At 39.3% G+C, this 144,179-nt stretch overlaps 6 protein-coding genes across 6 annotated transcripts; 3 read left to right on the forward strand and 3 right to left on the reverse strand.

Annotated features, from left to right (window-relative positions):
- Nucleotides 1-20,474: 20,474 nt before the first annotated feature.
- On the forward strand, nt 20,475-62,371 carry LOC129778213 (uncharacterized). Its single transcript, XM_055784957.1, has 3 exons — nt 20,475-20,684; nt 36,991-37,135; nt 61,391-62,371. Exons 1-3 carry the CDS (start codon nt 20,490-20,492, stop codon nt 61,951-61,953), a joined length of 903 nt encoding a protein of 300 aa, XP_055640932.1. The 5' UTR covers nt 20,475-20,489; the 3' UTR covers nt 61,954-62,371.
- Nucleotides 62,372-80,731: 18,360 nt separating this feature from the next.
- Nucleotides 80,732-88,364, reverse strand: LOC129780083 (uncharacterized). The gene is made up of 2 exons (XM_055787998.1): nt 87,933-88,364; nt 80,732-82,891 (listed from the first exon to the last, which is right to left on the reverse strand). The coding sequence occupies exon 2, from the start codon at nt 82,546-82,548 to the stop codon at nt 80,749-80,751; it is 1,800 nt and encodes a 599-aa protein (XP_055643973.1). The 5' UTR covers nt 82,549-82,891; nt 87,933-88,364; the 3' UTR covers nt 80,732-80,748.
- A 5,373-nt stretch (nt 88,365-93,737) lies between these two features.
- On the reverse strand, nt 93,738-95,757 carry LOC129776969 (glucoside xylosyltransferase 1). Its single transcript, XM_055782961.1, has 4 exons — nt 95,540-95,757; nt 95,262-95,471; nt 94,890-95,199; nt 93,738-94,833 (listed from the first exon to the last, which is right to left on the reverse strand). The coding sequence occupies exons 2-4, from the start codon at nt 95,408-95,410 to the stop codon at nt 94,168-94,170; spliced, it is 1,125 nt and encodes a 374-aa protein (XP_055638936.1). The 5' UTR covers nt 95,411-95,471; nt 95,540-95,757; the 3' UTR covers nt 93,738-94,167.
- A 3,364-nt stretch (nt 95,758-99,121) lies between these two features.
- Nucleotides 99,122-100,171, reverse strand: LOC129773523 (tigger transposable element-derived protein 2-like). Its single transcript, XM_055777137.1, has one exon. The coding sequence runs from the start codon at nt 100,169-100,171 to the stop codon at nt 99,122-99,124; it is 1,050 nt and encodes a 349-aa protein (XP_055633112.1).
- Nucleotides 100,172-102,195: 2,024 nt separating this feature from the next.
- LOC129776404 (dedicator of cytokinesis protein 7) lies at nt 102,196-120,045 on the forward strand. The gene is made up of 6 exons (XM_055782031.1): nt 102,196-102,389; nt 102,539-105,062; nt 107,827-109,860; nt 117,869-118,913; nt 118,969-119,368; nt 119,430-120,045. Exons 1-6 carry the CDS (start codon nt 102,349-102,351, stop codon nt 119,626-119,628), a joined length of 6,243 nt encoding a protein of 2,080 aa, XP_055638006.1. The 5' UTR covers nt 102,196-102,348; the 3' UTR covers nt 119,629-120,045.
- Nucleotides 120,046-134,887: 14,842 nt separating this feature from the next.
- LOC129776901 (reticulocalbin-2) lies at nt 134,888-136,679 on the forward strand. The gene is made up of 3 exons (XM_055782834.1): nt 134,888-135,022; nt 135,185-136,042; nt 136,107-136,679. The coding sequence occupies exons 2-3, from the start codon at nt 135,204-135,206 to the stop codon at nt 136,276-136,278; spliced, it is 1,011 nt and encodes a 336-aa protein (XP_055638809.1). The 5' UTR covers nt 134,888-135,022; nt 135,185-135,203; the 3' UTR covers nt 136,279-136,679.
- The last annotated feature ends 7,500 nt before the right edge of the window (nt 136,680-144,179 follow it).

The raw sequence follows: 144,179 nt of genomic DNA on the forward strand, positions 1-144,179 counted from the left end.
AGGAAACATGCGCTGTTATCTACAATATGAAAAATTCGCCATTAACGTTAGTATTACTACAGCTTCCAGATTGATCGTGGGAAATCATTCAGACAGATTTTCTCATGGTACCCAAATATGGATCAGGCGAGTTTCTCATGGTGGTTGACACGTACAACAGGTTTTTTGTTCGTGTGGTTAAAAAAACGTGAAAAAAACTAATTTTTCGGACCACCCTTAAACCGAAATAATCTCCCTAACGAAATGACAAATACAGGTCTAATATTTTGCGATAAGGAAAAAACACTTTTGACGAAAATCGGAGAACCACTATATCGGTTTGGCATGGAATGGCTGATATTATATGGGGAAACAGATAAAGTAACTTAACGAATATGATTCATACGAAGTGGAGCGAAATCGTCTCGTAATATTATTGTCGTTTGATGTTCGAGTCCTGAAATATTATTGTCCTTTTAGGATTGTCCTGCATATTTCACGAGAGCGAGAAAAAATGGTGGCACAAAATGTGTTGAATTGGTGGCAATGGAACCAGGATGACCTTTTCTCTCGACAAGTATTAAAGTATTACCTGTATTGAAATGCCCATCCACAAACAATAAGATTGGGAGCAGCAGTTTATCGGACGTTAGCCGAGAATAAAACACATTAACAACCAATTAAGTGCGACCGAGTTCATCCATCCAGAGTACGAGAGACCTGCCCCTCAATCTTTTGGAATACAATATGATTTTGTATCCATTCGGTGCAAGAACGCCTAGTACTTTCATCCATATTGTAGACCCTCATTGGGTCATCAAGAACCTTGAGAGACACAACTACTGTTTGAAGTCATGCGCGAATATCGTCTTCGAACTTTAGATCAAGTTTTTAACAACTCCCAGGGTAAGTTTCATGTGAGTTGCAAAAAAAGGTTCAATCTATTCTTAGCTGAGACGCTAGGTTTTGATAGAATTCAACTTTGTGTGATTTCTGACGACTTTTCCAAACTGCATAGTCAAAATTGGTCACTCAAAGGAAGACGATCCACTTCAGGATAATTCTTTTTTCTTCGTTGAAAACAGTACATACTGCTACATCTTTTCTGTTAATTAGTAGCGTTCCTTAATCTGATGTTCCACTGTATACCAAAGAGTTTTGCGGTCTCCGAATCGAAAATCCTTGCTCCATTCTTCCTAGAGCTTGTAATGTGCTCTCATAAAACTCCTGCAATAAGAAATTTTATCGTGAACTTTTGAGCCGTCCGGATTTAAAATCATCTTCTTCACGTGTTTTTTTATCCCGGACATCTTGCATCATTCGAAGATTATTGTTTTTGAAACCATTTTAATGCTTTCTTAAGATCACATTTTAATCTACTGAGTTGGGGAATAAGATCGTAACGTAGTTTTTATTTAAACAAAAAACAGTAATAATATCAATAAGTTAATCAATTATATGTTTGCCGTAGTTCCTTTTTTTCTGCCAATTCACGACTGGTTTGGTGACCATTTTCCTTCAAAAGTGATTTGCAGCATACTTCATCGAATTCAGAAGGGGCGTGTCATCGACGTCTAAGTCGCCATTTTTGAACTTTGCAAAAAAATTCCGTGCTGTAGGCCTTCTCCATACACGTCGCAAATGTTCCGGGTTGCTTCGGCAGCATTTTGACCTCGAGGAAAAACAACGACGAAGAGCACTGCCCATGATTGCATAGGAGACGTTATCGACAACACCATTAGTGATGGGAAAACGCATTTTTGTTGTTTTTTGGCCTACAAGGATAACCATGCAAATTTCCGATGAAATGATCTGTCCAGTTGAAGGACATTATCGGCAAAAAGAGGGCCTAGGTGATTTTGCGGATTATAACATATTTTTTTCCATTTGGAAAAACGTTTGCGTCTATTTATGCGGACAATCAATGGTTTCATTGAACATTTGTCCGCATAGCTAGACGTAATCACCAGGTTGCTCTGTTTGTAGCGTTAGTATTTACCATTCCGATAATACTTTTTATCGGATAAAATTTTAAATGTTTGGAAGAAATTTAGTGAAATGTCTGGAAAAGGTGCTCTTGATAGTACTGTGATAGTCCTTTTTCATGAAGAATATTCTGGGATATGATAAGAACAGCAGGTTCGTGTTTTTTTTAATTACTTAAATTTGTAAAGGCAATCTGCAATGTTGGTAATGTTAGCAACATGATTTACCGATATCACGATCAATCGCATGAAGGTGGTGGAGTGACCTACTCCAACGGTACGAGTAAATGCTGAGTGTGTGGAATAATTCAATGTTGAATCTGAAAAGTTATAATGCTAAGAACCAATATTATTTTAATTTTAGTACTGATCTGATTGTTTCATTATCTACATGAAGATTCAAATGCAGAAATTTAGGTAATTATAACATTAAAAAACACAATTGCTTCTCTTTGTTCATCGTGTACAGATAATAGTAATTATATGAGCATCGTTTCAATGGTTTCTTATATTCATCTATTAGGAAACACTAAGTAATAGGACACTATCGTGACAGACATGTTTCGACTCTACAAAGAATGTGATTCAAATGTAGATTTAGCTTATAACACATAATACTGACAATTGTTGATTTTCGAACGATGTATGAAAGCTGTATAGAATTACGTCTGTTATACGGACAAACAGTGATTTTTCGGAAACGTTTTTTCAAAATTGCTCAAATGTTTTCGAAAAAAAAAAGTTTGTTTGCATGTTGAGCAAACGTATTACATTATGTAGAATGCGAAAAAGCGAAAAAGTCGATTTTGTTCATTTTGTCGTTTACGTCTCCTATACAAACATGGGCAGAGCAGGTCTGCCGTAATCTCGCAAAGTGACGCATGCGCCAAAATTGACATGACAAAATACCATATCCTTTCAGACAACTGCAAAGTTTTACAGAAATGTGAAAAAATGACCCCGCAAAAGCTTGAAAACGGAGTGGCGTAAGCGCCATTTTCACTGTGATGTGGCGTAAGTGCCATTTCCCCTATGATGTGACGCAATTTGATTGCGATGTGATGTGATTTTTTATCTGTTCTGATAGCACAGGATGAACGAGCAGGGACGGCAAATTTCACATAACAACATCCTCCGTAATGAACGCTTAGCACAATGTCACATGTCTTCTTTCTTGTAAAAAACACTTTTCCGAAAAGCTCGTCATGCCAAATATTTTAATCAAAAACAGACTGTCCGCATGAAGTGCTACATATATTAGGCTGTCAAAAAAGCCCTGCGGTATTTTTTTTGAATTTTCATTTGTTCATAAAATTAGTTACAATCATCTGTTTTAAGTCAAATATGCGCCGTTTTGTTCGATGACTTGTTCCCAACGAGATGCCAACTTCATAATACCCCTGTTATAGAAGCTCGCTTCCTTATTGGCAAAAAACTCGGATAGCCAATGTTCACAGGCCTCTTTTGTGGCTAACTTCTGACTACCTAGCTCGTTCGCCATAGACAAAAACAGGTGGTAGTCACTTGGTGCAAGGTCCGGACTATACGGCGGATGCAAAAGAACCTTCCATCCGAGCTCCCGTAGCTTCTGGCGCGTCACCAAAGAAGTGTGTGGCCTGGCGTTACCCTGATGGAAGACAATGCGGCCTCTGTTTATCAAAGATGGCCTCTTCTTCATGAGTGCTACCTTCAAGCGGTCCAGTTGTTGGCAGTACAGGTCCGAATTGAGCGTTTGGCCATAGGGAAGCAGCTCATAATAGATTATTCTTTGATAATCCCACCAAACACACCGCAGAACCTTCCTGGCCGTTAATGAGGGCTTGGCCACCGTCTGAGCCGCTTCAGCGGGCTTCGACCACGACCGTTTGCGCTTCACGTTGTCGTAAGTGACCCACTTTTCATCGCCAGTCACCATCCGCTTCAGAAACGGGTCGATTTTGTTACGATTCAGCAGCGATTCACATGCGTCGATACGGTCAAAGATGTTTTTTTTGCGTCAACGTGTGTGGCACCCATACATCGCCACACGGCTGCTACTATGCCGGTCTCTCTCGGCTAATTCAGCGATTTTGTCGCAATTTTCGACGACAGGCCTTCCGGAGCGTGGCGCATCTTCGACGACCTCTACACCAGAACGAAAACGTTGAAACCATCGTTGTGCGGTGGAAATGGAAACTGTGTCGGGTCCATAAACTACACAAATGTTATTGGCAGCTTGAGATGCATTTTTGCCTTTGTCATAGTAGTACTGTAAAATATGTCGGATTTTCTCTTTATTTTGCTCCATATTTGCGACACTATAACTCACGAACGACTTAACCAAACAAAACACTGTCAAGGTATTATAGCAAAAATACCTTTCCAACAAGCTATAGTATGACTCGATACAATGAATACAACTAGAACTACGCGTTTACAACGACACCTCGCGGAAATACCGCAGGACTTTTTTGACAGCCTAATATTATAGCAATTTTGTTTTAGAACTACAAATCATGTACTTTGAAGCTCTGTTTAAAAATTTCGTCAAATATTCAAATTCATAAAATCAAACTGATCTAAAAGGAACAAATTATCCAAGCTTGAAGTGTTTCGCTGTTCTCACATATTGCGCATTAAGATTGTAACTAAATAGTTGAAACTCTTCAATTTATTTGTTTACTAGAAGAATTTCTCCATAGTGTATTCTATCTTCAGGCATCAAGGGACAAAGTTTCATGACAATGTTTACTTACCTCATCCGCTCAGTTGCTCTTCAGGAAGGATTGAAGCTGAATGTTGATTGAAGGGTAAATGTTGGATTTGGTGAACAGCTGCACTATTCTAAATTCTGCATCGAAACGTATCTTGTAACAAAACTCAAAATACCCTCGCGAAAACTGTATCTGCTTTACATCGGATAATTTCGGACGGCATTACCTTATGTTTTTAATGTTTTCAATTGCAATTTGGATTGGAAAAAATGGTGCTGTCCATAATTGTTACGATCGGGTTCTCAAGTACGCTAGCCTGCTCGACGCATGATACAAAGTCGAAAAATGTTTAGAACTCTTCTCCCTGATGCTTCCTCGTGGCGGCATGTTGGAGAAAATAACTGGAAACAGATTCTCGCATACTTTGATGGTTGCGCGTCAATCGATTGTGGAAATTGCGATTAAGATTTGCTGTTTCCACAACAAACTGACGTTGGTAACATAGCTTAAATAAAACTCCATTTTTTTTAAATCAAGCCGATGGTAATGTTTTTGCATCAAGTGCACACATTTCGTACAGATCAGATTTCCATTTCCAGAGTTTCCAAGTTTCTAAGCCTAAAAAAATAAAAAATAAATTACAATTAACATAGCAGAGCAGGAAAAGTTCTATCGAATGAATACTTACGCTTTGTCAAACAGCACAAATTTTTGTTTTGATTTTTAATTTTTTTTGTCAATAGCTAGGTTTTTTTTCATTCTTTATTTGAGATGCTTCCAGCCTCTTGAGCTGGTTCGCCTCTATCAAAAGCTAGGTCAGTTTTCAGAAGAAAACGCTGCGCTGCACTTGAGATGAATTTTCATCAGCGCGCGTTCATAACAAACACGTATTCTCTTTTGGTACGAAGTGTAAAAAAATCATAAACACGAGTGCGCCAAATGAACACAGCGCAGAATTCAGATACTAAACACTTCTCACTTGTGTGATGCGCGCGGGATTTTACACACACACAAGGCATATCAAATAAATAAATTAGCAACAAAACAACACAACTTAACATTTGATTTGTGTTTCGGAGCATTCTCATTCGCCAGAGCGCATGTGTATACAACTGCGCACAAAAAACTTGTTACACATCAGCACCGCGATGCATTATGAAGACTGAGCTAGGTACTACACTCTGTCCAACTTCCGTAAGACCAGGTGATGATCTTGCTGTTTTGTGTCATTGTAAACCAACAATGCTTCAATTTATATTCTAGTGTGTAGGTGACTACCATACACTTCATGATTTTCATATGTGTATGTGCAAGCGCTGAGCGTAAACGAATGTTTTCGTATATTCAACTGTCAAGTTTCTATAAGACCAGTTACATTTTCCGTTGTTTTAGTTGTTTTGATCAATTGAATCTGGCAAATGCCGAAGGGAAAAGTTCTCACGGAGTGAGAAGAAAGATAAATCGATGCATTTCACCAAGAAAATGTTGGTATCAGAGATATTTCTCGTCTGATTGGACGATCCATTCAAGTTGTACTCAATTATTTGGCGAATCCTCAAGGATACGGTTAGAAGGAGAGAGCTCCACGTGAATCGAAGCTCTCTGACCGGGATAAGCGGGGAATAGCTAGAACAGGCTCGAATACTTCAAAATCGCATGTGCAAATAAAGCAATATTTCAACTACTCAACTGCTCGGGTGACAATTCGTCAAATTTCGGTAAAAAATACTCGCATAAAGAGGGCTTAAAAGGTTAAAACTCCTCATCTTACTTGGGTTGTAATAACCCAATAAATCCAACTTTAAAGGGTGTGTCACATCAGATTGCATCATGGAAAAAACGCTGTAGAAATTCGCCCAGTAGACCGATCCTTTTGAAAATTTTAGACAGTAAAATAAAAACTATTAAACAACTTTTGGCATTTTCTTTTTATTCATACTTCGAGCCCAAGCCCGTATGCTCGCACCTTCCTCTTTACCCCGTCCATAAGGTTCTGTACAACGTCAGGTTGTAGTTTTTTTGAACAGAAATCCATTTTCTCTAGAAGTCCGCCTCCGATTTGACAACTTTTGGGTTCTTCCGGAGGGCCTGCTTCATAATCGCCCAATATTTCTCTATTGAGCGAAGCTCCGGCGCGTTAGGCGGGTTCATTTCCTTTGGCACGAAGGTGACCCCGTTGGCTTCGTACCACTCCAACACGTCCTTTGAATAGTGGCACGAAGCGAGATCCGGCCAGAAGATGGTCGGGCCCTCGTGCTGCTTCAATAGTGGTAGTAAGAGCTTCTGTAGGCACTCCTTAAGGTAAACCTGCCCGTTTACCGTGCCGGTCATCACGAAGGGGGCGCTCCGCTTTCCGCAAGAGCAGATCGCTTGCCACACCATGTACTTTTTGGCAAACTTGGATAGTTTCTGCTTGCGAATATCCTCCGGAACGCTGAATTTGTCCTCTGCGGAGAAGAACAACAGGCCCGGCAGCTGACGAAAGTCCGCTTTGACGTAGGTTTCGTCGTCCATTACCAGGCAATACGGCTTCGTCAGCATTTCGGTGTACAGCTTCCGGGCTCGCGTCTTCCCCACCATGTTTTGTCTTTCGTCGTGGTTAGGAGCCCTCTGAACCTTGTATGTACGCAGGCCCTCCCGCTGCTTGGTCCGCTGGACGAATGAACTTGACAAATTCAGCTTATTGGCGACATCCCGGACCGAACTTCTCGGATCACGTCTAAACTGCTTAACTACGCGCTTGTGATCTTTTTCACTGACGGAGCATCCATTTTTGCCGTTCTTCACCTTCCGGTCGATGGTTAGGTTCTCGAAGTATCGTTTTAGTACTCTGCTGACCGTGGATTGGACGATTCCCAGCATCTTACCAATGTCCCGATGTGACGACTCCGGATTCTCGAAATGAGTGCACAGGATTAATTCACGACGCTCTTTATCGTTCGACGACATTTTTCCAAATTTACGAAAAATTGACAGTGAAGCATGGCCAACGTGATCTATACACTCTTATCTGATTATAAGCGAAAGCAGAAGATATAATTCCTAAAAATTAAATTTTTACAGCGTTTTTTCCGTGATGCAATTTGATGTGACACACCCTTTATTAGGACCTTTTCGAATTTGAATATATCCTAAAACCTTTCGTTCTAATAATGTTAAAAAAGCTACTCTAACTAAAACACAAATAATTACATCGGAAGACGTCTGAGTTTTGCCAAAGCTCACATGAACCTACAGTGGGACAAGGTATGTTGTGACAAAGAATGTTTCCAAAAGAATACATTTTGCTATATACCATAACGAAAAGTTCTGCAATGTATATCAATGCAATGCTGACGAAAAAAGTTCATTTTAGATGGTTCTCAAGGTTTCAACGGGTACTGGCGTGATTTACGGAAGAAGAAACAGTATTTTTCAACCAGGAATTTCGGTGGAGACTCGAGCATGGTTTGGGCAGGGTTCTGTGCAACCGGAAAGCTCAAGATAGCTGTCATATCGTTCAAGGATTACACAAATGTTCCGCAATTCTCTCTCCTACCGTTTTTGCGTGGATATCGTCACCAAAAATTCACATACCAACAAAACAATGCTACTATTCATACCATCAAGCAAACCAAGCAATGGATTAAGGACCAAAAACTTAATTTTATTGACTGGCCGGTTCGCTCTCCAGACTTGAATCCTGTTGAAAATCTTAGGGGGATCCTTGTACACAGAATCTACACTGAGGGAAAACGGTACACCACGATTGAAGAGCTCAAGGTCGCAATTTCGTTAGGTAAATGGTAAATAGTATTCCAACACGAATTTTCAAGGTTATTAGTCTAATTGGCAAGGTTACTAATTATTGACATGTAAATCAGCCGATCGTTCTGAATTTTTCATTGATAATACTTATGAATTTTGAAGTGGTCTTATAGAAACCGAACAGCTGAAACTATCATATTTTAGCACAATGAATAAACAAACAACTCTTTTGAACGAAATTGATGTTCAACAATGTTCAACAATGTTCAACATTCAACAATGTATGAATATATATTGTTGAAATTCTAACTGTTTGTGTTGCAACGAAATAGAATCAGGGTGGTCTTATAGAAGTTGGACAGAGTGTAAGCTTGACACTACACTATATTCATACAACAGTAACTATCAGTCACATTAATTCAACGTGCAAATGATGTTTTGATTTTGGTAAGATATTGAATAAAGCCTGTTTCAGTTATAATTTGGTCGCATAAGGTAGGACATTTCTCAGCAAAAAAATAACGTGAAAAAGGAAAGGATATCATTTTGTAGATTTTTAATTAAAGGGAAAAATACATGAAAATTATTCGTCAGCTATTCGGATGATTTTTTGAACTTGAATCATCATTAGCATAGTCTTACGAAACTGATCTCGCAGCTGAACTTATTCATTATTCACGAAGCTCCATTATAAGCTTCTACTAATCAAACAGTCGATAAATTCCCACAACTACTGCTCGCAACAAACTAGTGTAACTTCCAGAATTAGTCAATGCGATAGTCGTCGTGTTCCATCAGAGCAACGCCAAACTTCATGTCACTTTGCCAATACGATAATTTATGTTAGAGTCTAGGTGAAATGTGCTATACCACCAGCTGAACTAACCGGATATTGCACCATAAGATTATCACAGGTAAAAGTCCCTGCGAAATCCTCTCAAGCATGCGAACTTCGACATTATGGACAGTAAAAAAAAATATCTCTCTTTTGTATATAAAACAGTTTTCGGCGAGAAAGAAAAAATATTCTGAGAGGATAAAATTTTTAAGCTGCGTGTAAGCTGCGTGGCGAAAGATCGTGGTACAAAACTGTGCACATAAATTTGAATAAATGTATGTCTGCCTATGAAAATCATGCGCTTGTGCTTCCAAAAATCGGTCGATATTTCTAGACAACACAATATGAGCATCCTGATTTCTCCTGATTTTTATTTTCATTCTCCCTGATTTTTGAAAATAATAGTTGGCAACCCTGGTTGCAACACAAACAGTTAGAATTTCATCAAGATATATTCATACATTGTTGAATGCTTCGAATAAAGTATGCTTAACATCAATTTCGTTCAAAAGAATTGTTTGTTTATTTATTGTGCTAAAATATGATAATTTCAACTGTCCAGTTTCTATAAGACCACTTCAAAATACATAAGTATTATCGATGAAAAATTCAAAAAGATCGGCTGATGTACATGTCAATATTTAGTAACCTTGCCATTTAGACTAATTAGACGGCTTTAAGGCCATTTAGACGGTTTTATAATGATAAAGTTTCCGGTTTAAAAAGCCGGAAAGTTACATTCGAATGAATCATCGACACTTTGATAATTGATAACTTCGAAGAACTGGACTGCGTAACGATTTTCTCTTTCAACGAGACAACACCGGTCATGCAGGACATGAAAACCCACAGAAAATCATTAGGATGTGCGTTTCGATTGATTCTAATAAATACCAAGGTGTCAATGCCACGTCTCAATCCAGAGATAATCGTACTTAGTATGTACCTCAATTACGCAACTCCATGGTTACACACTACATCTGCGAAGCGAAATTGTGGCTGGTTGTCCAAATATAGATTCAAAGGTTACGGACGTTATTAACTGTTGCATTATTCGTCAGTAAAGGACAAGGTGAATTGTCACCCAGTTCAATCAGGGAAGACACAATCGCACAAGTGCTGTCCAGTTGGTTCGCATCGAACTCAATTCCTATGAATTTTCTTCGCTTTAGTGTGACCGATGGAGATTATGATAGTATGCTTCTATTGGGAAAATGTTCAGTTATTCTGAAGAAAAACAGAAGTAATTTACTTATCCTAAACATGATTATTGATGTCTTCATGTCAACAAACGTGGGTCTAATGCAACACAACATCTCCACAGTATGGTATTGATTATTCCCGCCCATATATTCGATTGCTCACCGTTCACTACAATTTACAACAGTGTGGCGTTTGCCAATCCTAAACTGCAACCATACTCGCTAAATTATGGCCTGAACCTTTGGTCGTGATATGAATGAGGATGATCGGCATTCGATCGGAACGGTCACGTGCTGACCGACGGTTGATGTCATGCTCGTTCTTTCATAATTTTGGCGTCATTTGGCGAACCAATCCGGTAATACTCGGCATCATGTACCGAGTGATTTTCCACGGAAGCTCCCATGTTTGGTTTTTACACCTGTTTCAAAACAATCTTTGTTAATTATTGCTTCACGTTTGCAGCATCGCGCTCGGGTGAAAAAATGATAATCGAAAGTGGTAATCCATTTGCGTGGATCGATCGTATCATACTGCAGGATCTCAATGTCACGCAGAAATGTCAATTTGCTTTAAGTATTAAATTCCGCGTTAAATCTTGCGAGCCGTTTGTGTGTGGCGATATTGGCCTTGCCGGTTGCGATAGCGAAGATTATATGCGCGATTGGGCCAATAGATGCAAACAACATTCGACGGTGACGCTGCGCAAGTATTCATGATTTGTGATGCGATGAACTGTATCTTGTTTGTTATTCTGGTTAGTTGAAATAGACAAAACTTTTTTAAATGGGTTTAATACATGAGATAATACAATAATAGTTTTTGTCCTAATTTAATAATACAATAATAGTTTGTTTAGTCCTAATAAATCAAAAGAAGTGATATTTGTTCTCTATGCAACAAATTCCGTGGATAGGAATCTGAATGTTAAAATTGAGAAGTTCAATTTCGGAACTATAAATTAAAAAAGGAAACTCGAACAATTTTCGACACAAATCGTTTTGCATCTTACGAAACTTTACACTTGACACGTCCAACTATTAACATTTACATTTGACGACAAACAGAATCAAGGATCTACATCGTTTCCAGCATGTTACGCTTCTGTGTGTACCACACGCATTAGAGATTACCAATGAAAGCCAGTATGGAAGCAAACATATCCATACAACCGTTGAACATCGCGAATGTCAATATTCAACTCATCAGTTAAGGGATTTTGGTTTCAAGTTCACCAATCGCTGGCAGATATCAGATGTTTCTAATCCCTGGTACCATCCAACACATAATGATCGTCTATTTTCAATCGGTCTTAATTTAATCGATATTGAAGCTATATTTTTTACAAACACTCACCATCGGCTCGTGTGCTTAATCAACACGGCAGGCAATTTGACGGTACTAAACATTGAGGTAACTCGTTCGTGAATGGCAACGATTTTTTTAAACCTCGCGCATTGGATGCGCTGGGTGATTGGAATTGTGATGACAGTTGACATTGATCGTGATGCAGGACACATACCGCATGCATCAGCCGCTCTCTGCAAACGACTAGAATGCATCGTTCATACAGACAGACGAATATAATAATATATTGGAGGTTGTCGCTATAAGCGACGAACGTCGTACAAATAGGTACTGAAGTCGCGCGAGCTAAATTGCATCCATGATTGGCCGTGAAGGTTTGCCCTATTAAAATTCAATATGACTTAATTCCAGCAGAACTGCATGACGGTTTTGTGCCTAGAACACACGACCAGAATTTGAAGCCATAAATATGATACTCTCCACATAACCAGTGACCTCAGCAGTTTGAACTGCAACCCAAAACGTGTAACAGCGGAATCCTCCACTGCAACATGGCACACAAACTGAATTCTATCGTGATCCTTGACCTGGTTGTACCTGTTCTGCAAAGGCCCAAACAGCAAGTGCCAAGTCATAGTTATAAGAACAAAACACCATCTTGCGAACGTGCAAATTAACAGCAACTCCGATGGGAACCTCAAATTTTGGATCCGGCAAAATGACGGAGACGAACACAGCTTGGCTAATAAAGTTCAGAAGCCACAGCACCGGTTGAAGTAGGCAAAAAGTGGCACCCGATGTTCGAGAGGTCGAAAGAGGAAAAAATGATCTTTCATGATAAAATACAACTGAATAGATGAAGACGATTCACACTCCGAGAATCGCACACTATCATAGACGAGCCCACAGATGCATCCAGCGTGTGATTGGTTTATGTCTGCCATGAGGGGGAAGCAAAACTTGTTTTAGGAAGATTTGCTGAAAAAAACCGCTTCTAGTTTCGTTGAAATAAAGATTGTTTCCAGCTTCGCTAAAATGCAGCTCGAAATCGGAATGTTTCCATGCGAAAGGGGGTGCAAAATTTAATGTACGAGTATATTGCTATCCAAATATTGAGGGCGATTTTCATAAATCCCCACATCAGATGTTCAAACTGAAATGAATTAAGAATAAAATAATTTCTAGATGTAAGGAGTATTGGTTCATGCCACTGCTGATTAAAAAAAGGCCGGTCGGATTCTCGAATGAGATAACCGACGATAATTTTTACTTGTCAATACTATGAAACAAGAAGCCGTTTAGAGATGTGGATTTTTCCTAATCAAATTTTCGCCTTATTTTTTATAATTTTTCATCACAACATGAATTATGTATCGAGGCTTCGGAAAATTGATACACCCAGGTTTTTTTTACGCGGATTTTCCAATTAACGCGATTTTTACGCGGATTTTCCAATTAACACTGATCTGCCAATTTACGCGGATTTTTCCAATCAACGCGGATTTTCTAATCAACGCGGTTTTTTTACACGGATTTTCCAATTAACGCGGTTTTTTTACGAGGTACGTATCCCCCGCGTAAAAAAAAAACCTGGGTGTACACAGAAAGTTTCTTCTTTGAGCTTGCAGCAGATGGATTTAGGGAAGTAAGCACTTGTCCCCTTAGTTTCAATTACAACGATCGTATGAATTACAATGTTGCAATAAAGTTAGTTCGTGTCGGTTGTGTTTCGTTCGTCTCCATCTCGTCCACAAAGACGCGCTCGTAGAATTAATTCTAACGTTCGGGTCATGGAAAGCTAACCTAAGCGGAGAGGATGACGTAATTGTACTTCCGTGGAACATACCACTGCTCGATTTGCACACAAACCGAGTGGAAAGAGTCGCTCTATTCTCCGATCTCGATTCGGATTAGTGATGCATTGATCAACTCTGAGTTACCAAGAGAAAATAGTTATGTAAGGAAGGGAGAAGATTCATCGTTAGTCGCAGTTTATAAGAGATCGCAATCAGTACAATTTACGATTAATCGTGAATCGAAACACGATCTAGATAACTAGATTTATTTATTTATTTATTTATTTATTCGTGTATTTGCAATGATGCTACATCCCTTGAAGAGATAGGATCTGATTCACAACATTGTTCCGCCAATGCACTCGATTCATAGCTGCAGTTCTCCAACTCCTGACTACACCGATTCTTGCCAAGTCCAATTCCACCTGGTTCAACCACCTCGCTCGCTGGGCTCCTCTCCTTCTTGTTCCTACCGGATTCGATGCGAATACCATCTTTGCAGGGCTGCTGTCCGGCAATCTTGCAACATGCCCTGCCCATCGCACTCGTCCAGCCTTGGCGACTTTCTGAATGCTGGGTTCGCCGTAGAGTTGCGCCAGGTCGTGGTTCATTCTCCTTCTCCATACTCCGCTTTCCTGTACACCACCGTATTGTTCTGAGCACTCGGCGTTCGAAAACTCCAAGCGCTTGTGAGTCCTCTTCAAGCATCGTCCATGCTTCGTGCCCATAGAGAACAACCGGTCGAACTAGGGATTTGTACATGGTACACTTCGTACGGGGTCGGAGTTTGTTGGACCTCAAGGATTTGCGGAGCCCATAGTAGGCACGACTTCCATTGACAATGCGTCTTCGAATTTCACGGCTGTTGTTGTTGTCAGTTGTTATCAACGAGCCAAGGTAGACAAATTCCTCTACCACTTCGAGCTCGTCGCCGTCTTAGACTCATTGATCCCAAGCCCAATTAGCCCTGCTTCGTGTTTAGTCGGATATACAAGTCCACTACCGTCGCATGTGTTCATCCGATTATGTCCACGTTGTCGTCGAAACTGAAAAAATTATAGGAGGTTGTGTCCAAGATACGACCGCATTGTTGACGTAGAACTACGCTGTTATTTTATATAAGTCGCTTATTTATACCTTCGGATATTATTCTATAATGCTGTGAAATTTTAGAAACAACTGCTTAGTAGAATAATCTTTGAAATGGTTTTTTCATTGTTGAATCAGTTGATGACAATTGATTGATGATTCATTCTTGTCCTCGCAAAACAATACACTAGTTGATCTTATGTCGCAATTTATTTCATGTCAATGCATTGAAAATTTACCTCGAACGCTATTTCGATGGCCTTTTTCGCAATTGACATAGACTCGGCTACAGTCGATCATATACATGTTGCACCAGCACCATTATTCCACATCTCAGAACTACATCAATATATCTTTGGCACCGCATGGAAACAACAACAATAACAACACTTGCAAGTATCAAATATCATGCTACATGTTATTTAGTATTGCCTCAAAGGAATCGCACCTCTAGGCATCGTTCGTACAACGTAAACCAAGCGCCAAACAAGCGTTCGCCATAGCATGCATACAGAGCCATACATTGGTGGCTTGAAACTACTAGCAATATAAACACTTCTCATCATTTTGCGCTATTCTCAAAAGAAACGCTTCTGTTAATATTACTGGCCTTGAAAAAAGTTGCATTACTTTCTCATGCTCGAGTGAAGCTCAGCTGTCACCCTTAGTGGAGGAAGTTTTTCTACTGGCAAGCGAAACCTAATCACATACAAAATTCCAGAACGACATTTACTTTCTTGGTGCCTAAACAAGCGAAATAAACTCTTTTTGTTAATAACAACCTTGAAAACAGTAGCAATGTTTCATTATGATCAATATTAGCACAAATGCAATCCTAGTTGAAGACAGTTTTGCGACTGGCACGTGAACTCAAATAACTTATAACATTCCAGTAAGACATTCAAGATGCTTGGTATTCCCCAAATAATTTTTTGGCGCACAAGCTTAACGCATGCTTCGCCATAACGGCAGTTTAATGCATTGATGCATTTTCAAAGGCACCAACGAAGCTCTTATGATGACGGAAAACACAATTTTAACTGCACGGAAAAAGACTGAATTATGCCACACAGCTTGTACTCGGTTGTAACACCCATCGATGCGAATTCGCTGATGAGTTTGTCAAGAGCGACCGCCTCACCACCAGCGGGGGAAGCTTGATTTCGGTTGGTGCCTGGGTAACGGCGTTTACATTTTCGACCGACGCGCCGAAATCGCCTACTTCGCTGTTGTTCAATGCGGTGTCACACTCGCGAAGGCTCGGTTCAATGCTGCGGTTTGTGGTTTCACTGCACCAACATTGTGTGCATCATTAGATGACGCTTGCCTCGAAATTTCCTTGCCCCTGGCAATGCGTTCGTTTTTTGCAGAGCTCGAGCCTGCCTTCCTCTTCTTCTTGCTCATCATACACTACGCGAAGCGTCCAATTTATGACGCGGAAAGAAAAACACGCGATACGAATAACGTGAAAAACGAACATAAAAACCAAACGACGATATCCAAGTTGGATTACCACTGGTGGGGTCCAATCTTAGATCGAAGCGCAGCGAAAGCAAAGTGAACTGGATGACTCAACAGTCCGATGCCGAATGAAAGTTTGCCTCAGCGAGATCCACTGTTTATAGTCTAGGCAAGTATTCCCCTTCATTCTTCTACTTTTCCTTTGTTCACGGAGACTTTGAATCCTACGATTTCCCCTCCGCTGGTCGTCGATAAGTTGCTCGTTATTGACTGCTCTGTTCGGGAAAGTACACAAATGGACAGAACAAATGTATGGGAAAATGGAAACGCTTAAAGTTTTCATGAATTTTAACCATTTACAAACCAGGCCAAAATCCGTTCGCGGCAAAAATAGTTATTAACGTTAACTTTATTTCATAAAAACGTGACCTGTTTTCTGATTTGGCACCCTTAATGAAAGACGTAGTTCTACGTCAAAACTGACTAGACTTGTTGAACGTTCCCCGCAGGTCAAAGCCCGCTCTCCGCATAAAGGTAATATTATATTATCAGGCACGTAGCGTAACCGGCACGGCACGTTTCATGCAAGACAAATATTATTGCGTGTGTTTCAAATGTGTATGCGTATATATAGCGGAACGGCTCCGGGCATAGACAGCACGGTTCAGACAAATGCATGAAGGAATTCTCGAAAAGAATATTTTGCCGGTGCCGGGCACGAACTACATGGGCGAGTAGCACCATACATACAAACCCAACGTCGAAGTTCGTGGTGTGGGCAGGGTTGCCAATAATATTTTTCAAAAAACTGGAAGAAAACTGGGAACAAGTGAAAATGAAAAAAAATACGTCACAAAAAATGTCCAAATCTGAGTTTACACATCATTTCATGAGGAATATTTTTGAAATGTTTTTTAATAAAATTAAATCACAAAATTTAATTATCAAATTTCGTATAGTTGATGGCAAATAGCGAATAGCGTTGAAAATAGTGCTTTTAACTCCCCATAGATTCGGGTTGTTTCCCTAACACAGACAAGACCGTGTTAGGTCTATCCCATGTTGAAAATACTGAATTCGTTCGCAACAAGATGGCTCTTGCTGGAATCCGTCGTTAAACGTAACCTGGGGAAGTTCAACTGCGACCAAAACCAAATAGTGAAACTAACTTTGAACCATTTGAACGACTCGAAGACCAAACATGTGTTTTGTTAAACGTTTCTCTATTGGTTATTAAATCTAACAAACAAACTGAAACGCCCGAATTTACTCAGATTAATCCAGAAACCACAACAATTTATCTTTCTCTCTTGAACAATATATACACAAATCTAAAGTAGTAGGATTAGACTTTGGAGATTTTTAACAGCATCTAACAGCGACTATCTGGAATATTTTTGAAATCAGGAAATATCAGGGAATTTCGTCACCCATCAGGGAAAAAATGCAATTCCGTCGATTATAATTTTAATTATTGAATTAATTAGAAAGTTTAATGGTACCAAAGAAATATACCTTGAAATTTCATCCGGGATGCGAAGAGATGTTAAATGCACTGTTTTAAAAACTTGTGAAGCGTTGATGTATCCTACGACGAAAATCGTATCCTCTCTTGACCTTTCCGTCATTGACTCCTATCAAAAATTGGGTTAATTGGGTTGAAAACGAGAAGCTTTTGACGGATTTTCGACGTACCAGTAGATACTATACTATTGTGCAATGCGACATGTGTTTCACGTTGGAGGGATATAGCATAAATAAAAATGTCGAGCTAATTAATTCAAATTGCATAAGAGAAAAACAGAGTATAACGATAAACGATAAATTTTCATTCACTTCTTTTAGAAGGCAAGGAAAGCCGGAACAAAAGAGCTTTTGCGTCAAATGATACAAAATAATGAAACGGCTACTAGAAGCAGAAGTAAAATTTCTCGAGGTGAAACGAAGGATATTCTGGAAAATGCAGAAAAGGAAGCCCTAAGATTGCTAAAAAATAGTTTCGAATAAAAAAATAAACTTGAATGAAAACATACCCGGAGATTTTTTTAGATTAAAAACACAGATTTTATTGTGGCAACCTTGAGAGGGATAATATTTATACATTGTGAATTCATAAAATAAAATAAAATGGATAAAAATGAAGCACACATATGAAAAACTAGATAAAACTTGACAATATTTCGAAAAACTTGAAGATTTCAGGATTAAACTGTTTGACTGGATCGAGAGAAAAAACTGGAAGAATCCAGTTTAAACTGGAACATTGGCAACGCTGGGTGTGGGTGCGTTCGTCGCTCTTCGGTACGACATCGGTTCAATCACCAGTAGCATTTCTACGCTCCGTCTGCGCTGCCGGTCCGTACAGAGAAGTTGCTATGCCTGATGATATGAATACATCATGTATTTGTCTGCCGGTGTCGGTACGTGCTGTTTACGCTACGTGCCTGATAATATAAAACGGCCTTAACACCTTCCAGCGCCACGTTGAAGAACAAACAGGAAAGTCCTTCTCCTTGTTGAAGTCCCCTGTGAGTCTCAAACGATTCCGACAGATCACCTGAGATCCGCACAACGTTCATCGTTGCCTGAATCAGTCAGCTTTCGGGGAAAGCAGTTATCGTCCATGATCCTCCATAGCTGTCGTCGGTCGATTGTATCCAGAGATCGAATTGCTCGTCGATTTGAATGAAAAAACATCCATGTTCGCCCATAGGGAAAAATAATTGAGAATATGGGAGGCGAGAGAATGTTAGACGCTCACTTTGATTCTCGCGAGAAACGGAAAGCCGATTTTTATTTTTCGAAGAGTTACGATTGCCGAAAACTGGTTTCGTTTTCGGTGACTTCTTGACCGATAATGGTTTTTCACTTCTTCGAAACAGCTGAAATCATTGCACCGCATATTTCCATATGCGGTGACATCGTATTTCATCGTGAAGTGAACGTAAGATGGTTTAATACCAATCTCATTCCTTTTCTGCCACCCGACTAAACTGTGGATTATATGCCAGTGCTCGCTCGGAAATGCGTTTAGTTGTCATTGCGAAGTGACAGGAAAATTGTCTCGCTTGACTAACACTATGCTCTTCTCTTCCATCCCATTTATTTTCTGCCACCGGACTGAACTATGGATTATAAGCCGCTGCTTGCTCGGAAATGCATTAGAGGCGAATGAACTGCAAAGTTTAAAGCCTCTTTAAAACAAAGAAGAAGAAGAAGAAGGAAATGCATTTTGTTGTAATTGCGAAGTGACAGCAAAATGGTCCCGCTTGCTCACTTGCTTGACTAAATACGATGCTCTATCTTCCTAATCCCATTTATTTTCTGCCACCGGACTGAACGATGGCTTATAAGCCGGTGTCCGCTCAAAAATCCATTTAATTGTAATTGCGAAGCAATAGGAAAATGGTCTCGCTTGCTCACTTGCTTGACTAAATACTATGCTCTATCTTCCCAATACAATTTCTTTCCTGCCACCGGACTGAAAGGCTAATGGTAATAAGCCGTACATTTCGACGTGAATTACATCTCTCACACCAAGTTCCCGAAGAAGGTGCTTATGTTTTTTTATTTTATATCTTAAAAGTCCTATAGTTTATTGAACATACTGTGTATGTAACTCCACTAAATCTCGATACTCTGCAACGAATTTTAAGTGGTTGCTTCCATCACGGCAGTTATATTGTCTCAATTCCTAGATAGGGAGTGTAGTACAAGAAGCAGAAGTAGGGATCGCTCTAAAACCCAATGTACCAAGTGTTCTGCGGCATGGTCATCTATCAAGAAATCTCCTGAAGATTCTTGCTGTCGAAACGAAGTACTCGTTCGCTGATAACTGTCCACAATATTAAACGTTCTTCAAACACACTTCTTGCACCCACAGTTGTTGTTATTGAACTGTAAAAATTGGAGTTTTGTGCGAGATAAACGCCAAAAATCAACTTAATAAAATATAACTAAATATAACTAAATGAAACATTCTAATTAATGTTCGGTTCATCCGTTATGAGCTGCGCATCTAGCATTCTCGCTAAATTCTACCTACCGGGTTAAAACGTTTCTCTGGTCTATCTAAGTTGACCACCCCAACCGGTGTAATCCCACTCGGCTCGGTGTGTGGTGGTGATCGATTCCCCACTTATCTTGTGTTTGAGCAACACGGTTTGCGCGGCCGTGCGCTGCTGTAGCTGCTTGGCCAAAGACCAAAGCTCGTTGATCCCCGGCGTGGCCGATGTCATATCTTAGTGGTTGTCGTCATCGTGATCACGTATATACATATCGTTTACCGTAGAGACCCGCAGATCCGTCTGTACGAGCATGGAACCTGAACAGGTATGAGAACCCATCGTTCGTCTCTTTTCCGCCAGCGGCCGCACCAGCCGAGCTTTGAATGTGTGACGCGGTCTGTGTATGCAAAGCTTGCAACTTCGCTATAAAATCCCAACACCCCGATGGGTTCACTTTTGTTTTCGTTCGAGTGTCTGTCTATCTAGATAAGGCAGGGAGCACCTTCGGAGCTCTAAGGAAAAAGTATATTTTGTGGTTCAGCTCTTTGTGCTACAGTACCAAAAGAAGTGAACACGAGGTAAGGATTCTGAAGGCAAATTACTGGCAGGATATGGTTCCGAAGGATTTGTGGTTATCGAACATTGTCATCCGTCGCAATACGAGCAATTCAGTTTCGGAAGTGTCGCAGCAAGTGATTGCATTCAGTGAACGGATATTTAATGGACTGTTTCTCCTGCAAAAAGGACTCAAAATTAAAAGTGCACTCAAGTGATCTTGTTGGATTCTTTGTCACGAAATTTGGCGCCAGAAAAAAATGGACACATGAACTACTCATAAAATAAATCTTTGCGAATAATAAAAGTAAGGCAGCCGAAAAAAACAAGTGCCCAATTTGCCCCAAGGCGATAATTATTATGCAATACACAGCCCAGCCATGGATTATTCAACAAACATCCAATCGATAGGTCCCAATTCACAAATTTTTGGGGAAGGAGTGAACTATAGTTCGAGAGAGTTCAGAGTTAACAAAAATACAACATATATGAACTGGATGAAATGAAAGAAATGCGACTTGTTGCAAATCCGAGTGACAACGCTGCACGAGAAAAATTTGGATACAGTCAACTTCTTGACACGTTTTATTATTCAACGAGTGAGATCAGAACCTGTTTTTTTCCAGGGGCGGATGGAAACGAAATAACCATAGCGATTCCATTGATGTAGATCTTCTGCTTCTGAGAATCGACGATTATTTAAGGTGACGAAAAGCCCACAGTAATAGTGCTAAATGAACCAGTTTACGTGCTAATGAAAGTGAACTTTGGCAATTTGCGGGCTGTTTGCGGGTATCATTAGCATCTGCTGTGCCACACACAAGCCGCAAGCGATGATGAAAGTGATGAATGCCAGTCAAGGACACTGGGTGTACTGATTAAACTGTGCATCGTGAGCAATTATCTGCAGTGATTTGCCGTTACTAGTAGATTGAGATGTGGAAGTGGAATCAATTTATACTTGTAATATTGGTGATTTTTTATCAGTAACTACTTGTAATATTGTCAGTCAGTACTTGTAATATTGGTGAATCTGTAGTAATTGAATTTGTCAAGAGCTGCAGCATTTTGTTCCCACCTATTTCCTGCGAACTCCAGGTCAATAAACGAGTGTATGATGAGAAAACCGCTTCGATAAATACACGTTGCGTAAAAACTTTCGAAAATTAAAAACAATTTTTAATCTCAACGTGGCATGCATTTTTCTAGATTTATTAAGAATATCAATTATTTATTGAAAGTTCCGATGCTCTCGGTTTCTGTTGTTGAAATAGTTTAACACTGCATTGTTTTTCTTGTTCAAAAATTACAATAATCTCGACTTGAAAAATTTAAATAGCTTGGAAAATTTCATAACACTGCTCCAATTTTGTAGAAACTGTTCAGTATTGTTGAATCAAAACTTCAAATTGTCAATGCATGTTATAGTCTAATGAATGTAGGGGAAAAGCAGTTAAATACACCCTAAAGAATATACCCGCTTACTGCGTCCACATACCGCTACAATCTCCGTTCTTCGAAGAATTTTATAGCTTAACTAATTGTTGTTCAGGATATCAAACGATTTTTATTATAAAAAATTAAAATAGTGCATATTTCATTAAAAGAAAAAAAAAATTGGAAAAATCGAACGCTTTTTTTGATGGTTTGAGGAAAATATTTTCAAAACGATAGTGAAGGTATGAATTATTTGACTCAGTGATTTTTTCTTCATCGCGATCGGCCAATATGCTGAGACTAAAAATTTTAAAAACTGGTTGTATTAATGAAGAAAAAACATAGAAAGTGGGGTTTATAAAATGTATTACCATTATCTTCCTTATTTCTACATATGATTTTTTGAAACAATGAGAAAATTATATTTACACAATTTCATTCAAGATTCTGGTTTGTTGCACAAAGCGCGTAAAGTTCTCTCTTAATAATATCCCCGAAATACGAAATCCTGCAATAAGAGGTGCCAAGTCAAAAATATTTACATAATAATAAAATAGAGATCTTTTTGACTAGCGCCAGCCATTTAGTATCTCCTCAAAGATAGCTGTCGACTGTGACGATTTGACTCGGTTGCCAGAAGTTGTAGGGGTGACCCCGTCTCCTACTACCATATTTTTTTCTTGATTAATTAACATAACGAGCTCAAATATTCTAAAATTCTCAAACCGACAATAATTGCTGCACTCTTCAGGTATGATGTGAGCTACCAATCATCCATTGCATTGCTTTGATACATTTGTTTGCATATTTCCAGCAATAGCTTGAAAGTAATTTGAATAAATTCACGCTACAAGTAATTACAGCCTGAAAGTACAGGGTGGGCCATTTAAAGTGGAAGGATTTGTTTTTGCAATAGCAAAGTAAAGAAGTGGAATTTTAATTTTTTTTTTGAAATTCATTTATTTTAGTCCAAGGAGATTTGTTCTAACTACTTTTTGATTATGATATCTCGTAAATGACCGCCTCTGGCCTTGACCGCAAAATGTGCCCTTTTTTCGACATTTTCCATCACTTTGCCCAATGTTTCGGCCGATATGGCAGCAATTTCTTGTCGGATATTGTCTTTCAGCGCAGCCAGGGTCCTTGGTTTACCAGTGTATACCTTGTATTTTAAATATCCCCATAAAAAAAGTCAGGAGGCGTCAAATCAGGTGATCTCGGCGGTCATAATCGCCGTTTTTCGATATTAATCTTCCGGGGAACATTTCACGCAATAATTTGGTCGTGGCAGCCGCTATATGGCATGTAGCGCCGTTTATACGGAAACATCTTCAAATCAACACGAATTATGCGTCGGAGAGTGGTTCGAGCGATGTCTAACTCTTGCGAACGATGACGACCTGATGTCGATGGAGTCTCTGCAACACTGGCTCGAACGGCATCAATATTCTCGTCGAAACGTCTTGGTCGTTGTCTGGACAGATGACTGGCATTACCAACACTACCAGACGATATAAATTTGGCATATAATCGACGTATAGTGTTGTCTCCAGGCGATGTTTTAACTTTATTTTTATTTTTCCACGCACGTTTAGTTAACACAATTGAGAAGTTATTTTGAATGTACAGCTGAACAATTTCAACGCGTTGTTTAGGTGTGTATTGTTCCATGGTTAAAATTGTACTAAAATGACGCTTCCAACGCGGTATGACATTTGTTAATCTGACATCTCTGTCAAAAGTTATGGGGTTGCCAGATGCTTCCACTTTAAATGGCCCACCCTGTATATTACAGTTCAACTGGTTGATGATACAATTTACCGCCTCGATAAACTAAGCTGCTGAACATATGCCGAAACAGGAAAACGTTTGACGCCGTCTCAATATTCTCAAAGTTATTTCTAGCAATATTTGTTGGACCAGTCCAATACTTCATACCTCAACTAAGTCATTGCCTAGTGCAGTCGAGAATACTTGCGTTATTCTGCTGAAATATAAGCACCACTGGGCGCCCTCGGGCAGCAAACTTTTTTACGCACATTTATGTAGCTCTGATTACTTAATTTTGTGAGTGGAGGCGCCACTACGCCAGTGGTAACATCCATGCCTCTCACGCTAAAGGTCACGAGTTCAATTCTCACTCCCGACATTCTTCCAAAAATGGAAGTAAAAGTGACGAACCAGCCAAATTGAGTTGAAAATCACTATAATACAAATAAAAAAAAACTTAATTTTGTGTGATCAATTGATCAGTAATAGCGACAAAAAAGCCTTTTGCCGATATTTTAACATTCAATGCGCTGAATCGGAGTCAGATGCTGAAAAGGTTAAAAATATGTATACTATAACCTCTGGTGTAAATATAGTACATTGGGTACCCTAGTACCCAATACCGAAAGCTCTGCTTGTTTGCAACATCAATCAGGTGGAAGTGATTCTCATAATTGCTTAATGATCTGGAGCATTTCTTCACAAAGCCTCTTGTGACTAACATGATCAAGCTTATTCGATTCCTGAGTTAAATTGATTTTGTAGAAATGGAACTTGAAATAAAAGTGTTCTAAAACTTCTATGCCGTCCAATTGTGCCCCATAAAATCGTGCTTTATACGGTAGTCTCAATGGTTAACCACGTTCGAATCGCTTCAAACATAGCGATTCCCCGCTCAAACAAATCTGAGCGGGGAATGCCAAAATGACGGCTTCTTTTTGTTTTGCAATCACCGATCGGCGGATTGTTTTTTTTTCATAAAATGCGCGGATGACGAAGCCCCGATGTTCACCCGACCGAACCATTATAGTAGTTGAAAATGAGATCTCAAGACAAACACCAATGCGACAATGCGGTCTCTGTATTTTTTTTATTTTTTTTTTAGAACACTTTACACCTCATCAACCAAAAATACTTCTTCCTTTTTATGTTGAAGAATTCTAATAGAATCATCAAAATTAACAGCAATCTTAGTTACAGATACAGTATCTCTTTAAACAATATTTGCAACTATTTGCTTTTTTGAACAAGTTCCTACTGGACAAACAAAACAAAACATGAGAATGGGAATTAGTTGTCACTGTCGCTATGTACGATGAAATACATATCAAAGATAGAAAAAAATAGATGAGCGATGACATCATTTTTTTTTTTTCAAATACCGCACAAAAAAAACGCGCGAGATTTTGATGCATTTTTTGTGCGATCGCATAAAAAACCGCACAAAAACAGATTCTACTATATTTTGGCACTAAGAATAGAGTCTCTATTGATCAATTTTAAATATTTTTGTTGTTTTTCTCAAAATAAAAACACGTCACCACATCTGGCATCACTAATCGTACCAAAAAAAAAGTGACAGAAGTCTTTCCAGTCTACCGTATAAAACATTTCAATGAAACTCGTGTACTGGAATATGATACTTTGCTCGTCTCGACAGTGACTGAAACCGAGACGAGACGAACTGTTCGTCTCGTTTTCTGGAATAGGGCCTATAATGTACGCAGCCCTGAAAAAACTAATTTCGAAAGAAACACGTTTAAACCCTTGAACGATAATTTATTTTCAGTCGGCACTGCTATGGCAGACGGTTGATTTTCTTAGTTTTATGAGGAGGGATTGATATAGAAACTTACGGTTTTGTTGCTCAAATAATGTCCCCCATTCATTTAGCCATATCTGGTAATCTTTCTACACTTTATATATTTATAATGTTCCCCTCAGAAAAAAATATAGTAACTTCTAAATAACCGCTATAGCACTTCACGTTGTGTCGTTCATTTACTTTAAGTGATAATGGCTACATAGATATATGCAAATTACAACCTAACGGTAACTAGAAGCATGCACACAAGTACATCATAGCAATAAACTCAGTATGACTTACAGATACTGCTCTCATAAAACTCGTCATTGTCAGTTTGTTCATGTTTGACGAGCTGGGTCATTTCCGTTCAAGGGGTTAATCGGATCATTGAATCACTAGTCATTTATGGATGGATTATCGTAGACTCATCTTAAACCTCTGTAGGGGATAAGGTGGGATAATTATTATTATTTTTAAATGAATCCATTCCCTGCAATAATCATGAATGTTGAAAACCACTATCGATAAACGCATGTTAAAAAACCGTCACAAAATAGGTGAATTCTTGGGGCGAACTTAGAATGCACAGATGAAAAGTGAATCTCTGCGAAACATCCTTCGTGACGCACAAATAGAAAACAAAACAAAAAGGACGAACGCCTCACGACGCAATCGGTGGAATGAACTCAAAAATAGTAATGCAACAGCTTGGATACTAGGCCCATAATGTGATACGCCCTCGAGAGAAGAGATGTTTGAAAATGTTTTAATTTCCATACATTAAAATCCATCCTCACGGACGCAACTGGGGAAGTCCATTAAAGTGTAAATTTCTTACGCTCATGTTTGCGAAAACAACGACGCGCGAAGCCGATGCGTAAAGACAGGCGGTTTCCGCGAGCTGTCAGAGATGTGGGAGTTGCTGGTCGAGAAGACGAAGAGGGGAAACACAATAGGATTACATCAATAGTTTCTCGGGTGTCGAAATAGTTTAGCCAAACGGTGGTGATTCTTTGGCGATAATTTGAATACGATGCGGGGTTCAAAGAAACATGGTCAGGGTCATGATCACATTCCACCGATTCGAATGCATACGTTAACGACGATCGGCAATGATAGAGTGGTGAGGATGAGATTTCAGTCATACCGATCGCGTGATACTACGTCAGGCAAACCTGTAGTTTGCAACATGATCATTTCGGTTTCGGCGAATGTCATCGAAAAGCAATCACCAGCAGCGGCAGCAGCAGTTATTCCAGCAGAGATGTTGTATTTCAGGGACGCAGCGGAATGCGCTATCTACCAACGGCTGTTTATCACTGCGGACCGCAAGCGGCTTCAAGAAAACAGCCCCAGCACACAACAGTCAAGAAATACGGTCGTAAATCAAGATCTATAAAAACCACCAGATTAATGATGAGTTGGTAATTCAACGTAGTCATTCTATCACCGGCCTTCTCTGGATTCGCTGCTGAAGTCGCTAATTGAAAACGTGTACGCCGTGTGTGCTGATGGCTTCAGTGGTACTTGTTCAGCCGGAATCATTGACATCATAACATTTGATTCAATAGCGTCACTACTCATTTTCAACTTTTTCTCGTTTGGTATTGGAACAGCACATTTTACAGCGTCAGGAAACATTAATAGTATCGAGTGTCTAATCCCGATTTGAAAGCATTTTTTTTCGCATCCGTGTGCCACCGCATGCGAACTCACTCGACCAGATAAAAATAAATCTTCCCGTAAGTGTTGCATTCACAACTGTTTTCGAAACGGCTCTTCTCGGCGAGGCGAAAGTGATTGTTACCGGTCGATTTACACATAAGCTGCTCCATCGTGAGTGACTTAGCGATTTGAATGGAGGCCCCTCGCCCCGTAACAGTTTCAGACCATGCAAGACAACCACCCCGGAGGATCGAGCCTATCGAACTTGTTCGGCCCATCCATCGAGTGTTGCAGCTGCAAAAGTTCACGCAGATAACGTTCAAACCTTTCATTTTCATCGGCAAGTTGTGGTTCAACGATGGCAAAATAGAGCGACTATTGGAAGGAATGTGCAATCTGTATATGCAGTGTAAAGAACCATCAACGTGTTTTGTCGGCTTCCTAATGTTATGTTTTGTAATATTTTTTTCATACTTTCATAACATGAATTACGGTCACATTTTTAGATTAGTTATCATTCATCCCCTAACACGATTTGTAGAGCGGCATTATTCAATATTCCTAACGTACTGAATCCATGTATTTTCGTATCTATCGCTAGGTTATCAATATTCAATGACTAACCAGCCAAATCTAAATACCCCTTGTTTATGTCATCTCAAACGAGCAATCATTGGCGAACGGTTTGAACGAACATTTCCATTGCGGTAATGTTTCAATTAAATCAACGCTTCTTCAAAAGCCCGCCACCGTTAACCTCGACATCGTAATTCCAATTTAGAGCCCATCTAGCAAACGAGCAACCAACAAAGAGAAGATCTCGCGATAAATGCACGATCGCTCGGTTATTGAAAACATCCAAACAACAAACCCATTGTATTGCAGCGCGGTCTCCCACCCTCGCGGAAACCGGCTGAACTTCGCGAGCCAAGATCATGTCAAAGATCGTGTACATCTGAACACCTGAACATTCGAAGCTACAGAGATGGATAATTACTTCAGAACACCCCCTCACGCTCTAGCCCCACTCGCGCCGCTCTTCCACTGCCATTGTTTCTTCGTGCACAGAGCCAGACTAATGATGATTGCTACTTTACTTCTCCGACATATGCTGGTTGACGATAGGGTTGGTGGTTATGGGATACCATGAATGACAGCAGCACGTACGTCAGCTGTCACTTTCGCAGAAATAATTATGAACTACCACTTCCGTACCGTTCTCTCAGCGCCAAAATTGTCAATTCGGTAAATTTCCTTTCCAATGCCGGTCGGTGGTTTCCAATTCGTCGCAGATCCCAATCGCTCGGATTATTGCCTGGCGAGTTGAAAGGAAGTTCATGTCTAGAGGGATTTCATCGAAACATTATCACCAGCAGCCATAAGAAGCTTATATATTTATACTCCGCTGTAGCAGATCGGAGATCCGCATTAACGTCCAACTTACGGAACCTGTTTTGCGCCCGAGCAGGGAATCTGCATCTCAAAAAGACATCGTCAAACGATAGACGACGGCTATTCTTTGTTCTGACAGAACAGGATTCACATTCTATTTTTTATGTATTTTTTTTATTAATTGTGAAGACAATATCTCCTGTGCCGTTTGGTCTCAAGGGCAACACGTGTTGCTATTTCTGTTTACTGTTCGGGTTGCTGTTTAAAATTTTGATTATATCTAGAACGTTGCGTTATATCACTGTGCTTTGTTCTTTCTTCATTTTCGAGGCGAATTTACATACAATAAATTTAGATTGTGCGGCAGAGATCCGCATAACACGCATAGTCTACAACGAAGTAACAATTTTAAGTTTTTCGAAAAAAAAAACATCCTGGTGTCTTGAAGATTCCAACACATTTTTCTGTGGAGTGTTTCCAGCACGTGATTTTTGATTTTTATACTCATGTTTTCATATTTTTTACAGAACATCATTTAAAACTGAATGAAATGTAAATTCATGTCGACTTAGACAACCATCAATAGATGACTCCACTATATAGTGCAATTCTGAAGGATTTTGTTCATTTTGGATGCGTTTTTGTTTTCATCATGTGAACAATTTTGTTGATTTGAATAATTTCATTCTTTAAAAACCGCAATGAATTATATAGTTCAATTTTGCAAAATTAGTTTTTGAACTCCTTGATAGCGCCCCAGAAACTTCCCCCGGCTTGTACTGATCTACGTACATCTTTGTGCAACTAAATACTTATTGAAAAGAATATTGTAGTTTTCAGTCACACACGAATCGTGATGGCAGCTCCAAGTTCGATTTCAATTTCTTGCCGAAGATTGCTTTTCCAACTTGCACTGGTACAGGTAGGGGTAGTGGGGGCAAACCTTTCATGGGGGGCAAAGTGGTCACCTGCTTGTTTGGTAGGATAACTATAGATGCCGTATTGATAGTCATCTTATGTTTGAAGAATTTAATGACTTTTGAGTCACCCTGTACTTCAGTAGAGCTGTCGTAAGTCAAAATACAAATAAAAACAGAAATTACTCTATCGATAGCCATTCGGCCGTAGTTCTGTGCGCATGGTATCTAAGGAATTTCTCGTGAAATTTAGTTTATTCAATCTGATATGTTGGACAAATCATCAGCTTGGACGACTGTTCACATATTCTAGGAGAGATTAACAAATATTTTGTTTAATCTCAGCGATTAATTAGCATAGAAATTATTTTCATGTTTGGGGGCAAAGTGGTCATAGGTGAATAGCAACTTACAATGTTCTATTTACTAAAGCTGATATACCTCATCACATTCTGCTCTCGAAGAAGATCCTTTTGTGGCTTTGACCCTGGATAAATATGCCACTCCAACTAAACCAAGCCTCATTATGCGGAACGTTATGTGTTTCTTACTACGTTTTTGTATGCAAGAGAAAATTTAAATTGAGACTCTAGGTGAACAGGCCAAGTTTATTTTATACGTGTACCTACTATAACAAATATGATTTGAACAAATTTGGACGAAAAAAACGCATAAATGTATCTCATTTAGCTTGATATGTGTGGGTGACCACTTTGCGCCCATTAGGTGACCACTTTACATCCAAGAAAAAAAAGTTCGATTTTTCACCTTTTTTTCTAATAATGAAAAGTGTACTATTTTGAACTTTTATAGTAAAAGCCGTTTGCTTTCTTGAAGAACAATGAGTTGAACTATAAAATTCTTCAAAAAACGGGATTTAAATCGGTGTGTTGGCGCTGGGAATGGGCATATTCCTTAGGGTGACCACTATGCCCCCACTTCCCCTATATATGGGATATCACCTCAAACAAAAATCACGCGAGCATGAGCGGAGTATAAGCAGTGGCGTAGCGTGACCGGGTGACACCCGGTGCGGTGGTCTTAGGTGTCACTCCTTCAATCGAACCTTGTTATCATATGTTTGTCATATTTTTAAGTAAAAAATCAAATTTATCAAACTCAATAACTTATATATTTTAAAATTATAGGAGACGCTTTGTTTCGCATTATTCTGTCGTTTTCATTCAATAGAGTATTCACATCGATATATGTGATTGTGAATGATTGTGTGCCATTGTCAATATTTCTTTGTTGATATATTGGATATCCGCGTACGCTTGTGGTTGTGTCGTCGGTTCAATCTGCCATGCAAGGCGATAAAAGTTTCAGATCCACGCATGAACCAGCTTTCACGACTTTACGATTCGATCGATCTTTTGCATTCTTAAATCCGTTCGTCTCAAATTCAATCGTTCTATGTGAATGTGGCAACCTTGCCATGTCGCAAAACAAATGTCAGAATAATTCATCCGTATTCGTGGAGCAATTTACTCTCTATCAAATTGGCAGACCCGAAAACGAATTCGAATTGTTGTAGTTTGAACTCGATATCGTTTATATACGTAGGAGACACAGTCCTGACTCTAACTTACCGTTTTTAAACGGTTTTATTTAGCTTGCCCTGTAATCTGTTTGTAAGTTTGTATGTTTGTATGTTTGTAACATGTTTGTCTGTAGCGCTGACCCACATTCATAGAAATTTGACCCCCTTTCTGTTGACTGATTGATCTGAAATTTGGAACACACCTTTATCTCTGTAGTCATTGTAAAAGTGCGTATTTCATGATCTTGAAAATCCAAGTTGGCGGCCGATGCAAAATGGCGGATCACATATTTTCATAAAACCTCATCGATATGGGTTTTCCAAAATATGGGTTTATAGTTTATATAGTTTCCATCAATATGGGTATCAAATGAAAGAGCTTGACTAGTAGAATACAGTTTTTTATGAAAAATGCAAATCCAAAATGGCCGCTACCACAAAATGGTGTCATATATATATTTTTTCAAAACTCTATCAATATGGGTATCAAATGAAAGGGCTTGACTAGTAAAACACAGTTATTTATGAAAAATGCAAAACCAAGATAGCTGCCACTACCAAATGGCGAACTACATATTTTGTGAAAACCCCGTTAATATGGGTATCAAATGAAAGGACTTGACTAGTAGAATACGGTTATTTATGAAAAATACAAATCCAAGATGGTTGCCACTACCAAATGGCAGACCACTAGAAAATAAAATAAGTAGAAACAACTTTTTGAGTGAAACGGTTTAATTGTGATTAAACATAATAATGTACTAAAAGCTAGAAAATAATTAGGCAAGTAGAAATTAGCAGTTATCACACCTCTCCTTCATTAGTCTAGGGCATTGATTAGACTAAAATAATATCGTGGTGCACGTTGGATTTCCATTATCCACAATAAGCGACTTCATCATATGTCCCACGATTTTATTTTAGTCTTATCAATGCCCTAGGCTAATGAAGGAAAATTTGAATCATTGATATTTCGTTCCTCAGTATGTTCTACATAATTTCTGAATACACAGACATAATACAACTAAGGTTTGTTAGTTTTGCAACTAGAGGTCGTTCAAATATTACGTAACGCAATTTTTTACTATTTTAGACTCCATCTTCCCTACACAACATGAAACAAATCGTCATTTGCATAAACATGTCTAGATTTAGTTGGATTTATTCCTAAACAATTTTCGACAAGCCATTCCCTCCTCCCTTTTTGAGTGCGTTACGTAGTATTTGAATATTTGAATGATCCCACAAACCTCAATTGTGGCCGTTTCGAGTGGCTCTACTTTAACATGACCGTCTAAAATAGTATTATTGATGTTATTGCTTCGTATATTAATTCCTAGTATGTTGTGTCCATTTTGTGTGTATTAGACTACTTCCCCACATCTCACGTGTATCAAAACCCTCTTTTCCAAATGTTTATATGTAATTCTTTCAATTTAGTGTTTAATAAATCAGTTGTAGATAGTTCGAGAAGCAAAACCGCATATTTAACTCATGATACTTTCGCGTTTCAATTTACCCCGCTCTACGAGACAATGGGAAACAATGCATATGAAAACTAAACATTTTCAAAATTGATATTTTTCGAAGCATCCAGTGTGAATCCCTATTTTTTATCGGAAGTCATCTGTTATACCTTGTATATGCTGCAAACATAGTTCAATTTAATGATCTAGTGATTTTTTAAGTTGAAGTTGAACTTCGAAAAAATCGTTCCAACTTGCCCCGGTGTACCTTATATAGATCATGTAAATTTGTCCGACGCGCTGATGTTGGTTTGTCCACATGATTACTATAGTAGCCGCTTAGCGCGCTGCAGTTTGTTTGTTTTGTGTTGTTGTCCTTCGCGCGAAGCAGAAATCATCTTTCTCTGTGTTGAGTGTAGTTCAGTTCAGGCAATATTCTGAAAAGAGCCTAATTATGAATGGATCAATATGACAGTAAACTAAAGCTATGAGAAATGCCAGATCTGCTCGAAAATTCGATTTTGACGTAGGACTACGTCTTTCATTTCTATACCGGGGTGTAAAATCAAAGTTTCGAAAACGAAAGCGTTACGCCGGAGACCGAGATTTTGAGCGTTAATAGCCCCTAAACAACTGAACGAAATGGTATTATAAACACTTCATTCGAAAGATAAAATGTATACGCGTTATATACTTGTTACTTTTTGATCCAAAAACTCTTTTCAATAGCCTTAAACTTGCTTTCAAAACAGGCTATTCAAATCCCCAATCGGTATATAAGCGAGCGCCGCTCGGAAATCCACTCAGTTATAATTGAGCAATGATTGAGGTACCATCGCAGGAATGAATGGATGTTTCCCTAACACAGACTTCAAAACCATGGAGCCAGGGGAAATCGGCATTGCAGAATAGATACAAGCAGCGGGTACTTTTGTTCTGGTTTTCGTTTCTGCAAATCGGAATGTTTCCCTAACACAGACTTCAAAAGCATGGAGCCGGAGAAAACTGGCATTGCAAAGTAGATGCAAGCAGCGGATACTTTCGTACTCGTTTGCGCTTTTGCAAATCGGAATGTTTCCCTAACACAGACTTCAAAACCATGGAGCCAAGGGAAATCTGCATTTCAAAATAGATACGAGCTGCGTGTACTTTAGTACTTGTTTGCGTTTTTGCAAATCGGAATGTTTCCCTAACACAGACTTCAAAACCATGGAGCCGGGGAAATTTGGCATTGCAAATAAGATGCAAGCTGCGAGTATTTTTGTACTCGCTTGCGTTTTTGCAAACCGGAATGTGTTTTCCCAACACAGATTCCGAAACCAATAAATTGGGAAAATCGGCATTCCAGATCTCGGCAGTACTTTTTAAACCCCCATGCATTTTTACACCCCGGAATGCGTTTTGCCAACATGGTCTACAAAAGCGGATACAAATGCAACGCTTTGGCTCGGTTATTCAAGACTGCATGCCCCTTCATGTCGCCAGCTCACTGAACTTCTACGCATACCGTTTGATTATTAGGCAAAATGTTGATAACTATTTGCTGCGATAACCACTACCATAATGCATGAATTGACCTAAATTGGGATTTGTTTGCAATTGAATTCGTAAATTCTTTCATTCATTCACTAGTTTAATCAATAATTTAATCAACAACTCTGCGCAGCGGCGATATCGTACCCAATGAGGAGCATTCGTAGTGCTATTATTGCTAATTGAAAAAACACAAATGATTACTAAGCCAACGGCAGTCCTACGTTGGCCTTGCGGTTATATCATAGGTATAACCCATCCATAGTTTTTTCAGAAAAAAAATTGTGATTTTTAAGACCGGACAAACCATGATCATTTTTCAGACAAACAATGATCATAATTTCTCTTTGAAGGAAATCGTTGAAAAACATAAAAAATTGGATAATTTGAACGCCTTATGGTATTATTAGCAATTAGAGACTTGGGGTTTTTCAACAAACGCAAACTCGTCTTGATTATATGTGATTTCCATGGAGAAAATTCGATTTACATTTACTCGTTGCGTGAAAAGTCCCTTAATCGGACAAACCAACAACATTTACTTTACTATTATTCATCCCACATCCAACTTATGTATTTGAAGCATCGCAATAATTTCCTATACGTTATTTAGTTAGTATTTCTGCTTGTTTGAATTTTCCAAAGTGTGTCATTTCTCCAATGCAAGCTGTATCCAAACGGTTTTTCTCAAGACCAAAGTACCAGATATATCAAATTCCTGAGTTATCAACATCGACAGCTCCTTCAGCCGAAGGATCCTCCATTAGTTTGAGAGTCCTTGGATTAGACTGTTCCTTTTAACAGCAAGAAAAATTATCAAGGCATTGATTCTAGTCACAACGTTATCCAGAAATAATCCTTTGGCCTGCTAATAGTTCCGCGCGAGATATATTTCGCGTAGTACATAGCGCCTTGAGTACAGAAATACAGCGCCTTAAACACAGAAATGTTTAATCACATACTGCTAGTAGAAAGAACTCGTGCACTTGATCTAGTATTCAAGTTTTTGGCTGGTTCACACGAAACTTCAATGGCTGCAATCATCCCATCGTAGTTCGCCTGAATCTGCGTCGAATTTGCGATAACTTTTTTTTCCATTACACCCAAGTGGCTCAGAAGTGGCTGCAAAAAAACGAGTAAACAATTCGAAACCTGTCACATACTGTGGATTCTCAGTGTGAGAATGCTATCCACCTAAATTCAAAGACTGGTGTATAAGCCCGATTAATACGACTTTTTATTATACTTTATCAACAAAACGTGAGCTGCTCCATTCCATCCTGACATGGTTGGAACGTTGTCGAAAGATTGTGAAAGCCACATCATGAAATTTCAATCGTTATCTTCCAGTTGATGAAGGGTCGTTACTCAAATCATCAGCCTTTTCTTATCCAAAATTTAGAAAAAAAAAAACAAAAAAGATTATTTTGTATTTTTTTTGGATTTCTTTATGCTGAAATTTTGGACGTATGTAAGACTGCGTCTCCATTCCCGTTCAAATTCCTCAAATCCGCTTGTCCATTGGATCTGACATTTTTCTACCACTTCAACTCTCACAGTTCGTTTGTGGAATACCACTCCATGTAACGAACAGATCTTTTCAGATCCACTATTTGGAATATTGAATTAGTAAAATTAACGAATTTCTGAATAATTAAAAGAACTAAATTCAAAAACATTTTTCGAGCAATCACAGTGCGTTAAACTTTTGTTCGTGCCTTCAGACAAAGATCCTTACATTGTTTTACTGAATAATAACATCAATCACTGACGCGTGACGTTCTTGGAGGATCTTTTTTCGAAAAACTTATCGACGTGGGTGACACCCCTCTTAGTGTGAAACTCGCCCCTGTACACTACGCCACTGAAGCCGAATTTGTAAAATATATCGAGTATCTTTTTCGTCGACTTCCTTTTCAACGCACTTGGACAAACGAGTGAATGAAATAAACAAAAAGGTTTAAAAGATTTTTTGGATGCGAAGTGTTCCTTTCCAACGAACGTAAATCTGAAATTGTTGTAGGACTAGTGATTGAAGGAATAACATCAAACCACATAAGTTGATAGTGCTGAGAAGTAGCCATAACAGGAGCTTACAGACAGAGTTTGTCATTTTCGAAATTAGGAAATGAAAACGTTTTTTTACCTGAATTATTTTCGTTTGATTTATTAAAGTCTGTGGGGGTTTGGTGAAATCGGTTTATTATTTACGCATCCTGAAACATCGGTCCTCCTGTTATTGATGTAATGGGAGCTAGCTAGATATGGTCAAAACGTCACTGGACCATCATGGAACTAGATGCAGGATGAAATACGTTTTTGAGACACTCAGTATAATTCATTCTTAGTCTTAGTCTTATTCGATTCAAAAAACTCCGGTTCCCTTGTAGTCAACACAGATGACTTCTGATCGTACTGTTTTATAGGTAACACTATATTTGTCTTTGTTGATAACTGTAAAAATAACATATAGACAGCTGATCAAAATTCGACAGTAGAGTGATTCAGAATCGTTAACTTTGCTACTGGGCCTTGTCTTAGATGTTGAATGTAATGATACAAAACTATGTCGAACTAAGAAAGAATTACATGTCTAACAATCATATCTGTTACGGATCGTTGCTGCAATAAAGAATGTGGAAAAATAGTTGATAGTGGAAAACCTTCTCTATAAAACTGTATATTAAAAAAAACAACATAGATGACAAGATAATCACAAATTCCCTGAAACCACTGTAAACGACGAAATTATTTTCCAAATAATGCGCAATATTGATACTGAGTATCCTCTCATTCCAGATGAAGGTAGTAGTTTTAGTGCTGGCGTCACTGATCGCCATATGCCTAGCCGAACCAAAGCCAGCCATCAACGAAATCAGATCGAACCAGCAGCAGAAACCTGGCCGATTCCTATCACTGCCGGTGCCAGAGAAATGCGCGTCACGTAAGTACAAAGTCACTTTGGGCATGAATAAAGATAAAAATAAAAACACCTCAAGCTTTCTGCGCTGAACTGTTGCAACAGTACCCCGGCACCGGCTGTAGCAACTCGACGGTTTCGAAATTGGCACACGCACATACAAGAGGACTTGGGGACAGAACGTGTTGAGATTAAACCATAAAACAAAACTTATACTAGACATGACGCAAACCACCGGTGGAAATTTATTATTATTCGAATGAACTTATTTCAGTCGATATGATGACTGGGCATCGACCCAGTTTTTGTTTAACAAATATCCCGTATAGATATCCAATATTTGAAAACTAGATGCGTAAACAAACGCATCGGATAAAGTCATCCGCAGGGTTGAACTATACGCGGGTTTTACGAACATGCGACAATCAAGGGAATAAACACACGAAGATGTCTGAGGAATAAATCTTCGCGCTACGGCATGTAAGCGACTACTATGGAAGGCCTTGAATTTCAATTCAACGATGAGGAGGCACCTTCTCTGTGGGTATATTATCATTTCCCTCCGCATCTTAAGTTCACATTCAGCCATATTATCTCATCGATAAACTGTTGATAGTGAGTAGTTCGAAAATTAAGTTTGAGTACTGACAATCGAAGCGAAGCGTTCGAACTAGGATAAACGACGATCTGTAACGACGTACTGTTTGTTATTCCAAGCGAATAAGATTTACTTTCCATAATAAAACTCACCTAGAATTTCAAATGTATTTCATCAACAAACTCCACCACATATGCTGGTGGGATTCAACTTTTCAATATTGATATGAGCCTCATAGTATTCGAGTGTTGGAAGGAGTAGAGGTGTTCACTCAATTACTGCCTAATGCACTGATCACCGCATCCCGGATATTGGTTTTTGCTGGATCCCCCACATATGGAAAATCACGTGCATGACTGTGTGATTGTTTACTGCCGGCGTCTCTCGAACACGAGAGATCCGGCTTCGTTTGACGATAATTGACTACGTTTGGTATTTTTCGATGGAGCGCCGCACAGATTCTGCTTGTTCAATTGATTGGACGAATATTAGATTATAAGGTGTAATATAATTTCCTCCTACGGAAGTTTTGATGAATCATTCAACATACAGAATGTTTCTAGACGCTAGAACCAGTCCATTTCTTTGAGTTTCCAGCGATACAGAAAAGTTCGGTTGGAATGATGTAGGGTAAGTTGGGTGGATTTGGACATACGGAGTGACTTGGATTTTATATAATGTCATCTCCTTATATTGTTGAACCGTATGAACCTAACGTAAAAAAAACCTTTGGTAAAATTAACCAGGTGGAGGGAAACCGTAACATGAACACAACAAACACTTTGATTTTCGGAACATGTGAGTTTTCCGAACGTGGTTTTAAGGTTTCTTCCGCTGATTAAACAAACTTTTCGTGTATTGTGCAGTAAAGTTCTGTTCGCCTACAGAAGAGGAACATTTTGATGCAGTGAAATTGTATGTTTGATAACAATAAATTAAATTATTGCATTTTAATTTTAAGTGTTCGGGTATTTTGGTTATTGTTTAAGGTATATTTGAAGATTTTTTTTGAGTGAACGAATAATCGGTACCTTGATGGTGGTATCGGTTCTGAAGCAATGGCATGTCGCAGAACGAATTCCTAAGAATATTTTGAAACTTCAGGACAACACCTAAAGTGATAGGGATTTTTGAAAATTAGAAAAAAATCCAAAATGGCTAAATCAGTCGATTAATTCCTGAGATATCGATACCACCAGCTGAAAAAAACATGGGTTTGGTTCGTCCCTTAAAAAAATATTCTATTACTATGATGTTTATTGATATATATATATATATATATATATATATATATATATATATATATATATATATATATATATATATATATTATTGATATAGATATAGCAATTGATTTTATAACTTTTTGAAGAAAAATTACAATAATGAAGTATTATGTTTTATAATCAACTGTGAAACACTTACCAAGCAATAACAGTTAACGGGTAACGATGATGATCAGCGATGAAACCCAAGAGAAATTGAACTATTTATAAACGGTTATATTCTACCTGCTCACGCTAAGCGAACGTCAAAAACAAACAATAATGAGAAGTGCTGTTAGATTTTTGCCCACTATGTTATAATTTAAAAGTAAATCTAATATAAAATGATAGTGAAACCAAGGGGATGATCTAAAGAATCAATTGTGATATTAATTCCACAGTTATATCATCAGGGCATTAAGCATTTCAAGATATTATTACAAAGTGTTCGAAATACGATGCTGTCCGAAATATGATTCAGAACGGTATACCGAATAAACTATTCAAGCTGATTGAAAACAAAGAGGACCCATATTTTATAAACGTGTAAATAATATGAAATGAATGTTAATTTTGTAAAAGACTAATAATAGTAAAGGATAAGTACCATCTGGTTCTATAGTTATGAAATACAGACACATTGGACCACTTTGAATGTCTCGCGCCTGACCAAAAAAATGAGGGTTATGAAGCTAGTTTTTGGAAATCTGTCAATATCCAATGAACCACAATGTGTCAAGCTTCTTACCATTCAAGAATAAACACTCTGTTCAACTTCTATAAGACCACCTTGATTATATTTCGTCACAACACAAACAGTTGAAATTTCAACAAAATATTTTCATACATTTTTGAATGCTTAAAATAAAGTATATTTAACGTCTATTTCATTCAATAGAGTCGTTTGTTTATTTATTGGGCTTAAATATGATAATTTCTGCGGTCCAGTTTTTTTAAGACCAGTTCAAAATAAGTTTTGATCAGTATTGTCAGTAAAAAAATCAAAACAATCGACAGATTTACATATCATCTATTGGTAGCCTTGCCATTTCGGCTTATAACCTGCAAAATTCGCGTTGGCATACTATTTATCAAATTCTGCAGATCGAATTTCTAGATATTTTCCCATGTCTCCAAAGTTGTGGCTTTGAGTTCATCAACCGTGGTATACTGCTTTTCCTCCGAGTAGATTCTGCGTTCTAGGATCCCTCAAAGATTTTCGACGGGATTAAAGTCTGATAATTGAGCCGGCCAGTCCAATAAGTCCAGTTTTTGGTCCTTAACCCATTGCTTAGTCTCCTTGCTGATATGAATAGTGGCATTGCCTTGCTGGAATGTAAATTTATTGCGACGATATCTCTGCAAAAACGGTAGGGTAGAGGTAGAGAGGTAGAGAGGATTCCAAAACATGTATGTAATCCTTGCTGTTCATTTTAAAGGATGTGAAAGCTATCTTGAGATTTCCGGTTGCACAGAATCCCGACCAAACCATGCACCAGCCACCACCAAAGTTCCCGGTTGAAAAATACTGTTCCTCCTTCCGTAAACCACGCCAGTACCCGTTGAAACCATTAGAACCATCCAAATTGAACCTTTTTTTCGTCACTGGAGGTAACCTAGCAATTTAAAAGTAAAAAAATGCCGATTTCAATTGAAGAACGTTTCATTATTGGAATATAGAAAAAATCATTCTTTTGAAAACATTCTTTGCCATAACATAACATGTTCCACTGTCGGTTCCTTTGAGCTTTGGCAAAACTCAGACGTCTTCCGACGTGAGATGGTGTAAGACTAGGAGTTTCAACCTTTTGAACACTGTTTATTTAAGGACTTTTTATCAAAATTGAATCAGAATTGCCTCCCGGGAAACATTTAATTTCAAAAATTGCTTTATTTGCATAAGCGATTTTGAAATATGCGTAGCTATTCTAACTATTCCCCGCTTATCCCGGTCAGAGAGCTCCGATTTACGTCGAGCTCTTTTCTTGTTACCGTATCCTTCAGGATACATTAAATAAATGAGCACTACTTGAGGGGATCGTCCAGTCCGACGAGCATTTTCTCTGATATCTACATTTTCTTGGTGAAATGCATCGATATGTCCTTTTCCTCTCTCCGTGAGTACTTTTTTCCTTCGGCACTATCCTGATTTATTGTTCAAAACAACAACAACAACGGAAATGTAATTGGTCTTATACAACCTTGACACTTGAAAAATGCAAAAACATTTACTCATGCTCAGTGCTTGCACACACACATATGAAAATAATGAAGTGTATGATAATTACCAATACCAAAATATAGATTGAAGCGTTGTTTGTTTACAATGACACAAAGCAGCAAGTTCACCACCTAATCTTATACTCGTAGAAGTTGGACAAAGTGTACTCACTGTAGGATTGGGCGATCTTGGATCTATATTTAAAAAATCGATTTTTCTTCTACGATATACGATTTTTTGGATCGATTTTTTGTACTCCAAAAAAACGCGAAAATCTATCTTTTCGTTTCGACCATTCCGATTTTTTTTGATCGCAGAAAAACAAATTTCAGTGAACATTGATTATAATCTCACCAAAAACCATCTGACAAATTTCAAAATCATTGCATCCCTTTGAAGGTTGTCAAATTAGTGGTCGTAAATTTAGGAGAAGCACTTTCGTAAGTTTGGTCATTACAAAACAATTGGTCACATTTTTTATTTACAACATCTCATTTACTAGGCCGACAATGAAAATTGTGACGGAATTTGACATAAGCCAACTGAAGCGTTCTTTTCTAGAACTGGGACTACTACCAAGATTTTGACTGCATGGCTGACATATGGCACGGTTTGATTTTCAGTATTATAGTCAAAGGAACTCTAGATGAATATCGATTGTTGAACTTCTAATAATAATTATTCATTAATTCATTTGATTTAATGATTCCATGAGGGTACCAGATAAATGCCCTAGAAAACACAATTTTTATGGGCTTTCAAGTTTTTATTTGCGACCTTCATGCTGTTTCGATATGTAGCGAATGAGAGGCGAAGTAGAATATAAACTTGCAGCACCTGAAGCGATCATGGCGTTTTGGGTCGTATGCTTGGGTATCATGAAGTGCTAACCGGAGCAGTATTATCTCGTTCTTGTTCGTGTCATTATTCGTAGCATGTAATTACAAACGAATGTCACTGGGGAAAATGACTTCTACAAAATCATATTCGAACAAACGGAAGTGAGTTGATCAGAGAAACATTCAATCGATAACACAGCAAAAGCTAAACTGACACATTTGGAGTGGAAAAACCATTGTTGAAACACAAAATCCCCAATTTTTGATACCAAAAATGTTTGTGGCTGCATGAAACTCCTAATATTTTTAATTGAGTATCGTTGGCAGATGTCAAAAATGATTTTTTTTTTTTTTTATCTGTATTATAGTGACTTTCAACTCATTTGGCTGGTTCGTCACTTTTACTTCCATTTTTGGAAGAATGTCGGGAGTGAGAATTGAACTCGTGACCTTTAGCGTGAGAGGCATGGATGTTACCACTACGCCAGATCGCCTCCACAGTCAAAAATGATGATGCCAGCCGTTTCCTCATAGAATATGACCTGGAAACTGCCCAAATTGATCTTACCATACGTTTGCTCGTCCATGCTATAAAGTCTTCGAAAGCGAGTTTTGATCACTAGATTCTGCGTTCAGCACAGGTTGTTTGCTGGCAGTAAAAAAACAGGTTGGCAATGTTGGGGACCCAACCGAAGAGACGTAAATCTTCACCAAGGGCTTTCAATTTGAATACCATATGGAATATCCAAATAGTTTTCTAGTATCTATTAGCAAAAGTACATCCCCAACGCTCCCAAGAGCCCCAAAGATATAACTCACAAATTGTACTATGCAATACATTTCGCAGAACGGCAACAAAAAATCCGAACCGGATCAGTTGTGTGGTGACGGCGACAAAGACAACAACCGCAACGGAACTATTTTTCACTTTCAGTTTTGAACTGAAGGAACAACGTTCTCCGCAATAAAATTCCTTTTTCACATTCGGGCTATAACGTGCTGCACTTTGACGTCACTTTCACTTTCAACCCGGAAACCCTATTTTCTCGAAAACAGAATGATCTCTCGGAAAATGTCTCCAATAACCTCGAAAATACTTTTAAATTCACACAAACTGTGTTAATATGTTGTTATGATAATCGGTAAAATAAAAAAAAATAAATTCCATATTGACTCTCAGCTTCAACATATGATGTTGCCTTATCACTGTCCAGAGCGGAACTAAAAATTGAAGAAAGAGAGAGATTTGAAATATACTGGCTTAACACTTTTGCAGTTTATATTGATTCATTATTTCTGTTTAACAACCTCATACTTCATTGCACAGAATGCTTTCACTGAGCGACACGAGTAATCGGCACAGCAGTAGTACTTCCTAATTTACTCTCAGTTTTAACATATGGTGTTTACTGATCGCTATCCAGAGTGAAACTAAAAATCGAAACCACAAAGCGGACATCTTATACCTTGTACAATGTAAGCTAACACTCGAACTGTATGCAAGTGTGTTACTTATTCCGCTGTGAGAAAATGTGAGCCTCGAGTAAAATCGAATAAACCTACCTAGTTCATTCGTTAGATTGTTCATTTCATTTACTTCTTCTACTCTAGATGTATTGGACAAAAAATGCTGCGACATTTCCTATCGATTTATTTGGTATAGAAATCGACCCATGAATTAAAGAGATATCAAAGTTATAAATCTATACTTTTTCCACACGAAACGTTGAAATTTGCCTCTATATTGAAATGTTAGACGAATTCCTATGTCAAAAAACGATAACTTTCTCGCAGGTGGATTCTTCGAACAATAGTTTAGTTGGAATTTCATTTTTTGGTGACACTTGCATCAAGTGCCCTGGGTTTGCCCTGAATCGTTGCCGCTACGGTACGTGCTTTGATTCATTCCGACGACAGTTTTCCGTTCAAGAAAACTTTCAAAATAACCCAATGTCAATGACATTACAGAACCAACCAATAGAGGCCCGAAAAAACCAGCAGTGATTCCGGATTCTATTCGTGATTCAACAGTGATTCTGGATTGTAGTTTCAATCTGAAATGAAAAAAGGTAGAAATTTCTAGTGTATTTTATTGTTACACTTTTTAGTTGAACCTAAAATAAATGAAAAGAAAACAAAGAACATGAGTTGAATTTTTTTAAAAAGTAGATGCTGTAATTTGTTTTTCAATTCTGTTGTTTCGAATAAAAAAAAACAAACACCTCGAACTTTTTAAAATTATTAGTTTTACATAGAAAAAATTGTACAAAATTTCTATTTTTTCATTTCATTTGTTTATTTTAGGCTCATTAGCTTATAGCTGTAACAGAGCCGAATTTTAATCGTGTACATGTCACATGTTAATCATATCTATAAATAGAACATATGAACATATGAATATATGGGCTGCCATACAAATGAAACACAAATTTCTAAATTTCTCGAGAATTAATTAAGCAAATGAAACGAAATTTGCCGTGTGGAGGTTTTAGGGTGCAATAAATGATTCTATGGTGGTTAGATTCCCCTCCCCCCTCACAACACAAATTTCTGCATTACTCGAGAATTAATCAACCAAATAAAACCAAATTTGGCATGTGGAGGTTATAGGGTGTAATAAATGTTTTTACGGTAGTGAGACACTCCAACACCCCTCTCTAAGGGGGGTGCTGCCATACAATTGAATAAGAAATTTCTGCATTACTCGCGAATTAATCAGGCAAATAAAACCAAATTTGGCATGTAACGTAACGGAGAAACATGTTATTTGCAAGTGGTTGATAAATCTTGAACGAGAATTGTGTCCGAAAATAATCTGATATTATAATGTCGAGTTTTGGTAGAAGTACTAGGAATTTTATAGTAAATGGTAATTTCAAAGGGTAGATTAGAAGATCAATCAATGAATAATTCTGCTATTGGACCCATGAACAGCGCTTAGTAAGAAAACGTGGATGTGATAACGAAAAATAAAGTTTGCCGGGTCAGCTAGTTTCAAATAAAAACATGTCAACTTTTCTAAATTGTGAAAATATATCAATTTCTTTTTCCTGACGACATAACTATTGAAGATGCGCTGAAAATGAATTGTTTGTTGTAGCCACGATACAAGAGACTCAAAATAAATGTCACGCTAACAAAGTATATATTGCATAAAATCTTAAACCAGCATGCGGACCAACTTTTGCGAAGAAAGCGATTTTCTATTCGGTTATGTACCCGAACAAGTGAAAAAATGCTGGCATGCCTTTCTGGTACCACGGTTTCGGAAGTCTTAGGCCCATTTATATACAGGTTGACCTTTTAGTGGATATGATTTTTCGTTCACCAGCGAACAATTACAAGCATATGAACGTGACAACATAATGCAACTACCATGCACGCGTGACTCCAGAAATACCACCAAGATTCCCAAACTGGATAATCATCAGGTTTTACTTCCTTTGTCCGCCAATTACCACCGGGTATATTAATTGCCCGACACCTTTGCATTACGGCATGTAGCGCTCTTCTAACCTCCAACGCCGCCGTTTTTGCGTTTCCCACGCATGCAAAGTGGCATTGATCCCACCGATCGCGAACCACAGGCGACGAACCTTCAAAAATTGGTGGCAGGGGCAGCGACCTCATCCGAGCTCTCCAGCGATGGGTTGGGCAGTGTCCTACGCCCATACGACGACTCTCGAATGATGAACGATTGACGGCATATACGCGTATTATGTCATATTTCGAGGCACTCTAGAGACGCATGTGTTGTGGTGTATTATTTTAAATCTTTTGTTTGTTTATCTCTCACTCGTATTATCTCGCATGCGTTCGACATATTCCATAAATCGCGTATGCCACGTCGGAGAAGCCTCGACAAAACGATGAAAATCTCATTAATTATTAATGAAGCACTTGAACTTTTCATCTTCTTCGGCGCGTAAATGCTAAAAAGTGACTTACTGCTACTGCTGCTGCAGTGGCTGCTCTGCCATTGCTTCACCTGTTCGCTCGAGTATAAATGTAAGGAGGGGTCCAGCGTGTGATTGGAGTTTGATTTTTTTCTACCGGCCTGGAGCAGGCCAGAATCATGTAACGTTCGGTTACGAAGTGGACCGGACGAATGTTTTGTTGCTTTGACTGTTTAGCAGTGGAACAACTTTCATTTGGCGAATCTTACTCAACGAGAGTATTACCATGATGACAATGGAGTTATATTTTAGGTCGAACGTGGGGGTATGATAACTGAATCATTAAAACACCGTCTTGCGTTGTTTGTAATTTGTTCGAATGTTATACGTAATTTTCATTCAAATACCCAAAATTTGCATCAGTTTCATCTAGAAATTCTTGACATCATTGTCAACAACAATAGTTTGTGTGCTGTTCTTTTCAATTGTAATATAAAATAATCTGAATTTACCAGATTATTAGGAATTGTTGAAACATGAGACAAACATAATACACTGTTTGTATTCATACCATATCCATTGACTAACTTAATGCAGCGTTACTTTTATAGCTCTCAATGTGTCCCACTTAAATCACGATTTCCTCTCTAGCCTGTGGTTATCTATTTGATCCAATTCATTAAAATAGAAAAAAAAGAACTGAACATGTACACCTAGACAAGAAGCATAATTACAGCATGATAATCTGGAACAGGGTCATGATTCAGTGTGACTCCCCGACATTAATTCAAAACTAATTTGAATTAGACTTCTCAAGCCACCGGTAGCAGCAGCTATTATACAATCTACCAAAGGTTCAACGGGGTGTCCCGATCCAGCCTCGCCACCAGCTGACTATCAGCGGTAATAGAGCCGGCTGCATTCATTCAATGTTTTATGCTGCTTCGACCAGTGATCGAACGACCTTTTGGTTAATTTAAACTGATCCATAGCGAAAGCCATTTTTTACCACCACAAACTCAGCTGGAATCAACAAAGGGTACCCTCGCAGAGATTGTACCGCGCTTGCCGCAGTCAGAGACCCCTCCGATTTCGTTGTAACGTTGGGGCGAGAAACCGGGGCAGGTCATTTCGCTCGATACCGGTTCATTTTCTTTCGAGCCTACCAGCCCGACTGCGGTGTTCTGTTTTGCGGTTTCGAATTCCAATGCATCATCCTTTCACCCTTGGCGCTAGTAACCTGTTATCGGCCCGACCCATTCAGCGGCCACAAAACTCGTGTTTCTTACCCATCTGGGTCAGATTAATTATGTACTCCCGAGGCTACTCAGACCGGCTAGGGCGTGTGTACGGGGCAGCAATATGAAGGCGCACTTGTCCTCCACCGAGTGGGGTGGTGTGCTTCTTTCAGTGTTTTCAAGTAATCATAGGCCATGAACGGAGTGCACGAAGCTCGCGCGAATATGCACACATCATTTCCAGCGAAAATGTCATCGACAGTTTCATTCCATTGCTGTGTCGAATACGAATGTCTCGCTGCATGCAGTAGTAGAATGCAAAATTGCGATCTGAACGAGGAGCTTTGCGAACTAACTGGCTCAAATGTGCAACGATTCATTTGATTCTAACGATCGGTATAAAATTATTAAATCCGCAAAAAATTATGATATTCATATTCATATTCATGATTTCAGTACAATTATAACAGTACTATTGTGAATGTACCATGTACATTTTGCGAGAAAAGTAGGGTAAGTGACCCTATTATGGAGGAGATATGTCACCAATTTGCAGTAATTTGCGAACAAATACTCTATTTTAGTTTAAAAGCATACAAAAGTATACTTTTTCTATGTATGTGTTTCAGTGTACCTATTATGGTAATAGTCGGTGTCACATGGAAAAAGTATTAATAGGATTCAAATAATACTTCGATAATTATTAATAAAAAACTATGACTCTAAATCTTTTTCCTAGTATGCAATAATATGTCATTGATTCTACACTCTACAAAAATTATATGAACGGAGCGCGAAGTCGAAGTTTTTAAGTGATTCTGGAAACGCTGTAACTTTGTGAAAAACCAACGCATGAAGATGTGATGTACATCATTTTAAAGCTTCATTTGAAGCTTCAAGTTTTGAAGTTTGATACTTGAATGCTTCTATTTTTTTGTGTGTAGGTGTAGAGAATAACAATACTGGAAAGAAAAAAAAATCGATTTTTTCTGTTTTTTTTTTTAATTATGTAGATTAACGTAGTGTTTTATTAACCAAGTCAATAGAAAATCCAATTAACCTTATCCATCAGCATTCATTTGATTCCAAAAACTCTACTGTAGGTTATTTTACTACAGGAAAATGTTTTGATAGAATGAAAAATTTCCCTTTTCTAATGAATACTTTTTCAATAATACGATTATTCCCAAATCAGAATGCAGTTTTGAAATTCAATAAATTCTATACAAGGGTAATTATTTATTATTAATTATTCGGTAATTTTTACCTAATGTTTGCTTTGATCGATTCTCTTAATTGACTTTCTCTTACGATAACTATGGCTTTCCAGACAGATTTTGTGCCACATAATTCCAATATGCAAAGAACATGAACCAATTATTAAAATTAAAAAAAAAACTGAGATCTTCCGGGATGATAATCTGAGAGAGTTATTGACTACAAATCAAAAAAGGATTAACAAGCATTACAAGTTCCGGTTATGATTTATCTTCTGTTAATGAGAAATTATAGTTTAATTTTTTCTAATATCCGGTATCCGGCCGGATACCAAATATGGACCGGATAGGCAGGATACTGAATATCCGTTTCATCTCTAGATTAGACTGTTGTTATGTGCTTCCCGGTTGTAAAATAACTGCCGGCTCATCATTGCTAGGTCTCTCTGCTAGCTGACAAGAGAATCACAAAGGCGTGTGGGTTGTGATGAAGTTTTCGCTTCTCTTCAGTAACTGAACAAAGGGTACTAACCCATTCATCTTCTTCTTCTTGGATGGCACTTACGTTCTCAGTGGAACTCTTGCCTTCTCAACGTATGTATTTACTTACGTCATTTTTGTTACTAATACTTAGTTGAAATTTCTATGCCGAAAATACGCCTTGAATGTATTCTGAAGTAGCAAGTTCTAGAATACGCGTGACCGCAGTGCAAGTCGGGAGAAATTTCTTCGACGAAAAATATCCCGGCCAGAACGGAAATCGAACCCGAACCCCCGGCATGATAATGTGTGACGCTAACCACTCGGCCACGGGAGAACATTTTTCATCTAAGGTTTAATTTTCAACAGAGTGGATCAAACAAATATGCTTCGATCGGACACGCATAGTGCTATTTCACAACATTATCGAGCGTTCAAAAACGCCCTATGATATGCAATTGCACAGCGTGAAAACGTGAGGTACAACCATAATAGCATAACAACCATATCATAACAACGTAAAACCATAATAGGAACATATAGCAGCTCTGCTTTTCAGCTTTGCAGTGATTTCCTACAACCATAATAGGGACATGCATCTTTCGGTATTGCGATAATTGGCACGTAGATGTGAAATTGAACCAATTATGATAAAACAAAAATACATGTTTATTTCGATTAAATCGTATAAATTGCCCGAATCACAACATCAAGAAGATTGTAATGTATACGTCAACACTGTTTGCATCAAAACAGCCACTTCACAGCATAAAAATCTCATTATTTTGATCGCATACTCCTTAGCAAAATGCTAAGGAGCAAGCATCAATGGGACAAACTATTTTCAAACTAAATTTTTTAACGAAAGAACAATGTTTCGCATGGAATCAAGTACCAGAATCGACAAAGAAGAGATTTCTGATGTTTAAAAATAGTATTAGATTTTAGATCCTTTATAGGATGTGCTTTCTAAACTAACAAAAAACTCACTCGTATTACCATAATTGGTACTATTGCGATGATAGGTACTTCTACCCTACAGGGAATTTGTTCATACAAACAAATATATGATTATAATTTTTTTTCGAGTTTACCACTTCCAAAATAACGCACCATTATCACAGCAACGAATAATTTAACGAATTAAAACATTTTCCGAACGCATTTTCCGCAATTCGCTTCAGTTCTTGTTTCCGAACTTCTGAAGAACTTCTGGTGATGTAATTTTTGTTTTGGAAGAAGAAAGAAGTTACATCAGATGGATAAGGTTCATAAAGATAACTTTGCGAAATAACGCGTTATCACGGTGTAAAGTCTATTAATATTTTTTGTTTTTTTTTCTGAGCGATATCATTGCCGAAAATTCCATTTTCAGACTTGACGTCAAATGTAGAACATGCTGACTGACTGTAGAACATTTTGACTGACAAAATTTACTAATGTAAATAAAAATCGCAGGGGGTGACACGGCCGCATTTTTAACGCAAGACTACGAAATTATGGCATTCAGTTAGCCTATTTACCATATCCCTTATTATATTAGGTTGGGGAAAAAGTAGTCCATTATGTTCGCTTTAGTGATCAATATGTCGCGTAATATAGATCATACGGTTTTAAGTTCATGTTCTTTGTAAAAGTGACATTTCACATTAAATAAAACTTTTGCTGTTTTTTGTTTGTTCCATGCAGTTGAGAGTTACAGTTACAATGGAAGTCAACAATGTGAAAATTCGGTATATTTTACACTTTTTCTTTTATAATGGCGCAAATGCAAGCCAGATCGCTGAATTGTGAATGGAGTTTATTGTGCCGATACTGTAACAGATAAATGTGTGACATTTTATTCTGACGTAGGCATATGTGTAATATGCATTTGACGTTTGCATATTACACAAAATCGTTATTGTCATATGTGTCGTACCAGTATATAAGAAATTTATTCAGCTTTTTCTTTGTTATACGACAAACTGCGAAATTATTAAAACAAGTAGACTATTTAACAAATAAAGTGGGTATGTTTTTTAGACTTTACTCGCTAATTGTGCTATGGGGGAAGAGCAACAAACAACATGTTTGCGTACAATTGGGACGTTAGCCTCCATGGTAGAGACAGGCAAACCGTTCACAAACGGTACGAAAGAATACGAACACGAATGAATATAACGAAACCGCTTGGAGAAAACTGGAATAGTGACGATATAGTCATTCAAAAGCAAAATACATAACGCGTGAATTATTTTGTCAAGGTATGCTTAATTTGGAATCCAGAATTAGGATTGATTTCATCATTGCAATTAGATTTGATTCTCAGAAAAGCTTCCAATTTATTGTTTTCAAATCATTTGTAATATTAGGTTGTGGAAAAAGTTATCCATTATTTTCTCGGTAGCTGGCTTTAGTGAGGAATTTTTTTTTATTTAAATCGTTTATTTTTACAGGCTCAGTTACATAGGTTTAAAGGAGCCGAACTCCTTACTGTATTGTTACTAGTATATATACATTTTTCCTTAATTCTAATGTTAATAATATAGGAAACCGATTACTCGCGGTCGACTCGAGTTTAGAAGGGTGACATATTTTCTTCAGGAAAAGGAGGGGATATGAGGATATATTGACAATGATCACACTCACACTCTCAATCACACTCATCACACTCAATTCTTAAACCTATCTTATATCTAATATGTATTTACATTTCATCTTATTCTTAAGAAGGGATCCGATCTCTCACAAAGGAAAAGGAAAAGGAAAAACTAAGGGTATAAGGACAATCACACACGAAGATCGATAGCTTTAAGGAATACATATATTTGGGACATGTAATCAAGGTCTAACCGAGCCAACACGTCTCTCACCGGCACCATGGGCTGCCTTCCTCGGGCCCGAAGGGTGTCTTCTAAATTCGATCTGGTGACAAGATACAGCTCGCACGACCAAACAACGTGCTCGATGTCGTGGTAACTTTGGCCACAAACACAAAGATTGTTGTCGGCAAGATTAATACGAAAGAGTAGCGCATCTAACGAATAGTGATTGGACATGAGTCGGGAGAAGGTGCGAATAAAATCCCGACTCAAGTCCAGACTTTTGAACCATGGTTTGAGGCTAACCTTAGGGATAATAGAGTGGAGCAACCGGCCCAATTCATCTTCGTTCCATTTGCGTTGCCAGTTAACTATGGTATTTTTGCAGACTAAAGAATAAAATTCATTGAAGGCGATTTGACGCTGATAAATATCGCCTTCAATTGCACCTACCTTTGCTAATGAGTCAGCCCTCTCATTACCCGGAATTGAGCAATGTGAAGGGACACAGACAAAGGTAATGACATAACAGCGTCTGGATAAAGCACTCAAAATTTTTCGTATTCTCTCAAGGAAGTACGGCGAGTGCTTTTCCGGCCTCACTGAACGGATAGCTTCAACAGAGCTAAGACTATCCGTTACAATGTAATAGTGTTCAACAGGTCGTGAGGCAACGCTGTCCAGCGCCCAGTGTATCGCTGCCAATTCAGCAATATACACTGAGCAAGGATTCTGAAGACTGTGGGAGGTGCTAAAAAATTCGTTGAACACTCCAAATCCTGTGGACTCATTCATAGAGAACCCATCAGTAAAGTACATATTATCACAATTGATATCCCCATACTTTGCATCGAAGATCGTTGGAACGATCCTCGATCGAAGATAATCTGATGTTCCATGGATATCCTGCTTCATGGACAGATCAAAATGCACAGAGGAATTGATGTAGTCAGGAAAACAAACACGGTTGGGAATATACGAAGAAGGATCAACCTGCATGGAGATGAATTCATGATATGGACTCATGAACCCAGATTGAAAATTTAGCTCGATCAGCTGTTCAAAATTTCCGATCACCAATGGGTTCATAACCTTACACCGGATGAGGAACCGAAGAGATAATAAATTGAAGCGATCTTTTAGTGGGCGCTCCCAAAAGAGTCTTCGGGACAATTTCAATTCCAGAAAGAACGACTGGAACAGTTCTTCGAACCTCCTTTAGCCCCCACAATTCTTTGAATACAAATGGCATATGGTCGGTACTTGCAGATTTTGCGACCGTGGGACTCCTCTAAATTTTGGTTCAGTGAAATAGCGACATCGATGATGGTGACATGTCGGTCGCTCTTGTCGTATACCATAATATCTGGGCGGTTGTGGTGGATCGAGAGGTAGGTCAGAACAGTGCGATCCCAGTACAGCTTGAAACGGTAATTTTCCAGGACAGGTGCAAGCGGGTACCGGTAGTTTGGTACGTTGTCTTCCAATAGACCACATTGGAGCGCCAGTTGTCGATGGACAATGCAGGCTACGTTGTTGTGGCGCTCGGTGTAGGCTGCGTTGGCCAAAACGGGACAGCCTCCCATAATGTGCTCTATGTTTTCACCTGATTGATGGCACATCCGGCAAATATCATCAACGTCTTGATGCCAGACGTACCGCCTGCAGTTTCTCGTCGGCATTATCCTGTCCTGGATGGCTATCATGTCGGCTTCTACTACTGAAGAGAGTTCACCACGCGTTAGCCACAGATTAGATGCGGCCTTGTCGACGTGTGGCCGGTCCAGTTGATGGGGGTGGGCACCATGCACTGCCTTCTGCTTCCAAGCTGCAATCTTCTCCTCCACTGTCTGCAGATTGCAGTTGAGTTGGTACTCCGCTTGCGCCAAGTGCAGAGCGCTGTATCCTCTGTCGGCGGCGCAGACAGCCCGATATAGCGCGTTTTGGTTGGCGCGTTCTGCGAAGTACTCGCGCAGTTGTCGTACTTGGGCAACATATAGTGCAGATATGTCGACGATTCCAATTCCCCCTTCTTTGCGTGGTAGTGACACTCTCTCCAGTGCCGCTTGAGGATAGTGCATTCCGACTTTTTTAAATGCTTTCCTCATCCTCCTCTCAAGGTATTCTAGGTCAGTATTGCTCCACTTGACTACTTCAAAACTGAAGGACAACAGGGGAACCGCAAAAATGTTGATCGCGCGTACCTTGTTCCCCGAGTTGAAAATCCTTAGGACAGAGTTCACTCGACTCAAGGGCTTGTCTCGCAATTCCGTCTTGATGTCGGCGAATCCCGGTGAGCTATCGGAATCCAAGATAATTATAAGATTCGCCTCGAGCCATGTCTCTTATCAACTCGCTATCATAGACCTCGTAACCTCCGGTTTCGGTGAGCTGTCCTTTCAGCAGATGTATACAGTGGCACTTGTCGAGGCCGAACTCCATGCAGATGTCCCTGCTTATGTTTTCGACAACCCGGATAGCTACACCCAGACACTGACGTGAATCAGCGTAGACCTTGAGATCATCAATGTAGAAGGTATGGGTCACTTTTTCATGGGCGCCGTCACCATACCTTATCTTATAGCCATGAACGTTTCTTCTGAGCGTCCTACTGAGGGGGTTCAGTGCCAGACAAAACCAAAGCGGGCTGAAAGAGTCGCCTTGAAATATACCCCTCTTTATCTGCAGCGTTCTAGACTGCAACACATCCTCCCCATCACTGAGGTGCAGAGATATAGATATAGATATAGATATAGACCATACTTAAGTTCCGCTGGTAATATATACCATCTGGCGATGATGGCCTGGTCTTGGCAGTCATGCGTATTTGTCGTATATATATTCTGCTCTTCTTGTGTTGCTGTCTTTCGGGAGGAGGAAGGTGACGCCATGGGTGGCGAATTCAGGTAGGTTGTGTGGATCACGCAACACCTTGTTGAAGCACTCAGCTATCTTTGGATGTGCGACGGTCAGCTTCTTGTGCCAGAAGTTTTGAACAACATCGGGGCTTCGCGGACATTGTTCTCTACGACGATGATAGCTGGCATCTCTCCAATTCCAGCTACAACTCTCCCCCTCCCGTCTTAACCACATTTTTAATTTTTTTCTTGCAATACACTGGATTTATTGCAAAACATTGTAAAATTGAAAAACTTCCAGAGTGATAAGAAATTGGGATCAAGAGAAAATTGTAAAAATCGATTGCAAGAGTTTTTCGCCAATAAGGACCAATACTTCTATGATAGAGGCAGTGGGGTAGCGTAACTGGGTGACAGTCGGGGCAGGTTTCTAGCGTGTCACCCCTTCCATAATACTTCGTTATTAACTCTTTGTTTTCGTTTTCCAATGAAGGATCAAATTTACAGAACCAAGAAACGTATTTATTATAATATTAAAGAGGGCGAAAAAGAAATCACGAAATCTTCACGCGTTGGTCACTGGGACCGACAGTTTTTTTTTATCCCATTTGAGCTATTGAAACAAGTTTTCATGGCCACTAAACGATGAACATCTCTCGTAGACCTTTTATCTTTCGAGTAAGACGTCGTGCACAAATTACGTAACGCTAAAAATCCGGATTTTGTAACCCCTCCCCCCCTACGTAACGCAATTTCCTATCTCTAATACACAGAAAGTAACGCAACCACGACCCACCTCCCCCCCACCGCTTATCGCGTTACGTAATTTGTGCACGACGCCTAATGTTATTTTCATACAACTTCGTTTATCCGGTAGAGATTTTAACGCTCAAAACTTTGTACTCCGATCTCCTCGTTCTCGAGACTTTCAAGTTACACCCCAGTACAGAAATGAAAGACATAGTATAAGAAAAAATAAATATAAAAAACAAGAAAAATTCTATATCATGGTCTTTTTTAATAAGGACTTGTTTTGTTAAATAATACCATACATAACAACCGGTTACCTTCATTCAAAATCATGTTTTTTTTTCAATACAAATTACTGTAATGGGTCATGGGTGTCACCCCTCTAAGGTCCAATAAGCCATCAGTGAATAGCTTTTTCTTGCCGTAGAAATACAGGAACTTATTTATTTTTTTATCATTCAAAATCTGAGCAATCAATTACATACAATTTGAAACTATCCCCCTCATCCCCTCTTAAAGTGTCAACATAGTATATAAAAAGCCTATTAATACTTCGAAAATATTGTAACAAGTTTTTATTCGTTTCTCTAAAGGTGTCGGTTTTATTTGACAAGGTGTCGATCTCCCATTTATTTCACCTAAAACAATCAATTTTTGTATTCTATCAAAATTCGAGTTCCACTCAAATCATGATCAAAAGATACTGTACTGTAGATACTGAAGTCGAAGAAACATGGAAGGTCTTGGAAATATGTGGAAAACCTTAGGGTGTCGGTTTTATCCTGATTTCCTCTAGTGGTTCACAGATTTTCGTGAAAAGTGGTACACTCTGCCAACTTCTATAAGACCACCTTGATTATATTTAGCAAGCAAAACAAGCAGTTAAAATTTCAACAAGATACATTCATACATTATTGAATGCTTAGAATAAAGTATATTTAACGTAAATTTCGTTCAACCGATTTGTTTGTTTATTTATTGTGCTTAAATATGATAATTTCAGCTGTCAAGTTTCTATAAGACCATTTCACAATTCATATGTATTATGAATGAAAATTCCAAAACTATTGCTTGATTTACTTGTCAATAATTGTCAACCTTGCCATTTTGGGCTAAATACCTGGAAAATTCCTGTTGACATAGTATTTACCAAATTTTTTTGAACGGAATTCTCGATATTTTTCCATTGCGATTGCGATTTGCGATTTTGCGAACTTGAGCTCTCCAAACGTGGTGTACCGCTTTCCTTCAGTGTAGATTCTGCGTACAAGGATCCCCCTAAGATTTTCAACAGGATTCAAGACTGGAGAGCGAACTAATCAGTCCCAAAAATTAAGTTTTTTGTCCTTAATCCACTGTTTAGTTTCCTTGCTGGTATGAATAGTAGCATTATTTTGCTGGAATGTGAATTTTTCGTGACGATATCCACGCAAAAACGGTAGGAGAGAGGATTTCAGAACATGTATGTAATCCTTGAATGATGTGAAAGCTATCTTGAGCTTTCCGGTTGCACAGAATCCCGCCCTAACCATGCACGAGCCTCCACCAAAATTCTTGGTTGCAAAATACTGTTCCTCCTTCCGTAAATCACGCCAGTACCCGTTGAAACCATCCAAAATGATTTTTTTCGTCACTGAAGATAACCTAGCAAAGTTAAAAGTAAAAAAATTATTGTTGAACTATTCATTATGGTATATAGCAAAATGTATTCTTTCGAAAACGTTCTTTGTCGTGACATACCATGTCCCACTGTTGATTTATGTGAGCTTTGGCAAAACTCAGGCGTCTTTCGATGTGAGATGGTGTTAGATTAGGAGCTTTAAGCTTTTTAGCCCTCTTTATGTAAGGACTTTTTGCCAAAATTTGACGAATTGTCGCCCGTGAATTATTTAGATTCAAAGTTTGCATTATTTGCATATGCGATTTTGAAGTATTCGAGACTGTTCTAACTATTTCCCGATTATCCCGGTCAGGAAGCTTCGATTTACGTGGAGCTCTCTTATTTTTACCGTATCCTTGAGGATTCGTCAAATAATTGATAACTACTTGATGGGATCGTCCAACCCGAATTTCTCTAATTCCAACATTTTGTTGGTGAAATGCATCGGCATTTCCCAAATTTATTAATCAAACTAACTAAAAACAACGGAAAACGTAATTGGTGTTATAGAAACTTGACACTTGAAAAATGCAAAAACATTTGTTCACGCTCAACGCTTGCACACACACATATGAAAATCATGCAGCGTATGATAGTTACCAATACAAATACACTAGAATATAAATTGAAGCGTTGTTTGTTTACAATTACACAAAGCAGCCAAGGCGCCTAGAAGTATATCCTAAGGTGAGGCCGTTTCTTCACTAAGTTAGTTAGAAGAGCAGTATTTGAAAACTGTACGGAAGAAAGCAGAAGGGGAATTATTTGCCTGTAGCGTGAAAGAGACTGATCATGAGCGAGCTTCGGCACTAGCTTATTGTGTTTTGTTTACAAACAAAACACAGTAGACTTCCAAGATGGCTGAAGAGTGCTTTTAGCCCACCTTAGGATATACTTCTAGGGGCCTTGAAAGCAGCAAGATCATCACCTGGTCTTATAGAAATTGGACAGAGTGTAGTTACGCTCTTTATCGTTCTTTACCCTGATGAAGAAAAAAACCTCGTGTTTCTTTATTTTTTCATTAGGATGTCCACCTTCATTTTAGGGTGACTCAAAAAATCAACTTTTTTTTCCTTTTTTCCACTTTTTTCAAAAATTCATAATTTTTGAACTACTGGACCGATGATCGATATATCAAATTAAAAGTCTAGTCTAGTCTAGTCTTTCTTGGAAAAATATTACACTTGCGAAAAAAATGGATTTTGTTTTTGTAATTATTGATTGTATTTGTTTTTTGCTGTTTATATATTTATATATTTATTGTTAATATTTGATTCCGTTGGATAGTTTTCTTTGGCAAACGATGTTTAGATACCCATCCAGAAGCTTTCTTGGCGATCTGCAATTAAAATCACAGGATCGCGCGATTTTATTTGTTATAGATTTGGATTTTATGTGTTATAGACTTGAAGGGGTAATATCCTTTGCAAACATTTCAAACCGGAAAAATTGCCCAGATCTGCACTATTTTGAACTGCAGCTATTCCATGCCAAACCGATATAGTGGTTCTCTGGTTTCCGTGAAAAGTGGTAGTTTTGTTCTTCATCGCAAAATATTAGACCCGTGTATTTTTTTTTATTTTTTGATTTCACTTTTTCCCCTTCTTAGAAAATGTCTTTTTTCAAAAATTCTTTTGAAAACAACTTTTGAACTACTAGACCGATTCAGATGAATTTAGCTAGTCAATTAGCTAGTATTTCTCGGAAAAACCATCGGATCATCGGTTAACTTTAAGAAATCATGGCTCCAAAACAAGAAAAGCCTCTCTGATTTTTGGATATGTTGTGTAAAAAAACCTAAGCTTTCAAGACAAGGGATTGCTATGATGACCGTCTTTCCGTAGCCAGCATAGAAACTCATGAGCATAGAAATCATAACCTGAAATTAATAATGAAGTGCTATTCTATCTCTTGTCTTGAAAGCTTAGGTTTTTGTACACAACATATCCAAAAATCAGAGAGGCTTTTCTTGTTTTGGAGTCATGACTTCTCAAAGTTAACCGATGATCCGATGTTTTTTCCGAGAAATAAAGGGTGTGTCACATCAAATTGCATCACGGAAAAAACGCTGTAGAAATTTAATTATTAGGAATTATATCTTCAGCTTTCGCTTATAATCAGATAAGAGTGTATAGATCACGTTGGCCATGCTTCACTGTCAATTTTTAGTAAATTTGGAAAAATGTCGTCGAACGAAAAAGAGCGTCGTGAATTAATCCTGTGCACTCATTTCGAGAATCCGGAATTGTCACATCGGGACATCGGTAAGATGCTGGGAATCGTCCAATCCACGGTCAGCAGAGTACTAAAACGATACTTCAAGAACCTAACCATCGACCGGAAGGTGAAGAACGGCAAAAATGGATGCTCCGTCAGTGAAAAAGATTTTAGACGTTTAGCAGTTTAGACGTGATCCGAGAAGTTCGGTCCGGGATGTCGCCAATAAGCTGAATTTGTCAAGTTCATTCGTCCAGCGGACCAAGCAGCGGGAGGGCCTGCGTACATACAAGGTTCAGAAGGCTCCTAACCGCGACGAAAGGCAAAACATGGTGGGGATGACGCGAACCCGAAAGCTGTACACCGAAATGCTGACGAAGCCGCATTGCCTGGTAATGGACGACGAAACCTACGTCAAAGCGGACTTTCGTCAGCTGCCGGGCCTGTTGTTCTTCTCCGCAGAGGACAAATTCAGCGTTCCGGAGGAGATTCGCAAGCAGAAACTATCCAAGTTTGCCAAAAAGTACATGGTGTGGCAAGCGACCTGCTCTTGCGGAAAGCGGAGGGCCCCCTTCGTGATGACCGGCACAGTAAACGGGCAGGTTTACCTTAAGGAGTGCCTACAGAAGCGCTTACTACCACTATTGAAGCAGCACGAGGGCCCGACCATCTTCTGGCCGGATCTCGCTTCGTGCCACTATTCAAAGGACGTGTTGGAGTGGTACGAAGCCAACGGGGTCACCTTCGTGCCAAAGGAAATGAACCCGCCCAACGCGCCGGAGCTTCGCCCAATAGAGAAATATTGGGCGATTATGAAGCAGGCCCTCCGGAAGAACCCAAAAGTTGTCAAATCGGAGGCGGACTTCAAGAGAAAATGGATTTCTGTTCAAAAAAAAAACTACAACCTGACGTTGTACAGAACCTTATGGACAGGGTAAAGAGGAAGGTGCGAGCATACGGGCTTGAGCTCGAAGTATGAATAAAAAGAAAATGCCAAAAGTTGTTTAATAGTTTTTATTTTACTGTCTAAAATTTTCAAAAGGATCGGTCTACTGGGCGAATTTCTACAGCGTTTTTTCCGTGATGCAATTTGATGTGACACACCCTTTACTAGCTAATTGACTAGCTAAATTCATCTGAATCGGTCTAGTAGTTCAAAAGTTGTTTTCAAAAGAATTTCCAAAATAGTTTTTGAAAAAAGACATTTTCTAAGAAGGGGAAAAAGTGAAATAAAAAAATAAAAAAATACACAGGTCTAATATTTTGCGATGAAGAACAAAACTACCACTTTTCAAGAAAACCAGAGAACCACTATATCGGTTTGGCATGGAATAGCTGCAGTTCGAAATAGTGCATGTCTGGGCAATTCTTCCGGTTTGAAATGTTTGCAAAGGATATTACCCCTTCACATCTATAACACATAAAATTCCTGAGTTCGTTACCCACATAAATTCAACTTTCTATAGCTAATCCCCTGACACGTAATCGAAGTCAATTAATTCGAAAGATTCGAATAAATCGCACCTTTAGAGGCACGCAAACGGCAATCATTTCGACACTCCGATGATCTGTCACAATCGCACAGAAAATTAATTCATTTCGATGATACAGCATCGTGCGGCTTTGAGTTCTAAAACACAAAACGTTCGTGCTCTGAGCCGTAACCAGTGCCGTAGTTGTTCGCCACGTCCGTTCCCACGTTCATAATTCACTGAAATCAAAACGCCGGTGGCAACCGTGCAGCGCGACCCAGCTCCACATTAATCACTCATCTAATCGTTGCGTCGGAGTCTGCATTCGCGCATTTTATGGTAAAGCTCCGTTCGGAACAAACATAAAAGTCGGTCCATTATCTGCTCTACCCCGGTGGTAAGCGCAAGACGATTTTTCTCACCATTGGCTGGATAATGTTCACTCTTTTGCTTACGGATTGGTAAATGTTTAACTTGCGGCGAACCTAATCTAGCCGGCGAGATACGGTTTAAAACCATTTCGATGTTTTGAGGTGCCTAAGTTTCAGTGGTACCGCGGATGTGTCGCAAACAAATCCCACGGTAGTAATGTAGATATCGCAAGACAATTACTAGTTTCTAAAAACGCTTGCTAGGGGAAATAAACAGCACTGATTCACTTCCCGTAAGAGTTCTATTATTTAACACCTAAAAATTGGAAACGCATTCCGCAGAACTTGAAGCACATCATATAACTAATTTCATTTTTCTCTTCCCAATTGTAGGTCCAAAGGAGTTTAATTATCGCGGACACAATTACTTCTACAGTGGTCATGTTCCCGCCCTTGCTGATAAGCGCGTCGACTGGTTGGACGGACGCAATATTTGCCGCGAGTACTGCATGGACCTGGTTTCGCTCGAGACTCAGGAGGAAAACAATCTGATTTTCCGTTTGATCCAGCAAAACGATGTCCCATACATCTGGACGGCTGGCCGTCTCTGTGACTTCAAGGGCTGCGAAAACCGAGCAGATCTGGAACCAAAGAACATTTTTGGATGGTTCTGGTCTAACAACCGCGAGAAGATCCAAAGCACCAACAAGATCCCCAACGGCTGGGGCTACAATCCATGGAGCAAGTCCGGGCACAAGAAAATCCCACAGCCAGACAATGCCGAATTCGACATCAACCAGACCACCGAATCCTGTCTGTCCGTTCTCAACAACGTGTATAACGATGGTATCGGTTGGCACGATGTTGCTTGCTACCACGAGAAACCAATTGTCTGCGAGGATTCCGAGGAACTGCTGAACTACGTGGCTGCCACAAATCCTGGAATTCGTCTGTAATTTTTTAGTGTAGTAAAAAAACAACTTTTAGTATAAGAACCACTCCTCGAGAAAGAAGTAAAATAACATTAATCTACATTGCCAAACTTTCTTCTCACCCTAATCGCTGGATACTATCCCTGTTTAGACCACACTGTTCTGTGCGATAGTTTTTCCACCGCCACGAAATGAAAGCACAAGGAACTTTCAACGTGATGAACTTAACACGCGAGAGATAAAAAAAACCGTCACAAGTAAAGCGACGACGTGGAGAACAAAACTGCAAGCAAAACACACTGCGAAATGTTATCTAAATGTATATTTATTTTATAAATAGTATTTTTTTATATTTTCCCCTGTAACTTCCATGAGACTTAGGATACTGCAAACAAATGATGTGAAGAAAAAGAATAAACGTGCGAAATTGTTACAGTATGAACTATGAGGGAAGCAGAAATTGTTAGACGATGACAACCCTTCAACTATTGTGTCTATAATATCTGTATTAGATCCTTTCAAACAATTTCACTCGATGTGTCCTTCATCAAGGCCAGGAGCCAACAAATCTTTCGACCAGAACTGCATGGTTTCCATCGTTGTCACGGACAGTTGCGTGTAAAAATAAACTCCGTGAAGTGAAAGTGTTCATTCTCGTTTATAAGAGACATGTCGGTTGCCTTATTGTCGAGCGTTTGAACGTTATATCGGTTGCATAATTTCGGACATTTGAACGTTATGTAGGTAAGATGTATACAGTGTATGCGATAATCTTGAATGGCGTTAACGTTCCCTGTGTAACTTTTGCCGTCTCAACGTATGCATTAACTAGCGTCATTTATTAACTCTTTGTGGTCGTTTGTCTGCTCTCAGCCACCATACCTTTTTTACCGTTCTGGTCGTTTGTCTGCTCTAAGCCACCACAGCAAGAAATCCTGCTAATCTTAAATTTTACTCAATCAAGTACCAGTTTATGCTTTTCTTTAATGAAGCTTGAAGTCTAGTGAACCTGAAGACAACGCACAATGCGTTGAATGCATAGGAATGTGAGAATAAAATTAGAACAGCAGAATTTTGCCATTGTTACACTTTGGTGTGATGGAAAAGATTGTTCTTAAGCATCAGTACTACTGTTTGTATAATTGTCTCATGTTGATTGAATAATCGCATAAGTGTCTTATGTAATCGGAATAATATCATGCTTTTTGGTAGGAAACTGCTGACTGGCTGGGACTGTCAGTTTTTAAATAATAAAATAAAAATATATACGGTTTGATTTCAGATGTTTTACAAAATGTGACTGCTTTCTAGTCGAATTGCTGAATATTTTCTATTTATACAATACATGTCTTTGGAAACTGGAACCGACACTGATATTGTGCAAACGCTCTTGATGCGCGCTGGATGAAGAGCGCAGCAAAAAAAAATCAGGGCGTAACGTGTTAAAAAAAATTTAAAAAAAATCATTTTTCACAATCTTGCATGTATCACTGCTTTTTCAAGGAAAAATAATTCCGACCAGTACGACACTCATGCCCAAATTTAATACGACTGCAAAGGTTAATACTTAGTTGAGATTGCTTAAGCCAAAAAACACGCCTTGAATGTATTCCGAGGGGCAAGCTCTATACCTGGGGTTCTCAAACTATTTTGGGCAAGAGACCCCTTTTCTAGAAGTGATACCTCAGACCCCTAAAGTCAAACTTCTTCAATCATACGAAATACTTAGCAATTAAAAAACTTTTCTGTATATTAACCCTTTCTAAGGCTGTGGAAGCTAGGCATGGAATCGATAATCCAAACTTCAAACTTCAGAGAACATAATCCTTACACATATTTACCTTTAATAAAAAATAAACTATTTAAACAGTTGAAAAAATGGTGGCAATATAGTTACCACTGCCTGTTAACTTCAAAAACGCTGTCGCTGCCTTGTAAGCTCATTCAATTGTGCCTTTGAGTTCTCGCACACCGAGTGGACATTGCGCGTTTGGTTTGTGCGAAAAATAAAACAATATCCTTTGGTTTGTGCGAAAATTAAAACAATATTTCTAGTGCAGCTAAAAAACATTTTTTTATACAGACTTACGAAGAAAAAATTGAAAAGATTTATTTTTCATCAACTATTTATTTTTTTTTGAAAAACTGCATGATATTACAGTAGATCCTAAATAGAACGATTACAGTGAAAACTTATCAAATTGTTGCATTTTCAACGAATTTGGACAGAATTTGCTGCCGGTGCTATAAAATCGCCTCGTAAATTAATATCGTAAATTTTTGGCAGCCCTAAAAAAATGGAGTATTGCCAGATATCTTTAGAAGTCTTTGGTTAAGCAAAATATTGAAATAATATTCCAAGCGCGGCGAAAAAAAACTTGTGGGTGACAATATAGTTGCCACGGCCTTATAAAGGGTTAAGTGACTTGACATCATTTTCTCAACGAAATCCAACAAAATAGACATTAAATTCGGTGAAAATCAATTGTATTAAAAACAATTATTAATTCAAATTACTCACAAATACAAATTGTTTATTTGCAAGCAATAAGTGGTTAATTAATTTTTAGAAAATCGCAAAGTAAAGATAAAAAACATCAAAAATCAGTGTGATGGAATATTGGTTCAATATTGGTGAGTTAAACCCCTAAATCTCCACGTTCGTTGATTTTCAAACGGTTTTTTTTTTGTTTTGCCAAAATATTTATAACCACTCTGAAGCCTTTTTAGACAAGGTATGTAGATGAAAAATCGATAATATATTTTTCAACAATGTCCCACCATACTGTATTTCATAGTTGCGTTGCAACCAGAACTTCTGATAGCATTGGTTGAGCTTCTGCTTAAGCTTCTCATCTGCACAGAAGGTAATGAACTCTTTGTGCATTGTCGACATTGGCTCATTCCATGGCTGTGATATTGTAGGGATTTACTATTCATTGAGGAATTTGTAAATTTAGATTATCCTCAATCCTCTTAGTAAAATCCTGATGTAATTTATTAATGTAATGATGTAATTAAAAAATTGAAAAATATTGAAACATGTTTTGGTATCTACTCTGTTACTTTTTCATAAATAGCAGAAAAGTATGGAATTGCTTCGCGCGTTGATAATTAAGCGTTTTGTAAATTCTTTTTCAATCACTTTACTTTAGTTCACTTCATTTAGCTATATTATCCCTTTGTTATCTCTTGAATTAAAATAATAGATGAGTGTAGTATCATTCAAGCTCCAATGAAGCTTCACAAAGCGTTCTCACAATATGCACAAAGAAAACTGTACAGTGCTAAGCTTGCTTTCGCATGGATTTTGACTTAGGATTACGAAATCATTTTTGTACCGGTGTGTAAGTTTTTGCTTCAAAAACAAGAGGTCACGTCGGAGGTGCAAGGTTTTGAGCATCCATAACTCTTTGCCAGCTAAACAAAGTGGTATATTAATCACTTTATTCCAAAGATAAGATCTTTAGAACTACACCCGAACTAGCGTTAGCAGAAAACATTTCATCTTCGGCAGAAATAATGCTTCTTCGTGTGCTGAAGGGTCAAATGAGCAAACAATGAACTGTTTTAAAAACTTCAAAATGTTTGTATTTATAGGAGCAGACATCTCTTTTTTGGCGTGGGACTACGTCTAACCGGAATATATGGGGAGTAAAAACAAAACACAGAACATGCAGGAAAAAATGAAAGATTTCGAATGCTTATAACTCGAACATTTCTTACTGGATCGGAAAGATGTTTGCATCAATTGATAGGGAATATTTCTACGCATCTATCGCAACTAACAAAATGTTATTTTTCAAAAAATAAACAATTGAATAACTGTAAAATATTAGGCGTTATCTAAACGCCCTAACTGCATCGTTTTGATTGGCCCGATTTACGTTTTCCCTAACACAGGCATCGAAACCAAGCAGCCTTGGGGAAATAGACATTGCAAATACATGAAAGTAGGGGGACTTTTGTTCTCATCGAAAAATGTTCCCTAACACAGACTTCAAAACCAAGCAGCGATGGAGAAATCGGCATTGCAAACACATGAAAGTAGGGGGAGCTTTTGTACCCGCCGAAATGTGTTCCCTAACAGAGATTTCTAAACCAAGGTGCCTGGAGGAAATCGGCATTTCAAATTCATGCAAGTCGGAGGTATTTTTGTTCCGACTGAAATGTGTTTGCCTAACACAGACTTCAAAACCAAGGTGTCCGAGGAAATCGGTTTTGCGAATAAATGCAAACTGCGAGTACTTTTTACTTGCTTGCCTTTGTGCAGACAAGAATATGTTTCCCTAACACGGTCTTCTAAACTTAGGAACCTGGGAAAATCGTGCAGACACTAGAAGCGAATGAACTTTCCAGTTTCAAGCAAATTCGCGGTTCGAGAAGTACGTACACTTGAGAGATGTAAACTTCAGAGGGAACTGTAAAATAAAATAATCGTTTGATATTTTTTTTTGTCTTTATTAGAAAGATTTTCAGCCTTAGGCTGGTTCATCAAACGTTTGATAATTCTTCCGTTAATTTTTTTTGTCCTAGGCATCATACCGAACGTAAAAGGTCTGTCATTAAATTTACTCGTAACGAAGAACAATCTATCACAATGCATGAATTGACTTTACATGGCATTTGTTCAATCTTTTTACTCACAAAGCAAATATATTGAATTTAATTGAATTCGGAAACTGTTTCATTCAATGAAGAATTTAATCAATACAAACGAATGATTGCTAAGCTAAGGTAGTCCCACGTCAACCTTGCGGTTATATCATAGATATAACCCACCCATTTTTTTCATCTCTTTCGGGATTGTACCAAAAAAAAGTCCATACGACGTCAACGGGGATCGAACCAAGGCCAGATGAAATGCAAGGCTGTTTAACACGACTACGCTATCCACATAGCTACTAGTGCTGCTGCATAAATGCGTGATAATATTCTTCTGTTTCTTTGATGGCACTAACGTTCGCAGTGGAACTTTAGACTTCTCAACGTAGGTATTACTTGCGTCATTTTTATTAGTAGTACCCAGTTGAGATTTCCATGCCGGATAAAACGCCTTGAATATATTCTGGAATGGCAAGTTCTAGAATACGCGTGACCACAGTGCAAGCTGGAAGAAATTTCTTTGACGAAAAATTCTCCTCGGCCAGAACGGAAATCGAACCCGAACCCCAGCATGATAGTGTGGGACGTTAACCACTCGGCCACGGGAGCACATGCGTGATAGTATTACATCTCATCATAAAATGAAAATGGAAAGTGTTTTCTAAGAGGAAAAGAAGAGCATAAACGAGAATATATATCTTTCTCTGTCTGGACCGTGAACTTGGCTACACGAAAAGCTTTAATACGTGCTTATTTGCAACGTGTCTCCTGTTTCGCTCGCCCAAATTGATCTTATATTGAAATAGAATATATTAGGCTGTCAAAAAAGTCCTGCGGTATTTCCGCGAGGTGTCATTGTAAGCACGTAGTTCTAGTTGTATTCATTGTATCGAGTCATACTATAGCTTGTTGGAAAGGTATTTTTGCGCGCTATAATATAGTCCTTGACAGTGTTTTGTTTGGTTAAGTCGTTCGTGAGTTATAGTGTCGCAAATATGGAGCAAAATAAAGAGAAAATCCGACATATTTTACAGTACTACTATGACAAAGGCAAAGGCAAACCGTTATTAACCATTTGAAGAAGCTTGGATTCACAAAGAAGCTCGATGTATGGGTGCCACAAACGTTGACGCAAAAAAACATCTTTGATTGTATCGACGCATGTGAATCGCTGCTGAATCGCAACAAAATCGACCCGTTTCTGAAGCGGATGGTGACTGGCGATGAAAAGTGGGTCACTTACGACAACATGAAGCGCAAACGGTCGTGGTCGAAGCCCGCTGAAGCGGCTCAGACGGTGGCCAAGCCCTCATTGACGGCCAGGAAGGTTCTGCTGTGTGTTTGGTGGGATTGTCAAGGAATAATCTATTATGAGCTGCTTCCCTATGGCCAAACGCTCATTTCGGACCTGTACTGCCAACAACTGGACCGCTTGAAGGTAGCACTCATTAAGAAGAGGCCATCTTTGATAAACAGAGGCCGCATTGTCTTCCATTAGGACAACGCCAGGCCACACACTTCTTTGGTGACGCACCAGAAGCTCCGGGAGCTCGGATGGGAGGTTCTTTTGCATCCGCCGTATAGTCCGGATCTTGCACCATGTGACTACCACCTGTTTTTGTCCATGGCGAACGAGCTAGGTAGTCAGAAGTTAGCCACAAAAGAGGCCTGTGAAAATTGGCTATCCGAGTTTTTTGCCAATAAGGAAGCGAGCTTCTATAACAGGGGTATTATGAAGTTGGCATCTCGTTGGGAACAAGTCATCGAACAAAAAGGCGCATATTTAACTTAAAACAAATGATTGTAACTAATTTTATGAACAAATGAAAATTCAAAAAAAATACCGCAGGACTTTTTTGACAGCCTAATATATTATACAAATAATATACAAGTATTGGGGAGTAGCGGATTTTTTGTTATTTTTAGGCTCATTTGATGTAATACATCGGGATGCCAAAACATGTGCTAAAAATTAACATGGGGTGTAGGGGCCTAAGTGCAAGCTTGTTATACAGTAATATATTAGGAGCATGTTTGGACTTGAATATCATCATTATTGCGAGTATATGTGTCAAATATAGCACAAGTCAAAACGTGCCTGAAAGACTTGTACACTCAAACACATTTTCTCGACGAACTTATTCACGCATTTTTACTTTCCGATTTTCTAATCTTGTACGAGTTTATGAAATTATGTCGATAAGCCTTGTTAAATTTTTATGAAAAGTGCAAAACGGTCGTGGTCAAAGCGTGGTGAAGCAGCTCAAACGGTGGTTAAACCAGAACTAACGACCAGGAAGGTTCTACTGTGTGTTTGGTGGGACTTAAAGATAATAATTATTTAGGTTACTATCGTATGGCCGAACACTAAATTTAGATCTTCAACAGATCTATCAACAACTGGACTGTTTGAAGCTAGCGATTGGCCAGAAACGACCAAAATTGGCCAACAGAAGAAGTGTTTCGTTCCATCAGGACCACGCAAGGCCGCACATGTTTATAGTGACTCGCCAGAAACTCCAGGAGGTTGGTTGGGAAGTAATAATGCATCCACCATCTAGTCCTAACTTGGCACCGAGTGATTACCACCTTTTTCTCGCATTGCAAAAAATCCTGAGTGATAAGAAATTGGAATCAAGAGAAGATTGTGGAAATCGATCACTATAGTTTTTCAACAATAAGATTTCTATGAGAGAGATATTATGGAATTACCTTTGAAGTGGCAACAAAATATACAACAAAACGGTGGATATTTGACCCAAATCGGACAATCCTAATATCTCAAATAAAGCTTTGAATTTTACTCAAAAATAATGGATTACTTTTTCCCCAACCTCATATATTCTACTAAAAAAATAAGTCATTCTTATGACAAGTCAACTTATAGGAATCGCGTAATACAACTTAGGCAGTATCTCGAAAGTTTCGAATGAGAGCTTGTGTTAATCGATAGGGGTCGATGTTTAGACCTCGTCGACCCCCAAAATCAGTTTTCGTTTGAGTCGACCCCTGGGGAACCCAGATCGACCCCAAGGGGTCGATATCGACCACTTTGAGAAACCCTGCTCTAGACAGTGCAAGTCGAAGGAAATTTATTTGACGAAAAAATCTCCCGGCCAGAACGGGAATCGAACCTGAACACCCGGCTTGATAATGTGAAACTCCACGGGTGCTCATATGCATAATATTCCATTTAATATATAATATATATTCCATTTAATTAAGCGTATGTTTTGGAATGACAAGTTAATGATTATACCTCGATGATTCAGTATTTCAATGCCAACCATTCGGTCTCCAGTTCTGAAATGTAGGAAAACCTTTGCAGTTGTTATTTTATATTCAAAATATCAACAAATCAATATTATACATAGTCAATCATAATGATCGAATTTGGGCTAGTGGCCTCCATTGCCATTTTATGGTGTTGCAATTTTCTGTTAGTCTAATCCTAAAAATAGGAACTAAAAATTTCTATTCACTTAGGACAATCGGAAGTAAACCTTTCGCCATGTTTCAATGGACCTACGGAAGCTACATTTTTAGTCCTTAATTACATCCCATAGCGCCTTTACCGAATACAAATAAACAAATTTACGTCCTCTGGATACGTCAGGATTTCGTTCTAAAATGCCACCAGGCGGGTAAATCGCTGTTTGTTCATCTTTTCTTTCTTTAAAAGTAAGACAAGATTCAAAATGTTAGCAAAAAGCTAAATAAATGCCAAATAAAACTTACTCCATTCCGCGTGACTAGTTTTCACCATCTGAAACACAAGTGACAAATATACTTGTTTTTCCCCGTGACGTGACAGTATCGTGGTATGCATAATAACCCCGAGTTCATCAAAGTTGTCACGACGGATGAACTCTTCCGGATTCTACACGCACGATTGAGCAATTCGTTGAGGACAATTTTACAGCCTTCTTCATTGGTCAAAGCGTATTGGCGAAGCTCAGCAACAGGCATTGAATGAAAAAACTCCAAAACATATGTTTTCTTCGTCTTTATTATGTTTCAATAGTCATCTAATTCAGCCTCCTCGAAATAGAGTAATTTTTGATACTCCAACACAAATAACGAAATTCGAATTTTTCACTGTTATTAATTAAAAGTCAGCAACTGAATATAATTCATGGAAGTATGAAGAGCTATAAAATAACATAAACACGTTTAATCGATTGTGGTTTCATTGGAGTAAGAATCAGAACATAGCATAACTGCATGCTCTAAACAAACATATTTTTTACATTTCATGCAGTTGTTGCGTGTTTTTCGGGTTTTTGATCGAAGAGAAGAATGTATAATGACCTTCTAGATGATTACCAGATGATAAAGGTTCTGGAATACAAAATTTGCATATTTCTAATATTCTTTGTCGCTGTTTTCTTGGTAAACTAAGAATTAATGCCTTTTTAGATGGGGCATAAAAAGATGATATAAAAGGATTTCTAGGAACTTCCTTTTCTTTTACTTGTTTTCTTGTCGATATTGTCCATTATAAAAAATATCCCCGAAACTGTAACTGTTAAAAATTACCATAAGCTACCGATTAGTTTATAGTTTACTGTTTACAATTCTTCCCCAAGTGAAATTCTTTCGCAAGTATGTCTATGTATCACCATTATTTTTAGCGAATAACTATACAAAAGTCAAACATTTATATTTTGCTTTTGAACGTATGAATTTAATGACGAAAAGTTAATATATGGATCCGCTCAATCCAGTTACAAACGGAACTGAAATGAAATAAGAAATGTCCGGTAATGATCTCATGCATTATATTTAATAAATATTCCACGCCACTTACATTAATTTATACATTTCATTCAACAATATTCTAGAATATGGAAAAAGGCACTTGTCCAAAAAAGTTACTCCTATACTCGCGTCGGTGTGTCAGACCGAAAGTGTTAAAAAAGTGACACACGTCCCATTTGTACCAACACATGCGATACGCTAAACGATGACGGACGACGAATAACGAAGCTAGAGAGAATCGCAAAGTCGTATTTTCTGAGAAATGAACGAATTATTGATTTGTCGGTCTGACAGACCAATGCGCGAGTATAGGAGTGTTAAGGAAAATTAACTTCTTTGTATCAAACTGGTATTCAATGTGAGTGAAAACTTTTTTTTTCTTCATGTGATATAATAATCTCATACACAAATTTTATCTGAAGATAATTTGATATTATAATGATAAGTTTAGTGGGATACTAATCTCGTATCCAGATATCGACACCGTACCGTTGTCATCGCGGATACGTTTCATTCCGTTTACGTGACTGTGACTTCGTTTGTTTTATTTCGTTCGGAGAAATATTATATCAGGGAAAGTGGACATTAAAAATGCGTTGCTCAGTGAAAGGCTGCCCGAATACGAGTGAAAATGTTCGCGTTAGCTTTTATCGTATACCATCGGAAACATATTTACAGACAAACTAGTTCCGAATAAGTGTTCCCGTATCTGTGGAGTAAGTACGATGTTTCAATTACTGAAAACCAAAAGGGTTTGCTTCATACACATTTTCAGGTTTATTCTGGTAGAAATACATCGTTACATTTCAACCGGAAAAGAAACCTCGTGAGAAACCGTTATGCCTTCTTCACAATTAAGCCGGTAGTTGACTCAGAAAATTACGGCCATCATCAACACGATGCGCAGATTGCTTTACCGTTATATTCATCACCAGGACTAGCGGATCATAATTAGGCGGATTTCATTCGGTCAGCTTAACTAGCAAAGCTGTTTTCACCGACGTTAGAAAAAAACGTCTCCAAAACAATTCACTTTTGCTATGTATGTACGTATTGAAATTCGCAGCGATGCAATGGTCAATTAAGAAATTGACGGAAAAATGTAGTTCGTTCATTTTATAAGTTTAATTATTTTTGCCTTTGATAACAATACTTTTTTCATAGTGTTGATTATCATAAGAAAAATAACACTCCTGATCATTGGATCTTTTTTTACATTTCAATTGGATCTTTTTTGGCAGCCGTTTTGATTCAGTCCGCACTACCTAGGTCCAGACTACGTACCCTGGTTTACCACCTCGGAAAAACACCCTATGCAAAATATCAGCTCAATCGAACTTAAGGGAGAGTGGCGCAAAGCGGTCAAAGTTTAAGTTTTTTTTTTAAATCGAAAAATCACCCAAGGAAGGAGTAAAGGAAATCGGGATTTTCAAAAAAAAAATGATGCCAAATGTCATTAAATTGCATGAAACGACGAGATTTATAACAGTAATCTCGTATAAAAATTTTGTCAAAAAAAAATTTTTTTTTGCGCTTGGTCGTTTTTACCTCTGAAAAATCGATTTTTGACAAAACAAAAATTTTGAGATAACTGTAAATCTCAACGTGTCTGCAATTTTAAGACATTGGTTATAATAAAAATTAAAACTACCATTCCCAGTGATTTTTCGGTTTCCAAAAAACTCAAAGTTTAACGTCTGCGACACTAGTAAATGAAAGTCCGAATGAGCTATTATTTTGCATAGGGTATATTATTGTACAAATCAACATTTCGCAGCATGTTCCGAATGAAAAATCGAGATAACTATTTTTACTGGCACCCAAAATCATACGTTTTGTCTCGTTCACCGAAAAAAAACAAGTTCCAGGGGTGGAGTGTCTAACCACCAGAGAAACATTTATTGCACCCAAAAACCTCCACATGCCAAATTTGGTTTCATTTGCTTGAATAATTCTCGAGAAATGCAGAAATTTTTGTTTCATTTATATGGCAGCCCCCCCCCCCCCTTAGAGAGGGGGGTGGAGTGTCTAACCATCATAGAAACATTTATTGCACCCTAAAACCTCCACATGCCAAATTTCGTTTCATTTGCTTGATTAATTCCCGAGTGATGTAGAAATTTGTGTTTAATTTGTTTGGCAGCCCCCCCTTAGAGAAGGGGGAGGGGTCTCAAATTATCACGAAAACCTTCGCCGGCCCCGAAAACCCCTACATACCAATTTTCATGTTGATCGGTTCAGTAGTTTCCGAGTCCATAAGAATCAGACAGACAGAAATCCATTTATATATATATATATATATATATATATATATATATATATATATATATATATATATATATATATATATAAGTTAACGCAAGCAACATCATTTTCCCCACAGCAACAGAACCGATCACTGTGGAACAGTTTACCGGTAGCATCAATTCGCGAACGCAAGCGAAACAACAATTTAGGACACCAACGTAAAACATCGATTCGGACTCTGTACCTGACGCGACAACGGACTGGATAGAATGTGCAGCGTAAGGGCTTTAGGTAAATGGCTAGGCTTCATGATGTAAAATTGATAATAATAAAATCAGTCTAACTTGTACTCTCTGTGAAACCGGTCTTTCCTTTTTAAAAACTCTTCGATATCCTCATGTAACATAATTGGCGCAGTCGGTAGGATTGCTTGTTCAAATGTTCACGCGTAGATCCAATTCGCGAAAGTGATTTACCGCGCGAACGAATATCGAGTGGCTGACGATTGGAGAACTACAACGGACGCACGAGTGATACCTTTTTATCAAGTAAGTAATTAGATCTTAGTCAAATTAACAATCATCTAATCGGAGTGATACAAAGCTTACCTGAGACAAAAAAAGCTGTATCCACATCCATAAAATATAATAAAAAACTACTAATTCAGAGAGACGAGCCCGGGTAACACCGTAAGCGACTCTCTTTATATCACAAAAGTGAACTACTAATCTAAAACAAAACCAAACGTTAAATCAGACAAAAAAAATCTAGCAAATCTAACAAGAGTGATTTAATTTTTACCTTGGAGTGCTTTGTGAATAATCGCGAAAACAATGAACCCAAACAGTTTTAACATATCCCCTGAATTACCGAGGAGCAATACCTCAGCACAGGAGGAAAATTTAAATGAACACGAAAAAGCCGCCAGAATTGCTCAAACAGCGGTAATGTTCGACAAGGCGGAGAAAATCCTAAAGGCGATGCAAACGCCCCAGGCAATCCGCGAATTGCCGCAATTCGACGGTAACCCCGTCAAATTACACTGCTTCATTAGAGCAGTGGAAAATCTGTTGCCCTTTTTAGAAACTCTTAAAGGGACACCCTTCGAGCAAGTATGGCTTCAATCCATACGCTCGAAAGTAACCGGAGATGCGGACCGAGTTTTAGAAACATACGGGACACCGCTAATCTGGGAAGAAATTAAAGCTAACCTGATAGCTTACTATAACGACAAGCGTGATTCTGTCACGCTTACCCGCGAATTGTTCCAACTGCAACAAGCTGGAACAATAGAAGAATTTTATAGTTCGGTTCATCAATTGATTTCGCTTTTGATAAACCATACAAATATTTCAACATCCGATCTCAACTTGAGAACGGACAGAATCTCGACACACCAGGAGAATGCTCTTCAAGTGTTTTTAGCAGGACTAAAAGAGCCCATCGGCGGGAACGTAAGAGCCCGCCAACCAAAAAAATTAAAAGAAACTTTCGATGCTTCTATTGAAGAGAGAAACTATCAAAATAAATGCGGCCTTAATAAGATGGAAACTACAAATCGATTCCAAAAACCGATTGTTGTAGCACCACCTCCCCCACCAAGACAAAAGAACTGGAATAATTTTAATCATTACCAAAGACCCCAGTATCAGGCTCAAACGAATTATTTTAATCCACAGCAAAATTTTTCGAGATCACAAATGAATCCTTTTAATCAACTGCAAAATTTTCAAAGACCTCAAATGAATCAATTCCACACACCTTTCCAACAACATCAGAACCAAGGCTTTCTAAATCAACCGCAAGTTCCTCCGCGAAACGTATTCGCCCCAAGACCAGTTCAGATGCCGAAGCCTACTCCCATGGAAGTAGACCCTTCAATAAGATCTAATAAAATAAACTATATGAATAGACCTCGGAGAGCAATCAATTACCACAAAGGCACAAATACGTCTGATCCTTACGGCCCGTACGAAGGACCAAATTGTGAATACGAAACCTATGATGAAGAAAATTATGAGCAGGATAATTATCACAATGAACCGATGGCTAGTACATCTTTTCAACCTGTGGTGAACAATCAGGAAGAGAGTGTCGAAGAAAATACCACCTCCACTGATGAACTGAATTTTCAGATAATTACGGCCCAAGAAACTCCTTCGTAAACAATTTTATACCGTACATACAAATTAATACCACTAAAGGACCACTGAAGTTTTAGATCGATACGGGAGCGAACAAAAACTACATTAGTCCGAAACATGTCAATTTGGACAAATGCAAGTTCACCAAACCTGTAAAGGTAACGAACGTTAATGGTTCGCAAAATATAGATCAATTCGTAGAATTCAACCCCTTTTCCACAATACCAGGATCAAAAAAACAAATATTTTACATATTCGACTTCCACAAATTTTTCGATGGTCTCATAGGATATGAGACCTTACGTGAACTAAAAGCCAACATATTAACAGCTCAAAATGAGTTGAAATTCCCCACTGGCGTACTGAAAATGTTTCGAAAATATCCAAATTCGGCAATAATCCATTTAAATTCCAATGAAACGAAAATTGTGAATTTACCAACTAAGGACATTTTCATACACTCTGGTATCTACAATTCAAAAGATAGCCATGCTTTTTTTACTGTATCAAACATATCAAAAAGCCCTTCAAAAGTATTAATAAAACGTCCTCTAGATGTTGAACTTAACAATTTTTCCTTAGAGGAACCGAACCAAGATTATGTAACTCAATTTGCCAGGACACCCATTTTCGATCAATTGAGAGTTGATCATCTGAACAAAGAAGAAAAATCTAACCTAATGAAAGTGATTGCAGATTATGAGAGTATATTTTATGTAGAAGGCGAACAACTGACCTTCACCAACGCGATTAGACATAAAATTTCCACAAAAGACGATATACCGATTCACACGAAATCTTATCGCTACCCTTTCTGCCATAGAGAGGAAGATGATCGTTATCCCATTCCTAATATTAACGACATTCTTGATAAGCTTGGCCGTTGCATTTATTTTTCGACACTTGATTTGGCATCTGGATTTCACCAGATCGAAGTGGATAAGAGTGACATCGAAAAAACTGCGTTTAGTGTCGAAAACGGACACTACGAGTTTTTAAGAATGCCATTCGGTTTGAAAAATGCTCCATCAACATTTCAACGCGTGATGGATAACGTTTTGAGAGAGCACATTGGTGTCCGATGTCTTGTGTACATGGACGATATAATCGTGTTCTCTACCAGCCTAAAGGAACACCTTGACAACCTAAAGAAAATTTTTGATAGTCTTAGAAAATTCAATATGGAGGTGCAACTCGATAAAAGCGAGTTTCTTCACAAAGAAGTAGCCTTTCTAGGCCACATCGTAACTCGTGAAGGAGTAAAGCCAAATCCCGAAAAAATGGAAATCATCAGAAAATGGCCACTTCCGAAGAATGAAAAAGAACTAAGAAGATTCTTAGGAATTTTAGGCTATTACCGCAAGTTTATTCGAGACTTTGCGAAAATAGCCAAACCACTTACAAAAACGTTGAGAAAAGAAGAAACTATCACTCACACTAAGGATTTCGTAGATGCCTTTGAGCGATGTCGTAATATTCTTACATCGAGTGATATATTACAGTACCCGAATTTCGACAAACCATTTATTTTGACAACAGACGCCTCCAATTTCGCAGTTGGAGCCGTTTTGTCACAGGGGCAAATTGGCAGTGACAAACCAATTGCCTTTGCTTCTCGAACGCTGAATAAGTCAGAAGAAAACTATTCCGCAATCGAGAAAGAACTTTTGGCGATCGTGTGGGCATGTAAATACTTCCGTCCTTATCTTTACGGAAGAAAATTTACTCTATACACGGATCATAAACCTCTCACATATAACTTAAACCTTAAAAACTCAAATAGCAGGCTCATACACTGGCGCTTATACCTGGAAGAATTCGACTATGAAATAAAATATAGACCTGGGAAGCAGAATGTGGTGGCCGACAGTCTTTCGAGAATACGAGAGGAATTGAACGCTAACGATATGGAAGAAGATTCCTCTTCCTCATCTGAAAACGAAGAATCGTCAGATGGAGCTACAGCCCATTCCGCAGATACCGATGATTCTGCGTTCATTTCTTGTACAGAATCCCCTCTTAATGTCTTCAGCAATCAAATTGTCCTCAAAATCGGACCCAACGAAGAAGAAACCTATGAAGAAATATTTCCACGAGTTTTCCGACGAAAAATTACGAAATTGATATTTGGAGTTTCATACTTAATTAAAATGTTTAAAGATTACATTGATCCCAAAAGATCAAACTGCATCCTTTGCCCGGAAAAGTTGATATAGACGATTCAAATCGTCTATAGAAACTACTTCAGTAGAGGCAAACCTTTCAAAATTTATTTTTCTCAAAAAATTCTCATAGATCTGAAAACGGCCGGGGAACAAAATATTGTTATAGAACAAACCCACGAAAATGGGCATAGAGGGGTATGGCAGCAATGAAAAGAAAAATACGACAGTTTGTAAGGCTCTGCCGCATTTGTAATAAAAATAAGTACGAGAGGCATCCATACAAAATCATGCTCGGACCCACTCCGGACCCAAAAAAGCCTTTAGATTTAATACACCTAGATATATTCTTAAAACAACCTAATATATTCCTTTCCTTTTTAGATAAATTCTCGAGATACGCTACGTTGATTCCCATCAAATCTAGGAACATTCAAGACGTACGTAAAGGATTAACTAAATACTTTTCCATTTATGGTACCCCAAATTTGATCGTTACTGACAATGAACCCTCAATGAAATCCATCGAAATTAAAACTCTCCTGGAAAACTTAAAAATAGACATCCATTTCACTCCACCGAACCATAGTTCAAGTAATGGTACAGTGGAGAGGTTTCACTCAACTTTGGGCGAAATCTATCGTTGTACTAAGCCTAATTATCCCGACATAAACGAAAAAGAAGTTTTTAGAATAGCTTGCACCATATACAACAACACAGTCCACTCTACCACAAAAACCAAACCCCGGGAAATATTCTACGGAATAAGGGATGGAGAGGAAAGGATTTTAGATTTTAGAAAACAGAAACAAATTCTACAATGAAATTATTGTACAATCAGATAAAACTAAAAATAAAAATTTGGGTTACCATAATAAGAAGAGAGAACATCCACCGGTTCTTCGAGAGGAAGAAACCGTATATAATAGAAGACAAGGAATAAGGAACAAAGGAAAAGAAATGTATTTCCCAGTCAAAGTTGTCCAAGATAAAGGTAGAACGTTTCTGGACCACTCTGGCAGAGAAATACACAAAGAAAATATTCGGCGAAAATGAAACCATACAAATTATTTTTCTAAATTATAGATGTTGCGGAGCCAACTTCTAAAACTAATTACGCTGACGTTCATCACGACCTCATCATCGAGAACGATACAAATACATGACCTGACCAGAAACCCAGGACTAGTGACGTTACAGACCGGAAACGTACTAATTAAGACTGGACGTCACAGGATATATCACACAATAGACTTGGAAGACTATAGACCATTACTAAACAACATCGCTATCACTATCGACGGACTTAAAATATTCACAGACTTCATCGACGTTTATATCACATTACAGTCCAAATTTAAGAAAGCCCAAAACACGTATATGAAATTGTTACCAAATAGAAGAAACAAGAGAGGAGCATTCAATTTTCTAGGCTCAGCCATAAAGGCGATTACAGGCAATTTAGATGAAGAAGATCGAATCCAAATAGATAACGATATAAATGACTTAAAACAAGGCAACCAAGAACTTATAAGGCAAAATAATATTCAAGTAACTATCAACAAACATCTAGGAAAACGTATAAACAAATTAATAGATTCCGTTAATGAACAACAAAGAATAATCAAGCAACAATTATATCAGCCAGACAATCTCTAATCACCAACAAACTTGTCAATCAAAATTTCACAGCAATCCGACAGGCATTTAAAATTTCTTATCATGTCGACCTAATACAAGAACACCTAGACTCAATTTTCGAAGTTATACAACTTGCAAAAATAAATATCATTTCTAAGAATTTTCTAGAAGCAGAAGAACTAAAGTTTATCTCAGATAAGTTAGAAGAACAAAATATTACCATTCTACATCCAGACCAAGCATACGATTACCTAGACATCAGAGCCCTCTTCAAGGAATCCATCCTCTACTTCATCATCGGCGTCCCGCAGATTTTACCACATCCATTCACCAGTCTTCTCCTAGAACCTCTTCCAATCAACGGTCAAATCATCAAACTCCCTTGGCATAAAGCAGCAATCTACGGAAACTCCACCTATTTCATCAAAGGCAGTTGCCAAAGTATCGGCGAAAATTCCATTTGCGAAGAAGATAAATTAGACGATACCTCAGACGACAGATGCTTCTCCAAAATCATACGAGGCTCCCCAGGAAAATGTACCTTTACGAACTATCGGAATACAACCAACATAAAACGATTGACAGACAACCATGTCATCGTCATAATCACAACAGTCACACTATCAAGCGACTGTCTACATAACAACAGAGTTTTAACAGGAACGATGCTGTTGTTTTTCGATAACTGTACAATCTCACCAACAGCAACAGCAACAGAACCGATCACTGTGGAACAGTTTACCGGTAGCATCAATTCGCGAACGCAAGCGAAACAACAATTTAGGACACCAACGTAAAACATCGATTCGGACTCTGTACCTGACGCGACAACGGACTGGATAGAATGTGCAGCGTAAGGGCTTTAGTAGGTAAATGGCTAGGCTTCATGATGTAAAATTGATAATAATAAAATCAGTCTAACTTGTATATATATATATATATATATATATATATATATATATATATATATATATATATATATATATATATATATATAAATATATATATATATATATATATATATATATATATATATATATATATATATATATATATATATACATATATATATATATATATATATATATATATATATATATATATATATATATATATATATACATATATATATATATATATATATATATATATATATATATATAACTGACATTTCTTAACACTAAGGAGGTCTTTTTAAAAAAATTTAAATACAACTGCACTACTTGACGATCAGAACTCGAATGATTTTATTATTACAGCTAAAGACCTAACTGTCCTGCCTTTTTCCCTAAAACTGCTAACCTAGCGCCTAGCGATGATCCGATTACATTCTCCGTGCTGGTGCTGTCATCGGATGCCGCCGCATTCCTGTGGTTGTAGATAGTGTCCAGGCTGGGTGCTGCTGACTCGGCTGTCTGGGTGTCAGCGTGATGTTCTGCTGATGCGTGGGGGCCAACGGTTGACGGCATCGGGGTGGCTCCGTCTATAATTGATGTCGCTGGGGTGGTTCCATGTTTAACTCGTCCCCCCTTAGACATTGCTCGTCCCGAGCAATTTCCTGTTTTCGCAAAGCCATAGTGTTTGAGGATAAGCAAAGCCAGGAGAACGAATGCGAGGATAATAAAGCCGCTGAGCGATACAAATCCGATCTTGTTTTTTAGGTCCATCGTTTCAAGGTGTTCCCGATTTTTCAGGTGCAGTTCTTGGATTTCTGTCATGTTGACGTTCCTCTCGATGGTTGAGATTTTTATTTGTCCTGGTAGTATTGGATTGATGATTGGTTGATTAAACCAAAGTTCATAATTTTCGTGGAGTTCATTATTCACGAGCAAGGAGCAATTGTGAAACGTTACCATATGAATACCGGTTAACGTTCGGTTGCTGATACCGCAGGTGCTGTTGATGTTTACGTCTTGGTGAACGGCTACCACCAACAGTGTTCCTGGGGAGATTATTCGAATCTCGACTGCAGGTGATTTCTCTGACGAAGGACATTGTCCGGGTTGTCCTTTCAAGAGTGATGCTTCACAAAGATGATCGCTTATGTCGACTAGTTGTCTCTTCTCGCATATTGTGACCTTGTTGATCTCCTGACAAGCTGATGTGATGGCCAGAATTTGGTTTGTATTTTGGAAAACTACGTTGTGCATCAATTTGATTGACTGGTTGAATCGAGGTAAGGGCTCCAGGATTATCTTCTTGAAGGCGTTTGGGAGAAGTCGTGGAATGTTAACGCAGATGACTATCGATGATCTCCGATGCAGCACTGTTGTTGTAAGGTAACTACTGGCATCGTCCAAATTAGTGATTTCTATGCCCTGTTTGCTCATCTCCTGCATAATTGTTGTTTTCTCTCTAGTTGATAGAATCAATTGATTTATAATGTTCACCTTTGCCAACATGATGGCGTATTCTATAGATTTCAAATTTTCCAAAAAGGAGTCTAATTGTAATGTTAACAATATTTTTTGATTTTCTGCTATTATTGATCCGTTTTGTTCGACAATTCTTCTAATAAAGTTTTCTTGATCTCTGATTTGTTTATTGATTAAGTTGATTCGGTTTTCAAATTTTTCATTAATTTTAATCTGCCGATTGTTTTGTTTTATAAAAATGTTTTCATTTTTCCTTAGTTTGTTTAAATCAGAATTGATTACTTTTAAATCTTCAGCGTCCAAGTTTCCAGTTATAAATTTGATTGCGCTCCCTAACATATCAATTGCTCTTCTTCTTCTGTTTCTCTTGGTATTTAGATTGTTATAAATGGATCTAATTTCGGTTACTTTTGTTTTGATAATATCAGAGAATTGGCTCGAGTTGTCCGGAATTTCGTTTACGATTTTTTCTATTATTGATAATGATAATTCAAATTGAGCAAAATCAATAACGTGCAACAGTCTATCATGTCCGTCAATAATCCTTCCCTCCCCCCTTTGTAAAAGCAACGCTCCTGCGTTGTTGGTGATATCATGTATTTGGATGGAGGATGGTGTGGATAATGGAATTATAAGGATGGTTAGGATGGATAGGATTGATGGGATCCAGTGGAGTGCATTCATTCTTTTCGTCTCGTCGTGTGATCTAAAAATAAAAATTTTAGTTTATTAATATGCTTGTTTTGTTCCTAAGAGTTAGTAAAATTTTTAGGTGGTTAGAAGGTTTTTAAGATGGTCGCATATTTCATCCATCAGTTTTACTAAGGAGTCTGTTGATTCTTTGGCCATGTTGCTCTCCACGGCGGCTGCAGATGCAAGAACGAATAAACTCTCGCATATTCTTCGCCATGCCGCGGCTGCTTCTTTTTGATGTTGATACTGATGCTGAAATATAACGTTTTTGATGTTGTTTAGTTGTGCATAACACAAGCTAAACGTTATTCGATCTTTGAGATGATGGTCCATCCTGGAATGAGAAAGTTCATTAGATACGTTTAATGTTATCTTTATGTAATTCCCTATTATTATTGTCGATAAGGGTTCTACCTCTATTTTCCGCGACAGTGATTGGGGAATACTTGGGTTTAGTTTTCTTTCTAATACCCTGAACTTTGTTGAAAGCTATCTGCTCTTCGAGAAGTTCTGGTGCAGGCTCTCTTTGTTTATTGTGATAGTTTAGGTTTCGTTGTTTTGACTTCTCATGAGCCAACATGACTTCGTCATATATTTTATCTCTTGCTTCAACCAAGAGTTCCATATTTAGAGGTCTTTCTTGATTACTTTTTAATCCATAGAAAGCTTCTCTGGGCTTCATTTTAATTGATGAATGAATAGTGTTGTTGTATTGGGTACAAGCGATATTCAAAACTTCTTTCGTGCTCAAGTCCCTGTAATTGGGTTTGATGCACCTAAAAATTTCTCCGATAGTGGAGTGGAATCTTTCCACTAATCCATTGCTTTGGCTATGGTTTGGTGGAACGAAAAACATTTCCACGTTGAGGTCATGGAGGAGTCCTCGTACTTCAATCGCTCGTAGTGCCGGCTCATTGTCGCAAACTATGAGACGAGGGGTTGCAAATATTCCGAAGAATTTAGTCAGTCCCTTTCTTATATCGATAATATTTCGGGATTTAATATGAATGAGTGTGCCATAACGGGAAAATTTGTCAATGGCGGAAAGGAAGTACAGTTTTTCTGCTATGAAGATGTCGACATGCACTATATCCAGTGGTCTTTCCGGGTTTGGAGTAGACCCTAGAGCAATTTTGTATGGATGTCGATCGTACTTATTTTTATTGCATGTTTCGCAGAGTTTAACGTATTCCTTTATTTTCGCTTTCATTCTTGGAAAATAAAAACGCTCCATTATCTGTTTGTGGTTTTCCCACATGCCTCTGTGAGAGCGGTCATGTGTCTGTTCCACAACTAAATTTTGTTCCTCTACTGTTTTGAGGTCAATCAAAAGTTTTTGCGAGAGGCAAACTTTTAAAGGTTTCGCTCTGCTAAAATGGTTTTTGTAGGTTATTTGGATGGTATTCATGACATTTTCAGGACAGTAGATGCAGTTAATCCTTTTGGGATCCATGTATGTATGTCCATGTAAAATCCGAAAAATAATAGGCATACCGAAGATGAGTCTAGTGATCGTTCTTCGGTACACTCTAGGGAATATTTCTTCATAATTGTCTTGAGCATCTGGTCCAATTTTCATGACAATTTGATTATAGAATGAATTGACCGGTGATTCTGTGCATTTTATAAGATCCGAGTCGTCCGTGTCGGCCGAATGTACAGTTTGATAATCAGACGACGTATTTTCATCATCCGAGTCGGTAGCAGAAGATGCTTCGGTATCAGGTGATGTGTTTTCAATCATATTGAGTTCGTTACGAACTCTAGAGAGGCTATCCGCCACTACGTTCTGTTTCCCAGGACGATAGCGGATTTCATAGTCGAATTCTCCGAGTGATAGACGCCAATGCACAAGTCTATTATTGGAGTCTTTCAAATTAAGCCCGTAGGTAAGGGGTTTGTGGTCCGTGTATAGGACAAATTTCCTTCCGTAAAGATAGGGGCGGAAGTACTTACAAGCCCATACTACAGCTAATAGTTCTTTCTCTATTGCTGAGTATTTTTCTTCGGACTTATTCAAGGTTCTGGATGCGAAAGCTAGCGGCTTATCACTTCCGATTGTTCCTTGTGACAGTACAGCGCCAACAGCAAAATTGGAGGCGTCTGTGGTCAAAATGAATTGTCTTGAGAAGTCAGGGTACTGCAAAATATTGCTACTAGAGATAATGTCTTTGCATTGTTTGAAAGCATCAATAAACTCTTTCGAGTGATTAATGCTTTCCCCTTTTCTTAAAGCATTTGTCAGTGGCTTAGCAATTTTCGCGAAGTCCCTTATGAATTTGCGGTAATATCCTAGGATTCCTAGGAAGCCGCGTAGTTCCTTCTCATTTGCGGGTAATGGCCATTCTTTGATAATTTGGATTTTATCCGGATTCGGTTTGACACCATCTGGAGTGACAATGTGGCCTAAGAAGGCAACTTCCTTTTGCAGGAATTCGCTCTTGTCCAGTTGTATCTTCAGATTATGTCTTTCCAAAGTACTGAATATTTTCGTCAAATTATCAATATGTTCCGTCAGACTGGTTGAAAACACTATAATATCATCCATGTACACAAGACAGGTGATACCAATGTGTTCTCTCAACACATTGTCCATAACGCGCTGAAACGTTGATGGCGCATTCTTTAGCCCGAAAGGCATTCTCAAAAATTCATAGTGCCCGTTCTCGACACTAAAAGCAGTTTTGGGAATGTCCTTTTCGTCAACCTCGACCTGGTGAAATCCAGATGCGAGATCTAGCGTAGTGAAGTACATGCAACGTCCCAGTTTGTCAAGAATATCCGTAATGTTGGGAATGGGATAACGATCGTCTATCGTCTTCTCATTCAACTTACGGTAATCTATTACCAATCGCCACTTTCTCTTGCCGGTTGCGTCCAGTTTCTTTGGCACAATCCAGACAGGAGAGATCCAAGGGCTATTGGATTGACGGATTATTCTTTGGTCCAGTAGTTCCGAAATCTGTCGCTTGACTTCCTCTCTGTGGCAGAAAGGGTAACGATATGATTTCGTATGAATGGGCATTTCATCCTTCGTTTTGATAGTGTGTTTAATAGCACTAGTGAACGAAAGCTTTTGCCCCTTTGTAAAAAATATCTCACTGTGTTTAGAGATAACCTTCAAGAGTTTCTCTCTTTCGTCAGCATTGAGGTGGTCAATCCTCAGCTGATCGTAAAGAGATCTCTTTAGACTTTGATTATCATAGAGGAAATTATCGGGTGTACCGATTTCAAAGTTATTTAATTCTAGTTCGAGAATATTGGAGGGTAGATTAATTTTACATGACTTGTTGGAATTGTTAGTGACGTACACTTGGGTGTATCCGTTTTTCGCTGTGTACAGACCGGAATGAATAAAGACGTTCGAAGTAATTTTTATGTCTTCTTCTAAATAGAAATCTCCAGTTGCGTTCGAGGAAAGGTTCACTGGTTTATTTTCGTGTGCGTTCAAATACAACGGCTTTGAGTCCGGGTATTTGCGCTTCATAGGAATAACACCGTTTGGGAATTTTAACTCATTGTTGGAAGTGATTATGTCAGCGTTTAGGGTTTTTAAAGATTCATAGCCTATCAGGCCATCGAAAAAGGGATGGAAGTCGAAGATAAGAAACATTTGCTTTGAAGTGCCTGCGATTTGTGGAAATGGATTCAATTCTACAAATCTGTCAATGACATGAGAACCACTAACATTTCTCACGGTTGTTGGATTTGTTAACCTACAGTTTTCAAAATTTACATGCTGTTTAGCCAAATAGTTTCGATTACTTCCTGAATCAATGAGGAAATTCAACTCTCCTTTATTTGTTCGAAGAGTGATATAGGGTATGAAATTGTTTATGTCGTCGGCCGATGAGTTTCGGCTGTATGAAAATTTAAGTCATCGATCGTTAACTTATTTATCTGGTTTGTGACAGTATCTGTTGTAGGAACATTTTCGGTTGCTGGTGGTTCCAGCTCTTTCGCGTGATCATCCGACTCATTTGTCGTTTGATGTTCATAATAGTTATAGAAATCAGACTCATCGTAATAGTCATGATAGTCATAATACGGGTAGTAATAATCTTCCGGTGAGGGGTAAAAGTTCTGATTGTAGCCGCATGCTTCCTCTTGCATGTGGAAGTTGGGCCTATTAATGTAATTGATTCGATGCGATTTAACGGAGGGAGACTGGCGAGCGGTGTCATTTGGGTGTGCCATTTTCGGTGAAAAATTATTCCTACTTGTTACGAAAGGTGGAGGCTTAAATTGCTGGGAATATGGTCTTTGATTGGGATGGAACGGTGGTTTATGATTGGGGTAGAATTGGGGCCTTGGATTAGGGTTCGGTTGGAACGGCGGTCTGTTAAATTGTGGTTGTGTGTTAAATTGTGGCTGGTATCTATGGATTGGTCTTGGCGGTGGAAATGGCGGTTTTATTGGAACTTGTGGTTTGGGGATGGCTCCAGTCAAGGGATTGTGGGTTTTAAAAGGATTTCTCGTATATTGGTAATTCTTTTCCTCAAGACAAAGTCTGAGGGCTTCTTTAAGAGTTTTTGGAGATTGTGCTCTTATTATCGGTCCTATGGGCTCCTTTAGCCCTGCCGCAAACACTCTCAGGCCTATATCTTGATAGTATTGTTGTTTCGCGACTTTCACAGCCACGTTTGTTTCATTCAAATGCATTTGATTAACTAGGAGTGCAATGATATTCGAAACTTTGCCATAGAATTCCTCTATGTCATTCGTTTTAACAAGCTTGAATAGGTCTCTCGTCAGAGAAACTTCATCTCGCTTGTCGTTGAAATGCGTTATGAGACAGGTTTTTATTTCGTCCCACGCAAGTTCCGAGCCGTACAATTCTACTACGGTGTCGGCTTCCCCTATAATTTTAGTACGGATGACTTGCATCCATACTTTATAAATTGGTGAATGTTTGACGACATCCAGTAATGGTAGGATGCCATCCACAGTTTTGATAAACTGGTGTAGTTTGATGGGATTTCCATCAAAACTTTGTAAATCCCGCAGAACTGAAGGTGTCTGCAAATTTTTTAATACCTTTTCAATAGGGGTTTCCTGTGTTTGGGGCGTGCCCCTATTGTAGGATCTTTGCAACTGTGTTGCAATGTCTTGAATGTCATGTTGCAAGGCATTGATTTGCTCTTGCCAATGATTTCCTGAAAGATTATTTCTTCTTTCATTCCCAGCTCCGAATTCGAAGCTACTTCTGCAGATAACACGTCTTGCTCCTCCAGCAATGCGGAGAGCCGTTGACTGCGTGTTTCTGGCATTATATAAGCACTAATGTTTTAGATTGTTTCACTTGTTAATACAAATAGTTGATACAAAATATTCTTTCTGTTTTTATTTTTTTAAAAGAGTGTAAAATTACTCACCTTTGAACTAGAGTACAGCTACAGTAACTCACTTCACGATTATGTCTAATTCACTAATTTATTACGTCTGATTCACTTATTTATATTTTAGGTTACTATTTTTGTTGGTTGCGATATTCACTCGCGTTTTTGGTTCGTTGCGGTTTTTGGAAAGATGGGTTCACCACAATTCACACGATATGCGTTCGCGGAAGCACTAAATGCGGGTTAACTTTCTTTTCTCCAAAATCCGCGCCGACTGCGCCACTTACACTTCTTAACACTAAGGAGGTCTTTTTAAAAAAATTTAAATACAACTGCACTACTTGACGATCAGAACTCGAATGATTTTATTATTACAGCTAAAGACCTAACTGTCCTGCCTTTTTCCCTAAAACTGCTAACCTAGCGCCTAGCGATGATCCGATTACATTCTCCGTGCTGGTGCTGTCATCGGATGCCGCCGCATTCCTGTGGTTGTAGATAGTGTCCAGGCTGGGTGCTGCTGACTCGGCTGTCTGGGTGTCAGCGTGATGTTCTGCTGATGCGTGGGGGCCAACGGTTGACGGCATCGGGGTGGATCCGTCTATAATTGATGTGGCTGGGGTGGTTCCATGTTTAACTTATATATATATATATATATATATATATATATATATATATATATATATATATATATATATATATATATATATATATATATATATATATATATATATATATATATATATATATATATATATATATATATATATATATATATATATATATATATATATATATATATATATATATATATATATATATATATATATATATATATATATATATATATGTATATATATATATAGATAGATAGATAGATTTTCAAAAAACTCAAACTTTGACCGCTTTGCGCTACTCTTCCTTGAGTCCGATTGAGCTGAAATTTTGCATAAGGTGTTTTTTCGAAGTAGTGAACATTTTGTATGGGGTGACTTTTTGAAATTTTATGGTCGATTTTTCCCAAAAAAAACTTTATTGGCACCCTAACGGATAGCCATCACTCGCTCGATGCTATCGAATTGCTCGGTATCTATAACAGTAAAATAGAACTAACGAGCAAAATTCTTATCGCCTTGATTTCTATAATAGAGCGGGGCCGAAATATATAATTATCCGATAACGATAATGAATTTAATAAAAAAAAAACAGAAAGTGGGTTATATCTATGGTATAACCGCAATGGTGACGTAGGACTATTGTTGATTCAGTGATCCTTTGATTGAAGTTGAATCTGAATACATTCTGAATGAATGAATAAATGAATATTTGGGGGACTTCGAAAACGAGAGCGTTACGTTGGAAGTACAAGGTTTTATGCATCCAATATTGGATACGAAAATATCCTACTGATGGGGAAGAATAATCTTCAGAAGCTATCCTGTTAATTGCGATTGATCAAAAAATCACAAAACCAAATGTATTTGGTCACAGTGTTACATGGATAGAAAACATTCAAATAAACTCTTTCACATGAATGTATTTTTAAATTCCCAGAGGAACTGGCAGATTATTTTCAGTAACGATTAGATATATCCACATTTTCCTCGATACTGGAAGCCCACCAGTGGTTAATGCTAATTCGATAACCACCTGTTAATAGCACTTGATTGAAAAATATTTGGTCACAGTGTTACATGGATAGAAAACATTCAAATAAACTCTTTCACGTGAATGTAATTTTAAATTCCCAGAGGAACTGACAGATTATTTTCCGGATCTTTCTCGATGCTGAATGACATCCAAACGGAAAGAATTCCGTGCGTGTATGTGTATGTGTAGCGGCTGCTTCAATGGTCACCTTCTCTTCTCCTGAAGGATCGGCTTCTCTGTGCTCCCTCACAGTTTCGAACAAACTGCTTGCGTTTCAGGGCAGATCTCGATCCTTCGCCGTCCAGCATCCTCAGCAACGATGTTGTCTTGTCGATGTCCTCACGAAAAATGAATGCATCTCACCACCAGAATATCGCTTAAGTATGCTTTTTGTGCATGATTGAATCGAGAGAAGGCGTGGTTTACGATGGCAATTTGGAAGGCAAACTAGAGGGGAATGAACTCTCTGAGCTCGGAACTTTCGGCGATTGAGCAATAATCGATTGCGGCGCATACAACATTGGATACGGAAATATCCTACTGATGGGGTAGAATAATCTTCAGAAGCTATCCTGTTAATTGCGATTGATTGAAAAATCACAAAACCAAATGTATTTGGTCACAGTGTTACATGGATAGAAAACATTAAAATAAACTCTTTCTCATGAATGTATTTTTAAATTCCCAGAGGAACTGGCAGACTATTTTCAGTAACGATTAGATATTTCCACATTTTCCTCGATACTGGAAGCCCACCAGTAGTTAATGCTAATTCGATAACCACCTGTTAATAGCACTTGATTGAAAAATATTTGGTCACAGTGTTACATGGATAGAAAACATCAAAATATACTCTTTCACATGAATGTAATTTTAAATTCCCAGAGGAACTGGCAGATTATTTTCCGGATCTTTCTCGATGCTGAATGGCATCCAAACGGAAAGAATTCCGTGCGTGTATGTGTGTGTATGTAGCGGCTGCTTCGAGATCTTCCCGGGGAACCGTTTGTGGCATCACTCTCCTCCTGATGGATTCATGTCTGGCCTGAGGTGCACAAACAGGCTCTTGGTGACACCGTTCATCCGCGCTTTCATGATAAACGAAGAGCTTCACCACAATAGCGACAACCTGCTCCAATCGCTGTTCAATTAGAACTGAGTGGATTTCCGAGCGGCGCTCGCTTATATACCGATTGGTGATTTCAATAGCCTGTTTTGAAAGCAATTTTAAGACTATTGAAACAAGTTTTTGGATCAGAAAGTAACAAGTATAGAACGCGTAGACATTTTATCTTTCGAATGAAGTGTTTATCATACCATTTCGTTCAGTTGTTTAGGAGCTATTAACGCTCAAAATCTCGGTCTCCGGCGAAACGCTTTCGTTTCGAAACTTTGATTTTACACCCCGGTATAGAAATGAAAGACGTAGTCCTACGTCAAAAAACGATAATGAATGCATTCTACTTCTACCCTTAGAAAAATCCTCGGTCGAAAACTACTAAATACATTTGGTAATGCAAAATTAGTAGAATGTACAAATTTTTTGTACATATTTTCAACAAACCCGCATCCCTACCAGAGATTAGTATATTTTACTCGATAACATTAGTAAGCTTGGATATTGTCATATCTGAAAACTGGTGAGAAAAGCGCGTATTAACCATTTTCATTGTTCCCATAAGGCAATACGGAGGTATAATAAGGATATAATTCTGATACGTGCATTTTCGGCGAGAAAATGTAGCCGATATTGGGTTTCCGAATCATGGTTCTGCTTGACATATGTGTTTATTAGTACGGTCGAAAATGACTATAGATTGGTAGTATTTACCAAAAAATTCGTTATATTTACTAATTATTTCTCTCAGTGTAGTCGTTGGGGAAAATGAAACCCTTTATTATATATTTGACGAAATTGCAAATCTCGGTCTTAATCAAATAAATCACGTAAAAAATTCCCAAAATTATTATTTAGACCTATTATTTACTAACATCACCGACGACTTTTGTGTGAATGAGTCAATGATTTCCCTTTGGAAAAATGAAAAATTTCACACAGCAATTGAATACTCAATCTTTGTACATGACAGACAATTGCCCATCGACTGGGAGTACGAAGAAGTACCGGAATACAACAAGACGAACTTTGAAGCAGTCAAATGTAGCCTACAAGCCATAGAATGGCATACTTTATTAAACAGCGAACGAGATGTCAACTTATCCGCACATATTCTTCACGAAATTCTGAATAACATAATATCAGAATTTGTGCCGAAGAAAAGAAGACGAAGGAATTCAACCAGCAAATATCCTATTTGGTATAACGCTCAAATGAAAAAAATTAATGAATAGAAAACAAAAAGCACACAAAAAATACAAAATAGACAAAAGTAATCAAAGTTTGCTGGAATATCAGAATACTTCCAAAGAACTAAATTTTGCCATTAAAAGTACACACGAAGAGTATAATAGAAAGGTCGAAACAGAAGTCAAATCATGTCCGAAGAAATTCTTTAATTACGTAAAGTCTAAGCTCAAAAGCAATAACTATCCATCGCAGATGCATCTCGATGAAGATGTAAGGAATTCTTCGAACGAAATTTGTAATATCTTTGCAAATTTATTTCAGGAAGTATATACCACATTTACCGAAGAAAATCGCGATCGGGACTACTTTTCTTTTTTACCGGAATTTTCGAATGACATATCGGTAAACTATCTTTCACAACAAGAAATATGCCATGCATTAAAGAAATTAGATGGAACGAAAGGACCAGGGCCTGACGGAATAGCACCTGTATTTCTGAAGAACCTGGCTGAGGAACTCACCCATCCCTTATATTGCATTTTCAATATGTCACTACAAACTGGAATATTCGCAGAAAAACGGAAACAATCTTTTTTGGTACCTATCTTTAAATCAGGCGCTAAAACTGACGTACGTAATTATTGTGGAATTGCCATTATCTCTTGCATTCCTAAACTATTCGAAGCAATAGTGAATGAAAAAGTCTTCCAACAAGTAAAGAATAGAATAACGTGTATGCAACATGGTTTCTTCAAAGGCCGCTCAACTGCAACTAATATGTTGGCATTTGTGACTTTTATTTTGAATACAATGGAAAATGGCAAACACGTAGAAGCTCTTTACACTGACTTCAGTAAAGCATTTGACCGCATCGACATTCCATTACTACTCTTCAAATTGCAGAAAATTTGAATGGAACAAGGACTCTTAAACTGACTGAATTCTTATCTAACAAATCGTGAACAAATTGTTCATTTTCAAAATTCTTTCTCAAATCCAGTAAAAGTCACTTCGGATGTCCCACAAGGCTCTCTTCTTGGTCCTCTTCTTTTCATTCTGTACGTTAATGACATCTCCTTCGTTCTCAAGCGTATAAATGTACTTGTGTATGCAGACGATATGAAGCTTTTCGCGGAAATTGGAAATGAAAACGATATCGAAGCATTCCAAAACGAAATACATGTATTCCATACTTGGTGTAATAAAAATCTACTAAAACTGAATGTAAAAAAATGCAACTCCATTACATTTAGCAGAAAAAATCATGTTCCAAATATTGTTTGGAACCCGTATATGGTCGTACATGAAGAACGCATTGAGTCAGTCCAGAAACAGTTTCTCCTATTTGCACTCCGTAAGTTGAACTGGACATCATTTCCACTTCCTTCATATGAAGCACGCTGCATGCTCATAAACATTCAAGCACTAAAGGAATGCCGTAAATTTGCAATGTTTTCTTTTGTTAATGATCTAATTGCGCAACGAGTACAATCAGCTGAATTACTAGAAAAATTAAATTTCTATGTACCTTGGCGTCAACTAAGAACACGCAATTTGTTTCTAACCAAAACATCCAGAACAAATTAGGCAAACACCGCTCCTATCAATCGCATGATGCGTATATATAATCAGCACTGCGAATTAATTGACACAACAATGAATAAAAAACAGCTGAAAAGAAACATTGACCGTAGAAATAATATTTAACTTAAGAAAATATTGTAACATTAATATATAAGTATGTAGTCTACATTTGTTTGACGAAAGATGAATAAATAAATGCTTTCAAATGAATTGTTCGTCTCGTCATCTAGAACAGGGCCCTCTATGTAATGAAATCCTCACCGGCCACAATTTTTTAGTAGATTAAAAAACAGAGCATGTAAAAGATTGCATTTTTTTATTTACATTTCAAACTATATGAAATCAACATTACATCTAGAGTCAATGAATTCTGACTAATGTCTTTGCTTGAAGACCTACTTCAATACACAGTAGAAAAAAAAATTGAACAATATTCAAAACTTACACAAGGGCACTGTAAAAAAATATATCAGATAACGCGAGTTTTCGTAAAATTGTTTCACCTTCACTACGTATATGTATATCAGTGTCGAAATCGTAATTTTCTCTCTGTTCGTTTGTTCCGTATAGTTGAAATCGTTGATTGAAAAAGAATTCGTTAATATTCGAATTTACTGATTTAGCAAGCGATATGCTAGACTCCGTATGCTCCATTTTTGATTGCTGTATTTTGAATGCAGGAATTTGTGGGTGTGACTCGTGTGATGAATCCCATCGTCATCATGGTAGTTAAGTATCGTCAACATATTGATTTTGCTTGAAATATTTCCTAGGATCCTGCAAAAACTTGTCCAGTAACTTATCACAGTTAGAATTGCTCGGCAGCACCAGCGAATCTTCGATCGTTCGTATAAAATTCGAATGGACATCCGTTCGGAAGGCATATTCCTCGATTGTGCTGTAGATCAAGTTGAAGATCGGTTGTACCATCGAATGGAAGTACCCTCGATTGCCATGCATTATCTTAACCCCTTCCGGGGCTTCACAAACACTCATATACATGCAGTGATCTGCCCGATAGTTCCAATCGCAAGGAAACACGAACAGTCGCTCTGGGTTATGATGAAAGAATATATTGATGATGTCCTGATCGCCCCAGACCAATTTCAGGCGGTACTCCCTATAAATTGGCATAATGTGCTGCTCCCATTTGAAGTTTCTCATGCGCGTGAGATTCATCAGCATAACCCCCGAATTCACCCCCAAGTCCCCGTAATACGGATGACGAGCGAACCGATTGTACCAGCCCGCATTTTTATCCTCATGCTCTGGTGCCATTCCGGCAAACTGTGTCGCGTTGAAGTTATGAAACATGGACCACAACTCTTGAACGGATGACAACAGAATTGTGTCTGAGTCTACATATAATACTGAGTCGATATGCGTTAGGAGGGACTGAAATAAAAAATGCAGATTAGGAAATGGTGTTTAACAGCTAAATCGAATACTACCGGCAGGAATAGTCTTTGTGCAGCACATGGTTTAAACAACTTCTTCCATTCATCCTTATTTGCAGCCGGAAAGGTAAGGGAATGTATTTCATAAGTAAAGATATTGTCATTAATAGCTTGCCAATCATCTAACTTCTCCACAAAGTTTTGCTTCAAATGATCCTCCGCTACCACAATGAATTTCAGCGATGCCTGGTTCCGATTGAACATAATCGCAGATTTGATCATATTCATTGCTTCGTTGTGGCGTTCGCCGCACGCGACCACAACGATCGCTATCTCACTCCCATTGACCAGCGGTCGTGAATTACTGAAAAACGCAAACATCATAAATAAATCCTAAAATCAAACATTTTATCGCGATTCACTGACCTCTTCCGCCCCGCCCCGTAACCGGTGAGAGTAGAGTTAGACCCCAGACTAAGTCCAATAAGATATCCATTGTTTACACGTAAGATATAGTACCAAATCAGAGCGAATGATGTTAACAGCAGAACTGCCAAATATCTGTGTACTTTCATGGTTTTAAAATGCAGCCAATCTCGTTTCTATTAGCTGCTACATTATCTCCGCATCACTATCCTGCATAAAGAGTTTCAATAAATTGAGCGAATCAGCTTCCAAGCAAAACTGGATCTCAACTATATTACCATAATTGCACACTGGTTCCGTGGTATGGCACAATGATATTCACCGTTCCTTTGATTTGCCTTCTTGACAAAAGCTAGCAGGAACCAGTAAATTACGGTTTCGTTGTAAACATTAGAGAAACTAATTATCCACTAAATTGAACCCAAATTCTAGGTTTTACAACAAGGAATCGTCTCCTCTTTACTATTCTCTACTATTCCTAATTTGTCAATGGGGAGAGTTTTGACAGTTGGATAATAATAAAAAAAATCGCATTTCGTTCATTCAGTTTAACGAAACTAGGGATGCTGCTACATTACCTGATCTCACTGATTTTGTTTTCAAAGGGTGATAAAAAGGAAGTATGGATAGTTTATTTTATTTTATGTTTAATATTAAAATATTTACAAATAAATTTAGTTGTGAGCATAGGGCAGAATAATTTATTTTCTGATTACCTTCAATATAGTTCACATCAATGAGTCCCTATCGTAGGAAAAAAAACACAAATGAAATGTATGAAGCAATCAGACTCACGGGAAATTGTGAAATCAGTCATCCTTTCTTGACGTAGGACTACGTCCTTCATTTCTGTTCCGGGGTATAAGCTCAAAGTTTCGAAAACGAGAGCGTGACGCTTGGAGTGCAAGATTTTACACGTTAATACCGACTCAACGGTGTGGTGTGATAAATATTTCATTAGAAAGATAAAATGTCCAAGAGTTATAGTGTCGTTAATTATTGACCCGAAAACTTGTTTCAATAACTTAAAAATTGCTTTTAAAATAGGCTATCGAAATCACACAAATACATTTGTATATAAACAAATTCCCATTCCAGATTCCATTCAGTTACGATTGCTGGAATCTGTGTGTTTCCCTAACACAGACTTTTAAACCAAGGGACCTGGAGAAATCGGCTTTGCAGAATAGATGCAAGGTGTGGATATTTTTGTACTCGTATGCATTTCTGCAGACCGGAATGAGTTTCCCCAACACAGATTTCAATAAGCGACACCCCATATGTAGCAGATTAGGAAAATCATGTACACAGCAGTAAAAACGGATCAAAATTATTATGATTTAACAACGAAAACCCCTCATAGTATGCAGTCAGAGTGAGACATGTACTATTTACCATGCGGTTTAGACTGCAGCTATGACAATTAATTCGAAGTTAATGATTCTATTGAAGAATACTACCTAAAATGATTGAAATTGGGGAGTATGCTTTAACATTTAATATTCGGGTGCTTCCGTGGCCGAGTAGTTAGCGTCACACCTAACATGCCCGGGGTTCGGGTTCGATTCCCATTCTGGGGAGTTCTTTGTCAAAGAAATTTCCTCCGACTTGCACTGTGATCACGCGTTTTCTAGAATTTGCCACACAGAATGCATTCAAGGCGTGTTATTTGGCATATAAATCTCAACTAACCACTAATAAAAATGACGCAAGTAATACTACGTTGAGACGGCGAAGTTCTTCTAGGAACGTTAGTGTCATTTAAGAAGAAGAAGAAGAAGAAGAAGATGCTTTAATATGTTAGCCGTGCAATCGTATTCATGTCTGGAGTAAATGGCAAAGGTTATTATTCTGAGCGCAACCAGATGCTTATTCAGCTCCAGCCTCATTCCCCTTTTATTAAAAGAATGGTACACTTTAAGTCACCACATTCAATTGATTTGAAAAATATTTTGAAATTGTTCATTCATAGTGAATCAAGTCTGAAAAAGTGCTTCATTTGGCTCAGTCAGAGTAGACTATGTACGTATAGGAAGTCAAATAGTTGTCTGTTTTGGGCATGAGACTTCATGTTTTTGGCAATTTTCATACCTCACAGTATTATCAGAGAGTAGCTTATAGCGAAAACGTTTTCAGTTTCACGAATGCGGTGGTTTGTTGGTGTGCGTTATATAGTCTGATTTGTTTATGTTTGCGGCAACAAATGTACAGTGTCGACGTCTGGTGGCGATATTAGTGCTTGGGAGGTAAATTATTCTCTATCAGATCAGAAGGGCTAACCATGTGACATTTTCATGATTTCGAGAAAAACGAGCTTGAAGTTTGGTGCTATAAGGGGTTTTCGTTGAGCATTCAAAACAATTTCGATACGCTATTCCTGCTGCATGCGTGGTTTTCTAAATCTTATAAATGTGGTATGTAGCTCACGAAATACTTAACCTAATGCAATCATTAACTCGAAATTTTAAATTTTGCTACTTCCTTTGACTCAGCACCTGCAGCGACCCCATAATAACAGACGGGTTTATTTACCCATGTTTACGATAGGGCCCGATTGATGCAAAATATATACATCTTTATCGCACGATCCTTATTGCGGATCGTGTAAATAAGTTTCCGATAAGGTCGGGTCGATCCCGAGCCTAAATAAATACATCTCTCCACGCACGATCCTTATTTGCGGATCGTGTGATTCATAGTTCGTTTTATTTATTCTAAAAGAGTTTTATGATAGGGACCAAACTAATCGCAAGTTCGTTTCGTTATTGTAAAGGAAGACGAAATAGATATACAAAACTTGGGTAGGCAGGAATAGAATAAAGTACAGTTGAATTTCACTCGTTGGGCTATCTTTAGTTGGGCTTCGATTTAGTTGGGCTCCCGTTCGTTGGGCTGTAGCCCAACTAAATCGAAGACAAACGTCAATTCTGACAACGTAAAATTTTTTTCGAGGGGCTCGTGGATGGTGTTTTTAGGTTTAAAATAAATTTGAAATGAATCATTGAAATAAATAAAATCGAATATTATTCAACAAAAACAATATTTATTTTAAACGTTTCAAACAAAATTAAACAAACCACGTAAATTCATTTTCAACAAAATGGTAGAGTTCTTCAACATGCTCGTTTTAGCCATTCAACTTCAGTGATTTTCGAACGTAGCGCGTTCAAACGGCATACTTCTGCAACATCATGCTTCATATAGCGAACTAGGCAATCAATTGACTTGATTGCATCGCCAAAATCAGGATCTCCAGTACTAGTAATGGAAGTATCAAACGAATTACTTCCATCTTCTGTGTCTACCAACCATTCTTCTTGCATTTCAGGTTGATCTTTCTTGAGAACTGATGACAAAATCTTGTCATCAGAGAACACTTCACTGGTTACCCAATCTGGATTATGATCAGCATCATACACCGGATCTTTGATGAATATCTTGCTCAGATGTTTTTGTTCCTGCCAAACTGTCAATCCTGGACACAAGCGCTTTGAAGTCATCATCGGCCGCTTTCGAGTCTACATTAACAGCATCCTCCGGCAAACCATCGATCAATTTCTTCCACGAATTACGTATAGTTTTGTCAGATATCTCCTCCCAAGAGGTTGCCAACCATGAAATACACTGTTGAAGATTAGTCTTCTTCAATCGTTCTTCGAAACTAAAGAGGAAAGTACATAAATAAAACCTCAATTAGAATTTGAATTTAAATTTTGAAAAAGCACAGACGAAAAACTATCGTGCGCATAGTTTTGTGTTTATATTTGGAATTAATTACAAAAATTTAATGTTTAATATTTGGAAATTTACCTTAAGTGTTCGTTTTCCAGAATTAATGCGAGCATCAGTTTTCTTTTATACTATCGCTTGATTGCATTGATGACCGCTTGGTCCATCGGCTGGCATTCAGCAGTTACATTTGGTGGGAGGTAGATCACTTGAATCAGTCCATCGTCACTCTGTAGAGATTCGTCAACGTCATAATGACTGGTGCAATTAACAAGAACCAGCAATGCCTTTGGCTCCAATCCTCTCTCGGCCGAAAATTTTCGAACAGCGGGGACAAACTCTTCGTGGAACCATTGACGGAACAACAGTCTGGTCATCCAAGCCTTTTTGGAATGATTATATGAAACGGGAAGTTCTTCGATGTTGATTCCTCGTGGTTTTGCAGCAGTGCAAATGAAATACAACGGAAGCTTTAGGGAACCATCTATGTTGGAGTAAGGCATAAACGTATACCTTGTCTTGTTTTGCTTCCGTCCGCTTGCCACGGTCTCATCACAGGTAACGACAGAGCGTGTGGCTAGGAGCTTGATGAACAAGGCAGATTCATCTGCATTAAAGACTTGGGATAGTGATAGCTGCATTTCCTGAATCTTCTTCTGTAGAACCTTCTTGAAATTTAGGTACGCTTCAACGTTTACCGATGCCTTTTCTCCTGTTACGGCTTTCACGCGCAATCCAAACCGCTGCTTAAAACGATGCATCCAGCCATCCGAAGCAGAAAAACCGTGCACCGCATAGAGCTCCCGGTCCTGGAACATCTTAAACAGCAGCTCCGCCTTTGCTTTAAGAATATCCACTGTCAACAAAATGTTGGACTGCCGCTGCTGTAAAATCCAGATGTAAAGAGCTTCTTCCAGCAAAGGGAACGTCTGCTCTTTCAATGTTTTTCGATTATTTACACCATATTCCTTGAACTTGTCCACCGCCTCACGAATTGCTTCTTTCTTTTGGATTATTCTCGTGACTGTAGAAGATCCTACGCCGTACTTCTTCCCAAGAAAGTCATGCGTACCACCTCTTGCTTCAAAATCTTCAATTATGCGAACCTTCTCCACCAGCGTCAGGAAATTGCTCCTCCGTTTCCGGTTAACGTTCGTACTGGATCCTTGCAAACCATCCATTTTGAGCCTGGCGATCGAAATGAACGTATATTAAATCTACGCTAATTTTAATATCAAACTTCATTAAGAACTTACCAATCAATCCAACCTAGAACGAAACTCAACCACGAATGAAATAAACGTCAGTGGTGTGAAAACTTTTCTGCGTTTCCCATAACAACAAACAATCGGTGTGACCATCGATCGATTTTCGACTTTGACAGTTCAGCCCAACGAGTGAAAGTCTTTCACAAATTGGGCTAAGAGCTTAGTGCAACGAGTGAAATTCGACTGTACAGGCAGTTCGTTTTTGGCTGTTAGAGGAAGAACATCGTCGCGTTTTTGATCGTCCGAAATTACTATTGCCTAGACCGCTAGGCAACGTGTGCACACCGACCAATTGTGTGTCGCCTTATGCACCGAATTCTAGGAAAACTTTAAAAATTTCTACAAAGCCGTGAAAAATAGTTTTTTTTTATTTATCCTGAAAATATAAAGAAAAACTTACAGTTGAGAGAAAATAACTTTTCAATAATTCAATTTAGATCCAAACAACACCCAAATGTTGTAGTTCGACTACTTAGTGGGTTTTTAAGTAATGGTATTTGCGACAATTTTCCGTTTGAAAAGATGCTCAAAAAGAAAGATCCACGTAAACAATTTTTGAGGGGGCGCCAGAGTATCACCTGATCTCGGATAAAAATTGACGAAAATACAAGAATGCCATGATATGTGTGATGCTAATCACTCATTCATGGGAGCACCTATTATACCTGCTTCTATTTCCATAATCAAGGTATGGATGAATAGATGTCCATAATTTGAAAATAAAACTGCAAACGCGTTTTGCAGATTTATTTTGAACTTGTGGCTTGAATTTTCCATGAAATCTTCTATCTGTTTTCATTCAATGTTTTCGTTGTTTTTGGTGTTTAGTCTCGATATTCCGAGTTGATTTTTAAATATCTAAACCGACGAATTGCTTCTTTGTCTCAAAGAAAAAAGTCAGGATTACAAATTATGGTGGCCAATAGCGGTACGTGCATTTTGTCATTTTGGAGAAATCGAAGTTTGGAATCCACAATGAATCGTTGCAATTGAATCTGATTTGGAAAATAATTTCCAAACACTGAAACATTGCAAGAATATTCAATTGAAGTCCAATTCCAAATTCACGCTGAATTAAGTGATCTATAAATCATATCGCTCAGAAGATTTGGGTCACAGAAGATCATGCATTTCATATACCATAAATGCTTCTAATCCATGGAATGTCTCCGAAACAATTACGCATGATGTTTGATGTCTCGGAAATTGCCCAAAAACCTACTGTGCTCGTACAGACAAAAGCCCTCATCTGCAGAGTTTTTCCGTATGTACAGTCTCAGAAATATGTTAAATAAATTATTTGAGTGTTTTGGCTTCTTGCAGAGCAAATCACATACAACGTGTTTTTATTTAATTATATCTCAACGAGTGAGACTCGATGTTGTACGGGAAAGGGTTAAAAAAGTTTCCAATCTGAGTTATTAACTTAAAAGAAAGTCAATGAAAAGAACGTTTATCAAGTGATTTGATTCTGCTTGTTCATGCTACCCACCACTAACCGTCTATGGCGCTGCGCACAGTACAACTGTAGCCATGTACAGCGGTAAAACAGGTCGGTACAGGTACAGCGATTGTACCGAGTTGCTTGCATGGTTCTAGCGCTGTACATGGTGACAGACATACAATTTTCGAAGTACAACGCAAGTACAGCTGTATGTCTGTCATAAGTATAAGACCTGCTCGAACCAAACAAAAAAATCATTGTGAGTCAGTCAGTCTCCAGGGATCGACGTGGTTCTCAACATATTAAAAATTGTGAATTTCTGCTCGAGCACAACCAATTCAAATAATATTATTTTAATGATTCAAAACAAAATTAAATTCGAAATCGAATATTGAACTGTAACATAAATAAAAATAAAATGCTATGCATCTACATAAATAGTTTCTACTGGCAATTTTCCAATTTTAACGAACAATAACTCGATATATGCCCCAAATAATACAAATCGAAATCAGTGTGTAATGGCGTCTGCAAAACGAAAACAAATCGATCGAGCCTTTGGATGACTGCGGTTAGTTTCAATAAAATCGCCTTAAAAGTTGCGCTAGCGGCATCGAAAACACTGTAAAACTATACAGAACCAATCATGGCATCAGCACAGCGTGCTTTTGCTTCCAAACTCACAAAGTATGTATGAATATCATTAGTGTTCTGGTTGTATGATTTTTCTATCGCTAAGTGGGTGGGGGTGGGTTTCTGCCCTAAATTTCTCTTCTGCAAAACCAACAGCTGTAGATAACAATTTCATACAAGTTGTGCATTTTTCTTTCTTTCAGACACAACTCATCTGATATTCGCAAGAATGTTGCCAATTATCAGCTGCTGTCGAAGAGCGACAGTAGCTCAGTATGTTCATCGTCAATTTCACTGTGCGAACTGGTGGAACCGATCGATTATGAGGAATTTTTGACTCAACACTCAAATCTATTGCTGCGAGACCCTCTTCGTTCGATTCTCGACTTTCCAGTGAATGATGTAAAGATATGTGTAGTGCCAAGGAAGATTCGAACGGTGGAGCACGAAGTTCCGAAGGAGGATTTAGCGGGGCTGCCACTTCATGTCCAGCACTGCGTGGACTGTTATACGAGGCCATGGAAGGTGGTGGATTTTTCCCAGCGACACTACTCGAGCTCGTGCAATGCAAGAGAACGTGTGGACAAGGGAGCGCTGAGTCCAAGTTCGTACCAACAGGAATTTGAGATCGATCGAGATTTCTTCGGGTGTGCATCTTTGGAGGAATCGGTTACTTCCACAACGCTCTATGCTAGCGAAAGTTGTACCCCCAGTAGTCGTCAGTCGATTGCGAGTCTGTCATCGGTTTCCACTTGCACGGATACTCTGACACCGAGGGGTTCGTGGGCTTCATTCGATTTAAGAAGTTCTGTGAATGATCCGTTGATTCCGGGTTTGCTGAATAGAGTGCCACCGGAGACAATAGATCAGGATAATGAGTGTAAGCGTTTGGAGGAGAGACAACAGGCGCTGTTTAGCTTGTATCCGGAGGCAGATCCGGAAGATGTAATCGAGAAGCGACTTCCAGCGGAGATGCCCATGGAGCACTTAGGGAATCGAATACATGTGAAGTGTTTGCAGCTGAAACTTGAGTTGGAGGTGGAGCCGATTTTCGCCTCGATGGCCATATACGACGCCAAGGAGCGGAAGAAGATTTCCGAGAACTTTTACTTCGACATGAACTCGGAATCGCTACGACGAATGTTGGTTTCTCATGTGCCCTATGCGGATATTAGTAGCCAGGCTAGGGAAGCCATTTTCGAAATCACAAACCCTAGCAACGAGCTGTATTTGGTGATTCGTTTGGAAAAGGTTCTTCAGGGGGACATTAAAGACTCGGTTGAACCTTATCTGAAGGATGATAAAGATAAGTATCGGGACAAGGCAAAATCTAATGCGGCCGACTTTTGCGAACGACTTGGAAAGTATCGCATGCCGTTTGCCTGGACAGGAATATATTTGACCAATATTTTCAATGGTGATAACTTGGAAAACGAGCGGGATCGTGAAAGTGTTGGTTCTGCTTCCAGTTCGAATAGTTTGGATCGGAAGTCATCCACCAGCAGCTTCGACCAGTTCCGCAAACGAGCGACCGATATGGGAACATTGACAAGGCGAGGATCGCTTGAGAGGAAGACGGAAAAGAGAAGATCCTGGTCACCGGACGACTTTGCCAATAGTATTGAAACATTCCGGCCGATTTCGATAACAGTTTCCAGCTTTTTTAAGCAGGAACCAGATAAAATGAAAGATGAAGAGCTGTTTAAGTTCTTACCGGAGCTGAAAAGACCAGGAGCTCTGATGAAAAAGCACAAGTGCATTCCTGGTTCGATAAAAATCGAGATTTTACCGATTTCAGAAGATTTGAAGTGTGCTTTGACGCCAGAGCTAGCCAAAATTGAACCTTACCCGAATGATCATACGCGACCAATTAAAGAAATTCTCGAGTTCCCCTCAGCTCCGATTCTGAACCCACACTACAGTTACCGCAATATGTTTTTCGTATCGCCGAAAGAGTTGAACTTCTCAACTCGAGCCGGTTCGGCTCGGAACATCGCAGTTCGTGTTCAGCTAATGTCCGGCGAATGCCAATCGGATGCTTTGCCGGCTATTTTTGGAAAGAGTTCCTGTCCCGAATATACTGCTGAAACATTCTCGGCGGTTAATTATCACAACAAGCAGCCCACATTCTACGATGAAATCAAAATCGCACTTCCAGCAAATTTGAAACAAAATCATCACATTCTTTTCACCCTGTTCCATGTTTCGTGCCAAAAGAAACCCCAGGAAATTCAGCCAACCATCGAAACTCCGGTTGGCTACACTTGGCTTCCCGTTCTGAAGGATGGACATCTCAACGTGGGTGAATTCAATTTGCCCGTGATGGTTGAGGAACCTCCGGACAACTATTCGTTCATTCCACCAGACGTTCAACTGCCGGGAACGAAGTGGCTAGATAATCATCGTCCCGTGTTTTCGGTTACAATCGACGCGGTAACCTCGGTTCACGCGCTTGACGATTTCCTGGATAAGTTTATCTATCTCTGTGAGTGTCTGGATTTGAGGAAGGTCCCGCCGCGGATAGGCGAGGGTAATATGGAGCGCGAGTTCAAGAAAACGCTTCAGGAGCTGCAAAGCGCCGACCAGGAAAAGTTGGTCAAAAATCTACAGGTTATACTGGATAAGCTGGTCGAACTGTTGGTAACGACCTATCGCATCGGGGGAGAAGCCTTGTCGCTTGGCCAAACCGTTTTCGAGACCATCTGTCAGATTTCCGACAAGATATTTGTAAGTATTAAGAGATGGAATGATTTACAAATGAAAAAAGGCTAGCAAATAGTTCCACGCCAAAATATTGACCGCTGACCCGACCCTCCCCGATTTTTTGTTAAACATTTTTATTGAAATACAGACCTAGTTTCCTAACATTTAACGACCTGTGGTGCCATGTCGATCTAACGAAAGGATGATGTTCAACTTACCGCCTCCCGCCCAAAATTATTTTTTTTGATTATCAATACCTTCAAACAATCTTGTTTTCTTACTGTTCCCACGTTCATGGGACCATTCGCAGAACTGTTCATTGATTGATCTTCTAATCGACCCTTTAACATTATCTTTTACTATAAAATTCCTAGTACTTCTATCAAAACTCGACATTATAATATCAGATTATTTTCAGACATGATTCTCGTTCAAGATTTTTCAGTCTCTTGCAAATAACACGTTTCTCCGTTACATGACATAAATGTTTGATACAGAAAATATGATAGAAAAAAGACAGCCCTAAATCGGACGATTCCTTCCTCGAGTTTTGCTCTTATCAACAGCGATCCATTTTTGTCTATATAGATATATAAAGATATAGGAGTGCGTTTTATTACATTAAAATCCATTCCCGCTTCCGAACAAAGATCAATTTCGTTAGCGCAAACATCAAATAGACTAACAACGGTTGTTACTATGTAATTGTAGAACATATGGGAATTAAGAGTTTTCCGGAAATTTTCAATTGTCATGTTTGGTTGAAATATGTGTAATATTTTTAAGAGACTCCCTCTCCATTCCAGAGAAGGGAGAGGTGTCATACCATCATAGAAACATTACTCGTACCCAAAAACTCTTATCCCAAATTTGACCCCATTTGCTTGATTAGTTCTCGAGTTATGCAGAAGTTTGTGTTACATTTGTGTGGCAGTCCCCTTTTCCTTAGAAAGGGGGTAGGTGTGTCGAACCACCATAGAAACATTTATTACTCCCTGAAATCTCCATATGCCAAATTTGGTTCAATTTGTTTGATAAAATCTCGAGTTATGCAACCCCCTTCTCCCTCCTTTAGAGAGAGGAAGGAGTGTCGAACCACCATAATAACATTTCATGCCCTCTAATGCCAAATGAAATGCCAAATTTGGTTCCGTTTGCTTGATAGCTCTTGAGTTATGCAGAAATTTGTTTTCATTTGTATGGCTTAAAAAGAGGGGAGGAGTGTCGAACCACCATGGAAACGTTTATAGATCCCTAAAACCTCTATATACCAAGTTGGATTTCATTTGCTTGATTAGTTTCCGAGTTATTCAGCCCCCCCTCCACTTTAGAGAGAGGGAACGATTGTCAAACCACCATTTGGTTCCGTTTACATGATTAGTTCTTGAGTTATGCAGAATCCATTTTCATTTATATGGCAACCCCCTCCTTAAAAAGGGAGGAGAAGTGTCGAACCACCATAGAAACGTTTATCGATCCCTAAAACCTCAATATGCTAAGTTTGATTCCATTTGCTTGATTAGTTCACGAGTTATGCAGAAATTTGTGTTTCAGTTGTATGGCAATCCACCCCTCCCCCCTCGATATAGGTAATATCGAAGATAAGCCTGAGATAAACAGAAAGCGGGTACTGAGTAATAGAACAGCTCGTTCTGAGGCGAACTGCTCTGGTAGGAAAAAAACAAATTTCAATTAAGAACGAACGAGCGAAGATCCGATACAAATGGAAATATATGATAATATAAATGATAACATGGTTAGGAATTATGTTCGCACATACGCAAGTGATCTTTTGATCGAACAGTTCAGAGATCCAAGAAAAACAAATTGGGATAGTTATCACTTCAAACTTCAGGAGAAAATTTTGATAACGTTTGCATTAAAACAATGAACTTTTTTCGGATGGTGATTAAACAACAGACAATGGACAGATAACTGAGTTTGATAAATTTGTCATGGATGGTAATTGTATTAGCTTAGTTACAAAAAAGTCGAGGGGTTGTATCCGTGACACGACCGCTTAGGACATTGGACTACGCAATCTTTTTTAAAAAAAATTGTTTTTTCATTTCGGATATTATTTGCGAATTTCATGAATAACTCTTCAGTAAAAAGTTCCGGGGCCCTGAAAAGGGAAATGGCTTGAGTGGTTTTGTAAAATCATTTCGAGAAGCAACTATTCTTTCTTTCCTTTATGTTTGATGTTTTAAATTCAAATCTACGCCCCTTCACATGAAGAAGAAATTTCGGGGATGATAACCGAAGCGGATCTGACGTGTGGATTGATTAAAGAAGGAAATTTAAAGCTTCCCTCGATGAAAGTCAAGATCTTGGACTGTCACAAACTCTCCCATGAAGGGGAAAAATGTAAATTGACGCCGTCCAACTCGTTTGGAATAACCTCTGTGCTGATGTTTTGCTGGCTCCGCCCTTCCTGACTACGTTATGGTGGGCAAAATGAGGCTACGGGTGTGACTCTTCGTGCAAAAACCCATGACTTGCCAAAAATACAAATCAGTTGCGTCTGATTTGTATTTTTGCAGTGCGTCTGAGCATAAGTGTCCGTATTGCGAGGGAACCCCTCAACAACAACAGCCAAATGGTGTGCGATTGGCCATCGATACCCATTATGGCGTTGGTCGACGAAAAACGAAAGTCAGCCAATTTGCTTGCCTTTGCTGCCATACAAATTAAACACAACTCGAGAATTAGTCAAGCAAATGAAACCAGGCATATTGAAATTTTAGGCAGTTGCAGATATCAACTAACGATATTTCTCTACTTACAGTTTCTACAACCGGAGGAACGCTACGGACGGCAGAACATTTTGAGCACATACATCCAATTCCAGTGTAAGATACCTCATCCATTAGATCCAAAAGGTAAACTCTCTCCGTACGGCCGGCAGGCTGGAAGCAACACAACGGAGGAAATGTCACGCTCGTCCAGCAACCCTGATTTGCATCACAGCACTTCTACCTACTCAGAAATGACCAGTTCGATGAGTGGCAAATTAGTGGACCGAGCTTCCAGCATGCGCGGTGAAATGTCTCCCAGTGGAAGTGGTCCAAAGGATGGTTTGATTCGATTGCTGCACGAAGAAATTGCCCTAAATTGGGTGGTGGCCAGTGGCTCGGCTGCCGAACTCTCCATGACAAACTCGTGGATGCTGTTTGAACTGATCATCAAAAGTATGGTCGAGCATTTGGAGTTGACCAACTCTTTGAATTCCCCACGCAAGGGTCGATTTCCACATCAATTCACGGACGACATTTCCACGCTGGTACACTTGGTCACTACGAAGGTGGTTGGATACAACAGCAGTGATCCCAAGCTGGCTCAGTCAATTAATTCCAGTCTAGCTTTCTTCATTTTCGATTTACTGAGCATCATGGATCGCGGATTCGTGTTTGGTCTGATTAAAACATATTATAAAGTAGTTATGACTAAGAGTTCATCCACACCGGATATGATACATTACAAGCTTGACTTTCTCCGCATTGTATGTAGCCACGAACACTTCGTTGCACTAAATTTGCCTTTTGGTACGCCTTACACGGCTCTATCGGCTCCGTGCAGCCCAACGCCGAGTGTAACTTCGAATAACAGCCAAAACTCTTACGTTAGCGCTATGGCAGGAATTGACAAAGCTCTCTATGCGGAACTGAGCGTAGAATTCCGTCAGCAGCACTTCCTCGTGGGGTTAGTACTCCAAGAACTGGCGACAGTACTCGATATTCCGAATCCGCCACTCCATGGCAAGGCGATCCGCTGCTTGCGCAACTTAATGACTTCGCACGATTTGGACCCTCGCTATAATGAAATTGAAGCTCGAGCTCGGGTAGCCGCTCTCTACATTCCTTTGCTGGGCATCGTAATGGATACCATTCCACAGCTGCACACGCCCATTGCCGAATCTCACGATCGTTTGAACACTATTGGCCTACTCGAAGACTATCAGGGCCCCTCGAATTCCATCGCAGCAACCACGATCAGTCCCGAAGTGGCGTACGCGATCTCTGGTATCCGCAATTACAACTATGTCCAGGAAACACCCAAAAACAAAACACCACTCAGTAGCGAAAATACCCGACATCTGCTATCTTGTTTCCTATGGACCGTTAAAAATCTCGAACAAAGCACACTCTTCAAATACACCATGGGGCTCAGTCCCCACCGGGTGCATCAGATGCTTCAAGTTCTCAACATTTGTATTCCAAACTTCGAATATCGTGGACGAAAGAAACCAACATCCAAGCGAAACACCTCCAGCTTCCGTAAGACACCTGATATGAAAGAAAAACTTGAGGAGTGCATCCGGGGTACCGGTTCGGCTCGCAATGACCTAATCAATCGCCGTAAGGATCGCTACTCAACGGAAAAGTTCCGTTGGAAGAAGGACCAGATTCGTACCCAATTCTACGACAGCAACATTAAAAATGAAGCAGAGCTGGAGATTACCTACTACATTGAAGGATCGCTGGCAACCGAAGTGTGTCTCACAATTCTGGACACACTAGAACTCATCGTGCAGGTAGCGTCCACATCCGAGATGCATCACAGTCTGCTTGGTACGGTGCTGAAAGTGCTGCTACATTCGCTCTCTCGCAACCAGAGTACTCTTGCGTTGCAGAATCTGTTTGCATCGCAACGATCGCTGATTTTCAAATATCACAATCTACTGTTCGACGAGGAAACCGATAGCTGTGCCGATTTGTGTCTGCTGCTGTTGAAGCACTGTGGATCCCAACTGCCCAGTGTTCGGTCTCAGGCGGCCGCTTCGTTGTATTTGTTGATGAGACAGAATTTTGAGATCGGAAACGTGAGTATATTCAAAGAACTTTCTTTTTAATTCGAGTGATTCCACAAGTTACACACAAGACCAACGACAAACATGTACCGTATGCCCTATAATATTTGCACTATTGAATAATGCCAAAAGTGAAGCATCTCAATAATTTCGGTTTGGTTATTTTTATTCAATAGGGGGATTTTTCTGAGGGTCTTAAACTATGCGCCGTACTGAGTAATCCAGCGGATTGAGATCGGGGCTGGATGGCGACCACGTATCCTTCGCCCAGAACGGCAGATGTTCCTGCAACCGCATCTGAGTGCGGTTCAAGGTTGTTGAGAACAGCAGTGCGAGCTGCTCTTTTTTCCACAGCTGGACATTCTAATATGTGTCAGCACTTATGGCATCGACGCTTGGGACATCGTCATCCGGATGCTGTGAAGCGGATCATACGAGAGGAAATGGGAACTGATTTGAAGCTGAGAGACTGTGGAGTGCGATCTGTGTGCGGTGTCTGCTGCGAGGGCAAATTGGCGAGGGCTCCGTTTCCTGCTTCCAAGACGAAATCAACTGCTGTGTTAGATCTAGTGCATTCCGATCTGTGTGGAGCTATGGATGTGCGTACTCCCAGCGGGAACGGATACGTGTTGCCCTGATCGACGATTTCAGCAAATACACAGTCATCTACTTGTTGAAAAATAAATCGGAAGCATATGAGAAGATACGCCACTACGTGAGCCTTGTGCAAAATCAGTTCGGGAAAATGCCAAAGATTCTGCGAGCTGGAGGAGGCGGGATGCGAGATGGAGGCGGGGAATATTCAAGTACGAAGCTGAAGACGTTCTTGGACGAGAACGGGATTATTTTGCAGCAGACTGCACCATACAGCCCGCAACAGAATGGGAAATCCGATAGAGCAAATCGTACCTTGATTGAAATGACCCGTTGTTTGCTTCTGGAGGCAAATTTGGAGAAGAAGTACTGGGGCGAGGCAGTGATGACTGCTTGTTACATATACAACCGATTGCCATCTTCAACGGTTGAGTGCACCCTTCGAGCTGTGGTTTGGGGAGAAGCCAAGTTATAGTCACGTGCGGGTGTTCGGTTCTAGCGCATGGGTTCGTGTCCCAGATGAGAAGAGACAGAAGCTCGATAGCAAGGCGGTCAAGCTGACATTTGTTGGATATACTGAAAACAAGAAGGCCTATCGTTTCCTCGATCGAACGACTAACAAGGTGCAGATTAGTCGAGATGCGAAGTTTTTGGAGATGGAGATGGATACGAAGGAATCGGTGCGAGAAATTCAGCAGCCGATTACATCCGAAATCACTCTGGAAATCGATCGGAACGTGCAGCAGGAAGATACTCTGGAAGTTGACGGAAGCGTGCAGCAAGAAGCATCAGATGCTGGAAGCGTGCAGCGGGAAGACATCCAAGAGGAGTCTGTCGAGCCGGAAATTTTGGAAACTTCAAACTACGACAGTGCATCGGAGAGCGAGTTTTTTTGGATATTCAATGGAGGAGCCTGTTTGTGGAGGATTCAGTCCTGTAATTCGGCGGTCGAAACGAGCCAATAAAGGGCAACCTCCGAATCAATTGTTGGATGAGATGAATGCGACGTGTTTAGCTGAGATCGACCAGGAGCCTCGGACTCTACGGGAAGCTAGGAAGTCATCAAGATCAATCGAATGGGCTGAAGCTATGCGAGAGGAGCTAGTTAGTCATTCGAAAAATAACACGTGGGATCTAACGGAGTTACCTACTGGCCGGAAAGCTATAGGCAGTAAGTGGGTATACAAAATCAAACGTGATGCTGATGGGAACAAGGTGAAGTTCAAAGCCAAAGACTAGTGGCGCAAGGATTTTCGCAGACGTATGGAGTGGACTTTGAGGAGGTTTTTGCGCCAGTTACAAGCCAAACAACTTTCCGTGCTCTGTTAGCGATTGCGAGTCAGCTGAATATGCCACTTATACACCTGGACGTAAAGACGGCGTATTTGCATGGTGAGCTTGAGGAGGAGCTGTTCATGCTTCAGCCACCAGGTTTCGAGATCCCGGGCAAGGAACATCTTGTGTGCCGTTTAAAGAAGAGCATTTACGGATTGAAACAAAGCGCTAGGTGCTGGAACCGTCGTCTGCATGAAGTGCTTGTGAGTATAGGGTTCAAGCAAAGCTCCGCTGATCCTTGCTTGTACACAAAATCAGTTGGCGACACTCTGTCTTATCTGCTTGTGTACGTCGATGATATAGTGCTTGAATGTATGGACAAATCAGTGGCAGCCGCAATCTTTGAGGAGCTAAAACGTAAATTGGATATCAGCAGTCTAGGAGAATTGAAATATTTCCTGTGCATGGAGATTGAACGAATCGATGGCAAGTACAGCATCAGCCTAAGAGGTTACATCGAGAAACTTGCCGCATGTTTTGGAATCTCTGAAGCGAAGCCAGCTAAAACACCCATGGATGAAGGATTCCTGAAACTGCAGAGCGGAATAAAACTAGAAGACGAGTCGTTGTACAGGAGTTTGGTTGGAGCTCTGTTATATATAGCAGTGCACGCGCGACCGGACATAGCCATTAGCGCCTCTATTCTGGGACGTCGAGTAAGTTGTCCAACGCAAATCGATTGGACTGCAGCGAAACGAGTTGTGCGATATTTGCTTGGTACAAAACACTGGAAGTTGAGCTACGACGGACGAGCTGGTGATTTGATTGGATTCACGGACGCAGACTGGGCGGGCGATGCCGAAAACCGGAAGTCGACATCCGGATTCACTTTCTTGTACGCCGGAGCAGCAATTTCGTGGGTGAGCAGGAAGCAGTCATCCATGACATTATCGTCAATGGAGGCAGAATACGTTTCCTTGAGCGATGGTTGTCAGGAGGCAATTTGGCTTCGATCGTTACTTCAGGACTTCGGACAACGTCAGGCGAGTGCTACTGTTATACACGAAGACAACCAAAGTTGCATTGCTTTCGTCAAGGCTGAACGAGCAACACGGAGATCCAAACACATCGAGTCGCGGGAGCAGTTCGTTAAGAATCTTTGCAGTCTAGGGAAAATACGTTTGGAGTATTGTCCCACCGAAACTATGGTTGCCGATATTCTTACCAAGCCGCTAGGAGTGCAGAAGCAGCAAAGGTTTACTAGCATGATCGGAATGGAGGTTGGGCCTATTCATGGGACTCACCCTGAGGAGGAGTGTTGAGAACAGCAGTGCGAGCCCCTCGTTTTACTTGCTGCTATTGACAGCTGCAACCGCAGCATATTCCGTGCTTATCTATATAAGTCTACAAAGGTCTACACGCGCTACTGCAACAGCCATTTTTGACTGGACTTTTTCAGTTGAATTCAAACTACCGACATATATAGATCGTTCAAATAAAATCATTGTTAAAACGTTGTTCCGGTGTTAGTTTATTTTCACTCGTGGACATAACTCTCGTTCGTTCAACAAAGGTGTGGCACGGAACCCCATCTTGTTGAAATACAACATTTGGCTTCGGATCGTACTGCTCTCTGATCCCCCGGAGAACATATCTACTTAAAATCCCGATGTAGTTCTCCGTGTTTACTTTGTCGCCTTCTAGAATGAACACCGGGTCCATTTTTTTACCATCAAAAGTCATCAATCCAAACATCATAACTCTAGAAGGATACTTGGCCAGATACACGTTTTTATGCTGATCGGTCACGTCGGAAAAAATATAGCGATCGGTTCTGGAATTTGACACGAGATCGACGGTAAACATATTTTCGTCAGTGATCACCGATTTTTTCGCTCGAGGTAGTTCAAGATTTTCTTACATCACTCGATTCGTAGCTCCTGGATGCGGTTGTTTATCGTGCGAGTTTTTTTTTCTGTGCCCTCGACTTCGCCCCGCAATCTTCTTTTTCGATCTTTCGTGTCGTACGTTCGCTGATCTCGTGTTCCTTCGCCATTTTCCTAATTGAACTCACTGGGTTTGCTCGAATCTTCCTTTTGATGTCAGCGATAACCCTCGGAATTAGAACTGATCTCGGTTTAAAATCCTTTTCACCGTCCACCGGGACAGTCCCACGCCAATTGAAATGATTTTTGCGATATGTTTCCTGTTTGTAGGGAACTACGGGTAGTATCAGAGATGTGTACATGGTATACTTCGTATGGGGTCGGAATTTGTTGGACCTTACGGATTCGTGGAGCCCATAATAGACACGACTTCAAATTTAACGGCTATTGTTATCGGTTTTTATCGAAGAGCCAAGGTAGACAAACTTATCGATAACCTCGAAGACGTCTCTGTCTATTACAACTTTACTGGCAAGAGGGATTCTGTTAAGATCAGAGGCGTCTCGTGAGTAAATTAACTAGCTGTGCACCTACACTGTAACCCCACTGCATTAAATTTAAAAAAATGTTTAAATCAATACGATTTTCAAAGGGTCATGCGTTTCTGAATTTATGTTTTCTGAGATTTCCTAGAAATGTCAGTGTTTTCGTCGATAATAACCGCATCGAAATCAGCCTGGTTCACTTTCCGCGCCATCTGCTCTAGCTTGGTGGATCCAACAATTCCCTCCAACTCATTCTGAATTGTACCCGTCGTCCCAGAAAATACTGCCGTGGTCTCGATGAAGTGAGAAAATGACACATTTTTCGTAGCCAAAAAGATATGCATGTCCTTATAATTTCCTCTATTTACAGCCTTTTATGCTTTTATCGCGACCTCGGAAGCTCAGTCCATGTGAGCCGGGAAAACAAATTAATTCAATGACGAATTTCTTGCCTTCCCTGTTCTTCACAATTGAATTATGCTTGTTTCTTGCGACTTCATTAGCATGATGTAACACATCTTCAGCGCGAGTTTTTCCAAACGTGCAACATGTCGTACTGTAGTTAATGTGCTCTTTGGTAGCTGAATGAGCTTTCTTAGCGGAATATAGATGATTCAAATCTCAAGGATATACTGTTTTCTGCTGGGTTTTGAAACAGCAAACAGGCCAACAAAAAAGCTTTACTCTTGTCTCTAAACCACATGGCAACTTCGCGTCACAAGCTGTAGCATTGAAATTCCGTGGAACTATTTTACCGTTTCTAACACAGTTCGTTTTTAACTTGTTCAATTTTCAATTTCCATTTTCACAAAAAGTAATTTCTTTTCCACTGTCCTTTTCGCAAACTTTTCAACAATATCCATATTTTATTCAAATTTGTTACGATATATCGCGAAAAACACAAAATCGGTACACCGAAAAAGACTGCTGCAAAATATTCCATTATGCGCCAATCCAATAATCTGGAGTGTGCGCAGCGATTGCGGTAGATATATGGGAAATGGAGGGATTTTGGACCCCCTAAGCAAATTGCCTAATATTTCTAAACCAATACGGTCTAAATAAAAAATATCACATTGTACACTGAGCTATACTTGTTTTCCCTCAATCATACATGCATACTTGAGTTTATGTAAAGTATGTTACATACAGTAACAGTGTTCTGGTATCGATACCAGGTGTCTTGGCCAAATTCCAGACTAGCAAAATTGCATTGAGACCATTTCGAATTATGCATGGATATTTTCACTGTTGTTCGAGCATTTTCAAACACTTTCGATGCATAGTCAAAAAAACCGTCATTTATGGCCTGCGTTGCTCATTCTAGCTCCTCCTTCTTCCAACGTTGTCTGCCTATCCCTTTTTTTTGTAATTCAGCGGCATCTGGAATCAATTAGACCAAAGAAAAACCTCAAACCTGTAGGACCAATTCACGCTACAGAAACGTGACCACGTCACCCTACACAACATGCAAAAATTAAAATGCAATTAATTTAATTTATTGTAATCAAACTTACAGTTTCGCTGCATCAATTTGTTCCTCTTCTGTAGGCGAACAGAACTTTATTTTACAAATTTTAACAGTTGTATTTACTGGTTATGTTGAAAAAAAAATACCTGGTCATACTGTCCCAAGCAGATATGTCCATTTTGTCCCGCACATTTACGCTCAATAAAAAAGAACTGGATATGAAATGGTAAAGCATTGCAATAAATCAGACTATATTGTCTATTGGACTTATCAGAGCAGCTCCAGCAGCAGTACTCAAACAGTATTCAGTATTCGTTGATAACAACAAAAGAAAATTTGATAACAACAAAAACAATTTTTTGAAAGATATTGAAATATTCATAAATTCTATTGTTCCAGTTCAGGGGTTTTCAAATGGTGCTCCGCGGGAAATAAGTGCTCCGCGAAGTTATAGCAAATGCTCCCACTTGAAAACCCTCCTTGAAAAGAACATTCTTTAATTTAATTTCACTGGGCGTATAGTGATTCATCTTGTTCTCTCTGGGTCAGATGTTGTGTAACTGCGATGTATAACTGAAATAGAGTTCTTTCCAGTTGGGTGATGTCAATGCAAATATGATTTGTTTTATTGATTAAAAAATGCAGGTGCTCCGTCAAACGTTTTTGCTATAAAAAGTGCTCTGCCATAAAAAAAATCTGAAAACCCCTGTTCTAGTTAATAAAATGATCTAAGAACTACAACTACAGAACAAGTAGAAACATTGATTACTAATCTACATTTCTTTAAATTTTCCTGAAAAAATACTAGAATGATGATGATGGTCGCGCCTCCTTCCCCTACAGAGGTTTGAGCAAGACAAGTTATCTAAAAGATATATTTTTTCTCAGCATTGAGTCTCATTAGCAATAACAATAGCGATTTTCTGGACGTTGAATCAACACCCAGAAAAAATCATAGATCAACCTTCTTTAGCTGCTTCTACAAAACCACGAAAACCATCGATCCTTAAAGGACCACCAAAGCATTCTACAAAAGAGTCGTTTTTTTCTGAAATGTTGAATAAAACTGAATAAAATAGTTTCGTAATCCAACGTCAACAACACGGTCGTGTGACTTGAGGCACATGCGCAATTTGAAATGAGTTTTAGGTCCAGCAAGATGTGAAAAATGATATGAAAGCAATCTTGAATACCTTAAGCATTAACATTGTCTACTCCAGCGGTTTTTTTTCTGAGGAGAACCAAATAGTTTTTAATTAACTTAATATAATCTACAATTACTATTAGCCCCTTCGCGTACATCATCGAGTCTCACTCGTGGTGTACTTGCATAACAGGGTGCTAGAACGCTCAGCAGGGTAGTGAAATCACTTGATGTGTGATGTTTTACATAATACGCTAAGGGGTAAACCGGCTGTTTTATTTCATCGGATTCGTCGACCAATGTAATGGATTGATTGATCAACACTATCGACAAAATAATCATTAAACTTAGATGCTATTACTTGCTCAGATTGTTCTAATGTACCATTGAAGGTTACGGGCCGCGGTTTGCAATTAATAGGTTTTAATAAAGATTTTAAAAATGTCTATACCTCTTTGCTGTTGTTTTGATGCTGATCAAGTTTCCTCTGAAAATATTCACAACGAATTTTCATTAGTAATCGTGAATATTTATTTCGCGCGATCATGTACCTATTCCAGTGAACATCACTTTTCGGTCTACAAAACTTTTTGTACCATGCGTCCCTCTTACGTTTAAGATCAAGGAACATCAGGATTTTCTGGACGTTGAATCAACACCCAGAAAAATCATAGATCAACCTTCTTTAGCTGCTTCTACAAAACCACGAAAACCATCGATCCTTAAAGGACCACCAAAGCATTCTACAAAAGAGTCGTTTTTTTCTGAAATGTTGAATAAAACTGAATAAAATAGTTTCGTAATCCAACGTCAACAACACGGTCGTGTCCAGGACATTACTCTCTGATATTTTGTTTAACCAGATCCATGTTGAGATTCCATGCTTGAGCAAATACCTGGAGTGATCTCTAACTATACCACCAACCTCCAGGACCGCTAACTTTGCCACCGGTCTTTGCAACACTCCTGTAGCGGTCTTCACTTCTGCACTTCGCACCCGCCCATCACGACCTTGAAATAAGAGACGAATGATTTGCAAATCTGACTCAATCTATCTCATGTAGATCTGAAGAAACGTTTAACAACATCTGCACTATATTTCCAGAACTTCGCTCGCGTCAAGATGCAGGTCACCATGTCACTCAGCTCGCTGGTGGGAACCAGTTCATCCTTCAGTGAACAGTCACTTCGTCGTGCATTAAAGACGATCCTCGTATACGCGGAATCGGACAATGATTTGCAGGACACCTCGTTCCCAGAACAGGTACAGGATCTGCTCTTCAACTTACACATGATTCTGTCGGACACGGTCAAAATGAAAGAGTACCAGGAGGATCCGGAAATGTTGCTGGATCTGATGAATCGCATCGCGAAGGGCTACCAGAACTCGCCGGACCTTAGGCTCACGTGGCTTGAGAATATGGCTAAGAAACACATGGAGCGTGCGAACCATACCGAGGCGGCTATGTGTTACGTTCACAGCGCCGCACTCGTTGCCGAATATTTGAGTATGCTAGAGTCGCAAACCCATCTGCCAGTGGGTGCCGTTTCACTCAAACACATTTCGCCAAATGCTCTTATGGAGTCGGCTGTATCTGATGATGTCCTGAGCCCAGGTGAAGATGGAATCTGTTTGGGCAATCGTTTCACTGAAGGTGGATTGAAGGCTCTCCTCGAGGAGGCGTCCAATTCGTTCCAGATTGCTGGGATGTATGAAGCGATGAACGATGTCTACAAGGTGCTTATACCGATTTGTGAGACCAATCGCGATTTCCGGAAGTTAGCCCAGATCCACGGAAAGCTTCAGGAGGCGTTCAATCGTATCGCTCAACTTCACGGCAAACGAGTTTTCGGGACGTACTTCCGGGTTGGTTTCTACGGAACAAAGTTTGGTGATCTGGATCAGCAGGAATTCATTTACAAGGAACCAACCTTAACCAAACTTCCTGAGATATTTAGTCGTTTGCAAAACTTCTATTCCGACCGATTTGGTCCTGATGTAGTGCAAATAATCAAGGATTCCAATACTGTGGATATAAAATCGCTAGATCCAGAAAAAACTTACATTCAAATTACGTATGTGGAACCATATTTCGAAACGTACGAATTGCGCTATCGTGAGACGTACTTCGAGAGAAATTTCAATATTAGTAAGTGTATTTCGTCTTTCAAAATCTACATGCATTGTTAATCACTTATTTTCAGAGCGGTTTATTTTTGCAACACCATTTACAAAGTCGGGAAAAGCACACGGTGAACTCCACGAACAGTGCAAACGGAAAACGATACTGACCACTGCGAACCATTTCCCGTATGTCAAGACCCGCATCCAGGTCGTAAGCCGCGAACAAATTGTACTCGAGCCCATTGAAGTTGCTATTGAGGATATCCAGAAGAAGACTGCCGAGCTGGCGGCTGCTACCAATCAAGAGCCAGCTGATCCCAAAATTTTGCAAATGGTTCTACAGGGGTGTATCGGAACCACCGTTAACCAAGGCCCCATGGAAATGGCTCTTGTGTTTCTTTCGGATATCGCAGATAGCACAACCATACCGACAAAACACCAGAATAAGTTGAGATTGTGCTTCAAAGATTTCTCGAAAAAGTATGATATGTGCTGATAACCGTGTTAACCACTAATCAATATCTTTTTATTAATTTTTCAGATGTTCTGACGCCTTGAAGAAGAATCGGAATCTCATTCTTTCTGACCAGAAAGATTATCAGAAAGAGCTGGAGAGAAATTACGCTAGATTTACCGAACGTTTGGCTCCTCTTATCACTATTAGTCCCACGCAGGCCCAAGGTGTGGTCGCAGCCAACAACGGGCTACATAACAGTAAACTAACTCCTCTGCGATGGTAAGAGGTTCACTGGGAACGTGAACCGTAGAAATTATATACCAAAAATGTAATATCCAATATGCTTCACATTCACCTGTACGTTATTGTATTTTTAAAAGTAATTTCGAAATATCACACATAGTTGAATGCAAAATATGTATTTATCGGTTACAAAATTTACTCGCAAATTCCTTTCTGATGATTCGATTTGCATTTGAATTTTCACGCAACACATCATGCCAAAAAAAAAAGAAAACATTTTAATGGATTATATTTTTATTTTATCATGTATTTATTTATCACGCACAGTTTCGTTAGTCGTATATGTTATTTTCGCACGATTACGTATAGACGCAACATACTACAAAAATATTCATCCATGGAACATGCACGTATTTCATACATTAATCGTCTTCATCTGATTATAACAATAATAAACGAGCAAGTTTGATAAATTTTCTACTGTATTTATTTTGATGACAACTCGTGAGGAGGAAATCAAAATGACGTTGAAGGGGACTACACCGGTGCAATGAACCACGACGTCATACCACCCCCTACAATGGGTGAAATCCAACAGTTCCTCAATTGAACATTATGATCTGTCGATGAAACAAGCAACTCTTGGGATTCCAGATCAGTTTCGACCAATTATCAACTCAACATATTCCTCATATTTCAATCCAAAGTATCAAAAAGTCAATTGCATGAAAAGTTACATCACTGATAGGTCTCGCCTCAATGGATCCTCTGGCTTCGATGTTTTCAATAAAAATTCTTGCGCCTTCCATACATTGCAGAAACCTTGTTCCGTTTATGTTGCTGAGCTGGCAGTAATCGACTTCGCATTGGGTATGATCTCCAACAAGCCTGCAGACCATTACTTTATTTTCTCGGATAGCTTCAGTTTGTTTGAGGCTCTCCAGTCGATGAAAACTACCCCATCTTATTTCTTCACAAAGGTGAGGCAGCAGATGAGTGCACTAATTAAAATATCTTATAAGATAACCTTTGTATGGGTCCGTTCTCAGTGCTCAATTCCTGGCAATGAGAAGACGTACACTCTCGCAAAGGTGGGTGCATAGGAAAGCGTATTGTTTGATAGACAGATTTCATACAATGATTTTTGTTTCGATTATTGCGTCAGAGTTCCCTCTTGAGTTGGTAAACCGTTTGGGACACCGGAAGTCTTGGGCGGTGGAGTGGTGGTGGAGTAATTATACCAAATGTTTCTTCGAGAGCGTGGTTCAAAGGTTTGGACGTAAGACGTGACTTCATTCGTGTAATGAGTAGACTTATGTCCAACCACTACTTGCTAGATGTCTCCACTTGCTCAAAGCAATGCCTGTCGGTGTGGAAACGGTTACGATGACATCGATCACGCTGTTTGCCAATGTACGGATAATTACACACCCAGAGAGTACCTTTTGAATACCCTTGAGGCTCAAGACAACCCTATGTTCCTATCAGAGACGCGTTGGGAATTCGCGACATCTGCTATAAGGAGTGCATCGAAAAGTAGTCTTAAACTTTCAAACATCAAAATATAACTCAGTTTCCTCAGGTTGTTTTCCTTGAGCCTCAAGGGTAAACGCTCAGAAAGTGTTCACAAAAGTGAATTTTATTAAAAAGTATTAAGTTTACATAGCAATGAAATGAAAAAATCAAGCTTATTGTTGATTTCTAAAAAAATAATCGAACCTTAGATTTAACTCTCCTCATCAAATTAGTTTGTAGTCTGTGCACTTTCTGGACGCTGAAGACCAATTCTTCTTGAACTCTGACATATTTTCAGACACTGCACCTTTCTTCTCGAACTTGGCCTTGACAATTGCCCAGTAACGTTCAATTTTTTTTTCCAAAAATATATATTTTATTAAGGCACATATTAAGGCGTCAGGCTAACGCCACGACGGGGCCGGGAGTCCAATATTTTGACAATTTTTGTCTTACAACTATGTTAGTAATATGTAACCGATTACTCGCGGTTGGCTTGAGGTTAGTATTACAAGTGTTCTCTTAATTGGTATGTTGCAGTCTTCGATGCTCTGTACGTGTGCCCGACACGGGATACTTCCTATTGGGATGCAGCTGACCATTAATCAGCAACGCCCCCCTAGTCTGTACCCTATATCTAGCGTGGTGCGTCTTTCTCGACTCGAGGAATCCAGGATATGATGGTCACTAGCCGGCGCAACGTTCAATTGGCCGCAGCTGTGGACAGTTAGGTGGTGTTCGCGCGCAACTGGTATAGTTTTTCGGACACTGTTTAAAATAATCGATATAAATTCAAAATTGCGACTATTAACGCGAACACAGCTTTATTCGATATAACGTTAGCTTATCGACGATACATTTATGACTTCTATTTATTCTCTGTACAATCAGCTGGTATATTGTAACAACGAATCCTCGATCAAAGGCAACACGGAAAACGTTCTGTACAGAGAGAATTAGTCTCTCTGTGTGATTGTTGATCAATGTGAAACAAGCCAAGTGATACTATGTGAGTAAAGAGGAACAAGAATAGAGGAGGAACATCGTGAATTCTATAAAGTGAAAGCAATCTCTTCTTCAAGCATTGTTCCACATAAATTTAAGAATTTATAGTCCCGGGAGGCGATCTGGCGTAGTGGTAACATCCATGCCTCTCACGCTAAAGGTCACGAGTTCAATTCTCACTCCCGACATTCTTCCAAAAATGACGAACCAGCCAAATGTGTTGAGAATCACTATAATACAGATAAAAAAAATAGTACCTTTTGTGAAAAAAGTTGACGATCGCATGCCACACCTGCAAATGGCTTGCCAAACGAGTAGTTTTTGGGCGAATTTTTCCATCGCAACAGTCGTATCCGTCGTAGTCGTACTTTTTCCCATCGATTTGGTATAAAATTGAGGTCCCGACAGCGTTCTGGAATCTTCTTTGACGTTTGTTTCGTCATCCATGAGAATGCACTGGTTGGGATTGTTCAACATACGCTCATATAGCTTTCGTGCTCGTGTTTTAGCGCGATCTTGCTGCTTTTTTGTTTGTTTGGCCACTTTTTGCTTTTTATAGGTCTTTAGACCATGTCTCTATTTAATCCGTTGAATTTCCTTTTTAGTTTCCAAATCAATCTGCGACATTTCGAGACAACTTTATGACCGCGACTAAATGACTTGTATTTCGATTTTTGGCACGTAAACAAAGCGTGCGCTGATTACACGACAAAAAACAGGAAGTGGGTTATATATGTGGTATAACCGCAAGGTTGACGTAGGACTATCGTTGACTTAGTGACCATTTGTGTGAAGTTGAATCTAAATCCATTCTGAATGAATGAATAGATGAATATTTGGGGGACTTCGAAAACGAGAGCATTACGTTGGAGGCACAAGGTTTTATGCATCCAATATTGGATACGAAAATATTCTATTGTTGGGGAAAAATAACCTTCAGAAGATTTCCTGTTAATTTCACTTGATTGAGAAATCACAAAACGAAATGCTTTTGATTGCAGTATTATATGAACAGAAAACATCAAAATAAACTCTTTCGCTTGAATGTAATTTTCAATTCTAAGAGGAACTAGCAAATTATTTTTCAGCAACTTCTCGAGGCTTCTCATTTTATTCTCGATTTTCAGGATTCTTCTAGATGCTCGATGCCCGCCAGGGTTAATACTAACTCGATAACCACCTGTTAATTGCACTTGATTGAAAAATCACAAAACAAAATGTATTTGGCATCATTATTATATTAATAGAAAACATTAAAATAAATTTCTTCCTTGAATGTAATTTTCAATTCCAAGGGGAACTGGCAGATTATTTTGCAGCAACGATGACATCTGTCCGGATTCTTCTCGATTGCTCGATAACCACCAAACGAAAAGAGCGTGAATGTGTGTGTGGCGGCTGCTCCGATGCCTCAAGCGGAACCAATTTTCGATGATAATACTTTCTTGGTCACAAGAGTATACGAGAATGGAACAACCTGGATGGTGGTGAATTCATGATATGAACTCATGAATCCGGAGCAAAAATTTAGCTCGATCAGCTGCTCAAAGTTACCGATCACCAATGGGTTCATAACCTTACACCGAATGAGGAACCGAAGAGATAACAAATAGAAACGATCTCTTAGTACGCATGCCAAAACCTTGAGATTCATGGTGTGCGTTGATGGCATACATCACAACGCAATTCGGAGTCATGTTTGATGAGGAGTGTTTTGGAAACTGATTGAGAACAGAAACCGCCATACTCCATCGATGAAAGAACAGTTGTTCGATACAACATTATAAGATCTTCTGAATGGGCTCCCAACCAGGTGCCGGTAATTGTACGAAGAAAGTTCATTCTTTGTAGACATTTTTTACTCCGCTACTCAATATGACCCTCTAGTACATTTGAAGTTCAACCAAACCCAAAGATACTTGAATGACATAACATGAGTGATCGGTTTACCCGAAAGTTGATGCTTTGGTTTTGCTGGTTTATGTTTCCTAAAAAAGACGACCATCTCTGTTTTCTCCATGGAGAACTTAATCCCTAGACGGGCCATTGGTCTTGAAAAATTGTACAAAGTATTTTGTAAGGATTCTTGCAGGTCGCATTCGTTTGGTTCTACGACAGACACCACTCCATCATCTGCAAGTTGTCTTAGGCTGCAATTTTGTGTAAGGCAATTGTCAATGTCGCTTACGTAGAAGTTGTACAAAAGGGGATTTACTGCCGAATCTCCGTGAGAAAAATCCAAATGTTTGTCTCAACGAAAGTTATAAAGGGTGTGTCACATCAAATTGCATCACGGAAAAAACGCTGTAGAAATTTAATTTTTAGGAATTATATCTTCAGCTTTCGCGTATAATCAGATAAGAGTGTATAGATCACGTTGGCCATGCTTCACTGTCAATTTTTCGTAAATTTAGAAAAATGTCGTCGAACGAAAAAGAGCGTCGTGAATTAATCCTGCGCACTCATTTCGAGAATCCGGAGTTGTCACATCGGGACATCGGTAAGATGCTGGGAATCGTCCAATCCACGGTCAGCACGATACTTCGAGAACCTAACCATCGACCGGAAGGTGAAGAACGGCAAAAATGGATGCTCCGTCAGTGAAAAAGATTACAAGCGCGTAGTTAAGCAGTTTAGACGTGATCCGAGAAGTTCGGTCCAGGATGTCGCCAATAAGCTGAATTTGTCAAATTCATTCGTCCAGCGGATCAAGCAGCGGGAGGGCCTGCGTACATACAAGGTTCAGAAGGCTCCTAACCGCGACGAAAGGCAAAACATGGTGGGGAAGACGCGAGCCCGGAAGCTGTACACCGAAATGCTGACGAAGCCGCATTGCCTGGTAATGGACGACGAAACCTACGTCAAAGCGGACTTTCATCAGATGCCGGGCCTGTTGTTCTTCTCCGCAGAGGACAAATTCAGCGTTCCGGAGGAGATTTGCAAGCAGAAACTATCCAAGTTTGCCAAAAAGTACATGGTGTGGCAAGCGATCTGCTCTTGCGGAAAGCGGAGCGCTCCCTTCGTGATGACCGGCACGGTAAACGGGCAGGTTTACCTTAAGGAGTGCCTACAGAAGCGCTTACTACCACTATTGAAGCAGCACGACGGCCCGACCATCTTCTGGCCGGATCTCGCTTCGTGCCGCTATTCAAAGGACGTGTTGGAGTGGTACGAAGCCAACGGGGTCACCTTCGTGCCAAAGGAAATGAACCCGCCCAACGCGCCGGAGCTTCGCCCAATAGAGAAATATTGGGCGATTATGAAGCAGGCCCTCCGGAAGAACCCAAAAGTTGTCAAATCGGAGGCGGACTCCAAGAGAAAATGGGTTTCTGTTAAAAAAAAATGAGTGGGTTATATCTATTATATAACCGCAAGGTTCACGTGGAACTACCTTAGCTTAGCAATCATTCGTTTGTATTTATTAAATTCTTGATTGAATGAAACAGTTTCCAAATTCAATTGAGTTCAATATATTTTCTCTGTGAGCGAAAAAAATGAACAAATGCCGTGTAAAGTCAATTCATTTATTGTGATTGATTGTTCTTCGTTACAAGTAAATTTAATGACGGACCTTTTACGTCTGGTATGATGACTAGAACAAAATATATGTACGGAAGAATTATCTAACGTTTGATGAACCAGCCTAAGGCTGAAAATCTTTCCAATAAAGACAAAAAAAAATTATCAAACGATTATTTTATTTTACATTTCCCTCTGAAGTTTACATCCCAAAAGTGTACATACTTCTCGAATCTCGAATTTGCTTGAAACTGGGAAGTTCATTCGCTTCTAGTGGCTGCACGATTTTCCCAGGTTCCTAAGTTTAGAAGATCATGTTAGGACAGACATATTCCACTCTGCACAAAGGCAAGCGAGGACAAAAGTACTCGCAGTTTGCATTTATTTGCAGAGCCGATTTCCCCAGAAACCTTGGTTTTGAAGTCTGTGTTAGGGAAACACATTTCAATCGGAACAAAAATACCCCCGATTTGTATGAATTCGCAATGCCGATTTCCCCACGCTTCATGGATTTGAAGTTTGTGTTAGGGAAACACATTCCAGTCGGAACAAAAATACCCCCGACTTGCATGAATTTGAAATACCGATTTCTCCAGGCACCTTGGTTTAGAAATATCTATTAGGGAACACATTTCGGCGGGAACAAAAGCTCCCCCTACTTTCGTGTGTTCTTTTTCTTCTTTTTGGCTTTAAGAGGGTTTAAACTTTTCAGTTCACTCGCCTCTAGGCTCTTTCGTGTGTTTGCAATGCCGATTTCGCTGCTTGGTTTTAAAGTCTGTGTTAGGGAACATTTTTCGATGAGAACAAAAGTCCCCCTACTTTCATGTATTTGCAATGCCGATTTCCCCAAGGCTGCTTGGTTTTGATGGCTGTGTTAGGGAAACCGTAAATCGGGCCAATCAAAACGATGGAGTTAGGGCGTTTAGATAACGCCTAATATTTTACAGTTATTCAATTGTTTATCTAATGAAAAACAACATTTTGTTAGTTGCGATAGATGCGTAGAAATATTCCCTATCAAGTGATGCAAACATCTCTCCTATCCAGTACGAAATGTTCGAGCTATAAGCATTCGAAATCTTTCATTTTTTCCTGCATGTTCTGTGTTTAGGTTTTCATTTTACCCTCCATATATTCCGGTTAGACGTAGTCCCACGTCAAAAACTACAACCTGACGTTGTACAGAACCTTATGGACGGGGTAAAGAGGAAGGTGCGAGCATACGGGCTTGGGCTCGAAGTATGAATAAAAAGAAAATGCCAAAAGTTGTTTAATAGTTTTTATTTTACTGTCTGAAATTTTCAAAAGGATCGGTCTACTGGGCGAATTTCTACAGCGTTTTTTCCGTGATGCAATTTGATGTGACACACCCTTTATAACATGTCATTCAAAAGAGGCGGCAGACCCGAGAGTGTAATTTATCTGACAGAGCCTCTATTCAAACGGGATTAAAGACCCCGCAAGACAATCATTCGTCTCCTTGCCCCTGCAGAACCCATATTGTGTAACTAAGAGTAGGTCATTTGTTTCAACCTATCGATCAAGGCGAAAAAAGATAGTGTTTTCCTACAATATTCTCATACAAGACAGCATTGCTATTGGGCGATACGTATTATGGTCGGACGCGGGTTTTCCGGGTTTTTGAATAGCTATAACTTGTACTTGTCTCCAATCATCTGGAACAATATTAAGCTTCAGAAACTGATTAGATAAATTCAACAAGCGGTATTTAGCCACACCGCGGAGGTTTTTCAGCAAGTTAAACTTATCTCTTTCTGATCCTGGGGTAGAACAGTAACAATAAAGGAGAGCAAGAGAGAATTCTAGGGGCTGTCCACATACCACGTGGACAGAAAAAGCATGATTTTAGAGACCCCCCCTCCCCCTTCGTGGACAAGCGTGGCCATTCCTTCTACCCCTCCCCCTGTTGTCCACGTGGAATTTGAAGTTGTCCACCAGAGGAATGGTTTTGAGGAAAAAATCGAGAGGTTGTATCCGAGACACGACCGCTTAGGACGTAGGACTATGCAATAATTTTTTTTAAATTTGTTGGTTTATCATTTTGGATATTATTTGCGAATACGTCGAAAGTTCGTAAATAACTCTTTAGTAAAAACTTCTGGGGACCCTTAAAAGTTTTAATGGCTTGCGTGGTTTTGTAGAATCATTTCTAGAAGCAACGATTCTTTCGTGCTTCTGCGAGAACAATACACTAATTGTAATTGGTCATATGTCGCAACTTGTTCCTTTATATAAATGCAAGCACCGCACTGAGTATTTAACGATCGATGCATCTTCCGTGCATCGCCATTCAACAAGCATCAAACACGCGTCTAACAGATGTACACAGTTGCAGCGATAACCTTCAAGTGAAATATTCGCTAGCGTTTACAGCTCGAGATGAAACATAAAACACAAAACGAGCAGAATGAGCGACCTTTGTTGTTTCGGAAACAGAAAGATTCTGAGAATTTTCCTCAGAGGAGATGCAATACTTATGCGCTAGCGACAGCTTACTTACTTCGCAAATATTCGCTTTTTGCTATCCCCCTTCGTTGTTTCTATTCTTCTTCTTTTCCTCTATTTACGGAGACTTTCCAACGATTCATTCGTCTACGACTGTTTCTATTCTAGCGGCTGCATAAGTTGCTCGTTATTGCCAGCTCTGTTCGGGAAAGCACACAAATGGACAGAACAAATGTATGGGGAAATGGGAATGCTTCCAATTTTCATCAATTTGAACCATATACAGACTATAGGATTGTAATGTATAGCATATCAAACAAATCTTAGAAAATTTCCGATTCGATTGGTATGCAAATCGTTAAAATCAATTCGCAGCAAAAATAGCTATCAAAATTAACTTTATTTCATAAAAACGTGACTGGTTTTCCGATTTGACACCCTTAATGTAAGACGTAGTCCTACGTCAAAAATCAAGAAATTCTATTTTTTCGCTTAAATTTCATTTCAAGTTTGTTTCTATTTTCTATTCCATATGTTTATTGATAAAAATTATAGCTATACCAATGGTAACGATTTGTCTTGAAATCTTCGATTTTTTTTCAACATTGTCCGGGAGCTAATTTTTTTTCTTCCGAATTTCATTTATGTTATCTCCATATCCATTTTAAAATAACGATTGTGGGCTTATTCTCGAGTATTTTTATTAAAGCTGGCTGTTTGAGTTTTCAAAAAATCAGACAATGAAATCAAGCAATTTGTTTGAAAACAGAATTTTCTCGTCTAAACATCAATGACTTTCGCTTTTACAGGTTCGGTAGTGCCTGATGGCTATAATGAACCTAGTAAAAACAAAACATCTGCAGTATCATCGTGATCGATGATTCCGTTGACCTACAACCCTTAATTGTTAAATCATGCTAAATATTGTCCTGAAAAATCCGTGCTGATTCTAAGGAAAAAACCAAAAGCACATTTTGTAGGCCCACATCTTTTCGGTCATAGGTGCACCGTTTTTTCCTGAATATTTCAGCATCCTTCATGCAATTTGAGACTTCCATCCTCTCAGAACTTATGCTATGCAATAAATTGAAGTTCTTACAAGAATCTTAACAGTTAATAATCTGAAGATGCAATATCTGGTGTGTAAGGCGGGTGGAGTTTTAGAAGTGCCCTAGAAGCGTTCTGGATCGTTGATTTCCATACGTTCAGCTGCTAGCAGTACTTGTTGGAATTCATCGAAACTAGTTGCTTGGTAAAAGCACATGATACAGATTTTCTTCCAGTCCTACCAGATCCAGCCATAACTTTCATCAAGCGAAAACCTGCTTCGGGGTTCCATTCACTTGCTATGTTTTTTTTTTTAACTCAACATTCTTGTAAATGATTTGCCCTTTACAATTCGCTACAAATATGTATTTTCGTCGCGTTTATGAAACGAATCGCAGATTGAGATAAGTCCCTTCATGTGTTTTTCGGTAAAATAAACCCTTATTCCGGAATCCGGTCGGATTTGAAATTAGCACAATGTTGCGTTCTTTAAGAGGGTATTCTAGTCTAGAAATATGAAAAAAAAAATCATTATTTACCAAGTTATAGCCATTTTAGTGATGCGATATCTTATCTAGTGCGGCCATAACAATTAACTTCAAACGCGTTTTTCTCGAAACAATTTTTCAAACTGGCTTACACGATATCTCAAGTTCTACTTATCCGATCTATGTTTATATGAATACAATCTGTATGTATCTTTCTATCGCATGAACCAATAAAAAATCATAATTTCGTAACTTTAATATTTTAAAAAAATTAAGAAACATAAAAAAATGTTTTAAACAGCATTTTTTCTTAAAATTTCCGTCATTTTATCAAAAAACACGTTTTTGGCTTATCCAAAGTTCATGCGATAGTGGCATCTTTACTGATTTTAAGGTGAAATTTGACTCTGTAAATGTTAGATAATAAGTAATTGAGTCTGATTAATAAACGTTTTTGAAAAAAAAAAATCTTTACTGATTCAGAATCTGTTCGATTTGTTTGTTTCAGAGAACCAGAAGTGCTGGAATCTTGTACGCCATGGCACAACTTTTTTTTGAACCCCCTCACTCGATCAGCTTCTAATTATCGATATATTAGGCTGACAAAAAAGTCCTGCGGTATTTCCGCGAGGTGTCGTTGTAAGCGCGTAGTTCTAGTTGTATTCATTGTATCGAGTCATACTATAGCTTGTTGGAAAGGTATTTTTGCGTGCTATAATATAGCTTGACAATGTTTTGTTTGGTTAAGTCGTTCGTGAGTTATAGTGTCGCAAATATGGAGCAAAATAAAGAGAAAATCCGACATATTTTCAGTACTACTATGACAAAGGCAAAAATGCATCTCAAGCTGCCAATAAAATTTGTGCAGTTTATGGATCCGATACAGTTTCCATTTCCACCGCACAACGATGGTTTCAACGTTTTCGTTCTGGTGTAGAGGTCGTCGAAGATGCGCCACGCTCCGGAAGGCCTGTCGTCGAAAATTGCGACAAAATCGCTGAATTAGCCGAGAAAGACCGGCATAGTAGTAACCCCAGCATCGGCCAAGAGCTGGGGTTAAGTCATCAAACCGTTATTAACCATTTGAAGAAGCTTGGATTCACAAAGAAGCTCGATGTATGGGTGACACACACGTTGACGCAAAAAACATCTTTGACCGTATTGACGCTTGTAAATCGCTGCTGAATCGCAACAAAATCGACCCGTTTCTGAAGCGGATGGTGACTGGCGATGAAAAGTGGGTCACTTACGACAACGTGAAGCGACCGTTTGGTCGAAGCCCGCTGAAGCGGCTCAGACGGTGGCCAAGCCCTCATTAACGGCCAGGAAGGTTCTGCTGTGTGTTTGGTGGGATTGTCAAGGAATAATCTATTATGAGCTGCTTCCCTATGGCCAAACGCTCAATTCGGACCTGTACTGCCAACAACTGGACCGCTTGAAGGTAGCACTCATGAAGAAGAGGCCATCTTTGATAAACAGAGGCCGCATTGTCTTCCATCAGGACAACGCCAGGCCACACACTTATTTGGTGACGCGCCAGAAGCTCCGGGAGCTCGGATGGCAGGTTCTTTTGCATCCGCCTTATAGTCCGGACCTTGCACCAAGTGACTACCACCTGTTTTTGTCCATGGCGAACGAGCTAGGTAGTCAGAAGTTAGCCACAAAAGAGGCCTGTGAAAATTGGCTATCCGAGTTTTTTGCCAATAAGGAAGCGAGCTTCTATAACAGGGGTATTATGAAGTTGGCATCCCGTTGGGAACAAGTCATCGAACAAAACGGCGCATATTTGACTTAAAACTGATGATTGTAACTAATTTTATGAACAAATGAAAATTCAAAAAAAATACTGCAGGACTTTTTTGACAGCCTAATATTTTTTTCCGTTTAATTTTTGTTTTATCGTTAAAAGATAAATAAACAAATAGTGATATAATGGATGGTAAAAATATTCTTTGTTTTACTTTTTCGGAGCTCGAACAAACGTCCGAAATTCGTGTCTCTATCCCCCTTAATCTGATCGAGTCAAATCTTATAGGATTGTACAAATGTTGCAACCTAGAAATGCAGAATGCAAAAGTTTATTTCGTTCGGATTGCGATATGTCAAATCCGATCAGGTTTCGTAATATGGGGTAATATGTAGTCCATGCATTGTTGCATGTTTGCATGTTACATGCATGTTTTTCGTGAGGTTTCGTTTCTGTGATTTTCGACATCTGTAGTGAATCTACTAATTCATGTGCATGAAAGATTAATCTTTTCTTTTAATTAATCAGCAGTAGCAGCATGAACTCCAGACAACAGACAAAAGAAGCGTATTACAAAAATTACCAGACATCAATGAAGTACAACATCAAAAATAGATCTCCAGAGATACGGCCCGGACACTCATGGAAGAATTTGTTTTTCGTTTCAATGTTCAGAAATCCTTGGGAGTTCTCGAAAACAAACCAGTTTTGTCATCAAGAACAAAAGCTGAATTCAACCCGCACTTAAGTTGTGATTTTTAATACTACAAAAAATCCAACATTCTTTGTGTTATTGGGTGTCTTTATCCTGGCGGATTTAATGGCCCTCTATTACCGATTGGAATAAATTGGATCCTAGTTCATGTGCGTTACCTTCAGAATATACATTTCAGGAAAGAGGTTCCGTCATATGAAAAAATATGGGTGTTTGACCGAGCAGCACTCTCAGGGAGTTCAGTATTTTTATTGATGAATACTGAGTACTCAGGGCGGGCGTGAAGTTCAAAAAATCGTGTAAATACAAAACAGATTTCATTCAATATTGATTTGTAACTTGAATGTTTTACTTTAAAAACTATAGATGGGTTATACCTATGATATAACCGCAAGGTTGACGTAGGACGGCCGTTGGCTTAGTAATCATTTGTGTTTTTCCAATTAGCAATAATCGCACTTCGAATGTTCCTCATTTGGTACGATATCGCCGCTGCGCAAAGCTCTTGATAGAATTATGGATTAAACTAGTGAATGAATGAAACAATTTTCGAATTCAATTGCTAACAAATCCCAATTTAGGTCAATTCATGCATTATGGTAGTGGTTATCGCAGCAAATAGTTATCAACATTTTGCCTAATCATCAAACGGTATGCGTAGAAGTTCAGTGAGCTGAAGGGGAATGTAGTCTTAAATAACCGAACCAAAGCGTTGTATTTGTACCCGCTTTTGTAGACCGTGTTAGCAAAACGCATTCCGGAGTGTAAAAATGCAAGGGGGTCATAAAAAGTACTGACGAGATCTGGAAGGCCGATTTTCCTAATTTATTGGTTTCGGAATTTGTGTTAGGGAAACATTCCGATTTGCAAAAACGCAAACGAGTACAAAAGTACTCGCTGCTTGCATCTATTTTGCAATGCCGGTTTCCCCAGACTCCAAGGTTTTGAAATCTGTGAGGGAAATATTCAGATTTGCAAAAGCGCAAACGAGTACAAAAGTACCCGCTGCTTATATCCATTTTGCAAAGCCCATTTCCCCAGGATCCATGGTTTTGAAGTCTGCGTTAGGGAAACATCCATTCATTCCTGCGATGGTACCTCAATCGCTATTCAATTATAACTGAGTGGATTTCCGAGCGGCGCTCGCTTATATACCGATTGGTGATTTCAATAGCCTGTTTTGAAAGCAATTTTAAGTCTATTGAAACAAGTTTTAGGATCAAAAAGTAACAAGTATACAACGCGTAGACATTTTATCTTTCGAATGAAGTGTTTATCATACCATTTCGTTCAGTTGTTTAGGAGCTATTAACGCTCAAAATCTCGGTCTCCGGCGTAACGCTTTCGTTTTCGAAACTTTGATTTTACACCCCGGTATAGAAATGAAAGACGTAGTCCTACGTCAAAAATACCTAACGTGTCCACGTGGACATTATCAAAACCCCCTCCCCCCTCACCGTGGACAAGCGTGGACATTTTCGTAACCCCTACCCCCCCCCCCCCCCCCCTAAAGTTGTCCACGTGGTATGTGGACAGTCCCCTACCATCGAAAACTCGGAATAAAGATGGAACCTATCTTGTGGTATATCTCAAACTATTTTCTGCACGGTAGCAGAATTAGGACAAACCTTCCGTGCAAAATTAAAAATCCGTCGATGTGGATATTTTTCGCTTTTATTCGTTGAAGAGTGATTTCTCATGTTCCGAGCCTCCTTCTATTTTTTTTCATTGACGTTTCGCGTGACGAACCTCCCACGAAATTTTGCCAAAGAGCTCGGTCCTGGGATGGGTTTCGTTTGAGCGCGAACTGCGCTGTCATAAATCAAACGAGAAAGGAATTTATACTCCTCCAATGGAGGTGAACCATCTCTGGAATTGATAGCTAGAGCAATCGCGTCCGCATATTCGTTCCAGTCAATGTGTCTTGTGAAGTCATATGCCATGTTTATAGATTCAGAAGAATTCGAATAATAGAAATTTTTGATTGGCAAGTGAATACTACCGTTGGGGTCCTGGACTACATCTACAATAGTATATTCAAGCAGAGCGAAAGATCAAGAGCACTTGGGTTAGCAGGAGGTTTTGGTACATGTGTTGTTTCCCTAGTGTTCAAAACGGTCATATTGAAGATGTTACAAAGATCATATATCAACAATGAACGGTTGTCGTCGTACTGTTCCCCCTAGGCGGTTCCGTAAGAGTTGAAGTCTCCCAAGATCAATCATGACTCAGGAGTGAGTGAGCAGAGTCTGCAAGATGCTTCCGACTAAAGTGCGATCCACATACAACATCCACGTCACGTTCACGTTCCGTCACGTCACGTTGCGTCAATTATTCTCCCATGCAATTCTTATGAAAACATTCACATACACAGGCAACGGAAACTTCGACTTGCTGGTGTATGTGAATGCTTCTATAAGAATTGCATGGAAGAATAATTGACGTAACGTGACACGACGTGACGTGAACGTGACGTGGATGTTGTATGTGAATCGCACTTAACTGTAACTTTCGGAGGCCAATACAAGCTGTCTATACAGAGGTCTTTGCCTCTGATGTTTGCATGACAAGCAACTGCTTTGATCCCTCCAATAGGTGGAAAGTATATTCGAAAAAATGAGTGGCACTTATTGATCGCCAAAAGCACTCGTATTTTGTCATCACGGTCCGAGCGTATAATATCAAAATCGTGGCAAGAGAGATCATTTTAAAATTTTCATTAAGGGTATCTACATTCATTAGCATCCCTAGAAAATTATTCATCGATACCTAAACGCACTCCAAATTGATAAGACGTCAAATAATCTCGCCCTGTATTGTTTACATCACGTAAATTTGGTTTTAGCTAGTTGCATGAAAAACGTATCTGAGTGCGAGATTTCATTTTAATTGTCTTTTTGTACTATTCGCTAGGAATCAGACGAAATAATTCGTACGTAAGCTTTTTAAGGCAACATATTGTAAATCGGGCTCGTTTAAAACTTGAAATACCGGTTTAAAAACTATGCATCGGTTCTATTAATAGATCATAATTTTGTGTGTTAGATCAATGAATAATAAATGAAAACAACATTCCTTTTGTCTCCGAATACAGATTTACAAAAAGTTGCACTATGGCAAAACATACCCTCCATCTAGTGCTTCTGTACGGGGCGCTAGTGAGCATCTCGCTTGCCGCGACCACGCACAAACACGGTCACCATGCTACGGGATCCAAAGAAAGGCTGGAGGACGGCAGCTATGCTCCCCGAGATGCTCATCATATGGAAGGAGACGAACATCACTCTGAATTCGATCACGAGGCCATTCTTGGTAGTGTAAAGGAGGCGGAGGAATTCGATACTCTCTCTCCGGAGGAATCCAAGCGCCGATTGGCGCAGTTAGTTCTCAAAATGGATCTAAACTCGGATGGGTTCATTGACCGACACGAGCTGAAGGCATGGATATTGCGTTCGTTCAAAAGTTTACTCGAGGAGGAAGCCACTGACAGGTTTGAGGATTTGGACTTGAATCAAGACGATGCCGTTAGTTGGGATGAGTACTACATGGAGACGTACGGAATGGACAGCGAGGACGAGGAATCGCAGAAGATGGATGTGTCAGACCCAAGCAAAGAGGAAGAGAGGAAACTGATGGCTGACGACAAAGAAATGTTTGAAGCAGCCGATAACAATAAGGACGGAAAATTAGATCCATCCGAGTTCGTCCTGTTCATTTCCCCAGAAGAATTCCCTCAAATGTTTTCAGTTGTTCTGAAGCAAACTATGCGCAACAAAGACACCAATAAAGATGGGAAGATTGACTTCCAGGAGTATGTTGCAGAACAATCCAGAGATCACGACAAGGAATGGCTGATTACCGAAAAGGATCGCTTTGACAATGATTTTGATAAGGATGGTGACGGATATTTGAATGGAAATGAAGTTTTATCGTGGATCCTACCCAGCAACGAGTACGAGCATTTTGTTATTCTAAATCAATTGAAATTTACGAACAATGTTTTTTTTTTATTTCAGTGAAGTGGCAGAGGACGAAGCATCTCATTTGTTTGCTTCTTCTGATGAAGATCACGATGATCGTCTTTCCTACCAGGAGATTATCGACAAATACGATGTGTTTGTTGGTAGCGAGGCCACCGATTATGGCGATCATCTGCATAACATTCACCATTTCGAAGATGAGCTATAAAGTAGTGCAATCATTTTGTTAGAATACTGGCTAGATTTTTGTAACCAATGATACTCCTAATTTTTCTCCCCTACTCTAGTCTTTAAAGTCCAGTATTTATAATAAATTTTATTTATAAGCCTCATCGAGTTGTCAATACACAATTTGATTCGTACCTCTCCTACATCCCTTATCTATGAAATGCAGAAAATGAATGTTATATAAGTACTAATCCAACCATATAATTCATAAGTATTTCATAAGAATTTGTATGCTCGTTTTTCGTACATATTTATTTTGGTGAATGCTCTCATTATGGATAATGTGACTGCGTTCTGATCAAAACTAGTGTAAGTTCAAATTACATTGCTTCTTATGAGTCAAAAGATGTGAGAAGAATTGATCGATGAGTGATAATGGAACACTCGCATTCGTTGGTAGAAATACAGAGAAAATCCTTCAACCACAACAACCACCGACTTCCTGCTAACTAGGGACAACCATCATCCCCACTTTAACCCTTTAACGGGTACCGGCATCAATATTGCTACCAACGATTTTATTTTTTTCCCTTCTTTAACAATAAATTATCACTTCTTTAATAAATTATCTCTTCTACCTTTTGCGGTAACTTGATCTGATGTCTAGCAACATGCCTGATTTTTTTGAGCGCTATTCATTTTGGAGCCATTTTTGTGTTAACAACCCCCATTTTAGAGCAGCAAGAGCAAATTTCCCGTAAAGTTATTGAAAAACAGTCATTTTGTTGAAGTTTTCAATACATATGAACTGTTTAGGACTTGTTGACTCTGATCATGAATTTTATTAGTTGTTTTTGTTGAAACTAACATCAAAATTGCAAATACAACATTTTTACCATCAAATGTTTTCCGCTAGCCGGGCAGTGGCAACTATATTGTCACCAATTTTTTCAATGTGTTTGATTGTTTTGCGTATTGAAATGAATGTTTTGTGTATTTTAGCATATAAACATGTCGCTGTAATGGAGTTTGACAATTATATTGCCACCAACAATTTGCGCTAACTGGGGAGGTGGCATCTATATTGCCACCAACATTTTACGCTAGCCGGGCAGGTGACAACTATATTGCCACCATTTTTTGCAATATTTTTTATTGTTTTGCGTATTGAACAAAATGTTTTGTGTATTTTAGCATCTAAACATGTCGTTGTAATGGAGTTTGGCAATTATATTGTCACCAACATTTTACGCTAACCGGGCAGGTGGCATCTATATTGCCACCAACATTTTGCGCTAGCCGGGCAGTTACTATATTGCCACCATTTTTTTCCAATGTTTTTGATTGTTTTGCGTATTGAAAAAAATATGTTTTGTGTATTTTAGCATCTAAACATGTCGTTTTATTGGAGTTTGCGTTGATTACATGCCTAGTTGTCCCGGCCCGTAAAAGGGTTACACAAAGTGAAAACTTTCGTGCAATCACCGCCCTGAATGCCGCCTACAAAGTGCTTTCCCAAATCATCTTCCGTCGTCTATCGCCACTGACAAACAGATTCGTGGGAAGTTATCATGCCGGCTTCATCGAAGGTCGGTCTACTTCTGACCAAATCTTCACCTTGCGGCAGATTCTCCAGAAATGCCGTGAGTACAGAGTCCCCACGCACCATCTATTCATCGACTTTAAAGCCGCATATGATTCAATAACACGAAAAGAGCTATTCAGAATCATGGACGAAAACGGCTTCCACGTGAGGCTGACAAGACTGATCAAGGCTACGATGGAATACAGTGCTGTGTGCGAATTTCGGTTAGATTATCTGATCCATTTGAGTCCCCCAGGGGGCTTCGCCAAGGTGATGGTCTCTCTTGCCTACTGTTCAACATCGCGCTAGAGGGTGTTATGAGACGAGCGGCGTTTAATTTGCGTGGTACGATTTTCAATAGATCCAGTCAATTCATCTGCTTCGCTGATGACGTAGACATTGTCGGCAGAACATTTGAGACGGTAGCTGAACATTATACTAGGCTTAAGCACGAGGCAGAGAGAATTGGACTGAAAATCAATGCGTCTAGAACCAAATACATGCTGGTTTTCGGATCCGAGCACGACAGGACCCGATTAGGTAGTAGTGTAATGATCGACGGCGATGAGTTCAAGGTAGTGGACCAATTTGTCTACCTTGGCTCAATGGTAAAGGTCTGACAATGATACCAGCCGCGAGATTCGGAGACGCATCATCAATGGCAGTCGTACCTATAGTCTCCACAAACACTTAAGGTCAAACAGACTTAGCAGTCGTGCGAAATGTTCCCTGTACTACAAAACGCTCATAAGACCGGTTGTCCTCTACGGGCACGAGACGTGGACAATACTCGAAGAGGACCTGCGAGTCTTTGAACGGCGGGTGTTAAGAACCATCTTCGGCGGTGTACAGGAGGACGGCGTATGGAGGCGAAGGATGAATCACGAGCTCACGTGACTCACCGGCGAACCCAGTATCCAGAAAGTGATCAAAGCTGGAAGAATACGCTGGGCAGGACATGTTGCAAGAATGTCGGACAACTATCCTCCAAAAATGGTGTTCATCGGGAATCCGGCTGGTACGAGACGACGAGGAGCACAACGAGCAAGGTGGTTAGAACAAGTGGACCATGATATGGTGAGCACGGGGTGCCCGCGGAATTGAAGGGAGATAGCCACGAACCGAGTTAATTGGAGAAAAATTGTGAATCAGGCCATGTTGTAAAGACGTTAAGCCAAAATAAATAAATAAAACTCGTTTTCTGGAGTCCATCAACGAGAACCAGTCCTCGGAGGATCTTTGGCGCAGTTTTATTGCATTTGATGGAAAAAGGAGACCACACAACTCTATTCTTCAGGTGAACGGTATAACTCTCAGCGACCTGGTAGATATTTCGAACACGCTCGGAGAATATTTTGCGGGACTGTGGTCCATCTCCGAATATGATCCCGAGTTTGTACGCCGATAGAGAGCAAATACCACTTTGGTCAGCAATGTCGAGGTTCCAGGGAGCCGTCGAAATAATCCGGAATTTCACCATCGGGGAATTTTCCATCGCCCTACGTTCCGCGGAAGGTGAGTCAACCAGCACTGATGGTACCGGCTATAAGATGCTGAAACAGTGATCCCTGCTTGGGCAGTCCATCCTTCTCAGCATCTTCAATGACACAAACGAATATCCCGGAATATCCATACCTAAGATCGGCCAAAGCAGCAACTACGTCAAAGGCTAACACAAATTTCCTTAACTTATTGTTCATCCAAGATCCTGGAAAGAATGGCAATCAGACGCATGATCACCTTTCTGTCCGAAAACAGGAAATTGGACTATCGGCAGTTCGCCTTCCTGCCTGATGTGGGCACCAACATCTACTTCGCGACTCCGGAGACGTGTTAGCCGAAGCCAACAGGAATCGTCAGCACATGAAGTTTGTAGTGCTGGATCTGGAAAAGACGTACAACAGAACATGGATCCCATTAGTAAACTACCTCAGTTCATCAAGAACTTCGCCACACGCTGAACCTTTGAGGTCAAAATTGGAAACATCAGCTCCCGAATTTTCTATGAGGAGACAGGAGTGCCTCAAGGCTCCGTTCTAGCCGTCACTCTCTTTCTCGACCAAAAACTTAGCTTCCTCCGAAGATTCGGTTACGGTGGCCAAAGCTATCATCAGCAGCCGCCCCACCTATGACCGCTAGTTGATGTGTTTGCTCGGAGACAAGCTCCTAAAAACTCTGGCACCGATTTTTAACTAAGCACTACGGACTGTTTCCGGTCTCTTACCATCAACACTAGCCGCTCTGTCTTCGTTGAAATTGGGGAGCCCCATTTCGACCTAATCATCGACTTGGCCATCGGCAATTTTTTTGTCGAAAACCAGCAATAGGGGGAGACCCACCTTACCGCCCTCAGCAACACGTTTCTGCAGCGGGTGGTGCATTCCAACCTTCCCCCCGTGGCAAAACAATTCTGATTTGGGGCGAACGATTGGAGGTTCCCAACGATTCTCGTGGAGAACAGTATCAGGAACAACTTCCGAGCTGGGGTGAGTTTAACCTGTCTGCCAGAACATTTCAAGGCCATTATAGCAGAAAAATACCGTCGCCATGAAATCAGGTATACGAACGGCTCAAAAGGACTGTTAGGAGTTGGATATGGGATAAGTGACGGTAATAACAGACTGATTTCCAGCAAAAAAGTGGCGGAAATCTGCCAGGTCTTCTCGACAGAGGTGGCCAGCATTTTAGAGGCAACCACAACCCTATCCTCCAAGCCGCTGCTGGTCGTCTCCAATTCGGCATGTCCCATTCATGCTATCGGTGCGGCTAAGTCCAAACACCCATGGGCACAGTCCGTCAGTACCTATAAGTACCTATTGCCCGACACTGTGCTCATGTGAGTTCCCGGACAGAGTGGCTTCGCAGGGAATAAAGCGGCCGACCGATTTGCCGGTAACGGTCACACCGGACCGCTTTTCACTTGGGTGATACCGCTTGATCACATGAAGTTGTCGCAGAGAGAGGGCTTGTAAGCGTGCGAACGAAGCAACAAACTCGGTTGCGCGAAAGAATCAACCGTAATGAGGTTGGCTTGCACGTTACAGATTTCGAAGTAGAGTGTTGTGTGAATTTATCAAGAATAAACTGCATATACCGCCTTCGCACTAATTCCCTACGGAACGCGTAACGAACGGAGGTCGATCAATCTATCGAAATTGTTCCCTCAACAAGTTGATTCAACTGCCTTCGCACTTATTCCATACGGAACGAGTTTGAACAATTTGTCGAAATCTACTAAGCGGGAGGATCAACGAGAACAAAATCTTCACGAACTCCGAGCGCAAATTATACAATTATTGCTTCGAACGTTGGAAGTCTGGATGCTGCTGATCTCTCGTTAGCGGACTCAAGACTATATTCAAGGAACAACACGGGTCTCAATTCTACTTAAGAGAACTTCTGGTTGCAGAAGGCAACCTAATACTACTTACTTTATTCAATTTTGATCGGGTTTTTATACAGAATTTTTGCTTACATGATATATACTAATCCTAGGTCGAACATTGGAAGTGAAGGAGAAAGTGAGTAATGCTTCTTCATACAGTCAAAAATTCTACGTGTCACTCGGTCAAGAATCAGAGCGAACATCGATATCAATGATCCTTTTGTTTCTGTTTCAGCCACAACCGGCCTTTTGTTTTACGATCGCTCGCGTGCTCGCCTATTTTATGGTTTGTTTTGGTTCTATGTGCGTACTAAATTCTAAACTATATTCCCAGCTTAGTCAAACAAACATACTGTTACTAATTGTAATATTATTCCAAAATACTTTACATAAACATAAGTATGTTTTTTCGATGAAACACACACTGGACCAAATCACCCCACAGATGGTCCAAATCAACCCGCCACAAATTTTAATGTCCAAAAATCATCTCTTTTATTTTATGATATATTTGGTAGATTAAAGCTTGATATAATGATTAAAAATTATTGATTGAGAGAAAACAAGTGTAGCTTAGTATACAATGTGACATTTTTTATTTAGACCGTATTGGTTTGGAAATATTAGACAATTTGCTTAGGTGGTCCAAATTCCCCCCTTTTCCCCTACTCATGTCTCTCACTTATGCTGACAAGTACGGCTCTATTTTGAATGTTCAATTAATTTTTGACAACTTTTTTTTTACTTTCAACACATTTCGGCTGGTTCGTCACTTTTACTTCCATTTTTGGAAGAATGTCGGGAGTGAGAATTGAACTCGTGATCTCTGCGTCAGAGGTATGGATGTTACCACTACGCCAGATCGCCTCCCCTTTTTTGACAACTGCTTTTCTTACACGTGTTTTGATTCAGCTTTGATTTTTGTCTTGATTTTGTCTATGGCCATCTTCCCCCGAGTGGCCGTCTTCCTCCGCCTTCCGTAGCTGTTTCACATTAAAACATTTTTTTGCTGTATTATAGTGATTTTCAGCCTTTGGTTGGTTCATCACTTGGACCAACGGATTTATTCCGTTGGAAGATTGTTGGGAGTGAGAATTGAACTCGTGACCTTTAGCGTGAGAGGTATGGATGTTAACTACTGCGCCAGATCGCCTCCCAAATATTAAAACTTGTAGTGTTTTCTACGAGCTTCGAGGTCTTCAATGAGATAAATATAGGACATGTGGATTGTTCGTGACGTGGCAGTCAACGTGTTAAGGTTTCACGTTATCCGTGTTCCGAATTTAATGGAATTTTGTTGTGGTCAATCTTTGGTTCCCAGATGGCCGTGCCAGTCTGGTGCCAGTCTTTGTTCGGAAAATGTTGCCTGTGATGAGAGAACCCTGTATAGGTTTTCCGTCGTATTTGGAGTGATTCTCAGGCGTTTGACATTTCTTCGGGTGTTTCTGCGGGTGTCTTCCTTCAGTCTTCACTTGCTGGAATGGGTACAGCCCGATAGTTCCCTGATCCTTATAAATGAACATAATTTAGGCCTGCGTGTCAGGCCTCCGAAACCGAACGCGGGAAACCGAACGCGGCGATTGATCCTCGAAAGAGGGTGCACTTAAGCCAATCGCTTAAGAGAGGTCGGGTGGGTTGTCTTTTGAAACCCCGTCCGCCAAATATTGACAGTATCAATTGTATTACACCCATACCTTGCTTTACGGCCTAGATCCGTTCCACGAAACTTGGCCGCAAAGCGAAAAGCCGTTTGAGGGATCAATTATTGTAATACAAATTCATACAAATGCAATCGGATCGGTGCCATATTTATAAAATGGTTTATTAGCCAATATGCATTCTATCTTTTTATTTCATTTAAAATCGAAATTACATACATAACAAGTACATATAATACATTTGTACATTATTTTATAATAGACCGCGAAAACAAACAATAATTCATAAACAAAAATAAAACAACTTCATGTTACATGAAATATGTGTACACTTCAATTCCATACCAAACCACCACTATATCGATACTTCGATTATCTGAATTGGTTACGTAATCCAAAAGATACGAATTTTTGAAAAAAGTCTTTTTTGGAAAAACGGGAAAAAGTTGATTATTCGGAACACCTTAAAATGTAAATAAGCACCTCTATGGAAAAATAAGAAATACGGGTCAACTATTGCTCGACAAGGAACAAAACTATCAGTTTTTACGAAAATCTGAGAACCACTATAGCGGTTTGATGTATACCGGCATCGAAAAAACAATTGCCGTTTGCCGTAAATCGAAAATGTGCCTTAATTGAAGACGGCCGTTTTAGCGAAATGCCGTATAAAGAGTGGCCGTATAGCAAGGAATGGGTGTATTAACAGTACTTGTCAATTACGGGATACTGCTTAGAGTTTAATGAGCACCCCATGAGCAGGGTTATTAGGTGGAGCAGATGGCAGAGTTTGCGAGCGTAGTGTGCGTGATAGCATGCGCTGCCATAGCTACTTTTCACATCGTGACGTCAATATTTGTGTTTACATTTAATTACCTTCCACATCCATGTGAAAGCACTGCTGAAAGTTTTTTTTTATCAATTTAAAACAGATATTTTCTTGGAAGTACTAAATCACTAAATATGAGTATAATGTGAAAGTGTGCAGTGGATATTCGTGAAATGATATCGGAAAAGATTAATAAATTTTTGTGTGTCATTTTCACTCTCTCACCTTCATAGAAACAAACCAATTTTCGTTATTTTTTCGCGATGATATGATGATATTTTCAAGGCTCCCAGTGTCGGTAGGGTAGATAGGGGCAATACGACCAGGCGGGGCGAAATGAGCCAGCCTTCGTTTGGGCTTGTTTTTGAACAATGAACACTTATTTTCCAACAATTGTAAAGGGTGTGTCACATCAAATTGCATCACGGAAAAAACGCTGTAGAAATTTAATCAGCTTTCGCTTATAATCAGATAAGAGTGTACA

The sequence above is a fragment of the Toxorhynchites rutilus genome, chromosome 3 (genome assembly GCF_029784135.1).
Source record: "Toxorhynchites rutilus septentrionalis strain SRP chromosome 3, ASM2978413v1, whole genome shotgun sequence".
Lineage (NCBI taxonomy): Eukaryota > Metazoa > Arthropoda > Insecta > Diptera > Culicidae > Toxorhynchites > Toxorhynchites rutilus.

Bases quoted from the DNA above. Each gene is read 5' to 3' on its own strand.
- LOC129776969 (XM_055782961.1), bottom strand. From the start codon at position 95,410: ATGAAAGTACACAGATATTTGGCAGTTCTGCTGTTAACATCATTCGCT. The intron at 95,200-95,261 runs GTCAGTGAATCG...TGCGTTTTTCAG, and splicing joins TACGGGGCGGGGCGGAAGAG to TAATTCACGACCGCTGGTCA. The intron at 94,834-94,889 runs GTAGTATTCGAT...TTTTTATTTCAG, and splicing joins CACAAAGACTATTCCTGCCG to TCCCTCCTAACGCATATCGA.
- LOC129776901 (XM_055782834.1), top strand. From the start codon at position 135,204: ATGGCAAAACATACCCTCCATCTAGTGCTTCTGTACGGGGCGCTAGTG. The intron at 136,043-136,106 runs GTACGAGCATTT...TTTTTATTTCAG, and splicing joins TGGATCCTACCCAGCAACGA to TGAAGTGGCAGAGGACGAAG.
- LOC129773523 (XM_055777137.1), bottom strand. From the start codon at position 100,171: ATGGATGGTTTGCAAGGATCCAGTACGAACGTTAACCGGAAACGGAGG.
- LOC129780083 (XM_055787998.1), bottom strand. From the start codon at position 82,548: ATGAATGCACTCCACTGGATCCCATCAATCCTATCCATCCTAACCATC.
- LOC129776404 (XM_055782031.1), top strand. From the start codon at position 102,349: ATGGCATCAGCACAGCGTGCTTTTGCTTCCAAACTCACAAA. The intron at 105,063-107,826 runs GTAAGTATTAAG...CTCTACTTACAG, and splicing joins AGATTTCCGACAAGATATTT to TTTCTACAACCGGAGGAACG. The intron at 119,369-119,429 runs GTATGATATGTG...TTAATTTTTCAG, and splicing joins TTCAAAGATTTCTCGAAAAA to ATGTTCTGACGCCTTGAAGA.
- LOC129778213 (XM_055784957.1), top strand. From the start codon at position 20,490: ATGTGTGACGCGGTCTGTGTATGCAAAGCTTGCAACTTCGCTATAAAA. The intron at 20,685-36,990 runs GTAAGGATTCTG...CTCTCATTCCAG, and splicing joins CCAAAAGAAGTGAACACGAG to ATGAAGGTAGTAGTTTTAGT. The intron at 37,136-61,390 runs GTAAGTACAAAG...TCCCAATTGTAG, and splicing joins GCCAGAGAAATGCGCGTCAC to GTCCAAAGGAGTTTAATTAT.